A 144,179-nucleotide genomic window follows, 5' to 3' on the forward strand; every position below is an offset into this window, starting at 1 on the left:
GAAGGCCAAGTGATCCAAATTTCAAAGCTTTATAAATACCCAGGCTCCTATGATCTTGTCTCAAAAAACAACATCCATGGATTCTTCTAGGCAGCTGCCTGACAATCTAAAAATAAAAATGTTTGAGACCCACAAAGCAGGAGCAGGCTATAAGAAAATAGAAAAGCATTTTCAGGTTGCCATTTCCTCTCCTGGGCCTCTACCCCTCCACACATACAGGGTCTAACCTGAGATTATTTAAGCAACTGATGATAGCGGCTCGTTTTTTGATCCCGAAATGCTGGCTCTCGATTGACCTCCCTACAATTGAGCAGTGGGTATTGAAAGTAGACCCAGATATGTCGGTTTGAGGAGATTTCCTCATAGGAGATGTGGGATAATCACAGATTTGCCAAAGACTGACAAGCATGGACAACATACAGATGAGCAGCATAATATCCAGAAAGTGCCAGGAGTTGTCACCTGAGCCAATGGATCCAGACCCAACTTTCTCCCCTTCCCACAAACATGTTTATTTGAACTCTGCGGAAATAAGAAACAACAATATCCTTAAAGCTATTACACATAGGAGGAGATTTTAGCCCCTAATAGCCATCGTCATCAACACTAACACCTACAACCAACCAAGCAAACTAAAAATTAGGAATATGGGCTAAACCCCACCTCTGACTCATGCATTCGATCTGCACCAGAAACGACCTGATGATAAGACTTACCATTTCAGTGACTTTGTGTTCAAGTCGATTGTTAATCCCCCACTTATTGTTGTTTATTTATTCGAGGCCTATTCCGTACCTTTGCTTGCATGTAATGAAAAAAGCTTTAAAAAATTTTTGGGAAATTTAAAAAAATGTAAAAAAGAATAACCATTGACAGAGATAATGGCATATATAATATATAATTAAGAAAATGGCAGGAACAGTGGAGGTCAAGACCAAGAAAAATGATGCTCGTAGGATCCTAGAAAGGCAAAACAAACCCCTGCTTTACTGCAAAAGACTGTCAGGAAGATTTAGCAGACTCTGGAGTTGTGGTACATTGTTATACTGTTCAGTGACACCTGTACAAATATGGCATTTATGGAAGAGTCAGCAGAAGAAAACTTCTCCTGCTTCCTCACCACAAAATTCAGCATCAGAGTTTTGCAAAAGAAGATCTAAACAAGTCCAATACCTGTGGACTAATGAGGTTAAAATTGAACTCTTTGGCCTCAATAAGAAAAGGTATGTTAGGAGGAAAAAAAAGGCACAGGTTTTATGAAAAGAACACCTCTCCAACCACTAAACATGGGGGTGCATCAATCATGCTTTGGGGTTGTGTTGCAGCAAATGGCATGGGGAAAATTTTCTGGGTAAAGGGAAGAATGGAGTCAATGAAATTCCAGCAAATTCTGGAAGCAAACATAACACTAACTGTAAAAAAGCTGAAGTTGAAAAGAGGATGACTTTTACAAAAGCATAATAAGCCTAAACACACATCAAAATCCACAATAGATTACCTCAAAAGGATCAAGATGGAGGTTTTACAATGGCCCATACAGTTTACAATTAGAGATGTCGCGAACATAAAATTTTCCGTTCGCGAACGGCGAACGCGAATTTCCGCAAATGTTCGTGAACGGGCGAACCGGGCGAACCGCCATATACTTCAATAGGCAGGCGAATTTTAAAACCCACAGGGACTCTTTCTGGCCACAATAGTGATGGAAAAGTTGTTTCAAGGGGACTAACACCTAGACTGTGGCATGCCGGAGGGGGATCCATGGCAAAACTCCCATGGAAAATTACGTAGTTGACGCAGAGTCAGGTTTTAATCCATAAAGGGCATAAATCACCTAACATTCCTAAATTGTTTGGAATAACGTGCTTTAAAACATCCAGTGTGTGTATACGATCAGGTATGATGTTGTATCGATCAGGTAGTGTAAGAGTTACGCCCGCTTCACAGTGACAGACCAAACTCTGACAGACCAAACTCCCTGTTTAACGCACCGCAAACAACCGCAAACAGTCCATTTGCACAACCGCAAACTCCCCATTTGCACAAGGTTGGATACCAAGTTAGCCATGTCCCGTTCCTTGTCCTCACTGACGTCATTGAAGGTCTCTTCCTCCCCCCAGCCACGTACAACACCAAGGGTCCCCGAAAGGTGACAACAAGCCCCCTGGGACGCCTGCTGTGGTTGGTCTTCCACCTCCTCAAAGCCACCTTCCTCCTCTGACTCCTCTTCTTCAGACTCCTCTCTCTGCGTTGCCGCAGGTCTAGCAATCGACGACGACAAGGCTGCTTCTGGTGGTGATGGTGACCACAACTCTTCCTCTTCATGCTCATCTACGGCCTGATCCAGCCCTCTTCGCAGTGTGCACACAGTAGAGTCTGTGGGCCTGTGGCCTCTCACACACGGGCAGGCAACTGCAATATATATATATTTTTTAAAAAGCAGACTGATGTACCAGCCATAAAAAGGGCTTTTTGGGGTGCTGTCAGGACGCTGTCCTTACAGCAGATGAGTCTTTGAGGACTGGAGTGGACACAGAACACTGGCCTAGCTAACGATTTCCCTATTAATTCAGCAGCAGCAGCCCTCTCCCTGCTCTAACTAACACTGCAGCTTCAGAATGAATCTAAGATAGATGCTGTCCTTGCTTTTTGATAAGAGGTGGGAGGGTCTGGGAGGGAGGGTATGCTGATTGGCTGGAATGTGTCTGCTGACTGTGAGGTACAGGGTCAAAGTTTGCTCAATGATGACGTATAGGGGGCAGACCGAACATCGCATATGTTCGCCCTGCGCGGCGAACGCGAACAAGCGATGTTCGCCGGGAACTGTTCGCCGGCGAATAGTTCGGGACATCTCTATTTACAATCTGTACACATCAATACATTTTTTACAATCAAGAAATTTGCAAGGAAGAATGGTTAAAAATCTATCAAACAAGTATTGAAAGACTGGCTACAAAAAGCATTTACAAGCTGTGATACTTGCCAAAGGGGATGCTACTAGGTACTAACCATGCAGGGGACCCAAAGTTTTGTGTCTGGCTACAGAAAACATTTACAAGCCGTGATACTTGCCAAAGGGGGTGCTACTAGGTACTAACCATGCAGGGGACCCAAAGTTTTGCTTCCAGCATTTTTCTTTTTTTTGTTATTTTGAAAATGTTAAAGATGAGAATAAAATGTTTTATTTGCTTAAAATACAAAGGGAGTGTGTCATTTTTAACTGTATGCTTTTTGGAGATCATTTCATCTTCATCATGCTTAACTGTTCACAGTAACAGTAATTGTGACTAGGGGTGCCAACACTTTTGCATGCCATGATATATAGATAGATAAATTATTTTAGAAAGTCAAACCTTGTACATAGTTAAAGTAAGTTTTCTTCTATAGTGCTATTCTGTCCTGACATTTTTACTTTGGAAATAATCCTGTTTCCAGATATTTTGCAAAAAACATTGGCCCAGATTTATTAATTCTAAAGATTGTGTAAACTAGACAGACCGTATAGACCTGCAGAAGATTTATCACAGGGACTCAGCAGTGCCTTATTCATTATTTTCCTTCTGAGCTGTGAAGATGAGCCTCCTATGCTTATGAAGTATACACCTGTTTGACGCGCATAGATTGCATACTCATAATAGATGCCAATGTGACTATAGTGGAGCTGACATTTGGTGAAATGTGGTTTGTTGTTTGAATTCATCAATAGTGGAGAGAACAAAGCAAAAGTAAAATACTAAGAATTAGACATAACTATATAAAAGTTTTGACTAAGAATTAGAGATGTGAAAAAATTTGGCTGAATTTTTTTTGACCCAACTTGAAAGTGTCCTGATCATCTAGAAAAGTCAATCTCTCTCTCATAATCAAAGTCCATTACTGGTCAGTCATTGCTTGGCATTACTGTGGGGGACAGTAAGCGAGTGCAACTCTACCCACCAGCATAACTTTCATTTGCATGGCAAAATTACCTCATGCACATGGCTATTTTACAGCTCTGTACAAGTAATATGGCACCTATGGGCCAATAATGTATGGTGCCTCTGGACAACACTCCACTATAGCATCTGATGGTATAACAGAAAACCATTAACTACCATGATATATCAATAACTACCATGTAAACCTAGGACCCAATACAAAAAAGGCAACAATGCTAACCAATCAATCATCATATAACACTAAACTGGATGCCAATTTATCAAACGTGTTACGCTAGTTTTTGGTGTAAAATCGTTGCATCTGTTTGCGCACGTTTTTAGTTGCACAAAAGTTTGTGACTTTTGGCCTCCGCCACCATTCCACACGACTTTCAAAAGTGTAGTGGGTTTTAGGCCAAGTTTATTTAGTAGATCACTTTCATGTTTCATTTATATTCTGCAACTTTTAAAAAAGTCGTAGCTCCAGGCCAGCCATTGCACAGACATACTTTTACTGATATAGGTGGAAACCACATCACACTTGCTCCAAATTTATTGTTGCTGTGTGCCCATAAATTTAGCACAAGTGCGCACAGCAACTCCAGTCTAAAAATTGAATTTAAATACACCTACAATGATAGCATACACAATAATTATAGTTAATTCATGAACATTTAAGTTTTTTACTGCATTTTTAGATACTCATATGTGAAATGACATGATCATTATTTGATGCACTAATTATTTGATGTACTAACTACTTCATAAAGACAAACCGTTATTGATACAAAATTGGACACTGATCAGCTGGTCGCAGAAATGGCTCATAGAGGGCAGCCGCCCTCCATCTATGATTGACTGATCTCCAGATTGGCTTAATTTTAACAAAAAAAAAGGGGGGGGGGGGTTGATAACAAATGGCAGTCTACACTTGCCATAGATGTTTAGAAGATATATATTGTGTATTCTGCCATATTTGATAACTACATAGATTAACAAGGAAAATGACAGTCTTAAACAATCCAATTTATACAAGTAACAGCATGGATATCAGTGTGTCAGAAATCATTCCAGTCTTCTGGCAAGTAACTGAAATGAATCAGACGCAAATAGTTAAACCAAATGTTTCGCTGTATATTTCCCCATATTTATTTTGTCCTTGTAGTTTATATCAGTGAACTGGTGGCAGCTTTACAACTATGATTAGCTGTAAATTATCTCTCCTCCTTGTCTATTTGTTCCTGCAGTGATTCATAACAGGAACAAACATGATAAGACTAATAGGCTTGTGTATAGATTTATTTTGTCTTTTGGCTCACAGACAATTCCTTTTTGTAATATCAAGTATGAATTACATTTTATTTGATTACATTATAGTTCAGAAGGAATAATGTTCCTTTTTAGAGTCTGTTTTCTTAAGCTACCAGCTAGATATACTTAAGTGAGCATAAAGGTCTTTCTCAAGGGTCCGAGTTTCAGTGTTTGATAATGCTGATATACTGTATTAACTTACCTTATGTAAAAATATTCTAATCAAAGCTATAGATTACTTTTGTGCAATGTTTAAACAAATATAACAATACTTTTTTCCAGTTTATATACCGTATATATATATCAGTATGGAAATGTTATAAAGTAGTAAAGCAAATTAAGGGTCCATTCACACGTCCGCAAAATGGGTCCGCATTTTGCGGAGCAGGTGCGAACCTATTTATTTTCAATGGGGCCGGAATGTGCTGTCCGCATCCGCATTTCCGTTCCGCAAAAAAATAGAACATGTCCTGTTATTGTCTGCAATTGCGGACACGAAAGGGCATTTTCTATAACAGTGTCGGCGATGTGCGGTCCGCAAAATGCGGAGCGTACATTGCCGGTGTCCGTGTTTTGCAGATCTGCAATTTGCGGATCCGCAAAACACATACGGACGTGTGAATGGACCCTAAATGAAAACTATTTGCTGTAGTCAAGAATTTTCTGAACAGTTGTATATTAATTTGCTGACTATTTTGGCTTATGCTTATATTTTCAACTTTTACAGAGTTTTTCCACTTGTAAATCTTATCAGTTGCTCCTGTGTACACCTAAAAGGGTACTCTAGCAACGTGAAGTATGCCTTAACTAGGTATTCCATAACTTTATGACAAGTGTAGCCCAACCTCTGAGACCTTTTTTAGGACACAATCCTATTTCCAATCTGACAGGTGGTATTGAGCGAGTCTGAAGATAAAAAAAAATCTATTAAAGATATAAACAACTTTCATAGCTTCTACCCTAATGTTAGCTGCCAGTGATGTAATGGTATTACCTCCATCGTGCCATTAGTCTACAGTAGTATTTACATCTGCCACATACTGAAGAGCCACATGAAGAGTTTCCAAGATCACGTATGACCCCTTAGATACATATGACTCCAGAACCACTGGTTTAGGAATACCCATCCCAGAAAAATGGGACAGATTTGAGCTGTTTTGCATTACGTGCACGGTGCCTGGTTAAGTGTAACTGTAGAGAAGAAATAAAAAGGAGCCACTTTGCAAACCCTGTCACCACTTTGCTCTAATGTTGGGCTGATATTCCTCCTCTTAGTTGGACTCCCATAAATCATAAACTTATGGCATAGTCTAGTTTTGAGCACAGAATGTTAATTGTAAAGGATATTATTTTATGCCAGCTTGTATGTATGTTTTCTTCTGTACTGGGTGCTGGAAAATAATAACAGTTTTCACATAAATAATATTTTGAGAACTGGTTGTTTTCACCAAATCTGTGCTTATCGTAAGTATAGAGAAGTAGAATTTGAATGGGATTCAGTCTATTCATTTCTTGTATCATAAAGCTGAACTTTCACAAGTCGGATATAATGTGACAGTCACAAGCCCCTCCATCCACAGTGAGGTAATTCCTGCTTTAACCCACAAACTTGTGCAGTCACTGGCCACCGGAGGAGGGAACTTGGGTGCAGCCGCCACATGGCAGTCGTCTTCAAAAAAAAACATCCTAAATGTCTTGGAGGACACCAGACTACCTGGAAACAAATCACAAAAACATAGCAACAATATACAAAATCATACATCCAAAGGCTTTGTTAGATTGTAATGTACAATTATCATACTGTAACGAGGGGCAGATGGCGTGTGCTTCCTTTGCAGCACTGCCGGCAACCTGCGCAAGGAGTGGGGCAAGGATGTAGCTTGCGTCCTCATCTCCATGGCAGCAGGCGAGCAGCAGGGTAGCCGAGCGCTGATAATTATGATTGGTGCTCGGCTGAGTTGGGCTGCTGTGAGTCATGTGATGCTGGCCACTTCATGTGACTCACCACCCAGGCCTATTTAAACAGACAGCCTGTGGCCACAGGTTGCCTGTGATTAAGGTCACTTCCTGCTCATCCCCTGTTGCTTGTCATGATCTCCTGGGACTGACTTCCGGCTTGTGTTTGGACTCGCTCTTGTTGCTCCCTTGTACTGATTTGACTTCCTGGCATTTGACTTCGGCTAGTTTGACTTGCTTTGTGTTCTGTTTGTCCTGTCTTTTGCTTCTCCCCTGCACTTACTTAAGTTAGGGACTGCTGTCCAGTTGCGCCCCGTTACCTAGGACGGATCATGCACGTAGGTAGGAGCAGAGGCGTGGGTGGCTTTCAGGGTTGGACGCAGTGGCAGATTGGGAACTTAATGTGGCCCTGGAAAAACTAAAAGTGGCCCCATGGTGTACGTAGGTCCAAACTGACAGAAGGTGGGCCAACATAAGTAGGCGGGGCCAGCAATACCCGGTGCATCACAAAATAACACCGTTGGAGAACCAAATATGACAGTATAGCACAAAATACTGCCTCAGCAGAACCAAATGATACAGTGCTGCTGGGCATGTGCATAAGTACCTGATGCACCTAAATTAATACTGAGAGCATCAGATCGTTATGTACCCGGCTGGCTGCCATAAGGAGGACTCAGGTGGCCCACCAAGAAACTTCCCTGTAGAGTCTATGGCCAGTCCACCCATGGTTGGACCAGCCCGTCACTGTACAAGAGGATCCTCCCAATGGCCCTAGCTCTGACACAATAATGGACTACTAATAAAACCCCTAAACAGAACAATTTGGAGCTAACTTTGGAACCAATAAGCAGATCAGATTAAATATTACTGTTGAAAAAACTTGTGGACCCTCATATTCATTTCCTCTGGTGGGCCCAAGGAACTTCTATCTAAGATTGTCTGCTTTCAACAGTAAAGCATGTATTAGAGAGAATATCTAAGCGAATGTTAGTTAATGCGAATGAAATTGAACGAGCCTTGTATGCTGTAGTAGAAATGAGAAATTAAATGACAAGCAAGGAATCGCTAGTTTCTCACCAATCGTGATTTTTCATACTGCTAAAAAATTATCGTTCCTTGGTCGTTCACAGATCTGTTCATATAATATTATGGTGTCTACTCACTTACAGATCACATAGAGGCATGGTACTTTGAAGCGAATGGTTAATGAGCGAAAGTGCAAACAAAACGTCACTCTATTGTCATGCCATGCCCTGTGGGTGTTCTGAGGAGATCTGTCAGAGTTGCTGCACGTGACTCAATCTGACAGTTTGTTTTGTTGTGGGTTTAAACTGAATCCCACCTCCTACCATGTGTTGTTCTTTAGGTAATTGGTGAGGCTATTTATTCCTCCCTCTCCCTATAGCCTTTGCGGGTTATAGTTCTGCCTTGTGTGAGCTCTGGAAGTTTGGTGGATCGTCTGCTCCAACACATCTCTAGATGAGTCCTTTTCCCTTTTTCCTTCTGTGTCTGTTTTTACTAGGCCTCTAGGCTGACGCTAGCTCCTTTGGTTGTTGAAGGAGCTGGGTGTCTCTTTCCCTCTTCCCTACAGCTGAGGGTTTGGTTCAGTGTGTTATAGTCTTAGGTACGTGGGCATGTGCATATCTACCATAGAGATATGCACATGGGCATAGCAGCTTAGGGAAAGTGTTTTAGGGATTGCTAGGAGGTTACCCCTTTGTTCCCTAGCATTTGGAGCCTAGTCAGTTGTTTTGTTTGCCTTGTTGTATTCTGTTTCCTTCCCTTATCTTACCTACCATGATATTATAATTCGCCCTACCGTCATTTTTTCCCTTGCTGTTTGCAAAATGGAAATTATTGATGCTTTGGTTTGATCGCATGCAGGGATTGTCTTAGGAGGTAGCTGGCCTCCGCAATTCGGTTGCACTGTGTCAGAGTTCTTTGGCGTCTGGCGCCGCCTGGGGAAACCAGGTCTGCCTGGAACCTAAGGTCGCTCTCCCTGAGAGGTTTTCCGGGGGAAGTGGTAACTTTGTTCGGTTCAGGGAGTCCTGTAAATTGTATTTTCGTCTGCGTCCGATTTCATCTGGAGACGAAAACCAAAGAGTAGGGATTATTATTTCTCTGCTAAAAGGTGACGCTCAGTCTTGGGCTTTTTCTCTGCCGACCAATTCACAGTCCCTCCAGTCGGTGGATGAATTTTTCGGAGCCCTGGGCTTGATTTATGATGACCCAGATCAGGTCTCTATGGCTGAATCTAAGTTGCACAGCTTGTGCCAGGGAGAACGTACTGCTGAGTCGTATTGTGCTGAATTTAGAAGATGGGCGATTGACTCGGAGTGGAATGATCCTGCACTCCGTAGTCAGTTCTGTGATGGGCTATCTGAGAGATGCCCTTTTGATTTCATGAAAAACCTGATTCTTTGGAGGCGGCCATGTCTTTTGCCGTATGGATTGATAGATGTCTTAGGGAGAGGTGCAAGGTTCCCTTCGGGCAGGGGGTGCTGTCTGGTGGAGAATCAGTCCCTCCTGTCCCTCGGGGTACTATGACACTTGAATTAGAGGCTGGATAAGAGCCTATGCAATTGGGTCAGGTTACTTCTTCCTCTGGCAATAGGGGATTCCTTCAAAGGAAAAAAAACTCACTTACTCTTGGTAGTGTGAATGGGGAGTCAGAGCAGGCATATTTGTATCATACCTGTCGTAGCCGATTCCTCCTGCCTGCCATAGTGGCGCTAGACTCTGGAAATTTTGAGTTAAAGGTATTTGTTGACAGTGGCGCAGGGGTTAATCTTATTGATTTTCAATTTCTTCAGAATCATGGTTTTAAAACTAGCGCATTAAGCAAAGAGATACCAGTGTTTGCTATAGATTCCACCCCCCTCTCGCAAAGATGTCTAACTCATATTGTTCAGGATATTCATTTGAGGGTGGGCAATTCTCATGTTGAGTTCATTTCTTGCTTTGTTATGAAAGGTTTACCTGCTCCGATGGTTCTGGGTTTACCATGGTTGATAAAAAATAACCCTACCATTGACTGGAAAATAAGACAAATCAGTAATTGGAGTGAATTTTGTATGAACAACTGTCTTAGTGCCTCTATTTCAGGGGTGTCCACTAAGGTGTTGCCTCAGTTTCTTTCCGATTTTTCGGATGTATTGTCAGGAGTTGCCACCTCACCAAGAGTATGATTGTCCGGTCAATCTTATCCCCAGAGCAAAATTGCCAAAATCTCGGTTATATTATCTTTCCCAACCTGAAAGAGTAGCTATGCGGGAGTATATTGCCGAGAGTTTGGCAAAGGGACATCTAAGACCATCTAAGTCTCCTACAGCTGCTGGCTTCTTTTCGTAAAGAAGAAGGACGGATCCCTTAGACCATGCCTAGATTTCCGGGAACTGAATCTCATTGCTGTCCGTGATCCGTATCCCCTTCCCTTGATTCCGGATCTATTTGATCCGATTGTTGTTACCAAGGTGTTTTCTAAGTTGGATTTAAGAGGAGCTTATAATTAGAGTTGAGCGGACACCTGCATGTTCAGGTTCTACGGGTTCGGCCGAACTTCACAAAAAGTTCGAGTTCGGAACCCGAACTTGACCCAAACTTGACCCCGAACCCCATTGAAGTCAATGTGGACCCGAACTTTGGAGCAATAAAATGGCTCTAAAAATGTCATGGAAAGGGCTAGAGGGCTGCAAATGCCAGCAAAATGTGGTTAAGAGCATGGCAAGTGCTCTGCAAACAAATGTGGATAGGAAAATTACTTAAAATAACATAGAATACATAAAAATAAAAAATAATAATCTTGATCTAGGAGTACAAGGTCTATATAGAGTAGGAGGTTGAAAAGGCAGTGGATGTGGCGGTGTAAGTGGAAGTGGCGGTGGAGGAGGAGGAGTTGGTAGCCTACACTGGTTTTTGGTTTTAAATTATATTTTTTATTTTTTAAATTAGGGTACACCCCAAAACATTGGGAAATATAACCTGTGATAACCCCCTCCAGCCATGCTAAGCAAAAGTTCAGACAATGCACTGGCTGCAGGGAAGGCCAGCATCTCCAAGGCATAAAGGGCAAGCTTAGGCCATGTGCCCAATTTGGAGACCCAGAAGTTGCAGGGGGCAGACCCATCAGTCAGTTCGTGTAGGCATGTGCAAACATACTGCCCCACCATGTCGCACATCCCTGTGATGTTCACGATCCAATTTGATATCTGCTCTTTCAACTTTTGATGTTCTCTTCTGCGCCTACCATGTTGATTACGGTTAGCCGCGAATCAGGGTTCCACGCCGGAGAGGAAGCATGAGAAAGGGATAACACATCCAAGGGAGATCAATGGATAAAATGTAATTGTGATCGAGCGGAAATGTGGGAGAAGTTATTAAAACGGAAGAATCGAAGGAAAGGAGGGGGCGCGTGGCAATTACCCACTCCCGACTTGGATGTAGTGATGACAAATAACAACACAGGACTCTTAAGATGCCCTGTTATTGGAATGATTAATCACTGGGGTATTTAGGATTTGGAAATGTTAGACAGGAGAGGCCCTGCTGCCGCTTTGTTGACTCTAAATAACTTCCACGATCCATTTGGATATCTTCTCTATCAACTTTCGATGTTCTTTTCTGAGCCTACCATGTTGATCACTTTTATTGGTGAATCAGGGTTCCACGCCCGACAGGGAGTGTGAGAAAGAGACACCACATCCAAGGGAGGTTAATTTTTTTAAATTAAATATGATTGAGCGGAAAATTGGGACAAATTATTGAAGCGCAAATGTGGCACAAGTTGTTAAAGTTTAAGCACTGAATGAAAGGAGGGGGCGCACATCAATTAAAGAAGATTTTTTAAAATTTAATTCCCTGTCACCTATGCAGAGCAAGGGTTTGTATACGGCAAAATTGGTAAAATGTCACCTGACAATGTAACAGACGATTTTTTGAAATTTATGTCACTATCACCTATGCAGAGCAGGGGTTTAATCACAGCAAAAATGGTCAAATGTCACCCAAGAATGTAACAGACAAATTATTGAAAATTGTTTACCTGTCTACTAGGTACAGCAGGGGTATATCACACCCAAAAATTTGTGACTTTCACCCGAATATGTAACAGACAAATTAATGTTTTTTTTTTTACCTGTCTACTAGGTATAGCAGTGGTATATCACACCTAAAAATTGGTGAATTTCACCCAAAAATGTAACAGACAAATTAGTGAAATTTTATCTGTCTACTAGGTACAGCCGTGGTAACTCACACCCAAAAATTGGTGAATTTCACCTGAATATGTAACAGACAAATTAGTGAAATGTTACCTGTCTACTAGGTAGAGCAGGGGTATATCACACCTAAAATTTGGTGCATTTCACCCGAATATGTAACAGAAAATTATAATATTTTTTTTTACCTGTCTACTAAGTATAGCAGTAGTATATATCACACCCCAAAATTGGTGAATTTTACCTGAATATGTAACAGACAAATTAGTGAAATTTTTTACCTGTCTACTAGGTATAGCAGTGGTATATCACACTCAAAAATTGGTGATTTTCACCCAAAAATGTAACAGACAAATTAGTGAAATTACATAAAATAAAATAAAATATGTACAAATGAAATTTTTTTTACTTGATTTATGAGGTTCCATATGGAGAAGGAGTTTGAGTAGGCGGTGTAGGTGGAAGCGGCGTTGGAGGAGGACGAGGTAGCCAACACTGGTTTTTGGTTTTAATTATTATTATTATTATTTTTTTATTAGGGTACACTCCAAAAGAGTGTGAAATATCCAAAATACAACAATGAGCAATTGTGCTGTAGTATAACAATAGCTGGTTAAGGCCGGTATACATGTCTATTCTGCACAAGGTACGGACAAGTTCTGTGGGATCCATGCCTGGTTCATTTTAATGAACGGGAGCTTGTTCACATTGGCTGTGGACAAGCGGCTTCGCTTGTCTGTGATAACGCCCCCTGCTGTGCTAAACAGACGTTCAGACAATACACTGTCTGCAGGGCAGGCCAGCACCTCCAAGGCATAAGGGCAAGCTCAGGCCATGTGCCCAATTTGGAGACCCAGAAGTTGAAGGGGGAAGACCCGTCATTCAGTACGTGTAGGCGTGTGCACACATACTGCTCCACCATGTTGCTGAAATGCTGCCTCCTGCTAAGACATTCCATATCAGCTGGTGGTGCTGGTTGTTGTGGCGTGCTGACAAAGCTTTTACACATTTCAGCCATGCTAACCCTGCCTTCTGAGGTGCTGGTGGTGCCCCAGCTGCGTTGGTGACCTCTTCCTCGTCCTCTGCCTTCACCTTGTTCCTCTACTGTGCCCCCGCTGTCAGGTGGGAATGCCACCAGCAGCGGGTCTACCAGCGCATCTCACGATCACGCTCCAGTGACGGAATTAAGGACAGTACGTTGTCCTTGTAACGGGGATCCAGCAGCGTGGCCACCCAGTAATCAGCACAAGTTAGAATCTGGGCAACTCGGCGGTCGTTGCAGAGACACTGCAGCATGTAATCGCTCATGTGTGCCAGGCTGCCCAGAGGCAACGAAAAGCTGTCATCTGTGGGAGGTGTATCGTCTGTGTCCTCTGTATCCCTCCAGCCACGCACCAGTGATGGCCATGAGCTGGTTTGGGTGCCACCCTGCTGTGAACATGGTTCCTCCTCCTCCATCTCCTCTTCCTCATTCTCTACCTCGTCATCCTCCAGAACTGGGCCCTGGCTGGACAATTGTGTACCTGGCGTTTGTGGGTGCAGGAACCCACCCTCGGAGCCACTTGTAAATGACTAGCCGGAAACCCCACAAAATGATCCCTCTTCCTCCTCCTCCTCCTGTGCCACATCCTCTTCCATCATCGCCAGCAGTGTTTTTTCAAGGAGGCATAGAAGTGGGATAGTAATGCTGAGAACGGCATTATCGGCACTGGCCATGTTGGTGGAGTACTCAAAACAGCGCAACAAGGAACACAGGTCTCGCATGTAGGCCCAGTCATTGGTGGTGAAGTGGTGATGTTCCACAGAGCGACTCACCCGTGCGTGCTGCAGCTGAAACTTCACTATCCCCTGCTGCTGCTCACACAGTCTGGCCAACATTTGCAAGGTGAAGTTACACCTTGTGGGCAATTCGCATATGAGGCGGTGAGTGGGAAGGCCGAAGTTATGCTGCATTGCTGACAGGCGAGCAGCAGCAGGATGAGAACGCCGAAAGCGCGCACAGACGGCCCGCACTTTCTGCAGCAGCTCTGACATATCGGGGTAATTTTTAAGGAACCCCTGCACCACCAAAGTCAGCACATGCACCAGCCAAGGGATGTGCGTCAAAACCGGCTAGTCCCAGAGCTGCTACGAGATTTCACACATTATCAGGCCGAAAAAAGACATTTGTCCATCCAGTTCGGCCTTTTATCCTGCAAGTTGATCCAGAGGAAGGCAAAAAAAAAACTGTGAGGTAGAAGCCAATTTTCCCCACTTCAGGTGAATAAAAAATTCCTTCCCGACTCCAATCAGGCAATCAGACTAACTCGCTGGATCAACGACCCCTCTCTAGTAGCTATAGCCTGTAATATTATTACGCTCCAGAAATACATCCAGGCCCCTCTTGAATTCCTTTATTGTACTCACCATCACCACCTCCTAACCAGTCACAAAATCTTCGTTATCTGCAAGACATCTGCTGGTCTAACACAAGCCTTAGTGTGTTGCCCTGCCTATGCTGGTCAATTATTGGTTTAGGTATCCAGTTTAGATTAACCCTTTCCTGACCAAGGGTCATTGATCCCCCTGTCACCACGTCTAATTTTGCTAATTTTATGTCACTTTATGTGGTAATACCTTTGGAACACTTTTACTTATCCAAACCATTCTGAGATTGTTTTCTCGTGACACATTGTACTTCATGATTTCAATTTCTCTACTTTTAAAACAGAAAGTGATACCTCATAAAATATTTATTACTTAATATTTCCCATATGTATACTTTATGTTGGCATAATTTTGTAAATGTAATTAATTTTTTTTAGGATGTTAGAAGACTAAGAATTTTAGAAGCAATTCTTAAAATTTTTAGGAAATATTCCAAAACCCACCTTTTGAGGACCAGTTCAGTTCTGAAGTCACTTTGTGGGGCTTACATAGTGGAAACCCCCTATAAATGACCCCATTGCAGAAACTACACTCGTCAAGTTACTCAAAACTGATTTTACAAACTTTGTTAACCCTTTAGGTGTTCCACAAGAATTAAAGGAAAATGGAGATGAATTTTTTTAATTTCCATTTTAATCTATTTTTTTCTTTAACACATTGAGGGTTAACAGCCAAACAAAACTCAATATTTATTACTCTGATTATGCGGTTTACAGAAACACCCCACATGTGGTCGTAAACTGATGCAAGGGAACATGGCAGGGCACAGAAGAAATGGAGCGCTGTATGTTTTTTGGAAGGCAGATTTTACTGGACTGATTTTTTTGAGGCCATGTCCTATTTGAAGCCTCGCTGATGCACCCTTACAGCAGGAACTCCCAAAAAGTGATCCCATTTTAGAAACTATGGAATAAGGTGTGAGTTAAATTGGTACTATTTTCGGGTACATATGATTTTTAATTGCTCAATATTACATTTTTTGTGAGGCACGGTAACCAAAAAAATGGCACCAATTTTATTTTTTACAAGACTCATCTGACAGGGTAGATCATGTGCTATTTTATAGAGCAGGTTGTTACGGATGCAATGATATCAAATATGTCTACTTTGTTTTAGTTTTATATAATAAAGCATTTTTGCAAAAAAATTATGTTCTGTCTTTTCTGAACGCCTTATTTTATTTTATTTTCTGCCGATCGTCTTGTGCAGGGTCTCATTTTTTGCAATAAGAGTTGATACCATTTTTAGGTACATATGATTTTTTGATCATTCATTATTACACTTTATGGGGCAAGGTGACCAAAAAATTGGTTGTTTTGGAGCAGTTTTTATTTATTTATTTTTACAGCGTTCATCTGAGGGGTTAGGTGACATTTTTATTGAGAAGATCGTTATGGACATGGCGATGCCTAATATGTATACATTTTCTTATTTATTTAAGTTTTACACAATAATAGCATTTTTGAAACAAAAAAAATGATGTTTTAGTCTCTCCGTAGTCTGAGAGCCATAGCTTTTTTATTTTTTGACCCATCGTCTTAGGTAGGGTCTCATTTTTTGCGGGATCAGGTGACGGTTAGATTGGTACTATTTTGGGGGGCATATGCCTTTCTGATCGCTTGGTGTTGCAATTTTTGTGATGTAATGTGACAGAAAATTGTTTTTTGGCACTGTTTTTTTTAACAGTGTTTACCTGAGGGGTTAGGTAATGTGATATTTTTATAGAAATGGTTGTTACGCATGCATCGATACCTAATATGTCTACTTTTTTCAATTTATTTCACTTTAACACAATAATAGCACATTTGAAACAAAAAAATATGTTATATTGTCTCATAGAATGTGTCGGCAGATAAGAACTATTTGGCCCATCTAGTCTGCCCAATATACTGAATACTATGAATAGCCCTTGGCCCTATCTTATATGAAGGATGGCCTTATGCCTATCCCATGCATGCTTAAACTCCTTCACTGTATTTGCAGCTACCACTTTTGCAGGAAGGCTATTCCATGCATCCACTACTCTCTCAGTAAAGTAATACTTCCTGATATTACTTTTAAACCTTTGCCCCTCTAATTTAAAACTATGTCCTCTTGTAGCAGTTTTTTTTCTTTTAAATATTCTCCTCTTTTACCTTGTTGATTCCCTTTATGTATTTAAAAGTTTCTATCATATCCCCTCTGTCTCGTCTTTCTTCCAAGCTATACATGTTAAGGTCCTTTAATCTTTCCTGGTAAGTTTTATCCTGCAATCCATGTACTAGTTTAGTAGTTCTTCTCTCCACGTTCTAAGAGCTATATTTTTTAAAATTATTTAAGCGATTTTTTTATGTAGGGGCTAATTTTTTGCGGGATGAGGTGACGGTCTTATTGGTACCATATTGTGAGACATATGCCTTTTTGATCACTTGGTGTTGCACTTTTTGTGATGTAAGGTGACAGTTTTTATTTTTTTCATATGATGTTTATCAGACGGGGTGGATCATGTGATATATTTATAGAGACGGTCGTTATGGACGCAGTGATACCTAATATGTATAGTTTCTTTTATTTTTTTATTTTTTTATCTCTTATAAATGAGTGCATATGTGAAAAGGCTATTTATTTTCTTTTTCATTTACATTTTTATTTATTTATTCTTTACATTTATTTTTATTTTCACACTTTTTTTTTATTAAGTCCCACTTGGATCTTGAAGATCCATTGGGGCTGATAGCTGTATTATACTTTGCAATGGTAGATTTTCTGGTAGATGGCAACACAGGACGCCTTTGCAAGGCTTCCGGTTGCCATGGCAACCATCAGGCCGCTGCCATTGCAGCACGGCAGCCCAATGGTTGAGAGAGGGAGCCCCCTCCCTCTATTAACCCAATAGATGCCGCTGCTGCAGCATCTAAGGGTTTATAGCAGAGTGTCAGCTGTATGCTGCACGCAGCTGATGGCGGCGGCTCAGCCGTCTCCTTCACATTCACGAGGACCGCAACAGCGTGGGAGAGTGGGGGCAGGGGGCTCATATGGGGCACGGGGGACACAGTTGGAGACAGGGGCTGGCGCGTGCAGGGCACCGCCTTCTACATTAACGGTACTGCTCACAGATTGCACACAGGGAACAGACGGAGGCAGGAGATATTAGGGCACACAGATGGGGGTACAGATCTGAGAAAAGGACACATCAGGAGGCACAGATTGGGGGCACAGATCAGCTAGTGCAGAGTGCAGATCAGAGCCTGAAACCGGCATTTTAACACTGTCGTGCTCCGATTGGTTAGTCTGCACAGACTAACCAATCGGAGCGATCGCCGACAAGGGACCACTCTGATTGGTCCCTTGCCGACATTACTGGACTTTTTCTGCACCCGGTAGGACCCGCACCTATCAGACAATGTGGGCATATTGTAGCGATATGCCCCCATTGTCTAAGATGGGATAACCCCTTTAAGCTTCAGAGTGAAGAGGCGTGTCTGTCAGTAATCCAATCTGATTGCCTGGCAGGAAGCTGCTGGCTACAGCAAGTGTGTATGTGAAGTGAGGGGAAGCAGTTTTAGCCTCAGAGAACTGGCAGAGGAGCCATCTTGACAAGATCTTCATATTGTAGAGGTTAAAATAGACGTAACTAAGGGAAAAACTAAAGGAAAACAGTGGTATATGAAGAAACTAAAGGTTGCTTTATGCATAATGCTCCTCCAGCAGTAACATATGCTAAATTTTTTATTTATTTTTTCAATGAAAACATTACAGTTACACTTTAACAAAGGATAGGTTAAAATGCAGAAGCTAGCAACATAGTAACATCATTTGTAAGGCTGAAAAAAGACATCTGTCCATCCAGTTCAGCCTGTTATCCTGCAAGTTGATCCAGAGAAAGGCAAAAAAATCCCTGTGAAGTAGAAGCCAATTTTCCTCATTTTAGGGGAAAAAAATCAGAATAACTCCCTGGATCAACAACCCACCTCTAGTAACTATAGCCTATAATATTATTACACTCCAAAAATATATCCAGGCCCCTCTTGAACTCATTTAGTGAATTGACCATCACCACCTACTCAGGCAGAGAGTTCCATAGTCTCGTAAAGAATCTTCTACTATGTTTGTGTACAAACCTTCTTTCCTCTAGAGATAGAGGATGTCCCCTTGTCACAGTCTCAGTCCTGGGTATACAATACACTGCGTGCAGAATTATTAGGCAAATGAGTATTTGACCACATTATCCTCTTTATGCTTGTTGTCTTACTCAAGTGTATAGGCTCGAAAGCCTATACCAATTAAGCATATTAGGTGATGTGCATCTCTGTAATGAGAAGGGGTGTGATCTATTGACATCAACACCCTATATTCAGGTGTGCATAATTATTAGGCAACTTCCTTTCCTTTGGCAAAATGGGTCAAAAGAAGGACTTGACAGGCTCAGAAAAGTCAAAAATAGTGAGATATCTTGCAGAGGGATGCAGCACTCTTAAAATTGCAAAGCTTCTGAAGCGTGATCATTGAACAATCAAGAGTTTCATTCAAAATAGTCAACAGGGTCGCAAGAAGCGTGTGGAAAAACCAAGGCGCAAAACAACTGCCCATGAACTGAGAAAAGTCAAGCGTGCAGCTGCCAAGATGCCACTTGCCACCAGTTTGGCCATATTTCAGAGCTGCAACATCACTGGAGTGCCCAAAAGCACAAGGTGTGCAATACTCAGAGACATGGCCAAGGTAAGAAAGGCTGAAAGACGACCACCACTGAACAAGACACACAAGCTGAAACGTCAAGACTGGGCCAAGAAATATCTCAAGACTGATTTTTCTAAGGTTTTATGGACTGATGAAATGAGAGTGAGTCTTGATGGGCCAGATGGATGGGCCCGTGGCTGGATTGGTAAAGGGCAGAGAGCTCCAGTCCGACTCAGACGCCAGCAAGGTGGAGGTGGAGTACTGGTTTGGGCTGGTATCATCAAAGATGAGCTTGTGGGGCCTTTTCGGGTTGAGGATGGAGTCAAGCTCAACTCCCAGTCCTACTGCCAGTTTCTGGAAGACACCTTCTTCAAGCAGTGGTACAGGAAGAAGTCTGCATCCTTCAAGAAAAACATGATTTTCATGCAGGACAATGCTCCATCACACGCGTCCAAGTACTCCACAGCGTGGCTGACAAGAAAGGGTATAAAAGAAGAAAATCTAATGACATGGCCTCCTTGTTCACCTGATCTGAACCCCATTGAGAACCTGTGGTCCATCATCAAATGTGAGATTTACAAGGAGGGAAAACAGTACACCTCTCTGAACAGTGTCTGGCTATATTGGTCACTGATTTGTTTTTGTTTTGTTTTTGAATGTCAGAAATGTATATTTGTGAATGTTGAGATGCTATATTGGTTTCACTGGTAAAAATAAATAATTGAAATGGGTATATATTTGTTTTTTGTTAAGTTGCCTAATAATTATGCACAGTAATAGTCACCTGCACACACAGATATCCCCCTAAAATAGCTAAAACTAAAAACAAACTAAAAACTACTTCCAAAAATATTCAGCTTTGATATTAATGAGTTTTTTGGGTTCATTGAGAACATGGTTGTTGTTCAATAATAAAATGAATCCTCAAAAATACAACTTGCATAATAATTCTGCACTCCCTGTAGATGGGAGAGATCTCTGTAGTGTCCCCTGATATATTTATACATGGTTATTAGATCTCCCATCAGTCGTCATTTTTTTTAAACTAAATAACCCTAATTGTGATCATCTTTCTGGGTATTGTAGTCTGCCCATTCCAGTTACTACTTTAGTTGTCCTCCTCTGAACCCTCTCCAGCTAAATAAAATACCTCTATGTCTGCCTTGTTCACAAGAGACCAGTACACAGTACTGTCCATGTGTGGTCTGACTAGTGATTTGTAAAGTGGCAGGACTCATCATGGGCATCTATGACCCTTTTGATGCACCCTATATTCTTATTGGTCTTGGCAGCAGCTGCCTGACATTGGTTTTTACAGTTTAGTTTGCTGTCCACAAAAATCCCTAGGTCTTTTTCCATGTCAGTCTTACCCAGTGTTTTACGATTTAGTATGTACTGGTGACTTGCATTATTCCTTCTCATGTGCAGAATCTTACAATTGTATGTGTTAAACCTCTTATGCCACTTCTCTGCCCAAGCCTCCAACATAGCCAGATCCATCTGTAGCAGTATACCGTTCTCTTCCATGTTAATTACTTTACACAGTTTAGTGTCATCTTCGGAGACTGATATTTTACTGTTCAAGCCTTCTACAAGATCATTAATAAATATATTGAAGAGAATAGGGCCCAATACTAATACATGTGGTACCCCACTAGTGACAGTGACCCAATCTAAGTGTGCACCATTAATAAACACCCTCTCCTCTGTTTTCTATCACTGAGCCAGTTACTTACCCACATACATACACATTTTTCCCCAGTCCAGACATTCTCATTTTATATACTAACCTTCTATGTTGCACAGTATCAAATGCTTTGGAGAGGTCAGACTCAAGATATATGACATCCATTGACTTGCCACGGTCAAGTCTAGAACTTACCTCCTCATAGAAGCCGATTAAATTAGTTTGACATGACCAATTCCTCATGAAGCCATGCATATATGGCATTATTTGCTTATAGTTTGGCCTATTTGCCTATAGTTTCTGGTCAGTTTTTTTTTACTGCTTTTTTATTATTGGCACCACATTTGCTAAGCGCCAATCCTGTGTAACACTCTCTATCAGTATAGAGTCCTTAAATATCAGAAATAAGAGTTTGTCTATGAGATTACTTAATCCTCTTAGGATACATGGGTGTTTGCCAAGTGATTTGTCTATTTTAATTTTTTTAAGATGCCGCTGTACTTCTTCCTGGGTCAGACAGGCCACTTTCAATATGGAATTTACTTTTACACTCTGAATTTCATCTGATAGTTTATTTTCCTCAGTGAATACAGTGGATTAAAAAAAATGTAATAGCTTTCCTTTCTCTTCATCACTCTGTGCAATTCCCCCCTCATCACTCTGTAAAGGGCTGACACCTTAAAATTTATACTTTTTACCATTTTATAGAACATTTAATGGTTAGTTTTACTCTCTTTGGCAATGAATCTCTCTGTCTCCAGTTTGGCTGTGTTTGTCTTTTATATATTCTACTTTTTTCCTTATAGTTTTTCAATGCTTCCTTGCTACGCTCCTATTTTAGTGATTTAAATGCTTTCTTTTTGTCATTTATTGTTTCTTTTACATTTCTATTTATCTAAAAAAAAATATTCTTGTTCGTTACCCTTTTATTCCCATAAGGTATGTAACTCTCACATTTAGAGTTTAGGATGGTTTTAAAAATATCCTATTTTGTGGCAGCATTTTTATTTTGAATGACATTATACCAATTAATGAGGCCAATGGCCTCTTGTAGGTCACCTAATTAAGCTTTTTTGACTTTTGGCATTTTTGTACCTCCCTGAATAAACACTCTGGTGTGAAAAATTAAAGACACCTTTACTGCTTCCATAGGATTTAAGAGGGTAAGTAACAGCCAGGTGCTGCTAATCAAATGCTATTTATCAATTGATCATCAGCAGGTGTGAATTCTTCTATAAAAGTAGATGTTTTGGCAGTTTGCCTGTGTGGAGCATTCAGGCCTGTGTTAGCATAATACCAAGGAAGAAAGGCATAAGCAGTAATCTTAGATTAGCAATAGTTACTGCTCATCAATCTAGTAAGGGTTATATGACCATTTCCAAACAGTTTGAAGTCCATCTGCAGTGACCGGGTTTGGGGTGACCCACAACGCTACGCTGGGTCCCCCAGACACCGTCGAGGTGTCACCACGTGTTGCTTCTCTCCGGAAGGGATAGTAAGGCTTGGTGCACCCCAATGGAAAATAAGTCCAGAGAGTCAGAGTCTGCAGTTAACCAGTGTGCTTCTTTACTGGAGGAATTCAGGTGCAAAGCAATACAGGCTGGGATAGTGCTGGCTTCTCCAGTCTCTTCTCCTGGCAAAAGAATGCATTGGGGGGATGTGTACTAGGATAGTGCACAAATATGATACCTCTTGGCGCAAATACACGACCTCATTGGATGTATATAAAATATATATATTTTTTTTATTGGTACAGAGCGACAATGAGTTTTGGAGTGAATATACTCCTTTTTCAAGTCTTTGGGGTCCGAGCTGGTGTAGATAGCTTGGCTGATCACAGAGCTGTGGGATCCATGCTGCTGTGGGTAGCCACGCTACCTGCAACAGCATGGATCCCACAGCTCTGTGATATATTCACTCCGAAACGCGTTGTCGCTCTGTATCAATCGAAAATAAAAAAAGATTTTATATACATCCAATGAGGTCGTGTATTTGCGCCAAGTGGTATCATATTTGTGCACTATCCTAGTACACATCCCCACACTGCATTCAACATCACTCCTCTGGAGGACCGGCAACTCCACTTACGAGGACTGAAAGATACCGGCAGCACCGACCCTTTGCCCTGACGAGTGTTGTGCCTGCGTAGGCACAACACCAAAAGGTGAGCATAACGACTAACACTTTTTATTCATAAACATCATTTATTCTACATACTAATCTATGAGTGCCTTTCCCCTTTCTGCCACATTTCCTGGCAGAAGAAGGGTTTTATGCTGAGGAAAGGCCTGTTCCTCTCTCTCTCTCTTCAGAAGACTCGTACCCTGGTCAAAGGCCCACGGTCTGTAGCTCAGTAGTCCAGGTGTCTCCTTGGTCACAGGGTTGGTGATCCATGGTATGTGGCTCAGCATCCCCATCTCTGTGTCTTCTTCTGGTCACTCATGTAGACTGGCATAAGTCTCTCCCTCCAAGCACTGGTCCCTAACTGCAGAACAGTAGGGATTGTAACTGCTCTCCTTATATACCATTTCTAGCTAGACTGGAACCTTCTTGTGGGAGTGCTAGAGTAGAGAATCTCAGTACAAACAGATACATTGTAACACTTTCCTTGTCTCCTAGACTTACATTAGAGCTTCAAATATACTCAATGGCAATGACACAGCAGTTTTTCCAGACAAAAACAAGTTCCCAGACATAACAATATAGTTAGAACTAGACATTCAAAAGATCAGTCTGTCGGGTTTTGGTGGTAAACAAGTCTAGCTTTTTCCCTCCAAAACATGCTCATCTTTAAACCCTATGGCAGCTGTAGAAAATTACCAGCTTCTCATTCAAAGTCCAAAAGTCTCTTAGTATTAATTAACCTTTTCCTCAGAGCAATGTAAAACAGTGAAAATGAACAAAATATATATTACAACATACATATAAAATGTAATTGCACAGTGTTAAACAGTGCAAGTTAACCATTTCAAGTGAAATAAAGTAAGAAGTTTATAACTTTGCCTAGGGGAAATAGGCAAATGTTCACAAATGTCCAAATGTCAAAGTACCCCTACTTCAGGGCACTACACATCATTCTACAGTGAGAAAGATTATTCACAAGTGGAATATATTTAAGCAAGCCAACAATCCTCCCAGGAGTGGAAATCCCAACAAATTCCCTCAAAGGTCCGGTGCAATGCTCAGAGAATTACATAAAAATCCAAGAGCCATATCCAAGACTCTACAAGCCTCAGTTAGAAAATTAAATGTTCAGGTTCATGACAGTACCATTATAAAAATACTGAACAAGCTTTCTAAAAACAATATGAGAGCTTGGCTTAAGTTTGTAAATTTGCATTTGAACAAATGGCAAGACTTCTGGGACAATGTTCTTTGGAAAGAAGAGACAAAAGTGGAGATGTTTGACCATAATGCACAGTGTCACGTTTGACAACAACCAGACAGAGCATATCAGCACACACCTCTTATCAGTTGTCAAGCACAGTGGTGAAGGGGTGAAAATTTTGGCTTTGCAGTCACAGGATCTGGACACCTTGCAGTCATTGAGTCAATCATGTACTCTTCTGATTATTATAGTATTCTAGAATCAAATGTGAAGACATCTATCCAACAGCTAAATCTTGGCTGAAACTGGTAATGCAATAAGAAGAATTAAGGTATTGCAATGGTCCAGTCAAAGTCCAGACTTCAACCCAGTTGAAATGCTGTGGCCTTAAGAGAGCTGTGTATAAATATATGCCCACAAACTTCAATGAACAGAAGCAACGTAGTAAAAAAAAAAGAATGATGAGAGACTGATAAAATCATCCAGAAAATGATTATTTCAAGCTATTTTCACAAAAGTTTATTCTACAAGCTATTCATTTGCTTTGGGCCATTACAGAGGATGGGATTGGTAGTGACCCTGATGAGATGATGTGTCATGGTGTACTTCCTCAGGGCATTGCCCCCTGGGAATAGTTGCTGTGAAAAGGAATTAGACCAGAAGTAGAAGAATAAAAGTCTCTTTTTACTTAGTGCAGAATAGGAGTTATAATACCTCCAACACTAGTTATGTACAGTGTCATTCCTCTTCCCAGATTATGAAGTATGGTGGTTGGAAAATTTACAGACAATTGTGCCCCTGGTATGCTGTCTTGCTGATGTTTCTCCCCTGAACCTTTGGCTAACAGCTGAAAACTGACAGTTCTGAATGTAGATGTCCACTGTGTAATGCAGGCTTTTTTGAATTGGTCTGGCCTTGATATGTGACTGGCGTCTGAGCTGTAGTCCCTCACCTGCAGCAAAGTTTATATAGCTATGGTTGCTGGTTACTATGCTGACTATAACGCAGCAGCATTTCAGAATTTCTGTAGTTTTGGCTCTCTGGTCTCTAAGGCCCTAAGTTCAGCAGCAATTGGACGTGCTTCCTCACTCCTAACAGTTTTAACACTTCCCTCCCTTTTCTCTAAATAGGACCAGCACACTTCTACCAAGAGGGGAGGAATAGGGTGCTTAGCGACATTCATGATGCCAACTATTCCTCACGTGCTGGTGCAAAGTGCAAACATTAAATACCATTACACACCAAACATTTGCAGGTACTGGGTACTGCAGATTCATGGGGTGTACTTAGTTTTTCACATATGGATTTTCCATTTTGGCTTCATGTTTGTTGAATAAATAATATCATTGCGGAATCTGTTATGTGCTGTTCATATGAGGTTGTATTTGCCTAATTTGAAGACTTTCTAAGGATTAGATTTTTTATGTCTTGATATATAGATTGTAAACCCTCGCAGGTAGGGCCCTCTCTCCTTCTGTAACAGTTTGTAACTCGTCTTTTTCATGCTTAGTGCAATTGTCTGTATTATGTATGTATACCCCTTTTCATATGTACAGCACTATGGAAAGAATGGCACTTTAATAATAAATAATAATAATAATAATGTAAAAAGTAGAATTAAGAGGTTTACTTTGTTTCCCTCATGACTGGATCCAAATCCATATACATCTGGACTTTCACTAAGAATATAGCATTTTTTTTCTCATAGCATGATTCATAGGAAACCAGGTTGTTTACTTCTGCCACAAGCATACAATATTTAGAAAGTGTTTGATAAATGATATATAAAGAAAATAAGTATTTGCAGCATAACAATTTTCTAAATGCTTTAAAAAAACAACTATACAGTAATCTCTGAATGTGGTTGTTGGCATAATATGGTATAGAGCTCATTAAAAGAGGAGTAGCAGTAACATTGGTAATTGGGTAATACAGTGTGGAGTCAAGGGAAAACATTTGCCAGCAATCTTTGATGTAAAATCTGCTGATGTCTAAAAGAGATGCTTCCTTCATATTTTGCTAATTGATTGAAAGACCAAATGATCCATAGGAAAAGTTGCATCGTTAACTTAATTGAGAGCAAAGCCTTATTAGAGGGGAAATGAAGGAGACAGAGCCAGGGACACAGCAGGCTTTCATCTGAGATGTCAACAAACAGACATTGTAACTAAAAGCAGACAGCCAGTGCACTGCTTCATTTAGATCTTCAGTTTCACTGTGAAAGAATGTGCAGAGACTGGAGGAACTGTGGAGGCTGAGAGCACAACCAACATTAATTACACATACGTCTGTCCATAAAAACATCATCTCTATTTGACACATATTAAATTTAAGCCTTACAGCTTTGGTTCCGCTAGCAATCCAGGTACTCAAGATCTGTCGTACTAATTTTCATTGATTAAAAAAAAAAAAAAAACACCCTACCAGTGGCTCTTTAAAGCTTAGTTGGTAAATCCTATATCAAACATGTTAATGCCTTTAGTTTGCTTTGCTTTCTCATGGGACTGCAATTTTAATGTCCTATTTGACTGCAGCAATCAGTAAGAGCCCCAGGCAGTTGTGTTTTGCATCTGCTCTTATCTCCTGCTTATCCATCTAGACAGATAATGACAGAAGAGGAAACAGTATATTGGTACCTGGTATTTGTCTTCATGAAGCTGACTCTTTCCTCAAGTAAGTCTACTTTCACACTGGTGTTTTGGCTTTCCGTTTGTAAGATCCGTTCAGGGCTCTCACAAGCGGTCCAGAACGGATCAGTTTTGTCCTAAGGCCTCCTGCACACGAACGTTGTGTGCACCCGTGGCCATTGTGCCGTTTTCCGCTTTTTTTCACGGACCCATTGACTTTCAATGGGTCCGTGGAAAAATCGGAAAATGCACCGTTTTGCAGCCGCATCCGTGATCCGTGTTTCCTGGCCGTGAAAAAAATATGACCTGTCCTATTTTTTTCACGGCCAACGGTTCACGGACCCATTCAAGTCAATGGGTCCGTGAAAGAACACGGATGCACACAAGATTGGCATCCGTGTCCGTGATCCGTGGCCGTAGGTTAGTTTTTATACAGACGGATCCGAAGATCCGTCTGTATAAAAGCTTTTTCAAAGCTGAGTTTTCACTTCGTGAAAACTCAGAACCGACAGTATATTCTAACACAGAAGCGTTCCCATGGTGATGGGGACGCTTCTAGTTAGAATACACTACAAACTGTGTACAAGACTGCCCCCTGCTGCCTGGCAGCACCCGATCTCTTACAGGGGGCCGTGATCAGCACAATTAACCCCTTCAGGTGCGGCACCTGAAGGGGTTAATTGTGCTGATCACGGCCCCCAGTAAGAGATCAGGGCTGCCAGGCAGCAGGGGGCAGACCCTTCCCCCCCCTCCCCAGTTTAAATATCATTGGTGGCCAGTGCGGCCCCCCCCCCTCCCTCTATTGTAATTATTCGTTGGTGGCACAGTGTGCGCCCCCCCTCCCTCCCTCTATTGTAATAATTCGTTGGTGGCACAGTGTGCGCCCCCCATCGCCCCCCCCCCCCTCCCTCTATAGCATTAACAACATTGGTGGCCAGTGTGCGGCCTCCCATCTCCCTCCCCCCCCCATCATTGGTGGCAGCGGAGTTCCGATCGGAGTCCCAGTTTAATCGCTGGGGCTCCGATCGGTAACCATGGCAACCAGGACGCTGGTTGCCATGGTTACTTAGCAATAGTACAATAGTAGAAGATTCATACTTACCGGGCCGGCTGCTGCGATGTTCGTGTCCGGCCGGGAGCTCCACCTACTGGTAAGTGTCATTGCTAAATGAACTGTCACTTACCAGTAGGAGGAGCTCCCGGCCGGAAGCAGAAATCGGTGCTCCCAGGTAAGTATGAATCACTACTGCTAGTAACCCGCTGCCACCAATGATGGGGGGGGGGGGCTAGATGGGAGGCCGCACACTGGCCACCAATGTTGTTAATGCTATAGAGGGAGGGGGGCCACCAACGATTACAATAGAGGGAGGAAGGGGGGGGCGCACACTGTGCCACCAACAAATTATTACAATAGAGGGAGGAAGGGGGGGGGGCGCACACTGTGCCACCAAGGAATTATTACAATAGAGGGAGGAAGGGGGGGGGCGGGGGGGCGCACACTGTGCCACCAAGGAATTATTACAATAGAGGGAGGAAGGGGGGGGGGGCTGCACTGGCCACCAATGATATTCAAACTGGGGAGGGGTCTGCCCCCTGCTGCCTGGCAGCCCTGATCTCTTACAGGGGGAGATGATAGCACAATTAACCCCTTCAGGTGCGGCACCTGAAGGGTTAATTGTGCTGATCACAGCCCCCTGTAAGAGATCGGATGCTGCTAGGCAGCAGGGGGCAGTCATGTACACAGTTTGTAGTATATTCTAACTAGAAGCGTCCCCATCACCATGGGAACGCCTCTGTGTTAGAATATACTGTCGGAAATGAGGTTTCACGATCTAACTCATATCCGACAGTATATTCTAACATAGAGGCGTTCCCATGGTGATGGGGACGCTTCAAGTTAAAATATACCATCGGATTGGAGAAAACTCCGATCCGATGGTATAAAAGGGACTCCAGACTTTACATTGAAAGTCAATGGGGACGGATCCGTTTGAAATGGCACCATATTGTGTCAACGTCAAACGGATCCGTCCCCATTGACTTGCATTGTAATTCAGGACGGATCCGTTTGGCTCCGCACGGCCAGGCGGACACCAAAATGACTTTTTTTTTCATGTCCGTGGATCCTCCAAAAATCAAGGAAGACCCACGGACGAAAAAACGGTCACGGATCACGGAAAAACGGGACCCGTTTTTGCGGACCGCAAAAAAATACGTTCGTGTGCAGGAGGCCTAATGCATTCTGAATGGAAAAGGATCCGATCAGAATGCATCAGTTTGCATAAGTTCAGTCTCCATTCCGCTTTGGAAACGGACACCAAAACGCTGCTTGCCAAACGGATCCGTCCTGGCACCACAATGTAAGTCAATGGGGATGGATCCGTTTTCAGTGACACAATCTGGCACAATAGAAAACTGATCTGTCCTCCATTGACTTTCAATGGTGTTCAAGACGGATCTGTCTTGGCTATGTTAAAGATAAGGCCTCCTGCACACGAACGTTGTGTGCACCCGTGGCCGTTGTGCCGTTTTCCGCTTTTTTTCACGGACCCATTGACTTTCAATGGGTCCGTGGAAAAATCGGAAAATGCACCGTTTTGCAGCCGCATCCGTGATCCGTGTTTCCTGGCCGTGAAAAAAATATGACCTGTCCTATTTTTTTCACGGCCAACGGTTCACGGACCCATTCAAGTCAATGGGTCCGTGAAAGAACACGGATGCACACAAGATTGACATCCGTGTCCGTGATCCGTGGCCGTAGGTTAGTTTTTATACAGACGGATCCGAAGATCCGTCTGTATAAAAGCTTTTTCAAAGCTGAGTTTTCACTTCGTGAAAACTCAGAACCGACAGTATATTCTAACACAGAAGCGTTCCCATGGTGATGGGGACGCTTCTAGTTAGAATACACTACAAACTGTGTACAAGACTGCCCCCTGCTGCCTGGCAGCACCCGATCTCTTACAGGGGGCCGTGATCAGCACAATTAACCCCTTCAGGTGCGGCACCTGAAGGGGTTAATTGTGCTGATCACGGCCCCCTGTAAGAGATCAGGGCTGCCAGGCAGCAGGGGGCAGACCCTCCCCCCCCTCCCCAGTTTAAATATCATTGGTGGCCAGTGCGGCCCCTCCCTCTATTGTAATTATTCGTTGGTGGCACAGTGTGTGCCCCCCCCCCTCCCTCCCTCTATTGTAATAATTCGTTGGTGGCACAGTGTGCGCCCCCCATCGGCCCCACCCCCTCCCTCTATAGCATTAACAACATTGGTGGCCAGTGTGCGGCCTCCCATCTCCCCCCCCCCCCCCATCATTGGTGGCAGCGGAGTTCCGATCGGAGTCCCAGTTTAATCGCTGGGGCTCCGATCGGTAACCATGGCAACCAGGACGCTGGTTGCCATGGTTACTTAGCAATAGTACAATAGTAGAAGATTCATACTTACCTGCTGCTGGCTGCTGCTGCGATGTTCGTGTCCGGCCGGGAGCTCCACCTACTGGTAAGTGTCATTGCTAAATGAACTGTCACTTAACAGTAGGAGGAGCTCCCGGCCGGAAGCAGACATCGCAGCTCCCAGGTAAGTATGAATCACTACTGCTAGTAACCCGCTGCCACCAATGATGGGGGGGGGGGGCTAGATGGGAGGCCGCACACTGGCCACCAATGTTGTTAATGCTATAGAGGGAGGGGGGCCAATGGGGGGCGCACACTGTGCCACCAACGATTACAATAGAGGGAGGAAGGGGGGGGGGGGGGCTGCACTGGCCACCAATGATATTCAAACTGGGGAGGGGGGGGGTCTGCCCCCTGCTGCCTGGCAGCCCTGATCTCTTACAGGGGGAGATGATAGCACAATTAACCCCTTCAGGTGCGGCACCTGAAGGGTTAATTGTGCTGATCACAGCCCCCTGTAAGAGATCGGATGCTGCTAGGCAGCAGGGGGCAGTCATGTACACAGTTTGTAGTATATTCTAACTAGAAGCGTCCCCATCACCATGGGAACGCCTCTGTGTTAGAATATACTGTCGGAAATGAGGTTTCACGATCTTACTCATATCCGACAGTATTCTAACATAGAGGCGTTCCATGGTGATGGGACGCTTCAAGTTAAAATATACCATCGGATTGGGAGAAAACTCCGATCCGATGGTATAAAAGGGACTCCAGACTTTACATTGAAAGTCAATAGGGACGGATCCGTTTGAAATGGCACCATATTGTGTCAACGTCAAACGGATCCGTCCCCAATTGACTTGCATTGTAATTCAGGACGGATCCGTTTGGCTCCGCACGGCCAGGCGGACACCAAAACGACTTTTTTTTCATGTCCGTGGATCTCCAAAAATCAAGGAAGACCCACGGACGAAAAAAAACGGTCACGGATCACGGAAAAAACGGGACCGTTTTTTGCGGACCGCAAAAAAATACGTCGTGTGCAGGAGGCCTAATACAAACGGATCCGTTCTGAACGCATGTAGATGGCTGTATTATCTGAACTAATCCGTCCATGACGGATCCGCACAAAAATGCGAGTAGCATTATACTTTGTTTTACCCTTACTAATCCTCTAATCTCTTTTCCTAATCTTAAAGGGGAGACTATTTTATTTTCATATCCACTATGGGTGGGTTCACACTAGCATTAGGGATTCCGTATGGCTTTTCCGTTAATAACATGGTTATAACAGAAAATAACGGAATGCCCAGACAGAATGCAAAATGGAAGCTTTAAAATGCATTCCATTTGCTTTCCGTCCTAATAGAAGTCTATGGGAAAGCAGGACTTATTTTTCTGTCTTTCATACGGGGACCCAGACAGGATCTTTTTTGATTCCTATATACATCTATTAGGACGGAAAGCAAACGGAATGCCTTTTAAAGGCTTTCGTTTTGCATTCCGTCATAATGCAAATCTATGGCAGAAGAACAGATCCGTCCTTCCGTCTTATGGATTCCGTTATTTTCCGTTATAACCATGTTATAACGGAAAGTCATAACGTAATCCCTAACGCACAGTGTGAACTCAACCGCTATTCCGCTCATCTGGGTTTTTCTTTTTCAATAAAATCTAGAGGTTCCTAATTTAAAAAAATAAAAAACAGCCTGACTCTGTAGTCTAGACCTCCTCCAATAACAGCAGTCTAACTACAATATGTAGTCTGGACAACCCCCTATAACAGCAGTCTGACTGAATATTCTGAATCACGCCTATAACAGTTGTCTAGCTGTGTTGACTGGACCAGTTCATATAACTGTAAAGTCTGATCTCCCCTTATCACAAGAACCCAGCTCGTAGTCTAGATTACCTCCTAAAATAGAGGTCTGGTAGTGTAGTCAGAACCTCATCCTATAAAAGCAATCTGGTTAAGTAGTCTGGACCCTCCTGATAACAGTAGTCTGGCTGTGTAGTTCTTACATTCCCTATAAGAGTAATCTGGTTGTGTAGTCTGTATTTCCTTCTATAACAGCAGTCTGGCTATGTAGTCTGGACCTGACCTAATAACAACAGTCTGTGTAGTCTGGACCTCCCCCTTTAAAATCAATCTGGATGTGTAATCTGGATGTCCCCTGATAACAACAGTCTGGCTGTTTCATCTGGACCTCCCCTAATAACAGCAGTCTGGCTATGTAGTCTGTACCTCCCCAAATAACAGCAGTCTGGCTGTGTAGCCTTGACCTCCCCTAATAATAACAGTCTGGCTGTGTAGTCTGGATCTCCCCTAATAACAGCAATCTGGATGTGTAGTCTGGATGTCCTCTAATAACAACAGTATCACGGTCGGCGTGACTATCACATACGTGATACAGAGGGAGGGAACAAGGAAGGCCCTGCCCAAGTGAGAGGGAAGGTGGTGACCCCTGACTCACCTAGCGGCTGGCACCTGGCTGCCCTGACGTCCTAGACGGTTCCTCACCCGTACGCCGATCACGTGCCTAAAGCCCTGGCTTTCCTAAGCTGAGCCCTAGATAGTCAACAGGGCGGTGGGAACACTAGTCCGCACCACTAGCTCTAAAGGAAAACACCAAGGGAAGGACAGACAATACAACTCAACATATAATCCCAGGTGGGCGACAACAGGAGACAACAAGAAGCCCAACAGGGATCCGGAGGGTAGCACTCTGGAACGACAACCAGGATTCACAACTCCAGTGGGTCAGTATAGATGTCCAGGCAGGAAGCTCTATAACTGGCAACTCAGGAAGTGTGAGGGGAGAATATAAGGAGGTTGGGAGTGGCAGACAAGAAACAGCTGAGGAGGAGAAGCTACGGATCCTGATAGAGACAAAAAGGATAGCAAGGCAAACACAGAAAACAATCACTAAGAAACAACGTGATCTTTAGATATAGAGCGCGCAGCCACCGCTGCGACTCCTGACCCCGGGTAAAACGGAGTCAGACTAGGCTCTTGATACCCTCGTGACAAACAGTCTGGCTGTTTCATTGGACCTCCCCAAATAACAGCAGTCTGGCTATGTAGCCTTGACCTCCCCTAATAATAACAGTCTGGCTGTGTCATCTGATCTCCCCTAATACAGCAGTCTGGCTTGTAGTCTGGAACCTTCCCTAATAACAGCAAATCATGATGAGTAGTCCTGGATCTCCCTAATAACAACAGTAGACTGGCCGTGTAGTCTGGACCTCCCCTAATAACAGCAGTCTGGCTTTGTAGTCTGGACCTCCTCTAATAACAGGTAGACTGGCCGTGTAGTCTGGACCTCCCCTAATAACAGCAGTCTGGCTTTGTATTCCCGGACCTCCTCATAACAGTAGACTGGCCGTGTAGTTTGGACCTCCCCAAATAACAGCAGTCTGGCTTTGTAGTCTGGACTAGTAATGGACGAACATCTGCCGGGACGGTTTGCAAACACGATCGAGCGAACACGATCAAATGTTCGCGAACCGCAAGTTAACGGCAGGTCCCATTCATTTTAATGGCAGGCGAACCTGAAAAACCTTCAGCTCATATTTGCAGCCAAGAAATAACTACTAGAAGTGCACAAATAGTCCCACAACATGGACAGTGACATACCAGATGTATTATTCGAATTTGCGATCTCCATTTATTATTTTTTTCAATGCGAAATATCGCAATATATTTTTCTCGGTACGCGCATGTGCAAAAGCACTATACAGTACCCAAATGCACTAAAAAGAAAGTATATTGGTATATAACACCCCCGCTTCAATCAGTTATTTGGGGATGACTTGGTATATCACACCAGTAGAAATTATTTGTTCAAATAACGCTTGTCCCTCTACAGTATAGACCAAAAGTTTGGACACACCTTCTCATTCAAAGAGTTTTCTTTATTTTCATGACTATGAAGGCAATCAAAACTATGAATTAACACATGTGGAATTATATACATAACAAAACAAGTGTGAAACAACTGAAAATATGTCATATTCTAGGTTCTTCAAAGTAGCCACCTTTTGCTTTTGATTACTGCTTTGCACACTCTTGGCATTCTCTTGATGAGCTTCATGAGGTAGTCCCCTGAAATGGTCTTTCCAACAGTCTTGAAGGAGTTCCCAGAGATGCTTAGCACTTGTTGGCCCTTTTGCCTTGACTCTGCGGTCCCAGGTCACCCCAAACCATATCGATTGGGTTCAGGTCCGGTGACTGTGGAGGCCAGGTCATCTGGCGCAGCACCCCATCACTCGCCTTCATGGTCAAATAGCCCTATCTTTCAAAGTTCCCTTCCCAAATTTTTCGGCAGACTGACTGACCTTTTTTCTAAGAGTAATGATGGCCCACTCGTTTTCTTTACTTAGCTGCTTTTTCTAGCCATAATACAAATTCTAACAGTCCTAGTCCAGTAGGACTATCAGCTGTGTATCCACCTGACTTCTCTCAACGCCACTGATGGTCCCAACCCCATTTATAAGGCAAGAAATCCCACTTATTAAACCTGACAGGGCACACCTGTGAAGTGAAAACCATTTCAGGGGACTACCTCTTGAAGCTCATCAAGATAATGCTAAGAGTGTGCAAAACAGTAATCAAAGAAAAAGGTGGCTACTTTGAAGAACCTAGAATATGACATATTTTCAGTTGTTTCACACTTGTTTGTTATGTATATAATTCCACATGTGTTAATTCATAGTTTTGATGCCTTCAGTGTGAATCTACAATTTTTATAGTCATGAAAATAAAGAAAACTCTTTGAATGAGAAGGTGTGTCCAAACTTTTGGTCTGTACTGTATATACCTGCAGTATCGCAACAGAACCGCACACAACTGCCGCACAATACAAATGCACTATAATATACTTTCTAACATAGAAAGTATATTATAACATTGTACAAGGAAGGCAATCCATTAGAATATACATAAAGATAAAACGTAACCTTTAATAATTTTACTATGAGGGTCCATTCACACGTCCGTAAGTGTTTTGCGGATCCGCAAAACACGGACACCGGCAATGTGCATTCTGCAATTTGAGGACCGCACATTGCCGGCACTATAATAGAAAATGCCTAATCTTGTCTACAATTGCCGACAAGTATAGAACACTATTTTTTTGCGGAAACGGAAGCATAGATGCGGAAGTGCGGATCCGACAATGCGGATGCGGACAGCACATTCCGGCCATTGAACATGAATGGGTCTGCACCCGTTCCGCAAAATTGCGGAACAGATGCGAACCCATTTTGCGGACGTGTGGTGAAAAGTTATCCCTGAAATGAAAATAAATTTAATTATTAAAGTTAAAGGGGTTCTGCACTTTGTTTAACTGATGATCTATCCTCTGGATAGATCATCGGCATGAGATCAGCGGGAGTCCGACACCCAGGACCCCCGCCGATCAGCTGTTTGAGAAGGCAGCGGCGCTCCAGCAGCGGCACGGCCTTCTCACTGTTTACCCGCTGGCCCAGTGATGTCACGACTATTATCAACTAGTGTGGGCGGGGCTAAGCTCCATTCAAGTGAACAGAGCTTAGCCCTGCCCACGCTAGTTGATACTAGTCGTGACGTCACTGGGCTAGCGGTAAACATCTCGAAGGCCGCAGCGCTGCTGAAGCGCCGCTGCCTTCTCAAACAGCTGATCGGCGGGGGACCCAGGTTCGGACCCCTGCCTATCAGATCTGATGATCTATCTAGAGGATAGATCATCAGTTAAAACAAAGTGCAGAACCCTTTAATCAAAATGCATAGATGTGGTAGGCAATAACAAGTGCTCGGCGGCAGTAAATCAGGTGCTCGGCGGCACCAAATCAGAAACCATATGTCCTACCACAATCCAGGGGTTCCAGTGCACATCCATTAATCCCGGAGGAAAGCAAAAAAACCATCTATCCCTGGGCTAGATGATGATGTGGTATTGAAGGACAGGGTGGGCAAAGAACTGTCCCTGATATTGCCCTACAGAGGGGGTGCTATTCTGGCCCTGTATAGCCTAACCACAGATCACACCCGCCCTGATAAGAGCGACGCCCGTCCGGAACCTTACCCTAGTATAAAAATGGCCCTAGTAAGCCCTAGCCTCTAGGCCCCTTACTTCCAGGTGATCACTATATAGATCTATGTATTTTTGACTCATTATAAAAGTATTAGTATATCGCAACCCCTCTGTGTATCACATATATAGATTAGCACACCTATACTAGTCCTTAAAATGACTTTTGTGGCCCTATTAGCTAGCGTTGGTGTCCCTAACAGTCTGTCCCTGCTCCACACAGCAACCTCTCCCTACACTGGCAAAACACTGAATGTAAAATGGCGACCAGATCAGGTTTTATTTATAAGGCAGGGGGTATGTCCATGTGCTGAAATGTCTCAATTGGCTGTCCTGTACCACCTGATGGATGTGTCATGGGGTAAAAGTTCTTCATAATGTAAAAGAATATGGCGGGTGCAAATTTCTCCATATGTGAGCAAAGTTCGCTGCGAAACAACCGCCGGGGCGAACTGCAAGGCCATCTCTAGTCTGGACATCCTCTAATAACAGTAAACTGGCTGTGTAGTCTGGACCTCCCCTAATAACAGCAGTCTGGCTGTGTAGTCTGGACTTCCCCTAAAAACAGTAGTCCATCTGGGTAATCTACATTTTCCCTTATAACAGCAATCTGACATGTGTAGCCTGACCTCCCCTAAATAACAGCAGTCTGGCTTTTATTCTACACCTCCCCTTACAACTGGTTTTACATGTCTCTCCTAAATACTGGCTCTCCAGACCTCACAATAACACAAACTAGAGAATGAACAATTACTGTATATTCATTGCAAGCAACAATATAAAGTATACTCTTAGATCAACACATACCGTATAATATGTTCAATAAACTGTAAATTTAAAATATATATGATGGTTTAGTAATTGTTAGCCCTATTACATGCAGTATTAGGGTTCTTGGTTTCAATCTGTCCAAGGCCAATATCTGCACACAGTTTGCACGTCCGCCTATGTGTGGGTTTCCTTTGCATGTTCTCTTTTCCTCCCACACTTCAAAAGCAGATAAAGATAGGTTAGTTCTGAATTTAGATTGTGGGAACAGGGTCTGTTAGTGACAACAATGTACAGAACTGTCAAATATGTTAGCAATATATAAATGAATAATATAAATATACCCTTATGTCTAAAACGTAAATTAAAAGCAAATATATAAAACTCTCCCACATGCAGTGTTGGTCACTCAATAGATCTCAGTCCAAGAGGCTTGTAACATAGTCCACTATGGAACCCTTGCAGTAGTTAACTTATTGCAACTTAGAGCATATACCTTTAAAATATTATATTTAGGCATCCAAAGTAGTGGTGAAAGCGTTTAGTGGCCTATTTCAGTACAGAAAGAAAAAAATATATATGCACTTCACTGTTGCAGTTTTTTGTGGTGAAAACGTTTAGTGACCTATTTCAGTACAGAAAGAAAAATATATATGCACTTCGCTGTTGCAGTTATTTGTGGTGAAAGCGTTTAGTGGCCTATTTAAGTACAGAAAGAGAAATATATATATATATATATATATATATATACAGTACAGACCAAAAGTTTGGACACACCTTCTCATTCAAAGAGTTTTCTTTATTTTCATGACTATGAAAATTGTAGATTCACACTGAAGGCATCAAAACTATGAATATAACACATGTGGAATTATATACATAACAAACAAGTGTGAAACAACTGAAAATATGTCATATTCTAGGTTCTTCAAAGTAGCCACCTTTTGCTTTGATTACTGCTTTGCACACTCTTGGCATTCTCTTGATGAGCTTCAAGAGGTAGTCCCCTGAAATGGTTTTCACTTCACAGGTGTGTCCTGTCAGGTTTAATAAGTGGGATTTCTTGCCTTATAAATGGGGTTGGGACCATCAGTTGCGTTGAGGAGAAGTCATGTGGATACACAGATGATAGTCCTACTGAATAGACTGTTAGAATTTGTATTATGGCAAGAAAATAGCAGCTAAGTAAAGAAAAACGAGTGGCCATCATTACTTTAAGAAATGAAGGTCAGTCAGTCAGCCGAAAAATTGGGAAAACTTTGAAAGTAAGGGCTATTTGTCCATGATGGAGAGTGATGGGGTGCTGCGCCAGATGACCTGGCCTCTACAGTCACCGGACCTGAACCCAATCAAGATGGTTTGGGGTGAGCTGGACCGCAGAGTGAAGGCAAAAGGGCCAACAAGTGCTAAGCATCTCTGGGAATTCTTTCTAGACTGTTGGAAGACCATTTCAGGGGACTACCTCTTGAAGCTCTTCAAGAGAATGCCAAGAGTGTGCAAAGCAGTAATCAAAGCAAAAGGTGGCTACTTTGAAGAACCTAGAATATGACATATTTTCAGTTGTTTCACACTTGTTTGTTATGTATATAATTCCACATGTGTTAATTCATAGTTTTGATGCCTTCATAGTCATGAAAATAAAGAAAACTCTTTGAATGAGAAGGTGTGTCCAAACTTTTGGTCTGTACTGTATATATACGCACTTCACTGTTGCAGTTATTTGTGGTAAAAGCGTTTAGTAGCCAATTTCAGTAAAAAAAAAAAATGTATACACACTTCACTGTTGCAGTTATTTGTGGTGAAAGCATTTGGTGGCCTATTTCAGTACAAAAAGAAAAATATATACGCATTTCACTAATGCAGTTATTTGTCGTGAAAGTGTTAATGGCCTATTTCAGTAGAGAATAAAAAATACATACGCATTTCACTATTGCAATTATTTGTGGTGAAAGCGTATAGTGGCTTATTTCAGTACAGAAAGAAAAAAATATATATGCACTTCACTGTTGCAGTTATTTGTGGTAAAAGCATTTAGTGGCCTATTTCAGTACAGAAAGAAAAATATATATGCACTTTACTGTTGCAGTTTTTTGTGGTGAAAGCGTTTAGTGGCCTATTTCAGTACAGAAAGAAAAATTTATATGCACTTCACTGTCGCAGTTATTGGTGGTGAAAACGTTTAGTGGCCATTTAAGTGCAGAAAAAATTATATACATGCACTTCACTGTTGCAGTTATTTGTGGTGAAAGCGTTTAGTGGCTTATTTTAATACAGAAAGAAAAATATATATACGCACTTAACTGTTGCAGTTATTTGGGGCGAAAGCACTTAGTGGCCTTTTTTAGAACAGAAAAAAATATATACACACTTCACTATTGCAGTTATTTGTGGTGAAAGCTCTTAGTGGCCTATTTCAGTAGAGAAAGAAAAATATATATGCACTTCACTGTTGCAGTTTTTTGTGGTGAAAGCGTTTAGTGGCCTATTTCAGAACAGAAAGAAAAATATATACGCACTTTACTGTTGCAGTTTTTTGTGGTGAAAGTGTTTAGTGGCCTAATTCAGAACAGAAAGAAAAATATTACGCATTTCACTGTTGCAGTTATTAGTGGTGAAAGCATTTAGTGTTCTATTTCATAACTAAAAGAAAAATATATTCGCATTTCACTGTTGCAGTTATTAGTAGTGATAGCGTTTAGTGGCCTATTTTAGTACAAAAATAAAAATAGATATGCATTTCACTGTTGCAGTTTTTTGTGGTAAAAGCGTTTAGTGGTCTATTTCAGTACAGAAAGAAAAATATATATGCACTTCACTGTTGCAGTTATTTGTGGTGAAAGCGTTTAGTGGCCTATTTCAGTACAGAAAGAAAATATATATGCACTTTACCGTCGCAGTTATTTGTGTTGAAAGCGTTTAGTGGCCTATTTCAGTACATAAAGAAAAATGTATACGCATTTTACTATTGCAGTTATTTTTGGTGATAATTTTTTGTGGCCTATTTCAGTACAGAAAGAAAAATATATATGCACTTCACTGTTGCAGTTATTGTGGTGAAAGCACTTAGTGGCCATTTCAGTGCAATAAAAATATATATACGCACTTAACTGTTGCAGTTATTTGGGGCGAAAGCACTTAGTGGCCTTTTTTAGTACAGAAAAAAATATATACACACTTCACTATTGCAGTTATTTGTGGTGAAAGCGCTTAGTGACCTATTTCAGTAGAGAAAGAAAAATATATATGCACTTCACTGTTGCAGTTATTTGTGGTAAAAGCGTTTAGTGGCCTATTTCAGAGCAGAAAGAAAAATATTACGCATTTCACTGTTGCAGTTATTAGTAGTGAAAGCATTTAGTGTTCTATTTCATAACTAAAAGAAAAATATATACGCATTTCACTGTTGCAGTTATTAGTAGTGATAGCGTTTAGTGGCCTATTTTAGTACAAAAATAAAAATAGATATGCATTTCACTGTTGCAGTTTTTTGTGGTAAAAGCGTTTAGTGGTCTATTTCAGTACAGAAAGAAAAATATATATGCACTTCACTATTGCAGTTATTTGTGGTGAAAGCGCTTAGTGGCCTATTTCAGTAGAGAAAGAAAAATATATATGCACTTCACTGTTGCAGTTATTTGTGGTAAAAGCGTTTAGTGGCCTATTTCAGAGCAGAAAGAAAAATATTACGCATTTCACTGTTGCAGTTATTAGTAGTGAAAGCATTTAGTGTTCTATTTCATAACTAAAAGAAAAATATATACGCATTTCACTGTTGCAGTTATTAGTAGTGATAGCGTTTAGTGGCCTATTTTAGTACAAAAATAAAAATAGATATGCATTTCACTGTTGCAGTTTTTTGTGGTAAAAGCGTTTAGTGGTCTATTTCAGTACAGAAAGAAAAATATATATGCACTTCACTGTTGCAGTTATTTGTGGTGAAAGCGTTTAGTGGCCTATTTCAGTACAGAAAGAAAAATATATATGCACTTCACTGTTGCAGTTATTTGTGGTGAAAGTGTTTAGTGGCCTAATTCAGAACAGAAAGAAAAATATTACGCATTTCACTGTTGCAGTTATTAGTAGTGAAAGCATTTAGTGTTCTATTTCATAACTAAAAGAAAAATATATACGCATTTCACTGTTGCAGTTATTAGTAGTGATAGCGTTTAGTGGCCTATTTTAGTACAAAAATAAAAATAGATATGCATTTCACTGTTGCAGTTTTTTGTGGTAAAAGCGTTTAGTGGTCTATTTCAGTACAGAAAGAAAAATATATATGCACTTCACTGTTGCAGTTATTTGTGGTGAAAGCGTTTAGTGGCCTATTTCAGTACAGAAAGAAAAATATATATGCACTTTACCGTCGCAGTTATTTGTGTTGAAAGCGTTTAGTGGCCTATTTCAGTACATAAAGAAAAATGTATACGCATTTTACTATTGCAGTTATTTTTGGTGATAATTTTTTGTGGCCTATTTCAGTACAGAAAGAAAAATATATATGCACTTCACTGTTGCAGTTATTTGTGGTGAAAGCACTTAGTGGCCATTTCAGTGCAATAAAAATATATATACGCACTTAACTGTTGCAGTTATTTGGGGCGAAAGCACTTAGTGGCCTTTTTTAGTACAGAAAAAAATATATACACACTTCACTATTGCAGTTATTTGTGGTGAAAGCGCTTAGTGGCCTATTTCAGTAGAGAAAGAAAAATATATATGCACTTCACTGTTGCAGTTATTTGTGGTAAAAGCGTTTAGTGGCCTATTTCAGAACAGAAAGAAAAATATATACGCACTTTACTGTTGCAGTTTTTTGTGGTGAAAGTGTTTAGTGACCTATTTTAGTATAAAATTTTCACTTCTGCAGTTATATGCAGAAGTGAATTTCACTTCTGCATTAATATGCTGTGAAAGCGTTTAGTGGCCTATTTCAGTACAGAAAGAAAAATATATATGCACTTCACTGTTGCAGTTATTTGTGGTGAAAGTCTTTAGTGGCCTAATTCAGAACAGAAAGAAAAATATTACGCATTTCACTGTTGCAGTTATTAGTAGTGAAAGCATTTAGTGTTCTATTTCATAACTAAAAGAAAAATATATACGCATTTCACTGTTGCAGTTATTAGTAGTGATAGCGTTAGTGGCCTATTTTAGTACAAAAATAAAAATAGATATGCATTTCACTGTTGCAGTTTTTTGTGGTAAAAGCGTTTAGTGGTCTATTTCAGTACAGAAAGAAAAATATATATGCACTTCACTGTTGCAGTTATTTGTGGTGAAAGCGTTTAGTGGCCTATTTCAGTACAGAAAGAAAAATATATATGCACTTCACTGTTGCAGTTATTTGTGGTGAAAGTGTTTAGTGGCCTAATTCAGAACAGAAAGAAAAATATTACGCATTTCACTGTTGCAGTTATTAGTAGTGAAAGCATTTAGTGTTCTATTTCATAACTAAAAGAAAAATATATACGCATTTCACTGTTGCAGTTATTAGTAGTGATAGCGTTTAGTGGCCTATTTTAGTACAAAAATAAAAATAGATATGCATTTCACTGTTGCAGTTTTTTGTGGTAAAAGCGTTTAGTGGTCTATTTCAGTACAGAAAGAAAAATATATATGCACTTCACTATTGCAGTTATTTGTGGTGAAAGCGCTTAGTGGCCTATTTCAGTAGAGAAAGAAAAATATATATGCACTTCACTGTTGCAGTTATTTGTGGTAAAAGCGTTTAGTGGCCTATTTCAGAGCAGAAAGAAAAATATTACGCATTTCACTGTTGCAGTTATTAGTAGTGAAAGCATTTAGTGTTCTATTTCATAACTAAAAGAAAAATATATACGCATTTCACTGTTGCAGTTATTAGTAGTGATAGCGTTTAGTGGCCTATTTTAGTACAAAAATAAAAATAGATATGCATTTCACTGTTGCAGTTTTTTGTGGTAAAAGCGTTTAGTGGTCTATTTCAGTACAGAAAGAAAAATATATATGCACTTCACTGTTGCAGTTATTTGTGGTGAAAGCGTTTAGTGGCCTATTTCAGTACAGAAAGAAAAATATATATGCACTTCACTGTTGCAGTTATTTGTGGTGAAAGTGTTTAGTGGCCTAATTCAGAACAGAAAGAAAAATATTACGCATTTCACTGTTGCAGTTATTAGTAGTGAAAGCATTTAGTGTTCTATTTCATAACTAAAAGAAAAATATATACGCATTTCACTGTTGCAGTTATTAGTAGTGATAGCGTTTAGTGGCCTATTTTAGTACAAAAATAAAAATAGATATGCATTTCACTGTTGCAGTTTTTTGTGGTAAAAGCGTTTAGTGGTCTATTTCAGTACAGAAAGAAAAATATATATGCACTTCACTGTTGCAGTTATTTGTGGTGAAAGCGTTTAGTGGCCTATTTCAGTACAGAAAGAAAAATATATATGCACTTTACCGTCGCAGTTATTTGTGTTGAAAGCGTTTAGTGGCCTATTTCAGTACATAAAGAAAAATGTATACGCATTTTACTATTGCAGTTATTTTTGGTGATAATTTTTTGTGGCCTATTTCAGTACAGAAAGAAAAATATATATGCACTTCACTGTTGCAGTTATTTGTGGTGAAAGCACTTAGTGGCCATTTCAGTGCAATAAAAATATATATACGCACTTAACTGTTGCATTTATTTGGGGCGAAAGCACTTAGTGGCCTTTTTTAGTACAGAAAAAAATATATACACACTTCACTGTTGCAGTTATTTGTGGTGAAAGCGCTTAGTGGCCTATTTCAGTAGAGAAAGAAAAAATATATATGCACTTCACTGTTGCAGTTATTTGTGGTAAAAGCGTTTAGTGGCCTATTTCAGAACAGAAAGAAAAATATATACGCACTTTACTGTTGCAGTTTTTTGTGGTGAAAGTGTTTAGTGACCTATTTTAGTATAAAATTTTCACTTCTGCAGTTATATGCAGAAGTGAATTTCACTTCTGCATTAATATGCTGTGAAAGCGTTTAGTGGCCTATTTCAGTACAGAAAGAAAAATATATATGCACTTCACTGTTGCAGTTATTTGTGGTGAAAGTCTTTAGTGGCCTAATTCAGAACAGAAAGAAAAATATTACGCATTTCACTGTTGCAGTTATTAGTAGTGAAAGCATTTAGTGTTCTATTTCATAACTAAAAGAAAAATATATACGCATTTCACTGTTGCAGTTATTAGTAGTGATAGCGTTTAGTGGCCTATTTTAGTACAAAAATAAAAATAGATATGCATTTCACTGTTGCAGTTTTTTGTGGTAAAAGCGTTTAGTGGTCTATTTCAGTACAGAAAGAAAAATATATATGCACTTCACTGTTGCAGTTATTTGTGGTGAAAGCGTTTAGTGGCCTATTTCAGTACAGAAAGAAAAATATATATGCACTTCACTGTTGCAGTTATTTGTGGTGAAAGTGTTTAGTGGCCTAATTCAGAACAGAAAGAAAAATATTACGCATTTCACTGTTGCAGTTATTAGTAGTGAAAGCATTTAGTGTTCTATTTCATAACTAAAAGAAAAATATATACGCATTTCACTGTTGCAGTTATTAGTAGTGATAGCGTTTAGTGGCCTATTTTAGTACAAAAATAAAAATAGATATGCATTTCACTGTTGCAGTTTTTTGTGGTAAAAGCGTTTAGTGGTCTATTTCAGTACAGAAAGAAAAATATATATGCACTTCACTGTTGCAGTTATTTGTGGTGAAAGCGTTTAGTGGCCTATTTCAGTACAGAAAGAAAAATATATATGCACTTTACCATCGCAGTTATTTGTGTTGAAAGCGTTTAGTGGCCTATTTCAGTACATAAAGAAAAATGTATACGCATTTTACTATTGCAGTTATTTTTGGTGATAATTTTTTGTGGCCTATTTCAGTACAGAAAGAAAAATATATATGCACTTCACTGTTGCAGTTATTTGTGGTGAAAGCACTTAGTGGCCATTTCAGTGCAATAAAAATATATATACGCACTTAACTGTTGCATTTATTTGGGGCGAAAGCACTTAGTGGCCTTTTTTAGTACAGAAAAAAATATATACACACTTCACTATTGCAGTTATTTGTGGTGAAAGCGCTTAGTGGCCTATTTCAGTAGAGAAAGAAAAATATATATGCACTTCACTGTTGCAGTTATTTGTGGTAAAAGCGTTTAGTGGCCTATTTCAGAACAGAAAGAAAAATATATACGCACTTTACTGTTGCAGTTTTTTGTGGTGAAAGTGTTTAGTGACCTATTTTAGTATAAAATTTTCACTTCTGCAGTTATATGCAGAAGTGAATTTCACTTCTGCATTAATATGCTGTGAAAGCGTTTAGTGGCCTATTTCAGTACAGAAAGAAAAATATATATGCACTTCACTGTTGCAGTTATTTGTGGTGAAAGCACTTAGTGGCCATTTCAGTGCAATAAAAATATATATACGCACTTAACTGTTGCAGTTATTTGGGGCGAAAGCACTTAGTGGCCTTTTTTAGTACAGAAAAAAATATATACACACTTCACTATTGCAGTTATTTGTGGTGAAAGCGCTTAGTGGCCTATTTCAGTAGAGAAAGAAAAATATATATGCACTTCACTGTTGCAGTTATTTGTGGTAAAAGCGTTTAGTGGCCTATTTCAGAGCAGAAAGAAAAATATTACGCATTTCACTGTTGCAGTTATTAGTAGTGAAAGCATTTAGTGTTCTATTTCATAACTAAAAGAAAAATATATACGCATTTCACTGTTGCAGTTATTAGTAGTGATAGCGTTTAGTGGCCTATTTTAGTACAAAAATAAAAATAGATATGCATTTCACTGTTGCAGTTTTTTGTGGTAAAAGCGTTTAGTGGTCTATTTCAGTACAGAAAGAAAAATATATATGCACTTCACTGTTGCAGTTATTTGTGGTGAAAGCGTTTAGTGGCCTATTTCAGTACAGAAAGAAAAATATATATGCACTTTACCATCGCAGTTATTTGTGTTGAAAGCGTTTAGTGGCCTATTTCAGTACATAAAGAAAAATGTATACGCATTTCACTATTGCAGTTATTTTTGGTGATAATTTTTTGTGGCCTATTTCAGTACAGAAAGAAAAATATATATGCACTTCACTGTTGCAGTTATTTGTGGTGAAAGCACTTAGTGGCCATTTCAGTGCAATAAAAATATATATACGCACTTAACTGTTGCATTTATTTGGGGCGAAAGCACTTAGTGGCCTTTTTTAGTACAGAAAAAAATATATACACACTTCACTATTGCAGTTATTTGTGGTGAAAGCGCTTAGTGGCCTATTTCAGTAGAGAAAGAAAAATATATATGCACTTCACTGTTGCAGTTATTTGTGGTAAAAGCGTTTAGTGGCCTATTTCAGAACAGAAAGAAAAATATATACGCACTTTACTGTTGCAGTTTTTTGTGGTGAAAGTGTTTAGTGACCTATTTTAGTATAAAATTTTCACTTCTGCAGTTATATGCAGAAGTGAATTTCACTTCTGCATTAATATGCTGTGAAAGCGTTTAGTGGCCTATTTCAGTACAGAAAGAAAAATATATATGCACTTCACTGTTGCAGTTATTTGTGGTGAAAGTGTTTAGTGGCCTAATTCAGAACAGAAAGAAAAATATTACGCATTTCACTGTTGCAGTTATTAGTAGTGATAGCGTTTAGTGGCCTATTTTAGTACAAAAATAAAAATAGATATGCATTTCACTGTTGCAGTTTTTTGTGGTAAAAGCGTTTAGTGGTCTATTTCAGTACAGAAAGAAAAATATATATGCACTTCACTGTTGCAGTTATTTGTGGTGAAAGCGTTTAGTGGCCTATTTCAGTACAGAAAGAAAAATATATATGCACTTTACCGTCGCAGTTATTTGTGTTGAAAGCGTTTAGTGGCCTATTTCAGTACATAAAGAAAAATGTATACGCATTTTACTATTGCAGTTATTTTTGGTGATAATTTTTTGTGGCCTATTTCAGTACAGAAAGAAAAATATATATGCACTTCACTGTTGCAGTTATTTGTGGTGAAAGCACTTAGTGGCCATTTCAGTGCAATAAAAATATATATACGCACTTCACTGTTGCAGTTATTTGTGGTGAAAGAGTTTAGTAGCCTATTTCAGTACAAAAATTTAAATATATACGCATATACGCATTTCACTGTTGCAGTTAATTGTGGTAAAAGAGATTAGTAGTCTATTTTAGTACAGAAAAAAAAATCTACGCACTTCACTGTTGCAGTTATTTGTAATGAAAAAGTTTAGTGGCCTATTTCAGAACAGAAAAAAATATATATACGCACTTCACTGTTGCAGTTATTTGTAGTTAAAGCGTTTAGTAGCCTATTTCAGCATGAAAAGAAAAATATATACGCATTTCACTGTTGCAGATATTTGTGGTGAAAGCGTTTAGTGGCCTATTTCAGTACAAAAAGAAAAATATATATATGCATTTCACTGTTGCAGTTATTTGTGGTGAAAGCGTTTAGTGACCTATTTCAGTAAAGAAAGAAAAATATATACATACTTCACTGTTGCAGTTATTAGTGGTGCAAGCGTATAGAGGCATATTTCAGTAGAAAAATTAAAATATATATGTATTTTACTGTTGCAGTTATTTGAGGTGAAAGAATTTAGTGGTCTATTTCAGTACAGAAAGAAAAATATATACACATCTCACTGCTGCAGTTATTTGTGGTAAAAGAGTTTAGTGGCCTATTTTAGTACAAAAATAAAAATAGATATGCATTTCACTGTTGCAGTTTTTTGTGGTAAAAGCGTTTAGTGGTCTATTTCAGTACAGAAAGAAAAATATATATGCACTTCACTGTTGCAGTTATTTGTGGTGAAAGCGTTTAGTGGCCTATTTCAGTACAGAAAGAAAAATGTATACGCATTTCACTATTGCAGTTATTTTTGGTGATAATTTTTTGTGGCCTATTTCAGTACAGAAAGAAAAATATATATGCACTTCACTGTTGCAGTTATTTGTGGTGAAAGCACTTAGTGGCCATTTCAGTGCAATAGAAATATATATATTCACTGTTGCAGTTATTTGTGGTAAAAGCGTTTAGTGGCCTACTTCAGTGCAAAATAAAAATATATTCTCAGTTGACTTCTGAAGTTATATGTGTTGTAAGTATTTAGTGGCCTATTTCAGTACAAAAAGAAAAATATATATGCACTTCGCTGTTGCAGTTATTTGTGGTGAAAGCGTTTAGTGGCCTATTTCAGTACAGAAAGAGAAATATATGTGCCAGTAATAAGTGCCCCCCCATCATGTACCAATAACAAGACCCCCCGATGTGCCAGTATCAAGAGCCCCCCATGTGCCAGTAACAAGAGCCCCCCATGTGCCAGTAAGAGCCCCCATCATGTGCCAGCCCAGTAACAAGAGCTTAGAGCCCCCCCCAATGTTCCAGTAACAAGAGCCCCCCATGTGCCAGTGACAAGAGCCCCCAATTTGCCAACAAGAGCCCCCCCATGTGCCAGTAACAAGAGCCCCCCATGTGCCAGTAACAAGAGCCCCCCCATGTGCCAGTAAGAGCCCCCATCATGTGCCATCCCAGTAACAAGAGCTTAGAGCCCCCCCAATGTGCCAGTAATAAGTGCCCCCGATCATGTGCCAGTAACAAGAGCACCCCCATGTGTCAGTAACAAGAGCCCCCCTAAAGTGCCTGTAAAACTATTATAAAAAACAAACACTTATACTTACCTGCATGTCAGCGATGCTATGCAGGCCTCTTCCGGCCTGTGTCGCACGCTGTATGGCCTAGTGCCTGCAGCCTATCAGAGGAAGGGGAAGGGACACGCCTCTCACTCCACTGCCCCGCCGGACTAGAACAGGCAGATGACTATGGAGATGAGCGCAATGGAAGCGCTCATCTCCCTGTGCCCGGCTGCGGCCGCTCAGTTGAGGGGGCACATGGGGGGCACAGCGTGATGTAGGGGGGGCCATGGCCCCCTCTGGCTTCCCCTTGGTGACGCCACTGGGCATGGCCCCTGAACAGGCCCTGTGCCCTTACCTGTCCTTAACCTGCCTCTGTCCTTTGCTGTTCCCTCAGCCACAGAAGTATTGTATGCTGTGGCCTCAGCTCCACTATACAGCGAGTACTAAAGATGGCCTTGCGGTACGCCCAGCAGTCGTTTAGCTGCTAACTTTGCTCGTTCGCGAATCGCAGAACATGCGAACGTATGGTGATATTCTGACGTGCCATATTTTTTTGCATAGCGCCGAACTTTGACACATGAGACATCCATCAGGTAGGACAGGACAGCCAATTAAGACGTTTGAGCACATGGACACACCCCCAACCCTATAACAGAACCTGATCTGGCAGTCATTTTACATTATGTGTTTTGCCAGTGTAGGGAGAGGTTGCATTTTGGAGCAGGTACAGTAAGGGACACCAAACGCTAGCTATTAGGGCCACAAAAGTCTTTTTAAGGACTGGTTTAGGTGTGCTGTCGATAGGTGTGATATAGAGGGGTGTGATATACTTATAATAAACTTCCTAACATAGAAATTATATTTATTCGTGTATTTGTATTGTGCAGCAGTTGTGTGCGGTTCTGCTGCGATACCGCAGCTAGATAGCGGGACAAACGCTATTAAAATAATTAATTGCAACGGGTGTGATATACCTGTGATATACCTGTTGCCCCAAAAATCTGTATTTTGTGGAAGCCGGTGTATCGCAGGCCTCAATCAATATTTAGTGGAAGCAGGTATATCGCACCGATTAATCAGTTTTTTGTGGAAGCAAGTATATCGAACCTCTCAAATAGTATTTTGTGGAAACAGGTATATAGAACCCCTGAATCAATATTTGGTGGAAGCAGGTATATCGCACCCCTAAATCAGTATTTTGTGGAAGCAGGTGTATCACAGGCCTCAATCAATATTTGGTGCAAGCAGGTATATTGCACCCCTCAATCAGTATTTTGTGAAAGCAGGTATATCGCACCCTTCAATGAGTATTTTGAGGAAGCAGGTATATAGAACCCCTTAATCAGTATTCTTTAGAAGTAGGTATATCATACCCCTCTTTAATCAGTATTTTGTGGAAACAGGTATATAGAACCCCGGAATCAATATTTGGTAAAAGCAGGCATATCGCACCCCTCAATCAGTATTTTGTGAAAGCTGGTGTACCGTAGGCCTCAATCAATATTTACTGGGAGCAGGTATATTGCATTCCTCAATCAGTATTTTGTGGAAGAAGGTATATAGAACCTCTTAATCAGTATTTTGTAAAAGCAGGTATATCGCACCCCTCAATCAATATTTTGTTTAAACAGGTATATAGAACCCCTGAATCAATATTTGGTGGAAGCAGGTATATTGCACCCCTCAATCAGTATTTTGTGGAAGCCGGTGTATCGCAGGCCTCAATCAATATTTGGTGCAAGCAGGTATATTGCAACTCTAAATTAGTATTTTGTAGGAGCCGGTGTATCGCAGGCCTCAATCAATATTTGATGGAAGCAAGTATATCGCATCCATCAATCAGTATTTTGCGAAAGCAGGTATATCGCACCCCTCAATGAGTATTTTGAGGAAGCAGGTATATAGAACCCCTTAATCAATATTTTGTAGAAGAAGTTATATCGCACCCCTCAATCAGTATTTTGTGGAAACAGATATATAGAACCACTGAATAAATATTTGGTAAAAGCAGGTATATCGCACCCCCTCAATTAATATTTTGTGAAAGCTGGTGTATCGCATGCCTCAATCAATATTTGGTGGAATCAGGTATATCGCATCCCTTAATCAGTATTTTGTGGTAGCCGGTGTAACACAGGCCTCAACCAATATTTGGTGGAAGCAGATACATTGCACCCCTCATTCTGTATTTTGTAGAAGCAGATATATAGAACCTCTTAATCAGTATTTTGTAAAAGCAGGTATATCGCACCCCTCAATTAGTATTATGTGGAAACAGGTATATAGAACCCCATAATCAATATTTGGTGGAAGCAGGTATATCGCACCTCTCAATCAGTATTTTGTGGAAGTAGGTATATCAAACCACTAAATCAGTATTTTGTGGAAGCAGGTAAATCGCACCCCTCAATCAGTATTTTGTGGAAGCAGGTATATACAACCCCTTTAATAAGTATTTTGTAGTAGCAGGTATATTGCACCCCTCAATCAATATTTTGTGGAATCAGGTATATAGAACCCCTGAATCAATATTTGGTGGAAGCAGGTATATACCAACCCTCAATCAGTATTTTATGGAAGCCAGTGTATCTCAGGCATCAATCAATATTTGGTAAAAGCAGGTATATCGCACACATCAATCAATATATTGTGAAAGCAGGTATATAGCACCCCTCAATCAGTTTTTTGCAGAAGCAGGTATATAGAACCACTTAATCAGTATTTTGTTGAAGCAGGTATATCGCACCCCTCAATCAATATTTGGTGGAAACAGGTATATAGAACCCCTAAATCAATATTTAGTGGAAGCAGGTATATAACACCCCTCAATCAGTATTTTGTGGAAGCCGGTATATCGCAAGCCTCAATCAATATTTGCTTGAAGCAGGTATATCGCACCCATCAATCAGTATTTTGTGAAAGCAGGATGTGGCGAAACCAACCTCGCCACTGGGTTTTGGAGAGGCCTGGCTGCTGGCCTCTTGCCCCAGGATTATGGGCCATATACTAACTTTTAAACCCCTGAACCTATTCAAGTGAATTTTGGATAGGTTTGTCCCAAAGTTATACTGTTTAAATTGATGTTAGATATATGTATGGCCAATGTAAACTCACAAAGTTGTAACAATTTATAATAAGTGTAACTTGTCAGTGTCACGGAACCATGAACCAGACGTACAACAAGAGATAAGTGAAAATAAGAAGGCTTTATTGAAAATAAAGCTGTAAAGCAAAAGTCCAAACGAATGGTGAAACCGAAGCAGAGTCTTTGAGAGGCCAGAGATCAGGAACCAGAAGGGTAGTCAGACGAAGCCAGGATCAGGAACCAGCAGGGTAGTCAGACGAAGCCAGGATCAGGAACCAGCAGGGTAGTCAGACGAAGCCAGGATCAGGAACCAGAAGCAGCAGCAGTCTTAGAAGCATGTGAACACAGGAGGACCAAGCAAGGAACTGAAGCCACAGACCTCCTATATATATGAGCTAGGCATCCAGCTCCTCCCAGTGGGAAGGAGGAGCCGCAGGGTGGAAGGCTACAAGAAACCCAGAAACCAAGATGGCCGCCAGCACATGTCAAACGAAGGAGAACAGCAAGAAGGTAAGACCATGACAGTACCTCCCCCTCAAAGGCCCCTCCTCCGCGGAGCAAAAAACGGTTTCTGAGGGGAAGCGTGCGTGGAAGGCTCGGAGCAAGGCAGGAGCATGGACATCTGCGGAGGAAACCCAGGAACGCTCCTCTGGACCATAACCACGCCAATGGACCAAAAACTGCACCCGACCGCGGACCAGGCGTGAGTCCAGGATATTGCTCACCTCATACTCCTCATGATTGCCCACTCGGACCGGACGAGGCCGAGGAACCGAGGAAGTGAAACGATTACACACCAGTGGCTTCAACAGGGAGACATGAAACACGTTGGAGATCCGCATGCCAGGAGGAAGCGCAAGGGCATAGGCTACCGGGTTTACCCTGCGAAGCACTCGGAAGGGACCAACAAAGCGAGGCGCCAGCTTGGGAGTGGGCACTCCTGGTAGGAAGGAGCAGGCGCTCGTCTGCGATCAGCCTGGAGTCTCTGGCGCTGCGCAGAGACCTCAAGGGACTTCTGGATCTGTACCCAAGAAGCACGTAGGACGGAAAGGTGATCCTCCACAGCCGGAATATCCTGGGGAGAGAATACCTCCGGTAACACGGCAGGTTGGAACCCATAATTGGCCATGAAGGGAGACGTCCCAGAGGAAGAGTTCACCGCCGTGTTCCTGGCAAACTCAGCCCAAGGCAGAAGGTCAACCCAATTGTCTTGGTGATCGGAGACATAGCAACGAAGGAATTGCTCCAAGGCCTGATTGGATCGTTCTGCGGCCCCATTGGACTGAGGGTGGTAGGCCGAGGAGAAGGAGAGATGAATCCCCAACTGGGAGCAAAAGGCGCGCCAGAACCTGGACACAAACTGACTCCCCCGATCCGACACAATCTCCTTGGGCAAACCGTGCAACCGGAAGACCTCCCTGGCAAAAATCGTGGCCAACTCTTGTGCAGAGGGTAACTTCTTGAGAGGAACACAGTGGCACATTTTGGAAAACCGATCCACAATCATGAGAATGACCGTATGGCCTCGGGATGCAGGGAGGTCCACAATGAAATCCATCCCCAGGTGTGACCATGGGCGCTCCCCGGTGGCTATGGGTTGCAGAAGGCCCAACGGAAGATGCCGAGGGGACTTACTCTGGGCACAAACGGAGCATGCTGCTACATATGCGGCGATGTCGGAACGTAGGGAAGGCCACCAGAACAGACGTGAAACAGCCCAGGACAGCTGATTCTTTCCAGGATGCCCCGCGGTCTTGGAGTTATGGTAGGTTCGCAACAACCGAGTGCGCAACTCCTCAGGCACAAAACATCTGCCGTTGGGTCTCCCAGAGGGAGCACCAGATTGAGCCGCCAAAATCTGCTCACCCAGGGGAGAGGTCAGGCTGGTGCGAATGGCGGCCAGGATCTGATTCGGAGGTATGACCGAAGTCGGAATCGACTCCTCCCTGGACAGCTCGGAGTACTGCCGTGATAGGGCATCCGCCCTGATGTTCTTGGAACCGGGTAGGTAGGAGACCACGTAATTAAAACGTGACAAGAACAGAGCCCATCTGGCCTGACGTGGTGTCAATCTCTTGGCCTCAGAAAGGTAGGTCAGATTCTTATGGTCCGTCAGGATGAGAACCGGAACCACCGAACCCTCGAGCAAGTGCCTCCATTCTTTAAGGGCCTGCACGATGGCCAATAACTCCCTGTCACCAATCTGATAGTTGCATTCCGCGGAAGACAGTTTCCGGGAGTAAAACCCACAAGGAAGCAGAGGACCCTCTGGTGTTCTACGCTGAGACAGAAGGGCGCCTACTCCCGTCTCAGACGCGTCCACCTCGAGGACAAAGGGCAACCCAGGGTTGGGATGCGACAAAATCGGAGCCGACACAAAAGCGGACTTTAGGGCCTCAAAAGCTCGGATGGCCTCGAGCGGCCAGACCTGGGAATTACTGCCCTTCCTGGTCAGATCCGTGAGAGGCTTGGCCAGCATGGAAAAGTCCCTGATGAACTTCCGATAATAATTGGCGAAGCCCAAAAAGCGCTGCAGGGAACGAAGACCACTGGGCTGGGGCCACTGTAAGACAGCCGAAACCTTCTCAGGATCCATGGAGAACCCCTCAGCGGAAATGATGTAACCTAAGAAGGTTACCTGGGATCGGTGAAATTCGCATTTCTCAAGCTTACCGAACAGCTTGTTCTCTCGTAACCGTTGCAACACTCGTCTGACATCCAGAATGTGGGCCTCCATGGATTCAGAATATACCAAGATGTCATCCAAATAGACCACCACACACTGCTGCAACAGGTCACGGAAAACATCGTTGATGAATTCCTGAAAGACTGCGGGCGCATTGCACAACCCAAAGGGCATAACCAAGGATTCATAATGACCGGTCCTGGTGTTAAACGCGGTCTTCCACTCATCGCCCGCCTTGATCCTTACCAGGTTATATGCCGCCCTCAGGTCGAGTTTGGTAAAGACCGTGGCCCCTTTAAGGCGATCGAACAGCTCGGAAATCAAGGGTATCGGGTAAGCGTTCTTGATCGTGATGCGATTGAGACCCCTGTAATCGATGCAAGGCCTCAACTCACCGCCCTTCTTTTTCACAAAGAAAAATCCAGCCCCTGCCGGGGACGAGGATTTGCGAATGTGTCCGCGTGAAAGCGCCTCCCTCACGTACTCCTCCATGGCCTCATTCTCCGCTACCGACAGTGGATAGACTTTGCCGCGAGGAGGACGGCACCAGGTTGTAACTCTATGGCACAATCGTATGGGCGGTGCGGAGGTAGGGCAACCGCGCGCACCTTATCGAATACATCCCGGTACTCCTCGTATTCAGGGGGCAACAGAGAGTCCGAGGAAGTACACAGCAACTTGACAGGCCCATGGATGCAACTAGCCCCACACTGCGGTGACCACGAGAGGATCTCGGCCGATCTCCAATCGAAAGTCGGATTATGCTTCTGGAGCCAGGGGTACCCCAAGACCACCGAGTAGTGTGGAGACGAAATAACCTGGAGGCAGACCGACTCTCTGTGAACGGCACCAATGGCTATCCCCACTGGAAGGGTCTCATGAGTCACGTGTGATGACAGAAGGGGTCTGCCGTCTATCGCCTCAAGAGCCAGTGGGGAACCTCAAGCCTGCAGAGGAATGGAATTGGCGGCCGCGAACACACCATCAATGAACAAACCACCAGCACCAGAGTCCACCAACGCCTGGGTCGTCACCGAGCCCCCGACTCAGGAGAGGACAACAGTGATCAGTGGTTTGTCAACACGGGAAACCGGGGACGAGGAGACTCCACCCAAGATCTGCCCCCGACAGGATCTCAGGTACGAGCGTTTCCCGGACAGTTCGGACATGCCAACCGAAAATGCCCACCGAGACCACAGTACATGCATCGACCCTCGCGTCTCCGGAGTACCCTCTCCCCCTCGGACAGGCGAGCAAACCCCAGCTGCATGGCTTCACCCCCAGACAAGTCATCCCCAGGAGGCGTGGGAGGAGAGGGAGGCACGGGTGGGACAGCAAACGTAGGCGCCAATCTGTTAGAAGACCTCCGCAGGCTCTCCTTAAAGGAAGGTCTCTCCCTGAGTCTGGTGTCAATCAAAATCAGGAAAGAAATAAGAGACTCGAGCTCCACTGGTAGGTCCTTAGCTGCAACCTCATCCTTCAAGGCATCCGAGAGACCATGAGAGAAAGCAGCGACCAGAGCCTCATTATTCCAGCCCACCTCTGCTGCCAGGGTACGAAACTCAATGGCGTATTCAGCTACGGATCGTGAACCCTGTCTGATGGACATAAGGAGCTTCGCGGCAGAGGCAGCACGAGCCGGCACATCGAATACCTTCCGAAGAGAAGCAACAAAACCGGAAAACTCGGCAACCACCGGATTGTTGTTTTCCCATAAAGGGCTGGCCCAGACCAAGGCCTTGTCCGAGACCAGCGAGATCAAGAAGCCCACCTTTGATCTCTCAGTAGGAAAGGCATGTGGCAGCAACTCGAAATAAATGCCCACCTGGTTAAGGAAACCTCGGCACTGAGTTGGCTCTCCCCCAAAGCGCTGTGGAAGAGGGGCAGAACCGGTCATACCCCGAAACACCGCAGGCGCAACAACAGGTGTCGGGGTAGACTCTGGCGCAACAACCGGAGCGGCAGTAGGAGCGACAACCGACCCATCGGCAACGGGAGCGAAATGAGCCGTGCGTTCAAGCAGGGTTTGCAACGCCACAGCGAACCGACCCAACAGGTGATCCTGCTGATCAAGTCTGGCAACCAGCATGGGTAGCGAGGATGGCCCTGTACCGTCAGAACTCATGGCTTGGTCCTAATGTCACGGAACCATGAACCAGACGTACAACAAGAGATAAGTGAAAATAAGAAGGCTTTATTGAAAATAAAGCTGTAAAGCAAAAGTCCAAACGAATGGTGAAACCGAAGCAGAGTCTTTGAGAGGCCAGAGATCAGGAACCAGAAGGGTAGTCAGACGAAGCCAGGATCAGGAACCAGCAGGGTAGTCAGACGAAGCCAGGATCAGGAACCAGCAGGGTAGTCAGACGAAGCCAGGATCAGGAACCAGAAGCAGCAGCAGTCTTAGAAGCATGTGAACACAGGAGGACCAAGCAAGGAACTGAAGCCAACAGACCTCCTATATATATGAGCTAGGCATCCAGCTCCTCCCAGTGGGAAGGAGGAGCCGCAGGGTGGAAGGCTACAAGAAACCCAGAAACCAAGATGGCCGCCAGCACATGTCAAACGAAGGAGAACAGCAAGAAGGTAAGACCATGACAGTCAGCTTGGGAGGAAAATGCTGGGTGTGTTTCTATTGTGCCATTGTCCCATTGTGTGTTTAAATGGTGATGTCTGTTCTGTTGTCCTCACATGTGTATTGGCGATCTCCCTTTGTCCTCAGAGATAATTGGATTGCTCCTCAGGTTGTCTCCGGGACAGAGAGGAGGAGACCATGATGCATTGTGGGGATGTATTGTCTCTGTGTATCCTACAGTGCTGCATATCTGTCCTATGTCACAAGTCTTCCTTCTGGTCCCCTAGGGGCGTGTACTTACATTGTATGTGTTGTAACATATTGATTGGCTGTATTTCAAACCCCTGTGGGCGGTCCTGTATTTGAAAAGACTGTAATAAAAACCAGGCTGGGTGTACCAGCACCTCAGACCACTGCTTGACCCTCAACACGGAGCCTTGTCTCGTTATTGGGGGGATCCGCTGTATGCTGTTAGGGACTGATTGCCAGGAGTGTAAGCTGATTCCTGTTCGTCTGCTAGCAGCTATTCGTGAGGTTCCAGTTTGGAGTGCTACTTTGTATCCAGTTCGGGAGTTTGGTGTATCCTGCAGTAGCTGTGCCTGTCTCTCAGAAAGGGGCTTATCGCCTAAACGGATTTTAACCCCTTGTCTGCTGAAATGGTCCGTTACACAGGTATATCGCACCCCTTAATCAGTTTTTTTGCGGAAGCAGGTATATAGAACCCATTAAGCAGTATTTTGTTAAAGCAGGTATATCGAACCTCTCAATCAGTATTTTGTGAAAACAGGTATATAGAACCCCTGAATCAATATTTGGTGGAAGCAAGTATATTGCACCCCTAAATCAGTATTTTGTGGAAGCAGGCCTCAATCAATATTTGGTGCAAGCAGGTATATAGCACCCCTCTATGAGTATTTTGAGGAAGCAGGTATATAGAACCCATTAATCATTATTTGGTAAAAGCAGGTATATCGCACCCCTCAATCAGTATTTTGTGAAAGCTTGTGTATAGCAGGCCTCAATCAATATTTGGTGGAATCAGGTATATCGCACCCCTCAATCAGCATTTTGTGGAAGCCGGTGTACCGCAGGCATCAATCGATATTTGGTGGAAGCTGGTATATTGCACCCCTCAATCAGTATTTTGTTGAAGCAGGTATATAGAACCTCTTAATCAGTATTTTGAAAAGCAAGTATATCGCACACCTCAATCAGTATTTTGTAGAAACAGGTATATATAACCCCTGAATCAATATTTGGTGGAAGCAGGTATATCGCACCCCTCAATCAGCATTTTGCGGAAGCCGGTGTACCGCAGGCATCAATCGATATTTGGTGGAAGCTGGTATATTGCACCCCTCAATCAGTATTTTGTTGAAGCAGGTATATAGAACCTCTTAATCAGTATTTTGAAAAGCAAGTATATCGCACACCTCAATCAGTATTTTGTAGAAACAGGTATATATAACCCCTGAATCAATATTTGGTGGAAGCAGGTATATCGCACCCCTCAATCAGTATTTTGTGGAAGTAGGTATAGCAAACCCCTTAAACAGTATTTTGTGGAAACAGGCAAATCGCACACCTCAATCAGTATTTTGTGGAAGCAGGTATATAGAACCACTTAATCAGTATTTTGTTGAAGCAGGTATATCGCACCCCTCAATCAATATTTGGTGGAAACAGGTGTATAGAACCCCTAAATCAATATTTGGTGAAAGCAGGTATATCACACCCCTCAATCAGTATTTTGTGGAAGCCGGTGTATCGCAGGCCTCAATCAATATTTTGTAGAAGCAGGTATATCGCACCCCTCAATTTGTATTTTTTGGAAGCAGGTATATCAAACCCCTCAATCAGTTTTTTTTGGGGCAACACGTATATCACACCCATTGCAAATAGTTGTTCCAATAACACTTGTCCCTCTATATACCTGCGGTATCGCAGCAGAACCGTACACAACTGCTGCACAATACAAATGCACTATAATGTACTTTCTAAGTTAGAAAGTATATTATTGTTATATCACACCCCTCAATCAGTTTTTTTGGTGGCAACAGGTATTTCACACGAGTTGCAATTAGTTATTCCAATAGCGTTTGTCCCTCTATATAGCTGCTGTATCGCAGCAGAACCACACACAACTGCTGCACAATACAAATGCAAATGAAATTGAAATGTGGAAGGGCACTCACTAAATGGGAAAAAAAATTATAAAATTGCATAGATATATCCAATTAAACAATGGTGATAAAACAATGAATGATAATAAAATAATAATAAAATATATTGGCACAGCAATATCAAACACCAGACATGAAGGCAAATATCTCATATGTCCACAATCTTATAACACGCTGCCTGATGATTGCACAAGCCTACTAATGCACAACCTGCTAAATAGGATCCAGACGAAAGCTGAAATAAAAGTCCATACTTTCCATAGAAAACAATAGTGTAACTGATAAGTCCACAAATATATAGTTGTCAGATGGTAAGGTATATTTCACAGACCTGCTAAATTCATATACTGCACGGACCTGGTGTGTACTATAAACAGAATCCAGATGGTAATAGGTGGACAGCAACAGGTGGTAAGTAGCAGGATCGTGTTAGTATAGTTGGTTAAGGATATAGTTCCCCTCAATTCAGGTACACGGTATTAGTTAGACAGGGCTAGTATAGTACATTACCGCTCCTGGGTTCTCCGGCTGTATATTGTAGAAGCTCCTGGACAGTCTCCAGGAAGCGGCTGTAGAGTCACGTGGGACGCTACGTCTGACTCTAAAACCACACGGGACGCCGAGCAAGGTAAACCCGAACTGAATGCCGTGCTGGGCAGGCTGAAAGAAGGAGCTTCTACAACAGGGATGGCCAACCTGAGGCTCTCCAGCTGTTGCAAAACTACAACTCCCAGCATGCCCAGCCTGCCTATAGGTATCAGCCTACAGCAGGGCATGGTGGGAGTTGTAGTTTTACAACAGCTGGAGAGCCGCAGGTTGGCCATGCCTGTTCTACAATATACAGCCGGAGAACCCAGGAGCGGTAATGTACTATACTAGCCCTGTCTAACTAATACCGTGTACCTGAATTGAGGGGAACTATATCCTTAACCAACTATACTAACACGATCCTGCTACTTACCACCTGTTGCTGTCCACCTATTACCATCTGGATTCTGTTTATGGGACACACCAGGTCCGTGCAGTATATGAATTTAGCAGGTCTATGAAATATACCTTACCATCTGACAACTATATATTTGTGGACTTATCAGTTACACTATTGTTTTCTATGGAAAGTGTGGACTTTAATTCAGCTTTCGTCTGGATCCTATTTAGCAGGTTGTGCATTAGTAGGCTTGTGCAATCATCAGGCAGCGTGTTATAAGATTGTGGACATATGAGATATTTGCCTTCATGTCTGGTGTTTGATATTGCTGTGCCAATATATTTTATTATTATTTTATTATCATTTATTGTTTTATCACCATTGTTTAATTGGATATATCTATGAAATTTTATAAATTTTTTCCCATTTAGTGAGTGCCCTTCCACATTTCAATTTCATTTAGCTTTTCTAGGGAGGGGCGAGTCCAGTGAAGTGTGCACCCATTTTATTGTACCCAATTGGTGAGCCACCGAATACATACTTTCTACAATACAAATGCACTATAATGTACTTTCTAAGTTCGAAAGTATATTATTGTTATATCACACCGCTCAATCAGTTTTTTTGGTGGCAACAGGTATATCACACGAGTTGCAATTAGTTATTCCAATAGTGTTTGTCCCTCTATATAGCTGCTGTATCGCAGCAGAACCGCACACAACTGCTGAACAATACAAATGCACTATATTATATTTTCTATGTTAGAAAGTATATTATAAGTATATCACACCCCTCATTATATCACACCTATCGATAGCAAACCTATACCAGTCCTTAAATGGTCCCTAACAGCCTGTGCCTGCTCCACAAAGCAACCTCTCCCTACACTGGCAAAACACAGAATGTAAAATGGCTGCCAGATCGGGTTCTGTTATAGGGTGGGTGTGTTTCCATGTACTGAAACGTCTAATTTGGCTGTCCTGTCCCACCTGATGGATGTGTCATGGGTCAAAGTTCGGAGCAATGCAAGAGAATATGGCGCATGCGAACATCACCATATGTTCGGCGAATCGCGAACGAGCAAAGTTCGCTGCGAAACGACCGCCGGGCGAACCGCAAGGCCATCTCTAATGGTTGATCAACAGTTTGAAAGACTTCAGTCATCTAAATTTTCCAAGAACATATCAAACTGTATCATATGTTAAAGTCAATCTACATGAGCAAGTTGTCCTATAAAAATTAATTCCTATCAAGAGCAGTCGCCAATTTCCAATGAACAGCCAAAAACCTTTAATATAGATAGACCAGTCTTATCTGTTTGGTGTGTATTTGACCCGTGACTGAATCCAAGGGTGTAATGGCCAAATGTACATTAGGGCAGTATCAGTAGTGTTTCACAAGGGAGGTTCAGGGCTGAAAGGATTGGAGTAGTGATTGTGTTCTTGCTATAAATTAACCAGGGTTCAGCAAAAACACTTCCATTACTGATAATACAACCATCTGCATCCGTTATGAACGGATCCGGTTGTATTATCCTTAACATAGCCAAGACGGATCCGTCATGAACTCCATTGAAAGTCAATGGAGGATGGATCCATTTTCTATTCTGTCAGATTGTGGCAGAGAAAGCGATTCCGTCCCCATTGACTTGCATTGGGGGTCATGCCGGATCTGTCTTGCTCCGCATCCCAGGACAGAACAACATGTTGCGGTTTGCTCTCCGGTCTGGGAACGCAACTAAACGGAACGGAATGCATTTTGGAGCATTCCATTCTAATCGGTTCAGTTTTGTCCCCATTGACAATGAATCGGGTCAAAACTGAAGCGTTGTTTTTTTTTTGTACACAATAAAAAGAAGAAAAACACAGCCGGCACTGCTACATGCGGTACGGTTTCCGTAAAGTCTCTCTCAGCAACCAAGCAAAAAAAACAAAGTGGTGCTCAGCTAAAGCAAGCAGACCAAAAGTAGAAGAAAAAAGCGGCACTCACAGAGTCTTCATAATTTGTAGCTTTATTCAGGTTAAAACATAGCGGGTGCGGTCACAATTTGCAGAAGAAAAAGGCAGCAGCCGTTTCGCGCAACAATCGCACTTTGTCAAGCCTCCTATGACGTGAAAGGGGAGCGCCATAAATACCTGTCTCCTCCCTGCACGTCACAGCTGAACAGGTGCATCAATCAAATCTTCGGATCACCTTCACAAATAGATTAAAACATTAAAATCATACAAAAACAGCAAGATCATTCATTGTCATTGAAACCCAATCCTCCCATCGCATTGGTTCTAATTATCCATTGGGCTTCTCTTTGCAGCAAAATGCGTTTCCTATCTCCACCTCTTGCAGGTAAATTAACCCTCTCGATGCCTACACATTTCACCTCTTTATTGCCTTGATGCACATGTTTGATGTGTTCTATGAGGCGCACGGCACCAGTACCTGTGGCGATCGATCTTTTGTGTTCTCTAAATCGCACATATAGAGGTCTATGAGTTTTACCGATGTAAAATCTCTCACAAGGACAAAAAATCACATACACTACATATGTTGATTTACAATTAATGAATTGTCTAATTGTATGCACTAATTGTCCAATCTGAATATGTCCCTGTGCGTGTAAAATCGCACATTGCACAGTGTCCACATTTGAAGCTTACCGCAGGGCACCATCTATCCAACCAAGTATTGCCTGCACCAGGAAGATTCGTATTAGTGACTATGTCACCTATAGGTTTGGCCCGTTTAAAGCGAACAATCGGTTTACTTTTCGTTTTATCGACCAATTGCTGATCTCTCTGTAGCACATGCCAATTACTTAAAATTGCGTTTTTGATGGTCTGGGCCATGGGAGAATATTTGAATGTGAACACTGCCCTAGTGGCATCCTGTGTTATTCCTTCATGATGCGTTTTTTTTTTAGTATTCAGCCCCTATGACAGATCTAAATACTGGAAAACTAAAACGCTAGTGTGAAAGTAGCCAAATAAATGCACTATATTTCTTCAAACAAAGTCTATTATAGATATAGTACTTAAGGGGTCCATTAACTTTAAAGCCCTTATTCTTAGTCTGTCCCTGATTGAAACTTTTAAAATAGTCCAGACTTTTAGCAAATGTCTAGTGAAGATACTACTGCATACCAAAAAGGTGTTAAAGTAATACCCTTTGTTTCAGTGCATTCACAGCAAGGTTTTAAGACAACTTAGGCCTATTTGTTAAAAATATTGCATAAAACACATAAGCTCATTATTAGTAATGTAAACCAAGGGCACTTAGATGCAAAGCCAAAGTTTAATCAACTTTCTGCTTTTTTCATTATATTAACAGGGAAGTATCTAAAATTAATATTTTATTTGCATGATATTTGGCTTCACAAAACAGAATTTTATTGAGCTAGTAAATGGAAAATGTGCTTCAACTTTAGCTATTTATTACTGTGCAATAACCATATTATTTAGCCTTTAAAATACATATGTTGCAGTTAACCACCTCAGCCCCCAGTGCTTAAACACCCTGAAAGACCAGGCCACTTTTAACACTTCTGACCTACACTACTTTCACCGTTTATTGCTCGGTCATGCAACTTACCACCCAAATGAATTTTACCTCCTTTTCTTCTCACTAATAGAGCTTTCATTTGGTGGTATTTCATTGCTGCTGACATTTTTACTTTTTTTGTTATTAATCGAAATTTAACGATTTTTTTTGCAAAAAAATGACATTTTTCACTTTCAGTTGTAAAATTTTGCAAAAAAAACGACATCCATATAGAAATTTTGCTCTAAATTTATAGTTCTACATGTCTTTGATAAAAAAAAAATGTTTGGGTAAAAAAAAAATGGTTTGGGTAAAAGTTATAGCGTTTACAAACTATGGTACAAAAATGTGAATTTCCGCTTTTTGAAGCAGCTCTGACTTTCTGAGCACCTGTCATGTTTCCTGAGGTTCTACAATGCCCAGACAGTACAAACACCCCACAAATGACCCCATTTCTGAAAGTAAACACCCTAAGGTATTCGCTGATGGGCATAGTGAGTTCATAGAACTTTTTATTTTTTGTCACAAGTTAGCGGAAAATGATGATTTTTTTTTTTTTTTTTTTTTTTCTTACAAAGTCTCATATTCCACTAACTTGTGACAAAAAATAAAAAGTTCTATGAACTCACTATGCCCATCAGCGAATACCTTGGGGTCTCTTCTTTCCAAAATGGGGTCACTTGTGGGGTAGTTATACTGCCCTGGCATTCTAGGGGCCCAAATGTGTGGTAAGGAGTTTGAAATCAAATTCTGTAAAAAATGACCTGTGAAATCCGAAAGGTGCTCTTTGGAATATGGGCCCCTTTGCCCACCTAGGCTGCAAAAAAGTGTCACACATCTGGTATCTCCGTACTCAGGAGAAGGTGGGGAATGTGTTTTGGGGTGTCATTTTATATATACCCATGCTGGGTGAGAGAAATATCTTGGCAAAAGACAACTTTTCCCATTTTTTTATACAAAGTTGTCATTTGACCAAGATATTTATCTCACCCAGCATGGGTATATGTAAAAAGACACCCCAAAACACATTCCTCAACTTCTCCTGAGTACGGGGATACCAGATGTGTGACACTTTTTTGCAGCCTAGGTGGGCAAAGGGGCCCATATTCCAAAGAGCACCTTTCGGATTTCACTCCTCATTTTTTCCTGAATTTGATTTCAAACTCCTTACCACACATTTGGGCCCCTAGAATACCAGGGCAGTATAACTACCCCACAAGTGACCCCATTTTGGAAAGAAGACACCCCAAGGTATTCCGTGAGGGGCATGGCGAGTTCCTAGAATTTTTTATTTTTTGTCACAAGTTAGTGGAAAATGATGATTTTTTTTTTTTTTTTTTTTTTTCAAACAAAGTCTCATATTCCACAAACTTGTGACAAAAAATAAAAACTTCCATGAACTCACTATGCCCATCAGCGAATACCTTGGGGTCTCTTCTTTCCAAAATGGGGTCACTTGTGGGGTAGTTATACTGCCCTGGCATTCTAGGGGCCCAAATGTGTGGTAAGTAGGTAAATGACCTGTGAAATCCGAAAGGTGCTCTTTGGAATGTGGGCCCCTTTGCCCACCTAGGCTGCAAAAAAGTGTCACACATCTGGTATCTCTGTATTCAGGAGAAGTTGAGGAATATGTTTTGGGGTGTCTTTTTACATATACCCATGCTGGGTGAGATAAATATCTTGGTCAAATGCCAACTTTGTATAAAAAAATGGGAAAAGTTGTCTTTTGCCAAGATATTTCTCTCACCCAGCATGGGTATATGTAAAATGACACCCCAAAACACATTCCCCAACTTCTCCCGATTACGGAGATACCAGATGTGTGACACTTTTTTGCAGCCGAGGTGGGCAAAGGGGCCCATATTCAAAAGAGCACCTTTCGGATTTCACAGGTCATTTTTTACAGAATTTGATTTCAAACTCCTTACCACACATTTGGGCCCCTAGAATGCCAGGGCAGTATAACTACCCCACAAGTGACCCCATTTTGGAAAGAAGAGACCCCAAGGTATTCGCTGATGGGCATAGTGAGTTCATGGAAGTTTTTATTTTTTGTCACAAGTTAGTGGAATATGAGACTTTGTATGAAAAAAAATAAAAATAAAAATAAGCATTTTCCACTAACTTGTGACAAAAAATAAAAAAATTCGAGGAACTCGCCATGCCCCTCACGGAATACCTTGGGGTGTCTTCTTTCCAAAATGGGGTCACTTGTGGGGTAGTTATACTGCCCTGGCATTTTCCAGGGGCCCTAATGTGTGGTAAGTAGGTAAATGACCTGTGAAATCCTAAAGGTGCTCTTTGGAATATGGGCCCCTTTGCCCACCTAGGCTGCAAAAAAGTGTCACACATGTGGTATCGCCGTATTCAGGAGAAGTTGGGGAATGTGTTTTGGGGTGTCATTTTACATATACCCATGCTGGGTGAGAGAAATATCTTGGCAAAAGACAACTTTTCCCATTTTTTTATACAAAGTTGGCATTTGACCAAGATATTTCTCTCACCCAGCATGGGTATATGTAAAATGACACCCCAAAACACATTCCCCAACTTCTCCTGAGTACGGCGATACCAGATGTGTGACACTTTTTTGCAGCCTAGATGCGCAAAGGTGCCCAAATTCCTTTTAGGAGGGCATTTTTAGACATTTGGATACCAGACTTCTTCTCACGCTTTGGGGCCCCTAGAATGCCAGGGCAGTATAAATACCCCACATGTGACCCCATTTTGGAAAGAAGACACCCCAAGGTATTCAATGAGGGGCATGGCGAGTTCATAGAAATATTTTTTTTTTGGCACAAGTTAGCGGAAATTGATATTTTTAATTTTTTTCTCACAAAGTCTCCCGTTCCGCTAACTTGGGACAAAAATTTCAATCTTTCATGGACTCAATATGCCCCTCACGGAATACCTGGGGGTGTCTTCTTTCCGAAATGGGGTCACATGTGGGGTATTTATACTGCCCTGGCATTCTAGGGGCCCTAAAGCGTGAGAAGAAGTCTGGAATATAAATGTCTAAAAAATTTTACGCATTTGGATTCCGTGAGGGGTATGGTGAGTTCATGTGAGATTTTATTTTTTGACACAAGTTAGTGGAATATGAGACTTTGTAAGAAAAAAAAAAATAAATTCCGCTAACTTGGGCCAAAAAAATATCTGAATGGAGCCTTACAGAGGGGTGATCAATGACAGGGGGGTGATCAATGACAGGGGGGTGATCAATGACAGGGGGGTAATCAGGGAGTCTATATGGGGTGATCACCACAGTCATTGATCATGCCCCTGTAAGGCTTCATTCAGACGTCCGGATGCGTTTTGCGGATCCGATCCATCTATCAGTGCATCCGTAAAAATCATGCGGACATCTGAATGGAGCTTTACAGGGGGGTAATCAATGACAGGGGGGTAATCAATGACAGGGGGGTGATCAGGGAGTCTATATGGGGTGATCACCACAGTCATTGATCATGCCCCTGTAAGGCTTCATTCAGACGTCCGGATGCGTTTTGCGGATCCGATCCATCTATCAGTGCATCCGTAAAAATCATGCGGACATCTGAATGGAGCTTTACAGGGGGGTAATCAATGACAGGGGGGTGATCACCACAGTCATTGATCATGCCCCTGTAAGGCTTCATTCAGACGACCGGATGCGTTTTGCGGATCCGATCCATGTATCAGTGCATCCGTAAAAATCATGCGGACATCTGAATGGAGCTTTACAGGGGGGTGATCAGGGAGTCTATATGGGGTGATCACCACAGTCATTGATCATGCCCCTGTAAGGCTTCATTCAGACGTCCGGATGCGTTTTGCGGATCCGATCCATCTATCAGTGCATCCGTAAAAATCATGCGGACATCTGAATGGAGCTTTACAGGGGGGTAATCAATGACAGGGGGGTAATCAATGACAGGGGGGTGATCAGGGAGTCTATATGGGGTGATCACCACAGTCATTGATCATGCCCCTGTAAGGCTTCATTCAGACGTCCGGATGCGTTTTGCGGATCCGATCCATCTATCAGTGCATCCGTAAAAATCATGCGGACATCTGAATGGAGCTTTACAGGGGGGTAATCAATGACAGGGGGGTGATCACCACAGTCATTGATCACGCCCCTGTAAGGCTTCATTCAGACGACCGGATGCGTTTTGCGGATCCGATCCATGTATCAGTGCATCCGTAAAAATCATGCGGACATCTGAATGGAGCTTTACAGGGGGGTAATCAATGACAGGGGGGTAATCAATGACAGGGGGGTGATCAGGGAGTCTATATGGGGTGATCACCACAGTCATTGATCACGCCCCTGTAAGGCTTCATTCAGACGTCCGGATGCGTTTTGCGGATCCGATCCATCTATCAGTGGATCCGTAAAAATCATGCGGACGTCTGAATGGAGCTTTACAGGGGGTTGATCAATGACAGGGGGGTAATCAATGACAGGGGGGTGATCAGGGAGTCTATATGGGGTGATCAGAGGTGATTAGGGGTGATCAGGGGCTAATAAGGGGTTAATAAGTGACGGGGGGGGTGTAGTGTAGTGTAGTGGTGCTTGGTGCTACTTTACTGAGCTACCTGTGTCCTCTGGTGGTCGATCCAAACAAAGGGGACCACCAGAGGACCAGGTAGCAGGTATATTAGACGCTGTTATCAAAACAGCGTCTAATATACCTGTTAGGGGTTAAAAAAAACACATCTCCAGCCTGCCAGCGAACGATCGCCGCTGGCAGGCTGGAGATCAACTCTCTTACCTTCCGTTCCTGTGAGCGCGCGCGCCTGTGTGCGCGCGTTCACAGGAAGTCTCGCGTCTCGCGAGATGACGCGTATATGACTGACTGTGCGCAGCGCTGCCACCTCCGGAACGCGATCCTGCGTTAGGCGGTCCAGAGGTGGTTAAAGCATGCATTGCTAGTTCAGGAGTGGAACTACCACTGTAGCTTCAGTAGCAGCTGCTATGGGGCCCATAGTAGCATGGGGCCCCAGGCTGTTAGGCCGTAATCATTACTATGTGTGTACACTGGCAGGCGAGGCACAAGCTGTAATCAATGACCAACACTGCAGTGGGCTTCAGGCCCAAGAGAGGCTTGCTGTGTCTGTAATCGATTATGGCCCGCACCACATTTCCCAGCTGATGCTCTCCCCAGCAGCAGGTGCAATGCAGAGATGCCATTGTGCCTGCGGGGCTGAATAGGAGTGCACACAGGCCAAGAATCATCCTCTGGCCTGTGTACTCTCCTACAGAGCTCAGCAGCCATGATGTCTTGTATATTCACTTTGGAACATCATTTAAACTTTACCTCTATAATTTGTACAATTATAACATGTAATGTTGAATAATGAAAGAGAGAGAAGCAAAGAAAGAAAACGATACAGAGGCAGTAAAGGGATACCCAGTAGTAGAGTAATATTGAAACAAAGTCATCTCACCTCATTTTCCATGGATGCATCGACACAAAGAGTCTCATGGGGTGTAATTGATAAAAAACTGATTCCAGCATTCTGATAAACCTTAATTCAAGCTTTATTAAAGAGTCTTGATACAATCCATACAGAGAAGAGCGTGACCACTTACTTGTCTCAGAGGGCTTAGTCCATATATAATGTTTGCATCTATTATGTTAATGCATTATTTTCTGTTATTTGTATTTTATAAATGTAGCCATGCACATCCGCATATCCATTTATCATATTGTGCAGGGTGTTTTTTTATCTGTTTCTCTGTTTTTTGACTAGTTTGTAGTATATTCTTAAAGGAGTGGCACCTTCAAATGTGATGGCACTTTTGCCCCGCCGATCCCACAGGCGACATTGATTAGGTGGTACAAGTAGCTGTGTGTGCTCTTCCTCTCATCTGTTGCTTGGTGTACACAGAAATAACTAGGGGCAGCACACTATACGTGCAGGGTCTACTCTCCTGAATGTACTGTAGATGCCCAACGGCATAGGTGGGTCTAGAGTAGGGCCTGCATGACTGGGACCAACTTGGAGCTGGTAGGTAGGCACTAGAGATGAGCGAATTTTTAAAAAATTTGATTCAGACAGTTTGCCAAATTTTTTGAAAAAATGTGCAGTGAATCGTATTAAAAACAGTTATTTCCTGGCTGCAGAGAGCCTTTATAGTGGTGTAGAACACTGTGCCTTGCAGTAACACGCATTGGGAGTCTGCTGTGGTAGTGAAATAATACTGTGAGTCAGTATGACATGCAGATGACAGACGTCATCCTTAGAATCACTGCAAACTTCACTTATTTGGGCAGTCACGGGGCCAAAACTGACCAAAACTGACTGAAGTATGAACTCAGCCTTACAACTCGATGTTAGCGCCAAGAAGAAGCACACTCCTTTTACACCGTTGCCAGCTGATTCCACATAGATTTCTACAGAACCTGTTGTATTAAACGTTTATACAAGTAGAGCCCCCCAACAGCGTGGAGAGGTTGTCAGCAGTAAGTTTGTGTTGACACTCACTGATTATTTTGCCCTTCCTCTGATCCGTCAGAACAATAACCCCCAAAAAACGGATTCTGTCTGTTGAGCATCCGCCTTCACTCGGTTAGAATTTGGTCAGCAATCCATCAGTATTGCTAATGCCCAAAAAAACAGGAGTTGATCCAAAACAGAGATCACCGAGTCAACATTGAAGAACCGCTGGTTGATGGTCAAGACACAACATCTAGCTGACACTTGGAGATCAGGCCTCTCGAAATGACCCCAATTCTCCTTACTCTGCTGTGACCTCTGCCTGCATCAGAAACATTATGTCTCTGCCACTCCCCTGTGCAGGGCCTGGCACTTCGCTGTCTGACATACTGGTAGATCAAATAAATAAATAAAAAGGAAATTAAAACACTCCAAAAAAGTCAAATTTTCTCACTTCACCACACAATGGCTAATAAACCCCCCCCCCCCCCACTAATACACACAAAAAAGGGCTTTAGAACATATAACTGCACTGCTGAACGGCAAATATATTTTTATTTTGCCACTAATACACGGCAAAAAGGGCTTTAGAACATATAACTGCACCATTGACATGCAAATATATTTTTCTTTTGCCACTAATACACGACAAAAAGGGCTTTAGAACATATAACTGCACCACTGAACGGCAAATAGGCCCTTATTTTTTTCCACTTATACACGCCACAGAAGGCTTTAGAACATATAACTGCACCGCTGAATGGTAAATATATTTTTTTGGTGCCACTAATACACGACAAAAAGGGCTTTAGAACATATAACTGCACCATTGAAATGCAAATATATTTTTCTTTTGCCACTAATACATGACAAAAAGGGCTTTAGACCATATAACTGCACCGCTGAACTGCAAATATATTTTTTTTTTGCCACTAATACATGACAAAAAGGGCTGTAATTTTTGCTAGTAACCCCTTTTTTTACCACTAATACAAGCCAAAAAAATGCTTTAGAATATATAACTGCACCTCACAAGGGCAAATAAGACATAGAAATATTTCCTTGTATCACACAGCACTTGCACCCCAATAACAAGAACGGTTTGCTGGAATTACAGAGCTGTATAATGGCAATTTGGGTTCCCAGTAAGTGCAGCAAGGTGTAACCTCCCCTACTGAACCCTGTTCAACATGAATGCTGTGGAATGAATCCTCCCTATCCTTTCCCTACACTTTGAATAATCTTTCCCTGCACTTGTAAATAGTTTTTTTTATAGCACTATGAAGTTTTTCCTAGCACTTTCTCTATCGCCTGCTGTCTCTACCTGAACTAAGTACACTGGAAAATGGCAGAATCCAGATGGCTGAGGGTATTTATAGGTCTGTGACATCACAGGGATGGCTGGCTGCTGATTGGCTGCATGCATGGCATTATGGGTGATCCCGCCTTCCCAGAGTTCCTTGCTACATGTCCTCACACGTGCAGCAGCCATTTTAGGAAAAAATGTGATTCGTTACCACAAAGTGTGAGGAAATTCGGATTTGGTGCGTATCAAATTTTTCCTGAATTTCAGATTGAATTCCACTTCGTCAACTTCAATTCGCTCATCTCTAGTAGGCACAGATGTGTTTTGATCAAAATATATTGGCTGAGAGTCTCAAATTTTATCTTATCAGAGTGAGGGCTTAGTCCATATATAATGTTTTCATCTATTGTGTTAGTACATTATTTTCTTTGATTTTTCTTTAAAAAATCTACTATCTACTATCAATTGAAAGGGAAAAGGACAATTGGGTTCTTAAGGGGGAGGAGTCATGGCAAGACTCCTCTCCCAGTGGCTTATCTCATGAATTCAACATGTCTGATCTTTGGGGAAGAGTCAGAAAAACACCATGCTCATCTAATATGTATGGGAACCTATTCTATCTGACTGTAGCCACTATTGCATGACCACACTCTTAATTTAAAAAAAAGTTTTTTATGCACAGATGAAAACTTCTTAACACTGCAGCATCTGTGGGCAGTCCTGAAGAGAAAATAAAAGAGGGCGAGTCAATAGACTCAATCATTCTCTACACTGTAGAGGATTTCTTAGATACAAGTATTTTAGAGGCACAAGGCTCTGCAACATCCTGGACACTAAGGTCTCTTTCACACGGACGAAATGTGGGTGCAATGCGTGAGGTGAAAGCATTGCACCCGCACTGAATCCAGACCCATTCATTTCCATGGGGCTGTGCACATGAGCGGTGATTTTCACGCATCTCTTGTGCGTTGCGTGAAAATGGCAGCATGCTCTATATTGTGTGTTTTTCACGCAACGCAGGCCCCATAGAAGTGAATGGGGCTGCGTGAAAATCGCAAGCATCCACAAGCAAGTGCGGATGCGGTGCGATTTTCACGCATGGTTGCTAGGTGACGATCGGGGTGGGAACCCGATCATTATTATTTTCCCTTATAACATGGTTATAATGGAAAATAATAGCATTCTTAATACAGAATGCTAATTAAATTAGGGATGGAGGGGTTAAAAAAATAAAAAAATAATTAAACTCACCGCATCCACTTGTTTGCGCTGCCCGGCTCGTCTTCTGTCTTCTTCTTTGATGACCTGGGAGGAAAGGGACCTTTGGTGACATCACTGAACTCATCACATGGTCCATCACATGATCAATCACCATGGGGATGGATCATGTGATGGAGCATGTGATGAGCGCAGTGATGTCACCAAAGATCCTTTTCTCCCAGGTCCTCAAAGAAGAAGACAGAAGACAAGCCGGGCTGCGCGAACAAGTGGATGAGGTGAGTTTAATTTTAAAAAAATTTTTAACCCCTCCATCCCTAATTTACTTAGCATTCTGTATTAAAAATGTTATTATTTTCCCTTATAACCATGTTATAAGGGAAAATAATAAAATTTATACAACACCGATCCCAAACTCGAACTTCTGGGTACCAAACGTGCCGATTTCTCTCAGGCGCGTGCAAAACGCATTAACACTTTGCACTCGCGCAGAAAAATCACGCATTTTCCTGCAACGCACCCGCATCCTACGCGACGTCCGTGTGAAAGAAGCCTAAAGGTTCTTGTACACATTAGAATATTGTTGGCCAGCTGCAAATATAATGTATAGGGGGAGCTCTCTCCTGACAGCTGATGTCAGTGGAAGAGAAGGTTTGGGTGCATTGAATTTTGATCATTTTGTTCCCCCAGGGGATGTGCAGCAGCCTGTGTTGTCTGGGATCGCCTTCCTATCTCTACCCAATAAAAGCACATATGTGCATGTGTATGAGCGAGTCAGGAGAGATAGCTGCGTGTCGACAGCATTTGTATGGGCGCCTTAACTCTCTCTATCATATGCCCCGTAATAGCATAATGCCATATTGATGCACATCTTTACTGTTTTAGACAACAGCAGCACAAATATATTACCTGTCCTAAAACCAAGTGACTTTTCCCTTCTGCTTAGGCCTCATGCACACGGCCTTTGTGCGGCCGTTCCGTGCATTGGGGACCGCAATTGCGGTCCCCAATGCATGGGCAACATCCGTGCAATGGGCTGGACCCATTCAACTTGAATAGATCCGAGGTGCGGAAACACAGAAAGAGTAGTGCTTCCGGTGTTTCGTTCTGTGACTCCATTTCGCATCTCTGGAATTGCGGACCCATTCAAGTGAATAGTCCGCATCCGTGATGCAGGGTGCACACGGCCGGTGGCCGTGGATTGGCGACCCGTCGTTTGCGGGCTGCAATACGGCCACGGTTGCCCAACGGCCGTGTGCATGAGGCCTTATGTAGATAAATTTTATCAAACCCAACGGCTGTGAGAGCAGAATATGGTTCATGCAAGTTCTCAGGAATTACAGGGTTCCCATTAAAATGATAGATCTGATTGTTTTCAGCTAACTTATCATGCAAACAATCCAACTGAGGTTTCCCTGGTCAAAACTTATTATGGGGGTTCCCAGCAGCAAAACCACCAGAGGCAGGAACCTGAAACAAAAGGTTTGTCCATACTGAAGAATAAGTGATAGTATTGTGAAAACAGAGCCATAGAGGAATTCATTTTACTCCTAAACCACTACCCCTATGCATTTAGGCACATTTAAATATTGCCGTATGTTTTTCTAGATATTAGAGGGAATTTATCAAAAGGGAAATATCAGAAGTCAGTTTTGCATGAGTCTGTGTTGGAGTATTTTATGTCACATTTATCAAATGTCTCATGTTTGATAAACTTGTCTTATCTTTAAACCTAACACTTTTTCTAGAAAAAATACTCCAGTTTTCCTACTTCACTCTCCAACTGGAGTGAGATTGCAGCTTTTTTGTGACTTTTAAAAAAAAGTCTCAATGATAAATCTGGAGTGAAACTCATTAACATAGCTAACCATGACCACTTTCCAACCCATATTTCAAAACTGGAGTGAGTGGTGAAAAAATGCAAAAAGTTGCAAAATTGTTCTACAAGCAAGTTCAAAAAGTCACAAAAGACAGAATTCTAGAGTGAAGGAATGATAAATCAGCGCAATTATATATAGAAAATGTCATCACAGTCCAACGCATGATACAAAGCTGTGTGAGTTTACACCGTTACTAATGATTTAAAAAATCAACTTATTTGTGACAGGCATAACTGTACACAACTGCCAACGTGTAGAACAGAACAAACATACACATGTACTGTCAATGAGATAGCTGCTTACTGCCACCAGAATGGAAAACAGATGAACGGTGGGTCAAACCTCTATTCACATTCCATATAATAAAAGGCTGACTGCAGGCTTTGAGCTTTGCTTCCAGTCACAGACAAAAGCAATTGCAGAGCAAGACTAATAACAGGATTTAGTATAAATCCACCCCAGGAAGTGAAAAGTTGTAGAAGCAAATAATTAGCTGGGGAACTTTTATGGCAACATCAGGATGCTCCACACAGCTTAGCAAGAGGAACAATGTAACTATGAAAATCAGTTCATTTTCTAGAAGGAATTTATTTACTGTCAGCAATGTGTTCTAATCAGCTTCCTGCATGTCCCATTCACAAGTCACAGCCCGTAGCTGCTCCACCATTTTGGGGAAGTTCCTGTGCATACAATTGTTTTTCATCCTATTGCATTTTGAATGTGTATGGATTGCTTATTGTGTATTGAAAGAATAATAAATAGGTTCTCTTCAGCACTTAGACTCTGAACATTTGCCAGTATGCGAAGGAGGGAGAGGCCTTGTGAATATCAAGCAGTTCTTTACAAACAGTTGCTATACTTGGTAGTGATATTGCTCTTGTTTCTCACAGAAGACTTTGACTGCAAAGTGATAGTAAATAACCAAAAGCAGCCTTTGTAACCCTTACTAAACAACGGGCAGACATGACGATGCCTAAGATGTCTAACATTGTGAAATGTAGAACTCTAACAACACCCTACCAAATAAGATGATAGATGATTACAGTTACTAGTAAAACAAACTACACCCTCTTTGAATTGTAAGGTTTTACATATCAGGGCATATTAAATAAATAAAAACTGGGCCCTAGAAGATCTTAAAATGAGGTAAAGACAACCTCAGATGAAAAACACACAACAGATTTCCCCATGGCATTATTTGTTTAACAAAATGCCAAAATGGAAAAGCCATGTTTTAAGAACCAAGTAAAGCCCATGAATCCATAGTTTGTTGAACCCCATTAGCAGCAATAACTTGTAGTCATTTGTTGTTATACTTTAGCAATCTCTGACATCCTCCTGGAGAAATTTTTGCCCACTGTTCTTTAGACTCTTCTAACTTTGCTTCAGTTCATTGAGGTTTGTGGGCATGTCGATCAGCAATTCAACTGAGTTGAAGTCCAGACTTTGACTGGGCCATTGAAACAAATTGATTCTTTTCTTTTTCAGCCATGTTGTTATAGATTTATTGGTGTGCTTGGGATCATTGTCCTGTTACATGACCTAGTTTTGACCAAGCTTTAACTGTTGGATAGATTTCCTCACACGTGACTCTAGAATACTTTGGTATAAAGAGGAGTTCATGGTCAACTTAGTGACTGCATGGTGCAAAGGCTTTGGGGCTGCAGAACAAGCCAAAATCATCACCTCAACACCACCATACTTAACAGTTGGTTTGAGGTGTTTGTGCTGATATGTTGTGTTTGGTTTTCTCCAAACATGGGTCTGTGCATTATGGGCACACATCTCCTGGTCTCATCTATCCAAAGAACATCGTTCCAGGAGTTTTGTGGTTTTTTTGGATGCAATTTTTCTAACTTAAGCTGTTTCCTGACAACCCTTCCAAACAAGCCATACTTGTTCAGACTTTTTCTAATTGTACTATCTTGACCTTGACAATTTAACATGAAAACCGAAGCCTGCACATTCTTAGGTATGTTTTTTTCAAATTTCTCTCAGCAATGCACAGTTGGTGCATAGGGTGGATTTGCAGGAACATCCACTCCTAGGAAGATTGCCAACTGCCTAGAATGTTTTCCACTTGTAAATATAAACTTTCTCAATGAAGAATGATGGACTTCAGATTGTTTGAAAATGGCCTTATAACCCTTCCTAGATTTATAGGCAGCAACAATTGCTTCTCAAAGATCTTTGTCTTTCCTCCTTGGCATTGTGTTAACACACACCTGAATACTCCAGACCAGAAAAATTATTCAGCTTTTGTAGAGGTGGTTACACTTGCTGATGAACAATAATCAATAGCATTTGATTGGCAGCAATTGGCTGCTACTTACCCTCCTAATTCCTATGGAAGCAGAATGGGTGTACTTAATTTTTCCCACCACATAGCTTCTTTATTGTAGCCTAGTTTTGTTAAAGGGGTTATCCCATCATAATGATCACTGTTAAATCAGTGGTCGTGCTTGCTCAGAAGACTCTCTCTTTTCTCCCGGCCGGGCCGCTCGCTGTCCTGAACGCGCACGCTGCCGCACATGCGCGACGGTGACGTCTTCCCGGCCAGAATAGTACAGAGCTGCGAACGCGCATGCCGGCTCTGTACTATACTGGCCAGAAATAAGACACATGGCGCATGCGCGGCAGTGTGCGCGTTCAGTCCAGCGCGCGGCCCGGCCGGGAGAAGACTTCAATCAAGATGAAGCCCGCCCCCAGCCAGAATCCAGGAAGTGAACGGCGCTCTGGCAGCAGGTAAGTATAAAAAGGCGAAGTGGGATAACCCCTTTAAATAGTGACATGCTTCTCTTTCTTTATGTTGTTATTCATCTGAGGTTGTATTTACCTAATTTTAGGACCATCTAAGGAACAGATGTACATTATATATATTACCACATCCATATAGTCTCCACTTTCATTAAGATCTGCCAATAATCAGATTTTGAAGGGTCTGTCAGACAACACTGGGAGTCCATTATTGTCAGGATGAACATATAAAAGATATTTTGCACTTTCCTAGGTGACTCCTGTTATTTACCCTAAAAGTGCTGGAGATGCTCATACTTTCTCCTTTCATAGACTAAAGTCTAAAGACTGTATTGTTGAAGTCTTATGATCTGAAACCCACCTCACAAACCTCCATGCTTTATGTTAATGTTGTGTGCCTTTGACATGGCAAAAGCTAGCCATAGAAATGTAGTAGTTGCATTTGAGCCCTAGAGTTTTTAGGGAGTCCAAAAAGATTCTTGCCACATCAAAATACTGGTGTAATCATAAATAGAACATGGTTAAGTGAAGGGCCCTGTTATTTGCCTTGCATTGGCGTCCAGGTACTTCAAGTTATTCCTCTAGGGTTTTCTTAAAGGGCATCTGTCAGTACATTTGTACCTATGAAACTGGATGACCTGTTGCATGTGCACTTGGCAGCTGAAGACATCTGTGTTGGCCCCATGTTCATATGTGCCCACATTGCTGAGAAGAATGAAGTTTTAATATATGCAGATGAGCCTCTAGGAGCAAAGGGGGAGTTGCTGTTACAACTAAAGGCTCGGCTCTCCCTGCAACTACAGCTCCATCTCCACTTTGATTTATTTTAGGAGAAGTCAGAGTCAGGCGTGATGATGTTTCCACTGTCTGGTTCTGTCCATCAAAATGCAGGGGTTGTGGCTGTTGCAGAGAGTAGAGCCTCTACGTGTAACAGCAACCCACCTGTTTCTCCTAGTGGCTCAAATTTATATATTAGCATTTCATTTTACTCAGCAATGCGGGTAAATATGAACATGGGACCAACATAGATGTCTTCAGCTACCAAGCGAACATGCACCAGGTCAGCCAGTTTCAGAGATACAAATCTGCTGACAGATGCCCTTTAAAAGCATATGTTCAATGATTTCAATAACATGTATTAAAGGTACATGTCTCAGAGTGCAATAAAACATGGAAATGTGCTTGTATAAATCTTAAGTGTGTCCTTTCTACTTATGCAGTTATTTCTCAGGTTTGCAGCTATGTTGATTTCAATAGAAACCTAAGTAAAGGGAGAAGCTGCTTACCTTTAGCCTTGCTGATGTCTTTATTTATGTTCTTTCAACTGGATTCAAATGCTTTCTTGCGTTTTATATATCCTTGCTGGCAAAAGAAACATTAAGTCGCTTAGGGTCCATTTACACAAGTAGATATTTCGCCTAGTAACAAAAGAGAGTACAATGATAACAGCATGTCTAACATTGCCTATTACGTGCATTTACATACAGCAATTATCTAATATGGGAATTAAGCTTGAGTGAATCGACCTTCGAATCATAGATCCGAAGTCGATTCATTCCAATATTTTAATTTTATTACTGTTTCCGTACAGCATTAATATATATTGGCTCCTTGGAGCCAAAGTTCGTTTCACCCGAAGTCACACGAGACTTCAGTGAATTCCTACTGTATTCATATCTACGTATTTAAAAGCAATTTTATTTTAAAACAGTAGGAATTCACCAAAGTCTCGTGCGACTTTGGGCGAGAATAACCGCGGCCCCCATGGAGCCAATACATTTGAATGATTTATGGAAACAGTATTAAAATCAAAGTTTTTGAACCAATCTACTTCAGATCTATGATCCGAAGGTGAATTTGCTCAAACCTAATGTGAATGAAGGATCAGTAAATTTATCATATGTTCCTGGCACAGTTTTCATTTGTCAGCAGTAGTGTTGGGCGAACATGCTCGGCCAAACACCAGTTCAGCTTGAGCATCACTATGCTCAGCACATCGCTGTGTTCAGCCAAATATTGCGTGTGCTCGAGCGCGATGCTCGAGTCAGTGTATTTAAATCTAATTTAGCCTCTATTTTTAAAAAGTTTCTGGTGGTATTCAAACTCACAACCTTCTACATTACAGCCAAGAAAGTTAACAACTACACTATAGAACTGCATGGCCAGTTACTAAAAAAATAAACATATAACATGAGACTTCTGCTGTATAGGAATACTTACTAGTAGTAAGTATTCCTATACAGCAGAAGTCTGATATAGGCTTTTGTTCTAAGTGTCCATTTCAATTTTGTTGAAGCAGTGTATTTAATGTCCTAGTTGTCAAGTAAATGTTTGTTGCATCTGAACATAATAGTGTATAATCATCTCAGCCAGCAAAATTCCAAGAAAATATAATAAGAAAGTAATGTACTATAGATCAAGAGGACCTGAGATGTGTTTTTCATTGCTATCACTAACTGTTCCACTTTAGATCTTTTTTTCCAGGGAGGCTTCAGATATTACAGCTAGGTTGCAGACTAGGGGATACCCACTTTTAACTATCCTTAAAGTGAAAAAAATTGCTAAACAAAAAGATAGGGAGTCTCTTCTGTTTTCCAAGAATGTTAAAAATAAAAGAGAAAATAAAAATAGGAACAAAATCTATAATTATGGAAAACAAGGAAGATTAGAACCGGTCACCTTTGTGACATGTTATAGCAAAGAATACCCCCAAATCTGCAATACTGTATTATAAGAAAGCATCTCCTGGTTATTACATTTGATGAGAATTGGAGAGAAGTGGCTGCAGTGGGGGTGAGATGCATAGCAAGAAGGGCACCGACGGTCGGACAAAGAGGGAGCCATAGCCTATTTTTGGATGATATTCCATGTCCCCCCATATGGTTAAGAACTAAGGGGAGTTACAAGTGTGGGAGCATAAAGTGTATATGCTGCCAATGCATGGCAGTTAGCAAAAGTGTAGTCTCGACGTCTAACCACAGTTCACATGAGGTGCGGCAATATATAAACTGCAATACAGAATATGTGGTGTATGTGATTACATGTGGACTATGCGGATTACAATATGTGGGATGCACAACGAATCAGTTGAAAGTAAGAATACGAAAACACTTAAGTGATGTCCCACATTTTTTAACCCACAATGTTTCGGCAGCGACATTTCATTTTGGATCTGTTCAGAAGGGGGATACTTCTGCGTTTTCTGTACAGGGTGTTGAGAGTGTATCAATGCCAATTAGAGGTGGGGACCGCAGAAAAAAACTTTTCAGTAGAGAAACCTACTGGATGTTCAATCTAGGAACTTGCGCTCCGAATGGAATAAATAAGAAATATGATCTAACGTTGCAGTATAAGTGATTATTTAGGTTTGAATCGCTGTTCTCAGTGTTCTTGGTCAGGTTTCCCTCCCCCCCAGGTTTAACTCACCTGTGGGTGGGTATCTCAGGTGGGGACGATTAGCTGACTGGAAGGGAGGGTCATACCGCTGTGTTTTATAATCTAACTTTTAGTGTTCGTACATGTCTTGATGAAGGGCGAAATATGAAGTAGCCCGAAACGCGTCGCAGTACTTTGTCTGCCATCGATGTCTGATTTTAAGGAAGATTAATAAAAGAAAAAGAAATTGCATGTAGAGCTGGAATCTTCTCTGTTTTTTGGATTTATCTGAGGCCGTGTCCGGGTCTGTATTTCCTGTGTCTCCACAGTGTGGGTGAGAGCTGTGGTGGCTGCATACTTTTCTTGGTGGCTATCACTAAATGTGTATGAGATCAAAGTGCCAGATTTATTTCAGTCATATCCAGTCATAATAAACAATTTTCACTGAACCCTTTTAATGCTTTTTAAGGCAGAGTTTAGACTTTAAAATGATAAAATATAGTAATCTGAAGTTGTCAATATACATATTAAATATTATTACATAATCGGTAATCGGTGAGGTAAAATTAAATATGGAGCACAATTAAAAGTTTGAATCCATGAGATGATAGTCAGTTGACAGTCAGATGAAACATCTGTCCTGGCTAATTTTACTTTAGAAGATATTATATTACCTGTGATCTGCACCCTAGAGAAATGAGGGAAGGTCATTTGAAAAAAAAAAAGTCTCATTCCATAGCTTGGAGAACAAGAGCTGTGGTTATAGCTATGAACTCCTACATTCCTCTATGTACAAAAACCAGGCCACCCACTGCCCAGATAATTAGACTGTGTACACATGCCATTAGCGTTTCCTCTTCCTTTGTTGGTGGCTGAGTGTTTGACACCTATGTTAAAGTATATATTTCCTGAGTGGCTGAAAGGCTCTCCTGTATGTACACTGTTCTCTCAGTAATAGCTTTTTTCATGTTCTTCTGCCTTCTTTTTCATAAATACTTTTAAAAGTATCATTGTAAACTATAGAGAAAGTTCCATATGGCATGTATTTATTGCACAATTGCTGTAAAAAAATAAAAAGTTAATCCAGTCTTCTGTCCATAGATTCACCTAATCTAATTAGTTCCAAGACTTAAACATCACACTTTGAATTTTTTTTTTTTTTTAATAAACTTTTATTTTCCTTTTTTGAATTCACAGTAAAAAGTATACATTCAAGTAAAAAGGCAGCTAATCTAGGATATCCATTATAGCAAATAATCAGCGGCATGTCGAAAAAGAAAAAATAGTATCCTGCATAACTATACATTCAAATTACTAAAGAAAACAATCTATATCCTCCCCCCTGCACCCCCTATTGGCTGTCGTCACTGTGTCGAACCGGTCTCACGTGCTGCTCTCCGTTTCTTTTCCATATCCTCATATATTTTAATTTGTCGAGAGTACTGGATTCATTCATTTAGTTAGGGGGGGGGGGGGGAGGCAGCCCCCCAGTTTATAATTAAGATGACTTTAGCCGCCATCAGACCCGTCATCCAGATCTGTCTATCCCGAGCCGAAATTACAGTATCCGAAGCAAAGTATACCAGCATCACCGTCAAAGCCCTAGGATTATAAGAAGAAGAGGACTCCTTTTTTAAGGTTACAAAGACCTGGTCCCAAAACCTTTTTAATTTGCTACAGTCCCAAAGTAGATGAACGAAATCCACGGTCGGAGATCCACATTTCGGACAGCAGCAGTCGCGGCGTTTATTTTAAGGGAATTTCGCTTGAATTTTAGGGGTATAGTAAAATCGATGTACAGTCATGTGAAAAAATTAGGACACCCTTTGAAAGCATGTGGTTTTTTGTAACATTTTTAATAAATGGTTATTTCATCTCCGTTTCAACAATACAGAGAGATTAAAGTAATCCGACTAAACAAAGAAAACTGAAGAAAAGTCTTTTCAAGATCTTCTGTAAATGTCATTCTACAAAAATGCCTATTCTAACTGAGGAAAAAGATAGGACACCCTTGCCCCTAATAGCGAGTGTTACCTCCTTTGGCTGAAATAACTGCAGTGAGACGGTTCTTGTAGCCATCTACCAGTCTTCGACATCGGTCTGAGGAAATTTTACCCCACTCCTCCATGCAGAACTTTTTCAGCTGTGAGATGTTTGAGGGGTTTCTTGCACGTACAGCCCTTTTCAAGTCACCCCACAGCATCTCAATGGGATTCAAATCTGGACTTTGACTTGGCCATTCCAGGACTCTCCATTTCTTCTTTTTCAGCCAATCTTTGGTTGATTTACTAGTATGTTTTGGGTCATTGTCATGTTGCATGGTCCAGTTCCGCTTCAGCTTTAATTTTCTAACTGATGGTCTCACATGTTCTTCAAGCACCTTCTGATACACAGTAGAATTCATCGTGGATTCTATGATGGTGAGCTGACCAGGTCCTGCTGCAGCAAAGCAGCCCCAAACCATGACACTTCCACCTCCATGCTTCACAGTTGGTATGAGGTTCTTTTCTTGGAATGCTGTGTTTGGTTTACGCCAAACATGTCCTCTGCTGTTGTGTCCAAATAATTCAATTTTGGACTCATCTGTCCAAAGAACATTATTCCAGAAGTCCTGGTCTTTGTCAACTTTATCTCTGGCAAATGTCAGTCTGGCCTCGATGTTTCTCTTGGAAAGCAAAGGTTTCCTCCTTGCACACCTCCCATGCAAGTTAAACTTGTACAGTCTCTTTCTGATTGTAGAGGCATGTACTTCTACATCAACAGTAGCCAGAGCCTGCTGTAGTTCTCGAGATGACACTTTAGGGTTTTTGGAGACCTCTTTTAGCATCTTGCGGTCTGCTCTTGGGGTGAACTTGCTGGGGCGACCAGTCCTGGGCATGTTGGCAGTTGTTTTGAAAGCCCTCCACTTGTAGACTATCTTCCGGACAGTGGAATGGCTGATTTCAAAATCTTTTGAGATCTTTTTAAATCCCTTCCCAGACTCATAGGCTGCTACAATCTTTTTTCTGAAGTCCTCTGACAGCTCTTTTGCTCTCACCATGGTGCTCACTCTCACTTCAACAGTCAGGAGCACACCAAACTAAATGTCTGAGGTTTAAATAGGGCAAGCCTCATTCAACATGCAGAGTAACGATCTACTAATTATGTGCACCTGGTGTGATATACCTGTGTGAGATCTGAGCCAATTTAAGAGGGAATACATGTGAGGGTGTCCTATCTTTTTCCTCAGTTAGAATAGGCATTTTTGTAGAATGACATTTACAGAAGATCTTGAAAAGACTTTTCTTCAGTTTTCTTTGTTTAGTTGGATTACTTTAATCTCTCTGTATTGTTGAAACGGAGATGAAATAACCTTTTATTAAAAATGTTACAAAAAACCACATGCTTTCAAAGGGTGTCCCAATTTTTTCACATGACTGTAAGATCTTAAATTGAATTAATCTATGGGCGTTAGATATTGTGGCCTTCCTAACATTTCTATAGATACTAGCCCAGTGCAGTGGTGGGCAGTGCAACTCCTGCTCCCATTTGCCCGGGCTCTTAAATACGGTTACAGTTGCCAATGTTGTTTGAAGTTTAGAATACAATCTGGCTATCTTAACCCTCTCTTCTAACTGAGCAAAACAATAATCAAAAAATAGGTTCTCCCGTGGCAAAATATGAGTTTTGTTACTAGTGGCCTCATATGCGTGTTTTAAACTTAAATACATAAATAAATCTAATGGTGAACTATCAGTGAAATTATATTCCGGAAATAACTTGAAGTGTCCCAAAGAAAAGAGGTGACACCCATTAACAACTCCTTTACGGAGCCAGTAAGTGAAATTTGTGATTTTGAAGAATTCCACCAGATTACTATTCTCCCACAGAGGGGTAAAGGCAAAAGTATGGGAAACTTTAAGTATTATCTTGAGCTTATTCCAAACCCTCTGTAGGGTCCAAGGTATCAATAGGGACTTCCTCAAACCCAAATAGCCAGATTCCAAACAAGTGAAAATATTATCTATTGGTTTATCCATAACATGTGACAAATATTGTGAAAGTGGACTCTTTAAAATTACATCGTTGAATTTGTGCACATAAAAAGTATCCTTGAAAAAAAGGGAGTGGTAATCCACCCTCCGATTCCGACAGCCATAGATATCTTTGTTTTATACAAACCCTCTTTCTTCCCCATATTAGATCGTTGATAAGAGTCTCCAGTCTATGGAAGAAGATATCATCGATCCAAATAGGGGAAGCACACATCGGGTACATCACAATAGGCAAGATAATCATTTTGACCAGTGCTATTCGATCAGTCTGTGCTAATGTCAGCTTCTGCCAAGCACAGATTTTAGATTTAACTTTGTCCAAGACCGGGGCCAAATTAAGGTCATAAAACCTATTTATAGGGACACCAATCTTAACCCCCAAATAGTCCAGTGTTTCATTAGGGGAAAGAACACGGACACCACTAGCCTCATCTACGGCCTTGCGGTTCAGCGGGAGGAGCGATGACTTAGCCCAGCTAATCAGGTAACCTGATAACTTGCCGAATTCCTCTATAGCTTCCATCACGTAAGGGAGGATTTTCCATCCCTGATCCAAAAACAAAATGACATCATCAGCATAGAGGCTTATTTTATCGCTCGCTCCTGCAACCCCAAAGCTGTCTATGCGATAGTCTAATCGGATCTTGGAGGCTAGCAGTTCAATAGGTTCAAATAAGGCAAAGAGGAGGGGAGACAGGGGACACCCCTGTCTGATCCCTCGCCGCATCATGACCGGGGTTGAGTTAATACCATTAATATTTATACGAGCAGTGGGCTGCTCATAGAGCATTTGGGTCATTTCTATAAATACCTTCCCCAACCCAAAGTGAGACATGGTGGACCACAGAAAAGACCACTCCATCCTGTCAAACGCCTTTGCAGCATCTAAAGACAGGATGGAGCGGTCTACACCTCCTCCAACCGAGAGATTCAAGTAAACCCTGTAAAGGCTCATCTGTATTTTCCTCTCTGGAATGAATCCAGTCTGGTTAGGGTGGACCACAGAGGCAATGACCATCTTGAGGCGATTGGCAAGAAATTTAGCGAAAATTTTGTAATCTGTATTTAGAAGCGATATGGGTCTGTATGCCCCCATATCGCTTACCTCTTTATGTTACTTCAACACCAAGATGATCACTGCCTCTCTAAATGATGGAGGCAAAGAACCAGATAGACAGGACTCATTCAACACCTGTAGAAGAATAGGGAGAAGCGATTTAGCATGGTACCTATACAGTTCGAACGGTAAACCGTCCGGGCCTGGGGATGAATTATATTTCAGCATTGGAAGTATCGATCACAGCTCATCTAATCGAATAGGGCGGTCCAGAATTTCCCTGTCCTGTAAAGCCAACTGGGGAAGCCCCAATTGTTGTAGATATTGGTTTATATCGTCCACCCTAGAGGTAAGGTCAGACTGATAAAGGCAAGAATAGTATTTCACAAACTCCTCCCTAATCAACTCTGGAGACCTTAACCTGTTACCCTTTAAATTCTGAATCTCCCTTATACTGGTAGCATCTCTCTGATTGGCAACTAGTCGTGCCAAAAACTTACCCGTTTTACCCGATTCACAGAATCGGTTTTGACCTTGGAAAAGAAGCTTGTGTTGTGCTTTACTGTACAAAAGTAACTTAAACTGTGAGTTAGCCACCATTAACTGTGAGTTATATGATGTTCATTATGGTGAACAGCTAATGCGCCCTGCAGGTTCCTAATTGTCTCCATCAACTGTTGCTCCTGTCGGCGAAGTTCAGATCTATATCTATTAATTTTAGTAAAATACAGGCCCCTTATATGAGCCTTTAATGCATCCCATACGTAATGTATATGAGTAGATCCTATATTTAATTTCCAGAATTCATGTATATCAAGATCAGTTATATGCTGCTCTGCCATTACGTCAAGCCAGTGTGAGTTCAGTTTAAAAACTCTGCCTGGTCCTGGAGGGTCCACCTCCCTGAACGAAAGCAGGACTGGAGAGTGATCTGATATTCCATGAGGTTCATACTTCATTTTTACAATTTGGCGACTCAATTCTCGATTTGCAAAGGCCAAGTCAATACGGGACATTGAGCCGTAGTACTGGCTAAAACAAGAAAAAATTATTTTATTGCCATAGAGGTGGCGCCAGACATCCACCGGCGCCAACTCCTGGCAAATGATGCTCAAAGGGGAAACAGTCCGACCTCCTTCAGTGGAGGTGGATAAACGATCTAACTCAGGATCAGGAACAGAGTTGAAATCTCTGGCTACTAATAATGAGCATTGGTTTTTTGAAGCAATATATTTTGATAAATGCGAAAAGACGGCTGACTTATACGGTGGTGTAATATAAATAAAAGCAAATATAATCTCCTGCCCATTCCAAAAGCCATGCAGGAATACTTATCTCCCTTCTTTATCGATCACATTGTATCAACAGGTTGAAACTCCATACCACGATGAATATATACACTGACCCCTCTTGCATAGGAGGAGAAGTAAGCATGATATTCTAGGGCAGCCCATTTTCTTTTCAATATATACAGCCTATCTACTGATGCATGGGTTTCTAATAATACCACAATTGCCGGCAAATGACGGGCTACACAATCAAAAACCACCGTCCTCTTAACTCTGTCTCCCAACCCTCTCACATTCCAGAACAGAATATTGTGTACCATAAGCTATTTTTAGTGAATGGTCCCACTCTCCCATCTCGGAGAGAAACACGTGGTCACACAAGAACCGTGACGACAGCCAATCCCTCCCTTATACCCACCCCCATTATCCCCTCTGCATGGTTAATAAGGTGAAAAAACATTACCCATCAACCTCTTTCAAACCTCCAACACCCCCCTCCGCCCACTTCCCCCTAAACCTCCCTCCTCCCCATAATCATATAGTAAATTATAGACCCATCGAATCCAGCCATTGAACAGCATCCGCATATGCAGAAAAAAAACGAAAATACCTCTTCTAAACGCTTTTTTAATAAGTTGTTATCTGAGGTAACAGAGGTAACTGCTGATTCCAACTCCTTCACCTTCAATCTAAGTTTTGTCATTTCGTCATTGATTATCGTAACATCTACTTGTACTACTGAAAGGGAAGAGGCCAGCTCTGCAACTGAGGTATTGGTGGAATTTACTACTCCCAGTATATCTGAGAGTTTTTGATTAATGATATCCAGACCTTCACTCTGGGACATGATAGCTTTGGATGTGTCCTGTTCTATCCGAGGCATATTGTCATCTCCCAGCTCAACCCGTGGAACTGTTCTCTGCACCCCCCCCAGTTTTGGGTGGCAGTGATTTCAGAAATCTGTCTAATCGGGCCTGGGGGCTACCCCCTACGCCACCTTTCGGTGAGGGCACCCCTCCGGATTAACGATACTTAGGGGGCATTTTGAGGTAGCTTAAGAGTGCACTCTAACCCTGTAGTTCCCCCCCCCCCCCCCAAAAAAAAAGAAAGGGAACATATATTGGTTACAAAGCAATGGAAAATGCTGAAGTTTCCAACACCAAACCCACTATTCGCACAGGATGGTATAGGAAAATTCCAAAATTAATAATCTCAGCTTTAACTGTAAAGACCCAGCGAACCTATTCCATGCCTGGAATCACATACAGGGAGTGCAGAATTATTAGGCAAATGAGTATTTTGACCACATCATCCTCTTTATGCATGTTGTCTTACTCCAAGCTGTATAGGCTCGAAAGCCTACTACCAATTAAGCATATTAGGTGATGAGCATCTCTGTAATGAGAAGGGGTGTGGTCTAATGACATCAACACCCTATATTAGGTGTGCATAATTATTAGGCAACTTCCTTTCCTTTGGCAAAATGGGTCAAAAGAAGGACTTGACAGGCTCAGAAAAGTCAAAAATAGTGAGATATCTTGCAGAGGGATGCAGCACTCTTAAAATTGCAAAGGTTCTGAAGCGTGATCATCGAACAATCAAGCGTTTCATTCAAAATAGTCAACAGGGTCGCAAGAAGCGTGTGGAAAAACCAAGGTGCAAAATAACTGCCCATGAACTGAGAAAAGTCAAGCGTGCAGCTGCCAAGATGCCACTTGCCACCAGTTTTTGCCATATTTCAGAGCTGCAACATCACTGGTGTGCCCAAAAGCACAAGGTGTGCAATACTCAGAGACATGGCCAAGGTAAGAAAGACTGAAAGACGACCACCACTGAACAAGACACACAAGCTGAAACGTCAAGACTGGGCCAAGAAATATCTCAAGACTGATTTTTCTAAGGTTTTATGGACTGATGAAATGAGAGTGAGTCTTGATGGGCCAGATGAATGGGCCCGTGGCTGGATTGGTAAAGGGCAGAGAGCTCCAGTCCGACTCAAACGCCAGCAAGGTGGAGGTGGAGTACTGATTTGGGCTGGTATCATCAAAGATGAGCTTGTGGGGCCTTTTCGGGTTGAGGATGGAGTCAAGCTCAACTCCCAGTCCTACTGCCAGTTTCTGGAAGACACCTTCTTCAAGCAGTTGTACAGGAAGAAGTCTGCATCCTTCAAGAAAAACATGATTTTCATGCAGGACAATGCTCCATCACACGCGTCCAAGTACTCCACAGCGTGGCTGGCAAGAAAGGGTATACAAGAAGAAAATCTAATGACATGGCCTCCTTGTTCACCTGATCGGAACCCCATTGAGAACCTGAGGTCCATCATCAAATGTGAGATTTACAAGGAGGGAAAACAGTACACCTCTCTGAACAGTGTCTGGGAGGCTGTGGTTGCTGCTGCACGCAATGTTGATGGTGAACAGATCAAAACACTGACAGAATCCATGGATGGCAGGCTTTTGAGTGTCCTTGCAAAGAAAGGTGGCTATATTGGTCACTGATTTGTTTTTGTTTTGTTTTTGAATGTCAGAAATGTATATTTGTGAATGTTGAGATGTTATATTGGTTTCACTGGTAAAAATAAATAATTGAAATGGGTATATATTTGTTTTTTGTTAAGTTGCCTAATAATTATGCACAGTAATAGTCACCTGCACACACAGATATCCCCCTAAAATAGCTAAAACTAAAAACAAACTAAAAACTACTTCCAAAAATATTCAGCTTTGATATTAATGAGTTTTTTGGGTTCATTGAGAACATGGTTGTTGTTCAATAATAAAATTAATCCTTAAAAATACAACTTGCCTAATAATTATGCACTCCCTGTACATGTCCCGATCAGGGATATATCATAAGGTCAAACGGAGGAGAGAGCTGAGTACATAAACATAGTATAGCAGGAACAAGTCATCCACAGCAAACTGCAGGGGGCAGAAGATCTCATCCACCGACGACCGCGGCCGAATGGAGCAGTCTCAGGTGGCGCAGCACCAACAGGCGCAAGCTACAAGGATCCCACCGCCTCCTGTCTCCAATCGGAAGTAAGGATCTGCAGGTTACCCTTCGCACAGAGCAGCGAGGGATCAAACTCAGCCCCGGTCCACCACTTCACCCAGCCTGTATCCCCTCTACCACCATCCAGTCAGACAGGCAACACCTCCGGACGCCACAGCTGCTCCAGGTATCTGCACTATCAGCCGGCAGACCTCAGCGTTCCACATGGAAGCAGGGGGCAGGGAGGGAGGGGGGAGAAACGGCAGGAGGAGGAGGAGGAGAGCGGCCCGCACACCTACGTCATGCCGCTCTGCATTTTTAATTTTTAATCATACTTTCAATTGTTCATTTAAGTTAAGGAATTCAGAGTTGTTTTTGTTATGTCATTATTTTACAGGCTAAAAAGCGTTCTTCCTTTGGTAAAATATGCCTGGAACGTGCAAACACTTCCTAATAAAAATGTCGAGAGACTTTTTCTTTTAGAGCTAATTTTAATGAAAATTAAAGGGGTATTCTCATTTGGGTATTCCTATTTAATATGACAGATAAGGTGAAATTTATATATATATATATATATATATATATATATATAGCCTGTATAAACATTTGTTGAATACATTATGTATTTTTTCACTTTTTATCTAAGGAATGCAGCGTTACATTTATTTGGATTGTGTTTGGACCCCAGGACCCAGGGGAAAACGCTGGCACCTGAATCATTTGCATCACTTGAAGTGAGGAGTGCTGCCCTGCCATCCTTGGATATATATATATATATATATATATATATATATATATATATACATATATATACACTGCTCAAAAAAATAAAGGGAACACTTAAACAACACAATGTAACTCCAAGTCAATCACACTTCTGTGAAATCAAACTGTCCACTTAGGAAGCAACACTGAGTGATAATCAATTTCAGATGCTGTTGTGCAAATGGGATAGACAACAGGTGGAAATTATAGGCAATTAGCAAGACACCACCAATAAAGGAGTGGTTCTGCAGGTGGTAACCACAGACCACTTCTCAGTTCCTATGCTTCCTGGCTGATGTTTTGGTCACTTTTGAATGCTGCCGGTGCTTTCACTCTAGTGGTAGCATGAGACAGAGTCTACAACCCACACAAGTGGCTCAGGTAGTGCAGCTTATCCAGGATGGCACATCAATGCAAGCTGTGGCAAGAAGGTTTGCTGTGTCTGTCAGCGTGGTGTCCAGAGCATGGAGGCGCTACCAGGAGACAGTCCAGTACATCAGGAGACGTGGAGGAGGCCGTAGGAGGGCAAGGAGGAACAGGAGGAGCACTGCCAGAGCCCTGCAAAATGACCTCCAGCAGGCCACAAATGTGCATGTGTCTGCTCAAACGGTCAGAAACAGACTCCATGAGGGTGATATGAGGGCCCGACGTCCACAGGTGGGGGTTGGGCTTACAGCCCAACACCGTGCAGGACACTTGGCATTTGCCAGAGAACACCAAGATTGGCAAATTCGCCACTGGCACCCTGTGCTCTTCACAGATGAAAGCAGGTTCACACTGAGCACAGTGACAGAGTCTGGAGACGCCGTGGAGAACATTCTGCTGCCTGCAACATCCTCCAGCATGACCGGTTTGGCATTGGGTCAGTAATGGTGTGGGGTGGCATTTCTTTGGAGGGCCGCACAGCCCTCCATGTGCTCGCCAGAGGTAGCCTGACTGCCATTAGGTACCGAGATGAGATCCTCAGACCCCTTGTGAGACCATATGCTGGTGCGGTTGGCCCTGGTTTCCTCCTAATGAAAGACAATGCTAGACGTCATGTGGCTGGAGTGTGTCAGCAGTTCCTGCAAGACGAAGGCATTGATGCTATGGACTGGCCCGCCCGTTCCCCAGACCTGAATCCAATTGAGCACATCTGGGACATCATGTCTCGCTCTATCCACCAACGTCACGTTGCACCACAGACTGTCCAGGAGTTGGCAGATGCTTTAGTCCAGGTCTGGGAGAAGATCCCTCAGGAGACCGTCCGCCACCTTATCAGGAGCATACACAGGCGTTGTAGGGAGGTCATACAGGCACGTGGAGGCCACACACACTACTGAGCCTCATTTTGACTTGTTTTAAGGACCTTACATCAAAGTTGGATCAGCCTGTAGTGTGTTTTTCCACTTTCATTTTGAGTGTGACTCCAAATCCAGACCTCCAAGGGTTGAAAAATTTGATTTCCATTTTTTTATTTTTGTGGGATTTTGTTGTCAGCACATTCAACTATGTAAAGAACAAAGTATTTCAGAAAAATATTTAATTAATTATTTTTGTGTTCCCTTAATTTTTTTGATCAGTGTATATACCCTTTTCCAGACATAGGCACACGTTTACTAATATGAGTGCTCCATTGTAAAGGGAAAATTACATAGTGGGAAAGAATACATGGTCTAAAATGCTATATTTTGCTCGCAAATTATGCCAAAATCCTGGCATAAAATTGTCAGAACCATACCAATAACTGGTATAATTTTAGACATAAGTATTTAGCCATGGACCTAATTTATCATCCGGCCTGAGCCACTGTGATAAATCTGTGTCATGCCTGTCTAAGGGACCTATTAAACCGCAGAAGTCTCAGGCCAATTATTGGGAACAATTGTTCATAGGAATTAGTGATGAGCAAAGTTATGAAAAATTAGATTCGGCAGCTTTGCCAAATTTGATTTGTGCCGAATTACTTTGTCACAAAGTGCATTCTTTTGTGGCTAGCAGGTGCAATGACAGGGAACAACGATTGCACCGCCCCCATCATTGAACCCCTAACACGCTGTGTTCATCGCTGGTCACTTCATCTGAGATTAGAATGAAGGTCTTTCAGGGGCTAATCCAGTTACAAAAAAAACAAAAAAACATACTCACCTTATCATTGAGAGGCCGTTGCTGCCATCTTGATTGAAGATACTATGCAAAATATTGCATGGTGATGTGATGACGTCATCACACTGGCCAGGTGCAGTGACGTCATCACTGATGATGTCACCGCGCCCGACCAGCACAGTCACCCCATGTGAGATTTTGCACGGTTTCTGCAATCAAGTTGGCCGTGATGGCCTCTTTGTGCACAAATGGATGTGGTGAGTATGTTTTTTTTTTTTTACTGCCACTTCAGGAAAAATAGATTTGTTACCAAGAAGAGCGAGGGAATTTGACTTTGCAGCTAATCAAATTTTTCCTGAAATTCAAATCGAACACCACTTCGTGTACCTCGATTCGCTCAACAATAATAGTAATGCTCATTCCTATGTAATCCAGCAGCAGAGGAGCCTGTGATTGATCAGACGCTTGTTTGTCATCTGATGGGCATCTTTCATCAGTGTGAAAGATGCCCGATTATCGGCAGCAGCTCTCCCTGGTAGCAATTATTTCTCCCACATACAGTCTGCATGGGTCTGTGTTTAGCAGTAATGCAATTCAGATTTATCCAGGTCTCTAGTGTTTGCATGTGTCTTTGCACATAGCAGTGTGCTGCTGTATATACAGTAGTGTTTATTCAAGTGATGGACTGATAAAAAAAAAGAGTTTAGTATTTTGTACAAGGGCTATGATTGCCTTTACCTCTACATCCAAGTTTTTGAAAAATTGTATGTGGTATAGTGGTGTAATGCAATGGCATAATAATGGAGAATGTGCTTGTTGGGTTACTTGATAACCCCATATGACATATCTAGAATGTCAAGTTGAAAGAAGTACAATGGGGGATGTATCAGTTTAGTATGCCTGTTTTTCTTGGTGCACAGAAGCCACACATTTTTTGCACAAGAGCCATTTTAGGTTAAAAAAATTGACTTTTTGCCATTTTATGCCAGCCTCAGCATTTTTAAAAATTGAATAAAAGTGGACAGAGTTTAATATTTAAATTAGTTGTTAGCCAGATTTAACATTGTCACAAATCCTCACCAGCTAGGTGGTGGTAACGGCAAAGTGGTGTAGAATTTATAGACACATAGCCGTGGTTCACCTAATAAAAACTATTGGGCTCATTTATCAAACTGGTGTAAAGTAGAACTGGCTTAGTTGCCCATAGCAACCAATCAGATTCCAACTTTGATTTTTGACAGCTCCTTTGGAAAATGAGAGGTGGAATCTGATTGGTTGCTATGGGCAACTAAGCCAGTTCTACTTTACACTTTAGTTTGCTAAATGACTTTTCTTTTGTTGATCTGAGGCTCCATTCATGAGTTATGACACTTTTTCTTAATATGCAAATTAGGGCCTCTGCTTGGCTCTGTCAATCAAAGCAGTGAGGAAGGGGCTACCACAGAAAGGAGTGGCGTATGCAACAAGAGCCCTAGTGACACCCTCGTTGAAGAAATGCAAATCAAACCTCTACCCACAATGTTTTTCTGCTCATACACCGGTATGCAGCTTAATTAATGGAATTCAGAAGTAAATTGATGTTATTTACTGGTCAGTAGTGTTGAGTGCGAATATTCGAAAAGCTAATTTTTATCGTGAATATCGGCACTTTGAGAATTCGCGACTATTTCGAATATAGTACTATAAATTCATAATGACGAATATTCATTTTTTTTTTTTTTTTTCACAGTACACGTCAGGTGATCATCCCTCCCTTCTTCTAGCTTGTGGGCCAATGAGAAAGCTTTGTCACAGATTAGCAACATCCCTAGCAACCAATAGAAAAGCGTGAACATATTGGAGCACTTTATCTGCATATAAAACTATACTAATGTTCTGCCGTGCTAACCATTTTCTCCAGTCTCTGAAAACTTATACCAGCTTGAAAAATGTAGCATAAGTGACCCACACCTGTATTTCGTGCGCATTACGCGAATATTACATTGCCGATTTTCGCAATCAAGAATATAATTTCGAATTTGCAAAAATGCAACGAATATTCTATAAAATATTCACGAAATATCGTGAATTCGAATATTTCCCCTGACGCTCATCATTACTGGTCAGCACCTGGCATAGGTTAAAGACTCTAAAGAGGGTTAAATAGAATCTATGTGGAGGAAAATTCAATATAGTTAAAAGACCACTTTCATTGGAATATTCCATACTCAGTATTTATAATCTTTTATTCTTGGCTGCTTTTCTTTTTCATTTCTACTGTATTATGCCATTCAAAATTAAGTATAAGCTATTGTCCCTGTAGTAGTCAGCACAAATGATAATGTTTCCTAAATGAATAGACTAGAACCTTCAGAATCACAGGTGCATATCCATGAAGGAAACATGATTATAAAAAAGAAAATGGCTGCACACCATTATAGATACAAACAACAGAGCTAAGAAATGGGGGTCATTCTAAATAAAAGTGCTACAATACCGACTATAAATGAGTAAATGGAAGCTCTTAGCGTACATATTTGATCAAACGTGTGTCGGGCCCATCTACCAGGCATCAAGGTGGCTTCCGCAGATGGGTCCCTAATAGGGATGAGCGAACCCTAAAGTTCGTACCAAATTTTGGGGTGTCCGTGACACGGACCTAAACCCGAACATTTTCGTAAAAGTCTGGGTTCGAGTTCGGTGTTCGGTGATTTCTTGCCGCTTTTTGAAAGGCTGCAAAGCAGCCAATCAACAAGCATCATACTACTTGCCCCAAGAGGCCATCACAGCCATGCCTACTATTGGCATGGCTGTGATTGGCCAGTGCAGCATGTGACCCAGCCTCTATATAAGCTTGGGTCACGTAGCGCTGCACGTCACTCTGCTGATACAAGTGTAGGGAGAGGTTGCAGCTGCGTCGATTAGGCAGTGATTAACTCCTCCAAAAGACTTCATTCATTGAACTGCTGCTATTCAATTGCTCACTGTTTTTAGGCTGCCCAGAGCGTTTTTCAGTCACTTTTTTCTGGGGTGATCGGCGGCCATTTTGTGGCTTGTGGTGCGCCAGCACAAGCTGCCACCAAGTACATTTAACCATCAATAGTGTGTTTTTTTTTTGGCCATATACTACATCAGGGGCAAGCTGAGCCTGTCACCCAAGTGCATTTAACCATCAATAGTGTGGTTATTTTTTGCTATATCCTACATCAGGGTCAAGCTGTCATCAAGTGCATTTAACCATCAGCATTTAACCATCAATAGTGTGGTTATTTTTTGGCCATATACTACATCAGGGGCAAGCTGAGCCTGTCACCCAAGTGCATTTAACCATCAATAGTGTGGTTATTTTTTGCTATATCCTACATCAGGGTCAAGCTGTCATCAAGTGCATTTAACCATCAATAGTGTGGTTATTTTTTGGCTATATCCAACATCAGGGTCAAGCTGTCATCAAGTGCATTTAACCATCAATAGTGTGGTTATTTTTTGGCCATATACTACATCAGGGGCAAGTTGAGCCTGTCACCCAGCGCCTAAAAAATAGGCCTCACATTTATATTCATCCAAATCTGTCATTACTGTTTTAGCTGGTCAAGTTATTTAGTGTCCGTCAAAGCACAATTTTTGTTCTGGGTTCAAATACAATTCCCAATTTTGCAATTCTCAAAATTAGTGGTTTCTGCTGTATCAGGCCTACTTTAAATCTATCCCTAAAAGGGTATATAAGATTCAAGGTGCAGATAGGGTAATTCTCAAGAACTTTACACACACGCTACAGTGCAGATCCAAGTCTAATTCTGTCCGTAAACGTATACCTGTCACCCAGCGCCTAAATAATAGGCCTCAAATTTATATTCAGCTAAATCTGTCATTACTGGTGTGCCTGTATTAGTGTAATACGGTACCTAAATAGATAGCCAGATAGTGTTAGGTGTCTGTAAAAAAAGGCCTGAATTTGAATTCAATACATTGGCCCGAATAATATTTTTCTTATTGTGGTGAACGGTAACAATGAGGAAAACATCTAGTAAGGGACACGGACGCGGACATGGTCGTGGTGGTGTTAGTGGACCCTCTGGTGCTGGGAGAGGACGTGGCCGTTCTGCCACAGACACATGTCCTAGTGTACCAACTACCTCAGGTCCCAGTAGCCGCCAGAATTTACAGCCATATTTGGTGGGGCCCAATGCCGTTCTAAGGATGGTAAGGCCTGAGCAGGTACAGGCATTAGTCAATTAGGTGTCCGACAGTGCATCAAGCACGTTCACATTATCTCCCACCCAGTCTTCTGCAGAAAGCGCACAGATGGCGCATGAAAACCAAGCCCATCAATCTGTCACATCACCCCCATGCATAACAGGGAAACTGTCTGAGCCTCAAGTTATGCAGCAGTCTCTTATGCTGTTTGAAGACTCTGCTGGCAGGGTTTCCCAAGGGCATCCACCTAGCCCTTCCCCAGCGGTGGAAGAGATAGAATGCACTAACGCACAACCACTTATGTTTCCTGATGATGAGGACATGGGAATACCACCTCAGCACGTCTCTGATGATGACGAAACACAGGTGCCAACTGCTGCGTCTTTCTGCAGTGTGCAGACTGAACAGGAGGTCAGGGATCAAGACTGGGTGGAAGACGATTCAGGGGACGATGAGGTCCTAGACCCCACATGGAATGAAGGTCGTGCCACTGACTTTCAGAGTTCGGAGGAAGAGGCAGTGGTGAGACCAAGCCAACAGCGTAGCAAAAGACAAAGAGGGAGCAGTGGGCAAAATCAGAACACCCGCCTCCAAGAGACTCCGCCTGCTACTGACCGCCGCCATCTGGGACTGAGCACCCCAAAGGCAGCTTCAAGGAGTTCCCTGGCATGGCACTTCTTCAAACAATGTGCTGACGACAAGACCCGAGTGGTTTGCACGCTGTGCCATCAGAGCCTGAAGCGAGGTATTAACGTTCTGAACCTTAGCACAACCTGCATGACCAGGCACCTGCATGCAAAGCATGAACTGCAGTGGAGTAAACACCTTAAAAACAAGGAAGTCACTCAGGCTTCCCCTCCTACCTCTTCTGCTGCTGCCGCCTCGGCCTCTTCTGCTGCTGCCGCCGCCTCGGCCTCTTCCTCCGCCTCTGGAGGAACGTTGGCACCTGCCGCCCAGCAAACATGGGATGTACCACCAACACCACCACCTGCGTCACCAAGCATCTCAACCATGTCACACGGCAGCGTTCAGCTCTCCATCTCACAAACATTTGAGAGAAAGCGTAAATTCCCACCTAGCCACCCTCGATCCCTGGCCCTGAATGCCAGCATTTCTAAACTACTGGCCTATGAAATGCTGTCATTTAGGCTGGTGGACACAGACAGCTTCAAACAGCTCATGTCGCTTGCTGTCCCACAGTATGTTGTTCCCAGCCGGCACTACTTCTCCAAGAGAGCCGTGCCTTCCCTGCACAACCAAGTATCGGATAAAATCTAGTGTGCACTGCGCAACGCCATCTGTGGCAAGGTCCACCTAACCACAGATACGTGGACCAGTAAGCACGGCCAGGGACGCTATATCTCCCTAACTGCACACTGGGTAAATGTAGTGGCGGCTGGGCCCCAGGCGGAGAGCTGTTTGGCGCACGTCCTTCCGCCGCCAAGGATCGCAGGGCAACATTCTTTGCCTCCTGTCTCCTCCTCCTCCTACTCAGCTTCCTCCTCCTCTTCTTCCACCTGCTCATCCAGTCAGCCTGGGACTAGCCGGTTTGACGCACATCCCTTGCCTGGCGCATGTGCTGAATTTGGTGGTGCAGAAGTTCATTCACAACTACCCCGACATGTCAGAGCTGCTGCATAAAGTGCGGGCTGTCTGTTCGCGCTTCCGGCGTTCACATCCTGCCGCTGCTTGCCTGTCTGCGCTACAGCGTAACTTCGGCCTTCCCGCTCACCGCCTCATATGCGATGTGCCATCCAGGTGGAACTCCACCTTACACATGCTGGACAGACTGTGCGAGCAGCAGCAGGCCATAGTGGAGTTTCAGCTGCTGCATGCACCGCTCAGTCGCACTGCGGAACAGCACCACTTCACCACCAATGACTGGGCCTCCATGCGAGACCTGTGTGCCCTGTTGCGCTGTTTCGAGTACTCCACCAACATGGCCAGTGGCAATGACGCCGTTATCAGCGTTACAATACCACTTCTATGTCTCCTTGAGAAAACACTTAGGGCGATGATGGAAGAGGAGGTGGCCCAGGAGGAGGAGGAGGAAGAGGGGTCACTTTTAGCACTTTCAGGCCAGTCTCTTCGAAGTGACTCAGAGGGAGGTTTTTTGCAACAGCAGAGGCCAGGTACAAATGTGGCCAGACAGGGCCCACTACTGGAGGACGAGGAGGACGAGGATGAGGTGGAGGAGGATGAGGATGAAGCAGGTTCACAGCGGGCTGGCACCCAACGCAGCTCGGGCCCATCACTGGTGCATGGCTGGGGGGAAACGCAGGACGATGACGATACGCCTCCCACAGAGGACAGCTTGTCCTTACCTCTGGGCAGCCTGGCACACATGAGTGACTACATGCTGCAGTGCCTGCGCAATGACAGCAGAGTTGCCCACATTTTAACGTGTGCAGACTACTGGGTTGCCACCCTGCTGGATCCCCGGTACAAAGACAATGTGCCCATCTTACTTCATGCACTGGAGCGTGATAGGAAGATGCGCGAGTACAAGTGCACGTTGGTAGACGCACTACTGAGAGCATTCCCAAATGTCACAGGGGAACAAGTGGAAGCCCAAGGTGAAGGCAGAGGAGGAGCAAGAGGTCGCCAACGCAGCTGTGTCACGGCCAGCTCCTCTGAGGGCAGGGTTAGCATGGCAGAGATGTGGAAAAGTTTTGTCACCACGCCACAGCTAACTTCACCACCACCTGATACGGAACGTGTTAGCAGGAGGCAACATTTCAATAACATGGTGGAACAGTACCTGTGCACACCCCTCCACGTACTGACTGATGCTATAAATGAGTTAATGGAAGCTCTTAGCGTACATATTTGATCAAACGTGTGTTGGGCCCATCTACCAGGCGTCAAAGTAGCTTCCGCAGATGAGTCCCTAACACTAATATACTGCCTCTCTTTGGACTTACCTAAGCCTACAATATTCAGGGCAGTGTTGGAATCAGCTACATACGTACTCTGCTCAGAAGTTCCAGGTAGATGGGCGTGTTCAGTCTAAAAAGAGGCGCTACCATCAATATATATTACAAGAGAATTTGTACTAGAACCTTCAGAATCACAGGTGCATATCCATGAAGCAAACATGATTATAAAAAAATCAAATGTCTGCACACCAATATACATACAAACAATAGAGCTAAGAAATGGGGGTCATTCTAAATAAAAGTGGTACAATACCGACTATAAATGCTTTGAGAGGAAGATATCTGCAGGGTAATCTTCATGTTAATACTTGGTGTAGCATCTGTGGGATGCCAGTATGACAGCTCTATTGTCTTGTGATAGGCCTAGCTAATAATACCCCCAGAAGAGCTTTGCTTTGATCTGTATAATATGTGATATTCAAATTGAGTCACTATCTCGCTGGCCTGACTGAGAAAGTTAAAGGGGTTGTGCCATAACCTACTTTTCACTCTAGCTCTCATTACTCCTTGGGTTGGCTTGAAATTTACCTAATATGCAGTTTTCTCTAATCCCAATGCTTGAATCCTAATTCCTGGTTTGTCATGTGCCTGCTGTCCATAATGCCTTGGGGCCAAGAGATGTGCCCTGACATCAGCAGGTAATGTGACACTGAGTGAAGTTTTCAAAAATTTGATTCCTTTGCTTCACTTAATTTTTCCCCAAAAATTTTCTTCCATCCGAATTAATTTGTCACAAAGCGCAGTCTCCCTATTCTCTCCCTACAAATTCTGAAAACTCGCCCTAAGATCTCCCTACACTGTCCCTCTGCAATATTTTACAATTATAAGATTGCTGAAACACTGTCCCTAGCACTTGCCACCTCTCTACCTATGCTCAGCTCAAAATAAAATGGGGGAGACTGGGCAGGAATAGGCTTTTTATAGAGCTGTGACATCACAGGTTATCTGCTGATTGGATGGCTACACGACATTCTTCCCGGACCTCTTACTTTCACTTTGTAACACCATTTTAGGGGAAAAAAACGATTTGTTACATTGAAGTGAGAGTAAATTCGGATTCATGGCAAATTGAAGTTTCACTGAAATTTGGATCAAATTTAATTTATTTCACTTTGATTGCCTGAACATACTAACAATGCCCCTTGTTTTTACCAATGTTGCTTCTGCATGTGTTCTACAATACAAGGCTCCAATGCAGGACGTAACCTACAGCAACCGACTATCAAACAGATTTGCCACAGGGGGGAAATTAGAGATGAGCTAATTTCTCAAAAATTCGCTTTGGCCGGTTCGCCAAATTCTCCAAAAAGATTTGATTCGATCCGAATTTATTTGCAGTGAATCACGTTAAAAAATAGCTATTTCCTGGCTGCAGAGAGCCTGTATAGTGGTGTAGAACACTGTGCCTTGCAGTAACACGCATAGGGAGTCTTCTGTGGTAATGAAACAATACTGTGAGTCCTTATGAGGCCTCATGCACATGGCCGTTGCCCAGCCATGGCCGTATTGCGGCCCGCAAACAGCGGGTCCGCAATATGCTTGCACAGGCCGTGTGCTCCCCCCATCACTATGCTGACCCATTCACTTGAATGGGTCTGCAATCCGAAGCCGCAGTGCGGAACGGAGGCACTGAACCCCACGGAAACACTACAGAGTGCTTCTGTGGTGTTACTGTCCGTGCCTCTGCAACGCAAAAAAAATAGAACATGTTAAATTTTTTTGTGGTGCAGACGGATCACGGACCCATTCAAGTTGAATGGGTCTCGATCCGCCCTGGCCGCCTCACAGACGTTGCCCGTGGATTGGGGACCTCAAATTGCGGTCCCCAATGCACGGAACGGCCGCACATTGGCTGTGTGCATGAGGCCTGACACGCACATGACAGGCGTCGCTTTTAGATTCACTGCACACTTCACTTACTTGGGCAGTTATGGGGCCAAAACTGACCAAATACTCAAGTGTGAACTCAGCCTTACAGGTCAATGTTAGCATCAAGAAGAAGCACACTCCTTTTATACCGTCGGCAGCTGATTCCACATAGATGTCTACAGAACCTGTTCTATGAAATGCTTATATAAGTAGAGCCCCCCTGACAGAGTGGAGAGGGTGTCAGCAGTAAGTTTGTGTTGACGTCACTGATTATTTTGCCCTTCCTCTGATTTGTCAGAACAATAACCTCCCAAAATACGACTTGTGTCTGTTGAGCATCCGCCTTCACTCTGTCAGCATTTGGTCAGTAATCCATCAGTATTGCTAAAGCCAAAGAAAATCAGGAGTGGATCCAAAACAGAGATGACACGTGATTGGAATATTTGCATGTCTTCTGTGGTTTGTACCCACTCCTGCTTTTAGCTACCAAATCATAAGCCAAGTCTGATTGGACCAAACAGGCCTTACAGCTGCTACACAGACAGGATCCGTGTGTCTCGTTTTTCCTTCCTTCTGAAAGATCAGAAGAATGGACAAATCAATGATGATGTCAACATGGCCAAAAAGGCAAAATAGTGGCCCAGTGATGGAGTGGAGAGGGTGGGAGAACAGCTTGAGAAATCCACAGAGTGGCTAAATGACATAGTGTTGAGTTATCAGCAGCATGAGGAGACCACAGAGTGGCACAGTGACATAGTGAGGCGGTGGCAGCAGCAGCATCATGAGGAAACCACAGAGTGGCTCATTTACATAGTGTTGAGGTAGCAGCAGCATGAGGAGGCCACAGAGTGGCCCAGTAACATAGTGTTGAGTTATCAGCAGCATGAGGAGACCACAGAGTGGCACAAAGGCATAATGGGAAGGTGGCAGCAGGAGCAGCATGAGGAGACCACAGAGTGGCTCATTTACATAGTGTTGAGTAAGCATCAGCATGAGGATGTCACAGAGTTGCCCAGTGACATAGTGTTGAGTTAGCAGCAGCATGAAGAGACCACAGAGTAGCAAGGTGACATAGTGTGGAGGTGGCAGCAGCATGAGGAGACCACAGAGTGGCTCAGTGACAGAGTGTGGGGGTGGCAGCAGCAGCATGAGGAGACCACAGACTGGAAAGGTGACATAGTGTGGAGGTGGCAGCAGCAGCATGAGGAGACCACAGAGTGGTCCAGATGCAGAGTTGTGAGTTGTCAGCAGCATGAGGAGACCACAGAATGGCAAGGTGACATAGTGTGGAGATGTCAGCAGAATGATGAGACCACAGAGTGGCTCAATGACAGAATGTGGATGCGACAGCATGGGGAGGCCACAGACTGGCAAGGTGACATAGTGTGGAGGTGGCATCAGCATGAGGATACCACAGAGTGACACAATGACAAAGTGTGGAGGTGGCAGCATCAACATGACGAGACCAAAGAGTGGTCCAGATACAGAGTTGTCAGTTGTCAGCAGCATGAGGAGACCACAGAGTGGCAAGGTGACATAGTGTAGAGTGGCAGCAGCATGAGGAGGCCACAGAGTGGCACATCGACAGAGTGTGGAGGTGTAAGCATCAGCATGAGGAGACCACAGAGTAGCACAATGATATAGTGTGGAAGTGGCAACAGCAGCATGAGGAGACCTGAGTGGTAAGGTGGCAGCATCAGGAGACTACAGAGTGACCCGGTGACAGAGTGTGGAGGTGGTGGCAATACCAGTACCAGCTGAAGATGGAAGGTGAAAGAAGGAGCACTTGGCATCAGATGTGTGGCATCAGGCAGGTGGCAGATAGTGATGGTCTTGCGGTTCGCTGTGGGTCAGTTTGCGGCGAACTTTGCGCATTAGCGATCTGCCAAACATGCGAACATATGGCGATGTCCGTGCGCACCATATTATTTTGCATTGTGCCAAACTTTGACGTATGACACATCTATCAGGTGGGACAGGATAGCCAATTAAAATGTTTTAGCACATGGATACACCCCCAACCCTATAACAGAACCCGATCTGCAGCCATTTTACATTATGTGCTTTGCCAGTTTAGGGGGAAGAAACAATTTGAAGCAGGGACAGGCTGTTAGGAACTTAGGGACACCAAACGCTAGCTAATAGGTCCTCAAAATACCTTTTAAGGTCTAATAACATTGTGCTATCGATAGGTGTAATACACAGAGGGGTGTGATATACTTATAATATACTTTCTAACATAGAAAGTATATTGTAGTGCATTTATATGCTTCCAGAAAATACTGATTGAAAGCTGTGATCTATCAGCTTCCACAAATTAGTGATTGAGGTTTTCCATATACCTGCGTCCACAAAATTACTGCATGAGGGTGATATGCCAGCTTCAACTAACAACTGATTGAGGCCTGCCATATATCAGCTTCCACAAAATAGTGATAGAGGTTTTCCATATACCTACGTAAATAAAATCACTGCTTGAGGGTGATATACCAGCTTCAACTAACAACTGATTGAGAGCTGCCATATATCAGCTTCCACAAATTAGTAATAGAGGTTTTCCAAATACCTGCGTCCACAAAATACAGATTTTGGGTTTTGATATACCTGCTTCAACTAACAACTGATTGAGGCCTGCCATATATCAGCTTCCACAAAATAGTGATAGAGGTTTTCCATATACCTGCATTCAGAAAAATACTGCTTGAGGGTGATTTACCAGCTTCAAATAACAACTGATTGAGGCCTGCCATATATCAGCGTCCACAAAATAGTGATAGAGGTTTTCCATGTACTCATGTCCACAAAATTTCAGCTTGAGGGTGATATACCAGCTTCAACTAACAACTGATTGAGGCCTGCCATATATAAGCTTCCACAAAATAGTGATAGTAGTTTTCCATATACCTGCATCCATAAAATACAGATTGCGGGTTTTGATATACCTGCTTCAACTAACAACTGATTGAGGCCTGCCATATATCAGCTTCCACAAAATAGTGATAGAGGTTTTTCATATACCTGCGTCCACAAAATACAGATTGCTGGTTTTGATATACCTGCTTCAAGTAACAACTGATTGAGGCCTGCCATATATCAGCTTCCACAAAATAGTGATAGAGGTTTTCCATATACCCACATCCACAAAATTACTGCTTGATGGTGATATACCAGCTTCAACTAACAACTGATTGAGGCCTGCCATATACAGTCCTGATCAAAAGTTTAAAACCACTTAAAAAATGGCAAAAAATCATATTAAGCATGGCTGGATCTTAACAAGGTTCCAAGTAGAGCTTCAACATGCAACAAGAAGAAATGGGAGTGAGACAAAACATTTTTTGAGCATTCAATTTAATGAAAACAACGAATAAACTGAAACAGGCTGTTTTTCAGCTGATCAAAAGTTTAGGACCACACCTCCAAAAAAAAACTAAACCTCCCCCCCAAAACAGAAATCCAACTTCCAAACATGAATTTAGTAATGAGTAGCTCCGCCGTTATTGTTTATCACTTCAAAAATTCGTTTCGGTATGCTTGATGCAAGCGTTTCCATGAGGTGAGTGGGAACATTTCTCCAAGTGGTGAAGACGGCCGCACGAAGGCCATCTACTGTTTGGAACTGTTGTCCATTTTTGTAAACTTCCCTTGCCATCCATCCCCAAAGGTACTCAATTGGATTTAGATCAGGGGAACACGCAGGATGAGCCAAAAGAGTGATGCTATTCTCTTAGAAGAAGTCCCTTGTCCTGCGGGCATTGTGTACTGTAGCGTTGTCCTGTTGAAAAACCCAGTCGTTACCACACAGACGAGGGCCCTCAGTCATGAGGAATGCTCTCTGCAACATTTGGACATAGCCAGCGGCCGTTTGACGCCCCTGCACTTCCTGAAGCTCCATTGTTCCACTGAAGGAAAAAGCACCCCAGACCATTATGGCGCCCTCTCTACTGTGGCGCGTAGGAAACATCTCAGGTGGGATCTGCTTGTCATGCCAGTAATGTTGGAAACCATCAGGACAATCAAGGTAAAAAAAATTCTCATCAGAGAATAAAACTTTCTTTCCCCTTTGAATGTCCCATGTTTGGTGCTCTCTTGCAAAGTCCAAACGAGCAGTTCTGTGGTGTTCAAGGAGACGAGGTCTTTGAAGACGTTTTTTGCTTTTGAAGCCCTTCAAGTCTCTGATGCCATCTGATGGTTATGGGACTGCAGTCAGCACTAGTAAGGGCCTTAATTTGGGTCGAGGATCGTCCAGTGTCTTGACGGACAGCCAATTGGATCCTCCGGCTCAGTGCTGATGAAATTTTTTTGGGTCTTCCACTTGACTTTTTTGTTCCATAACCCTCAGGATCATTTAAGAATTTCAAGAAATTCCAAATGACTGTCTTACTGCGTCCCACCTCAGCAGCGATGGCGCGCTGCTTATGCAGTTCAACAACCCGACCATGTTCAAAAAGGGAGAGTTTTTTTGTCTTTGTCATCACAACGTGTGACTACCTGACAGAAAATGACAATGAATCCACATCTTTGCACAGATTTGGCCTTTTAAAAGCATGTGGTCCTAAACTTTTGATCAGCTGAAAAACAGCCTGTTTCAGTTTATTTGTTGTTTTCATTAAATTGAATGCTCAAAAAATGTTCTGTCTCACTCCCATTTCTTCTTGTTGCATGTTGAAGCTCTACTTGGAACCTTGTTAAGATCCAGCCATGCTAAATATGATTTTTTGCCATTTTTCAAGTGTCTTAAACTTTTGATCAGGACTTCCACAAAATAGTGATAGTAGTTTTCCATATACCTGCGTCCACAAAATGCAGATTGCGGGTTTTAATATACCAGCTTCAACTAACAACTGATTGAGGCCTGCCAGATATCAGCTTCCAAAAAATAGTGATAGAGGTTTTCCATATACCTGCGTCCACAAATTACTACTTGAGGGTGATATACCTGCTTCAACTAACAACTGATTGAGGCCTTCCATTTATCAGCTTCCACAAAATAGTGATAGAGGTTTTCCATATACCTGTGTCCACAAAATACAGATTGCGTATTTTTATATACAGTACAGACCAAAAGTTTGGACACACCTTCTCAGAGTTTTCTTTATTTTCATGACTATGAAAATTGTAGATTCACACTGAAGGCATCAAAACTATAAATTAACACATGTGGAATTATATTCATAACAAACAAGTGTGAAACAACTGAAAATATGTCATATTCTAGGTTCTTCAAAGTAGCCACCTTTTTCTTTGATTACTGCTTTGCACACTCTTGGCATTCTCTTGATGAGCTTCAAGAGGTAGTCCCCTGAAATGGTTTTCACTTCACAGGTGTGCCCTGTCAGGTTTAATAAGTGGGATTTCTTGCCTTATAAATGGGGTTGGGACCATCAGTTGCGTTGAGGAGAAGTCAGGTGGATACACAGCTGATAGTCCTATTGAATAGACTGTTAGAATTTGTATTATGGCAAGAAAAAAGCAGCTAAGTAAAGAAAAACGAGTGGCCATCATTACTTTAAGAAATGAAGGTCAGTCAGTCAGCCGAAAAATTGGGAAGTAAGGGCTATTTGACCATGAAGGAGAGTGATGGGGTGCTGCACCAGATGACCTGGCCTCCACAGTCACCGGACCTGAACCCAATCGAGATGGTTTGGGGTGAGCTGGACCGCAGAGTGAAGGCAAAAGCGCCAACAAGTGCTAAGCATCTCTGGGAACTCCTTCAAGACTTTTGGAAGACCATTTCAGGGGACTACCTCTTGAAGCTCATCAAGAGAATGCCAAGAGTGTGCAAAGCAGTAATCAAAGCAAAAGGTGGCTACTTTGAAGAACCTAGAACCTAGAATATGACATATTTTCAGTTGTTTCACACTTGTTTGCTATGTATATAATTCCACATGTGTTAATTCATAGTTTTGATGCCTTCATAGTCATGAAAATAATAATAATTTTTTATTTATGTATCTGAAGAATGTCTTATCGCCTTTTTTCACTGACTGAGCTAATTTATCTTCTGCCTGTGCTTTTGAAGCTCTTATAACTTGTTTGGCCTCTCTCTGCCTAATCTTATAAATTTGCCTGTCATCCTCGTATTTTTTATTTTTTTCATAATTACTAAATGCTATCTTTTTGTTTTTAATGATTTTGGCCACTTCTGTTGAGTACCACAGTGGTCTCTTCCTTTTTTTGCTTTTACTGACAAGCCTAATGCAATTATCTGTTGCCTTCAATAGTGCCACTTTTAAGTAGTCCCATTTCTCCTGGACTCCATTTAAACTGTTCCAATCTGATAGGGACTCGTATACCACTAATCTAATTTTAGAAAAGTCAGTTTTTCTAAAATCGAAAATTTTTGTTTTTGTGTAGTGTGACTCTGTCACTGTACTTATAGTAAGCCACAGTGACTGGTGATCACTAGATCCCAAGCTTTCCCCTACAGTAATATCAGATACCAAATTCCCATTTGTAAATACTAAATCTAAAATGGCCTCCTTCTGGGTTGGCTCCTGAACTACTTGCTGTAGAGATAATCCCAGTAGGGAATTTAGAATATCTGTACTGCTGGCAGAACTAGCTATTTTGGTTTTCCACTTTACATCAGGAAGATTAAAGTCTCCCATAATGATAACTTCCCCTTTCAATGTCATTTTAGCTATTTCCTCAACTAGTAGATCATCTAATTCTTTGACTTGGCTAGGTGGTCTATATATCACCCCTACACGAGTTACCTTATGATTATCAAGCTGCAAGGTAACCCAACTGACTCTAAATTGGTCTTGCTAATTTGCATCAAATTAGATTTTATGCTATCTTTCACATACAGGGCCACCCCTCCCCCTTTCTTGCTATATAGAGAGAACCTTGGTATTGTTATATCCCAGTCATTACTCCCATTGAACCATGTCTCAGTAACAGCCACTAAATCTATTTTCTCAGATGCCATTATAGACTCAAGTTCATTGATCATATATCCTAAACTGCGAGCATTTGTAGTCAAGACTCTGAGCTTGTCATTTCTTAACCTATGTGCTACTGGCATCTTCTGGCATTGTTCCGGGGGGGGGGGGGGGGGGCAGTCGGATTGCTGGATTATCACCATTTTGCCCCCTTTTCCTAGTTTAAATGCTCCTTAGCAAATACTTTTAAATGTTCACTGAGGACATTAGTTCTCTTGAATGAAAGATGCAAACCATCTTTCTTGTACAGTTCTTTTCCATTCCAATGAGAGCTAACATGAGACACAAAGCCAAACCCTTGGTTCAGACACCATTCACCAAGCCATACATTGAATTCCTTAATGCACATCTTTCTGTCATGCTGAAGGTTATGCACAGGCAAAACTGCAGAAAATGAAACAGTTGATGCAACCTCCCGTATATCATTTCCAAGTGTGTGAAAAGTTTCCTTCACCTTTGAAACCTCATTGCAAGCCAGATCATTTGTCCCAAGATGGACAATAACATCCACCTCCCTTTCCTGCTTTGCTTGCTTGTTAGTTAAAGCTGCTATATCACCATCAAGCAGTAATTTTGTGGAAGCACGTCTATAAAAACCCACAATCTGTATTTTGTGGACGTATATGGAAAATCTCTATCACTATTATGTGGAAGCTGATATATGGAAGGCCTCAATCAGTTGTTAGTTGAAGCAGGTATATCAAAACCTGCAATCTGTATTTTGTGGATGCATGTATATGGAAAACCTTGATCACTATTTTGTAGAAGCTGATATATGGCAGGCCTCAATCAGTTGTCAGTTAAAGCAGGTACAGCAAAACCCGCAATCTGTATTTTGTGGACGCAAGTATATGGAAAACCTATATCACTATTTTGTGAAAGCTGTTATATGGCAGGCCTCATTCAGTTGTTAGTTGAAGAAGGTACAGTACAGACCAAAAGTTTGGACACACCTTCTCATTCAAAGAGTTTTCTTTATTTTCATGACTATGAAGGCATCAAAACTATGAATTAACACATGTGGAATTATATACATAACAAACAAGTGTGAAACAACTGAAAATATGTCATATTCTAGGTTCTTCAAAGTAGCCACCTTTTTCTTTGATTACTGCTTTGCACACTCTTGGCATTCTCTTGATGAGCTTCAAGAGGTAGTCCCCTGAAATGGTTTTCACTTCACAGGTGTGCCCTGTCAGGTTTAATAAGTGGGATTTCTTGCCTTATAAATGGGGTTGGGACCATCAGTTGCGTTGAGGAGAAGTCAGGTGGATACACAGCTGATAGTCCTATTGAATAGACTGTTAGAATTTGTATTATGGCAAGAAAAAAGCAGCTAAGTAAAGAAAAACGAGTGGCCATCATTACTTTAAGAAATGAAGGTCAGTCAGTCAGCCGAAAAATTGGGAAAACTTTGAAAGTAAGGGCTATTTGACCTTGAAGGAGAGTGATGGGGTGCTGCACCAGATGACCTGGCCTCCACAGTCACCGGACCTGAACCCAATCGAGATGGTTTGGGGTGAGCTGGACCGCAGAGTGAAGGCAAAAGCGCCAACAAGTGCTAAGCATCTCTGGGAACTCCTTCAAGACTGTTGGAAGACCATTTCAGGGGACTACCTCTTGAAGCTCATCAAGAGAATGCCAAGAGTGTGCAAAGCAGTAATCAAAGCAAAAGGTGGCTACTTTGAAGAACCTAGAATATGACATATTTTCAGTTGTTTCACACTTGTTTGTTATGTATATAATTCCACATGTGTTAATTCATAGTTTTGATGCCTTCATAGTCATGAAAATAAAGAAAACTCTTTGAATGAGAAGGTGTGTCCAAACTTTTGGTCTGTACTGTACCTTCTTCAACTAACAACTGAATGAGGCCTGCCATATAACAGCTTTCACAAAATACAGATTGCAGGTTTTGCTGTACCTGCTTCAACTGACAACTGATTGAGGCCTGCCATATATCAGCTTCTACAAAATAGTGATCAAGGTTTTCCATATACATGCATCCACAAAATACAGATTGCGGGTTTTGATATACCTGCTTCAACTAACAACTGATTGAGGCCTGCCATATATCAGCTTCCACATAATAGTGATAGAGATTTTCCATATACGTCCACAAAATACAGATTGTGGGTTTTTATAGACGTGCTTCCACAAAATTACTGCTTGATGGTGATATACCAGCTTTAATTAACAAGCAAGCAAAGCAGGAATGGGAGGTGGATGTTATTGTCCATCTTGGAACAAATGATCTGGCTTGCAATGAGGTTTCAAAGGTGAAGGAAACTTTTCACACACTTGGAAATGATATACGGGAGGTTGCATCAACTGTTTCATTCTCTGCAGTTTTGCCTGTGCATAACCTTCAGCATGACAGAAAGATGTGCATTAAGGAATTCAATGTATGGCTTGGTAAATGGTGTCTGAACCAAGGGTTTGGCTTTGTGTCTCATGTTAGCTCTCATTGGAATGGAAAAGAACTGTACAAGAAAGATGGTTTGCATCTTTCATTCAAGAGAACGAATGTCCTCAGTGAACATTTCAAAGTATTTGCTAAGGAGCATTTAAACTAGGAAAGGGGGGCAAAAGGGTGATAATCCAGCAATCCGACTGCCCCCCGGAACAATGCCAGAAGATGCTAGTAGCACATAGGTTAAGAAATGACAAGCTCAGAGTCTTGACTACAAATGCTCGCCGTTTAGGATATAAGATCAATAAACTTGAGTCTATAATGGCATCTGAGAAAATAGATTTAGTGGCTGTTACTGAGACATGGTTCAATGGGAGTAATGACTGGGATATAACAATACCAAGGTTCTCTCTATATAGCAAGAAAGGGGGAGGGGTGGCCCTGTATGTGAAAGATAGCATAACATCTAATTTGATACAAATTAGCAAGACCAATTTAGAGTCAGTTGGGTTACCTTGCAGCTTGATAATCATAAGGTAACTCGTGTAGGGGTGATATATAGACCACCTAGCCAAGTCAAAGAATTAGATGATCTACTAGTTGAGGAAATAGCTAAAATGACATTGAAAGGGGAAGTTATCATTATGGGAGACTTTAATCTTCCTGATGTAAAGTGGAAAACCAAAATAGCTAGTTCTGCCAGGAGTACAGATATTCTAAATTCCCTACTGGGATTATCTCTACAGCAAGTAGTTGAGGAGCCAACCCAGAAGGAGGCCATTTTAGATTTAGTATTTACAAATGGGAATTTGGTATCTGATATTACTGTAGGGGAAAGCTTGGGATCTAGTGATCACCAGTCACTGTGGTTTACTATAAGTACAGTGACAGAGTCACACTACACAAAAACAAAATTTTTCGATTTTAGAAAAACGGACTTTTCTAAAATTAGATTAGTGGTATACGAGTCCCTATCAGATTGGAACAGTTTAAATGGAGTCCAGGAGAAATGGGACTACTTAAAAGTGGCACTATTGAAGGCAACAGATAATTGCATTAGGCTTGTCAGTAAAAGCAAAAAAAGGAAGAGACAACTGTGGTACTCAACAGAAGTGGCCAAAATCATTAAAAACAAAAAGATAGCATTTAGTAATTATGAAAAAAATAAAAAATACGAGGATGACAGGCAAATTTATAAGATTAGGCAGAGAGAGGCCAAACAAGTTATAAGAGCTTCAAAAGCACAGGCAGAATATAAATTAGCTCACTCAGTGATAAGACATTCTTCAGATACATAAATAAAAAAAGGAAACTAAAACAAGGAATTGCCAAATTAAAAACAAAAGAAGGAAGGTATATGGAAGAAGATAAAGACCTAGCTGACTGCCTCAATGAATACTTCTGTTCAGTTTTTACAAAGGAAAATGAAGGAAAAGGACCTTAGTTAGGAAGGAAGACAAATTAATCTTTTGATGCATGTGTCTTTACAGAGGAAGAGGTTCTAAGTCAGCTGTCTAAAATTAATACAAATAAGTCACAGGGGCCTTATGGGATACACCCAAAGCTATTAACCACCTCCGGATCGCCTAACGCAGATTCGCGTTCCGGAGGTGGCAGCGCTGCGCACAGTCACGCATATACGCGTCATCTCGCGAGACGCGAGATTTCGCTCAATGCCAGCCCGGGCATGCGCATCTTGGGCCGGCAAAAGTTAAAGAACAAGTTTGTCACCAGCCTGCCAGCAACGATCATTGGCTGGCAGGCTGGCGATTTTCAAAAAATCCAATCACAAGCCATATAACAGATCATATTAGTAAATATGATCTGGTATATGGCTTCTCTGCTCCTCTGCTGGTCCTTTTCGTCGGTTGGATCCAGCAGAGGAGCAGACTGAACTGTGAGTAGCACCAAACACTTCACTGTAGCCCCAGATCACCCCCCTGCACCCCAATTAACCCTTTGATCACCCCTTTGATCGCCCCTGTCAATCACTAGTGAAAGGAAAAAAAGTGATCAGTGTAAACTGTCACTTTTTTTTTTTCACTGGTATTGACTGTTAGGTTTTAGGGATAGTTTAGGCCCCTTGGTTAGGTAGTTTAGCGTGAGTTAGCGCCCAGCCCACCGCACCGCAGTCACTTATTTGCTGTTTAGCGTATCGCTAATCAGCATTTGTACTTTTATAGTATCTGTAAGTGATCAAAACTGATCACGGTCAGATCTATAATTTTATTAGTGTCACCTTAGCTCGCCCTCCACCCAAAACGCAGTGTTTGCCCGATCAGGCCTGATCGGTCGCCCACACGTGCGTTCACCCACGCCCGCCCCACCGCAGTGACAAAAAATATATATTTTTTTGATCACTGCACATTCATTTTACACGCACTGCGGCGATAAAAAAATCAGTTTTGATATTTTTTATCAACCGCAGCGGCCTCCGGTACTTCGCTAGCCTCCCCTTTGTAAGACAGGCTTGCTTTTTTCCTTGGGTAGTCTCAGGGAATACCCCTAAATTTAGTAGTCCAAAATGTCAAACAGGGGGTATTCTTCTGAAGAGGCCTACAGGATTCTTACCCAGTCGGATGAGGAATGGGAACCCTCATCTGACGAATCTAGCGGGTCAGAATATGAACCTGTAGAAAGCAGTGGCTCTCTGACCCAAAGTTCGGATGAGGAGGTGGAGGTCCCTGATAGCACCAGGCGTACCAGGCCCCGTGTCGCTAGACCACAGGTTGTGCAGGATCCGCTTCAAGAGCAGCAGAGTGGGGCTGTCGCTGCCGGATCACGTGGTGAGGCATACACCAGCAGCGCAGCCCTCCCTGGACCTAGTACCAGCACTGCCGTACAACATGGTGACGTGGCGAGCACCAGAAGGGCAGTTGAAGCTGGTACGGTGGCACGTGCAGTAGTTACCCCGTCGCAGCCACCGCACAGACAGGCCCGTAGAGCCCCTAGAATCCCTAAGGTGCTGGCAAACCCTGATTGGCAGTCACCAACTTCAGCCGCACCTGTAGTTCCCCCTTTCACCGCCCAGTCTGGAGTTTGGGTTGAGACGGCTCAAATCGGTTCGGCCCTGGGATTTTTTGAGCTGTTCTTGACTGCGGAGCTCTTGGACTTAGTCGTGGCAGAGACAAACCGGTATGCCACACAATTTATATCCGCCAACCCGGGAAGCTTTTACGCCCAGCCTTTCCGGTGGAAACCAGTCCAAGTTTCCGAAATTAATTTTTTTTTGGGCCTTCTCCTCAACATGGGTCTAACTAAAAAGCATGAATTGCGGTCATATTGGTCCACGAACCCGATTCATCACAGGCCCATGTTCTCTGCTGCTATGTCCAGAGCACAATTTAAGGCCATCCTCCGTTTCCTGCATTTTAGCGACAACACCACCTCCCGTCCCAGAGGCCACCCAGCTTTTGACCGGCTCCACAAAATTCGGCCCCTCATAGACCACTTCAACCAGAAATTTGCAGATTTGTATACCTCCGAGCAAAACATCTGCATAGACGAGTCCCTAATACATTTTACCGGGCGCCTTGGCTTCAAACAATACATCCCAAGAAAGCGTGCCCGGTATGGGGTCAAATTGTATAAGCTCTGTGAAAGGGCCACAGGCTATACCCACAAATTTCGGATCTATGAGGGAAAAGATCAGACCCTGGAGCCGGTCGGTTGCCCTGACTACCTGGGGAGCAGTGGGAAGACAGTCTGGGACTTGGTGTCACCCTTATTCGGCAAGGGGTACCATCTTTATGTGGACAATTTCTACACAAGTGTGGCCCTCTTTAGGCATTTGTTTCTAGAACGGATTTGCGCCTGTGGCACCGTGCGAACTAGTCGCGTGGGCTTCCCCCAACGGCTTGTAACCACTCGTCTTGCAAGGGGGGAGAGGGCTGCCTTGTGTAACGAAGAACTGCTCGCAGTGAAATGGAGAGACAAGCGTGACATTTACATGCTCTCCTCCATTCACGCAGACACGACAATACAAATTGAGCGAGCAACCCGTGTCATTGAAAAGCCCCTCTGTGTCCACGACTACACTGCGTGCAGACTTATTAGGCAAATGAGTATTTTGACCACATCATCCTCTTTATGCATGTTGTCTTACTCCAAGCTGTATAGGCTCGAAAGCCTACTACCAATTAAGCATATTAGGTGATGTGCATCTCTGTAATGAGAAGGGGTGTGGTCTAATGACATCAACACCCTATATTAGGTGTGCATAATTATTAGGCAACTTCCTTTCCTTTGGCAAAATGGGTCAAAAGAAGGACTTGACAGGCTCAGAAAAGTCAAAAATAGTGAGATATCTTGCAGAGGGATGCAGCACTCTTAAAATTGCAAAGCTTCTGAAGCGTGATCATCGAACAATCAAGCGTTTCATTCAAAATAGTCAACAGGGTCGCAAGAAGCGTGTGGAAAAACCAAGGTGCAAAATAACTGCCCATGAACTGAGAAAAGTCAAGCGTGCAGCTGCCAAGATGCCACATGCCACCAGTTTGGCCATATTTCAGAGCTGCAACATCACTGGAGTGCCCAAAAGCACAAGGTGTGCAATACTCAGAGACATGGCCAAGGTAAGAAAGGCTGAAAGACGACCACCACTGAACAAGACACACAAGCTGAAACGTCAAGACTGGGCCAAGAAATATCTCAAGACTGATTTTTCTAAGGTTTTATGGACTGATGAAATGAGAGTGAGTCTTGATGGGCCAAATGGATGGGCCCGTGGCTGGATTGGTAAAGGGCAGAGAGCTCCAGTCCGACTCAGACGCCAGCAAGGTGGAGGTGGAGTACTGGTTTGGGCTGGTATCATCGAAGATGAGCTTGTGGGGCCTTTTCGGGTTGAGGATGGAGTCAAGCTCAACTCCCAGTCCTAATGCCAGTTTCTGGAAGACTTTCTTCAAGCAGTGGTACAGGAAGAAGTCTGCATCCTTCAAGAAAAACATGATTTTCATGCAGGACAATGCACCATCACACGCGTCCAAGTACTCCACAGCGTGGCTGGCAAGAAAGGGTATACAAGAAGAAAATCTAATGACATGGCCTCCTTGTTCACCTGATCTGAACCCCATTGAGAACCTGAGGTCCATCATCAAATGTGAGATTTACAAGGAGGGAAAACAGTACACCTCTCTGAACAGTGTCTGGGGGGCTGTGGTTGCTGCTGCACGCAATGTTGATGGTGAACAGATCAAAACACTGACAGAATCCATGGATGGCAGGCTTTTGAGTGTCCTTGCAAAGAAAGGTGGCTATATTGGTCACTGATTTGTTTTTGTTTTGTTTTTGAATGTCAGAAATGTATATTTGTGAATGTTGAGATGTTATATTGGTTTCACTGGTAAAAATAAATAATTGAAATGGGTATATATTTGTTTTTTGTTAAGTTGCCTAATAATTATGCACAGTAATAGTCACCTGCACACACAGATATCCCCCTAAAATAGCTAAAACTAAAAACAAACTAAAAACTACTTCCAAAAATATTCAGCTTTGATATTAATGAGTTTTTTGGGTTCATTGAGAACATGGTTGTTGTTCAATAATAAAATTAATCCTCAAAAATACAACTTGCCTAATAATTCTGCACTCCCTGTATAATGCGCTCATGGGAGGGGTGGACTTCAATGACCAGATGTTGTCTCCATATTTAGTTTCCCGCAGAACCAGACGCTGGTATAAGAAGGTGTCTGTATATTTAATTCAATTGGCGCTGTATAATAGTTTTGTTCTCTACAGTAAGGCTGGGAGAACACGATCCTTCCTCAAATTCCAGGAAGAGATCATCGAGAACCTCCTTTATCCAGGAGGTTCCGTGGCAACATCCACCAGTGTAGTTAGCCGTCTACACGAGCAACATTTCCCCAGTGTCGTTCCTGGTACCTCAACCCAACGGTCACCCCGAAAAAGATGTCGTGTCTGTAGCAGGAGTGGAATAAGGCGTGACACCCGCTATTTCTGTCCTGACTGTCCTGACCACCCTGCCCTATGCTATGGAGAGTGTTTCCGGAAGTACCACACACAGGTACACCTAGCATAGGGATTGCATCTCACAGGACAGGCACACAGGGCTATTAGGGCCCTTTTACTCACAGCTGCTGCAAACCTCTCCTTTCACCTGGGATAAAGTGCATAACGTACTTCGCCACATCTTTGGGCGATTTGCGCTTTGCACATTGTCCCATGAGGAAGGAGAGGTTTGTTCTATAAAGGTAAAAAAAACTAAACAAAAAAAAAAATACCGGTAAGTAAAAAAGTTAACGTTCAGTTAAAAAAGTTTAAAAAGTTTATATGTTCTGTTCAAAAGTTAATAAATTTATTGCGTTGCGGCCTGGTTTTTTCTTTTTTGTTTTGTTTTGTTTTTTTTACCTTCCAGGTGGACCAACAGATCGACTAGCTGCAGCACTGATGTGCATTCGGACAGAAGCATTACGCTGCTGTCAGATTACACGCAAGTCTGTGTATGCGGCGCTGCAAGACGAGATTTCTCCTCTGCAGTAAAAGATACGTTTGCCGAGGCATATGAGCTGAGGAGGTGGCGTTGTTCATATACTTTGGCAAACACTTTGTATATATAAAAAAAAAAATCCCGGCAATGATTTATTCATCCACATCGATTGATGTGAATGGAGAAATCTGGTTTGCCAGGGCATACGAGCTAAGTGGGTGTCAGGATTCGAACCAGTGATCAGCCATGTCCCAGGCAGTAGCTCTAGCCACTAGACTACCAACCCTTCTGGACATTTCCTTCTACTGAACTCTTTGATCTACCTTGTTCCAGCCTTGCCTTGTTAATCTCTGTGATTCCTTGCACCTGCTACTTCCTCTTTATAAGCCCAGCCTCTTGCACCAGATCCCTGCTGGTTATTGTTCTTCTGGACTTGATCCTGCTGCATCTACTGCTGTTCCTCTGTTGCTACTGCTACCAACTTGACTGCTGCCGACTTTGGAATTGTCCCCGACTACTCTTCTGCTTGTCCCTACCAACTGAACTGCTTCCACCGTTCCCGATCCGGATTGTCTGACCACGCTCACTGCCGCCTGCCCTGACCCACCGCCTGCTAACCGATTACGCCTCTGCCTGACTTCCTGCAACTACAACCTGCCTGCGGTCCTTGCCACTGGGCTCCACCTCCAGCCAGCTGTCCTCTGACTCAGGTGAGCCTGTAGGATTGCAACAGAATAACCAGCCCAAAAATGGAGTCCGCGATGGCCACCCTGCGCAAACAAGTCTCCGAACTTCAGGAGTTTGGCACCTCTGCCCAAAAGGAAATGGCTCAACTTCAAGGCGCAATCCAGAGCCAACAGAGGGAAATTATCGACTTACAGCGTCAACTACTGGACGTACGCGGCGCGGTCACAGACTCCCGCATGCCTCTCCTGTCAAAGTTTAACGGCGATCGGAGCCAGTTTCGGGGGTTCCTCAACCAGTGCCGTATCTACTTTCAGATGCAGCCGGGCTCCTTTTCCTCGGACAGAAAGAAGATCCTGTTCATCATTAACCTTCTAACTGACGAGGCCCTGGCATGGGCATCCCCATATGTGGAGTCCCACAGTCCCTTATTAAATAATCTAGACAACTTCACCGCAGCCATGAGCCAAGTCTTCGACGACCCTAACCGCTGCGCGACTGCGAGGCTAGGCTGCACAGTCTACGGCAGGGAAGACGCTCTGTAGCCGAGTATACCTCCGAGTTCCGCCGCTGGGTCACGGACACCACCTGGAACCCCGCTGCTCAGAAAAGTCAATTTCGCCGCGGACTCTCCGAACTTATAAAGGATGAGCTCGCCAGGGTAGACGCCCCAGACGATCTGGATGACTTCGTCCAACTGTGCATCCGAATTGACCGGAGACTCGCGGAAAGAAGGAGAGAAAGACTCTGGTCCTTTAGATAACAGGCCCGCGTACCCTTTCACTCCAATGACTCAGCCGGCTCACCAACCCTCCACCGAACCGATGCAGGTCGACACACTGCGCAAGACTCTATCGGCTGCTGAAAAGGAGAGACGACTGGCCGCGGGCCTCTGCCTTTACTGTGGCGAGCCAGGGCACTTCGCTATTAGGTGCCCCAATAAGACTTGCCGAACCATTGCTGTCACTGAATTACGGGAATTACAACAAGCTACAATTTCACCCTTGGCCTCTGAAACCATGGACACTACAGGTACCGGGTCCCACTTCATTGTTCCCATCCTTATCACCATTGGGGAACGACAGCTTCCCTGCTCCGCAATGCTTGACTCGGGGGCCGGCGGAAATTTCATGGACTTGACCTTTGCCCATGAGAACAACATACCACTGGTAACCAGGGCAGCCCCCATCGATCTGGAAACCGTCGATGGGACCCCGCTCTCTTCTGGGCCGGTTACGCACCAGACCGCTGATCTTCAACTTCTCGTCAAACCCGATCATCAGGAAACCATTCACTTCTCCCTGATCACCTCCCCTAAGTTTCCGGTGATCCTAGGCATCCCTTGGTTGGAAACCCACAACCCCTCGGTGGACTGGGATGCCCGCTGCATACGGTTCCGCTCGGACTTTTGTTCTCAGAACTGTTTACGTGAATCCGTCCCTTCTCCGCCCGAAGAACCTACCATATTCGGACTATCCACCAAGGAGCTTTTACCCCCTCAATATCTGGAGTTCCAGGATGTCTGTGACAAAAGAAATGCAGACAAACTGCCCCCGCATCGGCCTTATGACTGCCTGATTGAGCTGCTACCTGGAGCCGAAATACCCTTCGGCAGTATATACTCCCTCTCCGAGCCGGAACTAAAGGCCCTGAAGGAGTACTTAGACGAAAATCTAAAAAAAGGTTTTATCCGACCTTCCACATCCCCTGCAGGGGCCCCTTTCTTCTTCGTGGAGAAAAAAGACTCTTCTCTACGCCCTTGCATAGATTATCGAAAGCTCAACAACGTTACTGTGAAGAACCGGTACCCTCTCCCCCTGATTTTTGAACTCCTTGAGAGACTTCGGGCGGCAAAAGTCTTCACTAAGCTCGATCTCCGAGGAGCCTACAACCTGGTCCGAATTCGCCCGGGGGACGAGTGGAAAACCGCCTTCCGAACCCGCTATGGTCACTTTGAGTATCTGGTCATGCCTTTCGGCCTCTGCAATGCCCCTGCTACCTTCCAACATTTTATCAACGACGTCCTCAGGGACATGCTTGACCAATTTGTGGTAGCATATCTGGACGATATTTTGATTTTCTCAGAAGACCCTGAACAACATCGTGGGCATGTCCGCAGGGTGCTACAGAAACTCTGTGAACAGTCTCTCTATATTAAACTGGAGAAGTGTGAATTTGAACAGACTTCCACCCAATTCCTCGGCTATATTATTTCACCGGAGGGCTTAAGTATGGATCCCCGGAAGATCCAGACCGTGACTGAGTGGCCCGCCCCGAAGAACGAAAAGGAGGTCCAGAGGTTTGTAGGTTTTGCAAACTTTTATCGGAAGTTCATCAGGAACTTTTCGAAAATCATCGCCCCAATCACTCAACTAACAAAAAACACTTTCCCCTTCGTGTGGACTCCGGAGGCACAGGAGGCCTTTGCTAAACTGAAGTCCCTCTTCACCTCTGCCCCGATCCTGCCCCACCCAAACCCTGAATTACCATTTACGGTCGAGGTGGACGCCTCCGACGCTGCGGTGGGCGCAATTCTGTCTCAACGTTCAGGGGAAAAGATGCTCCTACACCCTTGCGCTTTCTTCTCCCGCCAGATGTCCCCCGCTGAACGGAATTACGACATCGGGAATAAGGAACTGCTGGCAATCAAGGACGCTTTCACCGAGTGGAGACACTTGCTGGAGGGGGCCCATAATCCCATCTCTGTATACACTGACCACCGGAACCTAGAGTTTATCCGCAGCGCCAAGAGACTCACCGCCAGACAGGCCAGGTGGAGTCTGTTTTTCTCCAGATTCAATTTTGTTATCTCCTATCGCCCTGGGTCGAAGAACGGCAAAGCGGATGCTCTCTCAAGGATGTTCTCTGAACCCTCTCAGATCAATGAGGCTCCGGCCGGTATCCTTCCCGACAGAAGCATCATAGGAGCCACCTACTTGAGGGAACTCCTGGGTTCCCTCAAGGAAGGGTATGAGAACGATCACCTCCTCACCTACCCACCTGGAGCTGTAAACCTTACTCTCAAGGGTGGCTACTGGTTGTACCGGGATCAGCAGTTGTACGTACCAGAATCTGCACGACTTGACGTACTTAAATTCAACCACGATTCCAAACCGGCCGGCCATCTGGGTATTAGAAGGACCCAGGAGCTCCTCTCCCGTTTCTTCTGGTGGCCAACTTACAGAAAAGATACCGAGAGGTTTGTCTCCTCATGCACGACGTGCGCCCGCAACAAGACCCCCCGCTCCTCCCCCGTGGGCTTGCTATGTCCACTCCCGGTTCCCTCCCGCACCTGGGGTTCAATCTCCATGGACTTTATTGTGGAACTTCCTCCCTCCAAAGGCATGAACACCGTTCTGGTCGTCGTCGACCGTCTCACCAAAATGGCCCACTTCATCCCCTGCAAGGGCCTACCTACCGCCAAACAGACGGCCGATCTCGTACTCCGAGAGGTTTTTAGGCTACATGGGGCCCCGGACGATGTTGTTTCGGATCGGGGAGTACAGTTCACTTCCAGGTTCTGGAGAAACTTCTGTCAAGCCCTTGGGATCAAGGTGAACCTGTCTTCTGCGTTCCACCCCCAATCCAATGGGCAGACCGAGAGAACGAATCAAACCCTTGAGCAGTATTTGCGCTGTTTCGTCACCCATCTGCAGGACGACTGGCTGGACCACCTCTCTACGGCCGAGTTCGCCTATAACAATGCGGAGCACAGTTCTACCCAATACAGCCCGTTCTACGCTAACACCGGCCTACACCCAACCTTCATCCCTCACTTGCCCATTTCCACCACAGTCCCAGCTGTGGCCGAACGTCTTGCAAGTCTACAACAGACACAGGAAAATATTCTGGACAATCTACATCGAGCCCAGAGCCGCTTCAAGCAGGCAGCGGATAAACACCGCAAACCCGCTCCGGAATTCCAGGTAGGGGACAAGGTGTGGCTCTCCACCAGAAACCTAAGCCCAAAGGTTCCCTCCCGGAAGTTGGGCCAAAAATACATGGGTCCTTTCCGGATCACGGCTCGAATCAACGAAGTCACCTTCCGACTCGACCTTCCCGACTCCATCCGAGTGCACCCGGTTTTCCACTGCTCTCTCCTGAAACCACATGTTGAGAACACTTTCCCAGGCCGCCACCCCCCTCCTCCTCCTCCAGTAAGAGTACAAGACCAGGAGGAATACACCGTGGAAGGCTGCAGTATCTAGTTGGGTGGAAGGGCTATTCCCCCGAGGATAACTCCTGGGAGCCGGAGGAAAATGTCCATGCCCCAAAACTGGTAAAATCTTTCCACCAAAGACATCCCGATAAACCATCATCTGCGGTGCCCGGAGGTCACCTTGGAAGGGGGGGAGTACTGTCAGGATTCAAACCAGTGATCAGCCATGTCCCAGGCAGTAGCTCTAGCCACTAGACTACCAACCCTTCTGGACATTTCCTTCTACTGAACTCTTTGATCTACCTTGTTCCAGCCTTGCCTTGTTAATCTCTGTGATTCCTTGCACCTGCTACTTCCTCTTTATAAGCCCAGCCTCTTGCACCAGATCCCTGCTGGTTATTGTTCTTCTGGACTTGATCCTGCTGCATCTACTGCTGTTCCTCTGTTGCTACTGCTACCAACTTGACTGCTGCCGACCTTGGAATTGTCCCCGACTACTCTTCTGCTTGTCCCTACCAACTGAACTGCTTCCACCGTTCCCGATCCGGATTGTCTGACCACGCTCACTGCCGCCTGCCCTGACCCACCGCCTGCCAGGGCCGATCCTACACGGGGTGCAGTGGGTGCCCCGCACCCCAGCGCTGTCACCCGAAAGGCGCCGAGCGCAGGGCCGGACTGGCCTGCCGGGATAGCGGGAAATTTCCCGGTGGGCCGGCAAGCCTGAGTGCCGCAAGGCCGCGGCCCTGGTGACAAGTGGGGGCGGCCGCGGCCGGCGGCAGGGCAGAGCAGGAGATGAGCGCCTCCTTTGCGGAAGTGCTCATCTCCATAGTCATCTGTATTGCCGTCCTCAGGACGGCAATACAGATGCCTGTGCTGCGGCAGAGGAGGGAGAGGTGTGTCCCCTCCTGTTCCTCTGATAGGCTGCCGGCTTAGTGCTGGCAGCCTATCAGAGGCCGGTGCAGGCGGCGCGATGACGTCATCGCGTCGCCTGAGCCGTATAGCGAGGGACACAGACGGAAGAGGCGGCCTGCATCGCATCGCATTGCTGGAGGTAAGTATAAGTGTATTATTTTTTTTTATATAGGTACAATACTGGGCTGGCACATGATAAGGGGGGCTACTGGGCTGGCACATAAGGGGGGCTACTGGGCTGGCACATAAGGGGGGACTACTGGGCTGGGCTGGCACATGATAAGGGGGGCTACTGGGCTGGCACATGATAAGGGGGGACTACTGGGCTGGCACATGATAAGGGGGGACTACTGGGCTGGCACATGATAAGGGGGGACTACTGGGCTGGCACATGATAAGGGGGGCTACTGGCACATGATATGGGGGGCTACTGGCACATGATATGGGGGCACTCTGGCTACTGGCACATGATATGGGGGCACTCTGGCTACTGGCACATGATAATGGGGGGGATCTGGCTACTGGCACATGATATGGGGGGGGGGCTCTGGCTACTGGCACATGACAAGGGGGGGGGCTCTGGCTACTGGCACATGATATGGGGGGCTACTGGCACATGATAAGGGGGGCTACTGGCACATGATAAGGGGGCTACTGGCACATGATAAGGGGGTCTACTGGCACATGATAAGGGGGGCTACTGGCACATAGGGGGGCTACTGGCACATAAGGGGGGCTACTGGCACATGATATGGGGGGCTCTGGCTACTGGCACATGATATGGGGGGCTCTGGCTACTGGCACATGATATGGGGGGGCTCTGGCTACTGGCACATGACATTTATTTTGACTTGTCAAAGCCGTTGACTAAGTTATTGTCAAAGCAAATTGGTGGGGCTGAAGTTGGGGGCTGAAGTTGTTGCCATAGAAACATTGTAAAGGGGAGGAGTTAGTAAGATAACCACTCCCATGTGGGGGCGCCAGAAATATTTCTGCACCCAGGCGCCTGTGACCCTAGGATCGGCCCTGCCGCCTGCTAACCGATTACGCCTCTGCCTGACTTCCTGCAACTACAACCTGCCTGCGGTCCTTGCCACTGGGCCCACCTCCAGCCAGCTGTCCTCTGACTCAGGTGAGCTTGTAGGATTGCAACAGTGGGTATGGATGTTGGGCGGAGCTCCTATGTCCTGGCAGACGCCTTTCCCCTCCTTTTTCTTTTTTTGGCAGAGATTTTTTCATCCACATTGATCGATGCGAATGAAGAAATCTGTGCCATTCATTTTTTTCTTTCAGCCCAGAGGCTGAACGGAAAAAAAAAATCTCATTACCTGTATGCTCAATATAAGGAGAATAGCAGAAACTCCTAATGTTGGGCATACTTGTAATGATTGCGGAGACCCTCAAATGCCAGGGCAGTACAAACACCCCACAAATAACACCATTTTGGAAAGAAGACACCCCAAGGTATTCGCTGAGGGGCATATTGAGTCCATGAAAGATTGAAATTTTTGTCCCAAGTTAGCGGAAAGGGAGACTTTGTGAGAACAAAATCAAAAAAATCAATTTCCGCTAACTTGTGACAATTTTTTTTTTTTTCTATGAACTCGCCATGCCCCTCATTGAATACCTTGGGGTGTCTTCTTTCCAAAATGGGGTCACATGTGGGGTATTTATACTGCCCTGGCATTTTAGGGGCCCCAAAGTGTGAGAAGAAGTCTGGTATCCAAATGTCTAAAAATGCCCTCCTAAAAGGAATTTGGGCACCTTTGCCCACCTAGGCTGCAAAAAAGTGTCACACATGTGGTATCTCCGTATTCAGGAGAAGTTGGGGAATGTGTTTTGGGGTGTCATTTTACATATACCCATGCTGGGTGAGATAAATATCTTGGTCAAATGCCAACTTTGTATAAAAAAATGGGGAAAACACATTCCCCAACTTCACATTCCCCAACCCCAAAACACATTCCCCAACTTCTCCTGAATACGGAGATACCACATGTGTGACACTTTTTTGCAGCCTAGGTGGGCAAAGAGGCCCACATTCCAAAGAGCACCTTTCGGATTTCACCGGCCATTTATTACAGAATTTGATTTCAAACTCCTTACCACACATTTGGGCCCCTAGAATGCCAGGGCAGTACAACTACCCCACAAGTGACCCCATTTTGGAAAGAAGACACCCCAAGGTATTCGCTGATGGGCATAGTGAGTTCATGGAAGTTTTTATTTTTTGTCACAAGTTAGTGGAATATGAGACTTTGTAAGAAAAAAGAAAAAAAAGAAAAAATCATCATTTTCCGCTAACTTGTGACAAAAAATAAAAAGTTCTATGAACTCACTATGCCCATCAGCAAATACCTTAGGGTGTCTACTTTCAGAAATGGGGTCATTTGTGGGGTGTTTGTACTGTCTGGGCATTGTAGAACCTCAGGAAACATGACAGGTGCTCAGAAAGTCAGAGCTGCTTCAAAACGCTATAACTTTTACCCAAACCATTTTTTTTTTACCCAAACATTTTTTTTTATCAAAGACATGTAGAACAATAAATTTTGAGCAAAATTTATATATGGATGTCGTTTTTTTTGCAAAATTTTACAACTGAAAGTGAAAAATGTCATTTTTTTGCAAAAAAATCGTTAAATTTCGATTAATAACAAAAAAAGTAAAAATGTCAGCAGCAATGAAATACCACCAAATGAAAGCTGTATTAGTGAGAAGAAAAGGAGGTAAAATTAATTTGGGTGGTAAGTTGCATGACCGAGCAATAAACGGTGAAAGTAGTGTAGGTCAGAAGTGTAAAAAGTGGCCTGGTCTTTCAGGGTGTTTAAGCACTGGGGGCTGAGGTGGTTAAAAGAGCTTAGTGGTGAACTAGTAAAACCATTAACAGATTTATTTAACCAATCACTGGTAACAGGAGTCGTCCCAGAAGATTGGAAATTAGCAAATGTTGTGCCCAAACACAAGAAAGGTAGTAGGGAGGAATTGTGGAACATCTAAAATCCCATGGATTGAAAGATGAAAAACAGCATGGGTTTACTTCAGGGAGATAATGTCAAACTAATCTTATTGATTTTTTTGATTGGGTGACTAAAATAATAGATCGTGGAGGTGCAGTAGACATCGCTTATCTAGACTTTAGTAAGGCTTTTGATACTGTCCCACATAGAAGGCTTATCAATAAGTTTGTGACGCCAATTGCAGCTTGCGCAGGTACTGTAGCAGGGCCTTTTAAGATGTAATAGCTCACGTACCAGGTGAGGAATGCCAGAGGGGGATAATGTCTCTGTGTAGCAGATATGGTAGTGTCAACGGTGTCTCCTACCTTGGTACGGCTGGACTCCTGTATCCTGGCTCACATGCAATAAATTGAGTGTTGTTAATAGGAGTAATTGAGGAATGATGGAAATCCACACAGATAATTGGGTCCAACTTGTCTTTACTTGGTGTTATGCAGCTTTGATCCATACAGTGTACAGCAATAGTCTAGGTTCCCAGCAGGTATTGGCAATATGTGGCAGGAATCTATATATATTCTGCTTCTTATCATATGCCTAAGAGAACTGGCAGGTATCTGTCTTCTGCTCTGTCTGCAATATGCTTGGTATGGGCCTGACTAGCTGAAGGAGGTATTTGGCTTCTCCTGGTCTTTGGATTAACACTCACAGTTCTGCTCGCAGGGAATGGCTTCCTGGAGATCTGTAGATCTGGAGGTGGCTGCTTGCTTGTCATCCAGCTGAGGAAGATGACTCAGGCTGGGAAGGAAGATCCTTGGGCCTCAGCCGAGGCTTGGATCCTAGGTTGGGATCCCTGTTTCTGGGACCTCCTACCAACACAGCCTTCCCCAAGCAGGGGGCTGGTACACACTCACTAGAACTTTCCTTCCTCCCCATGAGGCAGGATGTGGGAACATTCCACTCCTCCTCAAAGAGGGGGGGGGGGGGAGCTAGCCTGGAATGAACTATTCCAGCCTAGGTATACTAACCAAGCTCTGATCTGCTACATATTGCTGCCACCTGCTGGCGGACAGGGAAATTACAGCAAATACATAATACAGGCCTGGAAAGTACATATGATGAAAAGTTAAATCACATCTGATGACAATACATAAACACCTAACATGTTGTAGCAGGAGGAAAAGAGTTTAGTGACATACTCTGGGATGTTACACATAGTATTCAGTATACAGGGAGTGCAGAATTATTAGGCAAGTTGTATTTTTGAGGATTAATTTTATTATTGAACAACAACCATGTTCTCAATGAACCAAAAAAACTCATTAATATCAAAGCTGAATATTTTTGGAAGTAGTTTTTAGTTTGTTTTTAGTTTTAGCTATTTTAGGGGGATATCTGTGTGTGCAGGTGACTATTACTGTGCATAATTATTAGGCAACTTAACAAAAAACAAATATATACCCATTTCAATTATTTATTTTTACAAGTGAAACCAATATAACATCTCAACATTCACAAATATACATTTCTGACATTCAAAAACAAAACAAAAAAATCTGTGACCAATATAGCCACCTTTCTTTGCAAGGACACTCAAAAGCCTGCCATCCATGGATTCTGTCAGTGTTTTGATCTGTTCACCATCAACATTGCGTGCAGCAGCAACCACAGCCTCCCAGACACTGTTCAGAGAGGTGTACTGTTTTCCCTCCTTGTAAATCTCACATTTGATGATGGACCACAGGTTCTCAATGGGGTTCAGATCAGGTGAACAAGGAGGCCATGTCATTAGATTTTCTTCTTTTATACCCTTTCTTGCCAGCCACGCTGTGGAGTACATGGACGCGTGTGATGGAGCATTGTACTGCATGAAAATCATGTTTTTCTTGAAGGATGCAGACTTCTTCCTGTACCACTGCTTGAAGAAGGTGTCTTCCAGAAACTGGCAGTAGGACTGGGATTTGAGCTTGACTCCATCCTCAACCCGAAAAGGCCCCACAAGCTCATCTTTGATGATACCAGCCCAAACCAGTACTCCACCTCCACCTTGCTGGCGTCTGAGTCGGACTGGAGCTCTCTGCCCTTTACCAATCCAGCCACGGGCCCATCCATCTGGCCCATCAAGACTCACTCTCATTTCATCAGTCCATAAAACCTTAGAAAAATCAGTCTTGAGATATTTCTTGGCCCAGTCTTGACGTTTCAGCTTGTGTGCCTTGTTCAGTGGTGGTCGTCTTTCAGCCTTTCTTACCTTGGCCATGTCTCTGAGTATTGCACACCTTGTGCTTTTGGGCACTCCAGTGATGTTGCAGCTCTGAAATATGGCCAAACTGGTGGCAAGTGGCATCTTGGCAGCTGCACGCTTGACTTTTCTCAGTTCATGGGCAGTTATTTTGCGCCTTGGTTTTTCCACACGCTTCTTGCGACCCTGTTGACTATTTTGAATGAAACGCTTGATTGTTCGATGATCACGCTTCAGAAGCTTTGCAATTTTAAGAGTGCTGCATCCCTCTGCAAGATATCTCACTATTTTTGACTTTTCTGAGCCTGTCAAGTCCTTCTTTTGACCCATTTTGCCAAAGGAAAGGAAGTTGCCTAATAATTATGCACACCTAATATAGGGTGTTGATGTCATTAGACCACACCCCTTCTCATTACAGAGATGCACATCACCTAATATGCTTAATTGGTAGTAGGCTTTCGAGCCTATACAGCTTGGAGTAAGACAACATGCATAAAGAGGATGATGTGGTCAAAATACTCATTTGCCTAATAATTCTGTACACAGTGTATTGGGCAGACTAGATGGGCCAAATGGTTGTTATCTGCTGACACATTATATGTTTCAATGCTTCAACTAACAACTGATTGAGGCCTGCCATATATCAGCTTCCACAAAATAGTGATAGAGGTTTTCCATATACCTGCTTACACAAAATATAGATTGCGGGTTTTTATATACCTGCTTCAACTAACAACTGATTGAGGCCTGCCATATATCAGCTTCCACAAAATAGTGATAAATGTTTTCCATATACCTGCGTCCACAAAATTACTGCTTGAGGGTGATATACCTGCTTCAACTAACAACTGATTGAGGCCTTCCATATATCAGCTTCCACAAAATAGTGATAGTAGTTTTCCATATACCTGCGTCCACAAAATACAGATTGTGGGTTTTGATATACCTGCTTCAACTAACAACTGATTGAGGCCTTCCATATATCTGCTTCCACAAAATAGTGATAGAGGTTTTCCATATACCTGCGTCCACAAAATACAGATTGCGGGTTTTGATATACTTGCTTCAACTAACAACTGATTGAGGCCTTCCGTATATCAGTTTCCACAAAATAATGATAGAGGTTTTCCATATACCTGCTTACACAAAATTACAGCTTGAGGGTGATATATCTGCTTCAACTAACAACTGATTGAGGCCTTCCATATTTCATCTTCCACAAAATAGTGATAGTGGTTTTCCATATACCTGCGTCCACAAAATACAGATTGCGTATTTTTATATACCTGCTTCAACTCGCAATTGATTGAGGCATTCCATATATCAGCTTTCACAAAATAGTGATAGAGGTTTTTAATATACCTGCGTCCACAAAAATTCTGCTTGAGGGTGATATTCCAGCTTCTACTAACAACTGATTGAGGCCTGCCATATATCAGCTTCCACAAAATAGTGATATGGGTTTTCCATATATTTGCGTCCACAGAATTATTGCTTGAGGGTGATATGCCAGATTCAACTAACAAATGATTGAGGCCTGCCATATATCAGCTTCCACAAATCCTGCTCTTCTCGAGGGACTTTGTCACAGGGTCATTTTGAAAATGCCAGGAAGAGCAAGAATACTAAAGGGTGATTCAAAAAAAGAGGGGTTAAAATAACCTTCTTGAAACTTGGATACACATTCAGGTTATCAAAGAGATGTAAAGATTCGGGAGCCAGTGGGGTGGCTCACATAAAAAGATAAAAGTACCGTTAATACTAGGATAAGCTCAAGACACCTGTGGTAAGGATATTCCCCCCCGGCCAGGATCGCCTGTAGTATTGTAGAAGTAGAGGTCAGCCTCTTGGTCATGCAAAGAGTGTGGAACACAGCACTCGGATCAAACAGCTTATTCTCACTTCCTTTATTTCATATATAAGCAGCTCAACAAGTTTCGGGGATGCAAACAAAGTATCCCCCTTCTTCTGGAGTAAAATAATAACTTATAAAAGGAAAAGGCAGGTCATTTCTCAGGGGTGGTAGTGGTCGGGCATGTGCACCAGGCCAGAGCCTAAGTGTGAAGTTGGAGAAGGTGCGGGCGATTATATCAAAGGATGCACCAGAGTTGGGTGAGTGGCTCACTCAGCCTCCCGCTTCTGCTCCCTTGCAATCCTCTGTATATTAACCCTCCTCACTCTCTGCTGTATGCACCCCCAAAGACACCACCACCACCACCACCATAGCCCTCATTTCAATCCAGAGGAATTATTTTCCCATCCATTCGCAGACCTTACCATTACGCAGCCATTCTTGGCATCGGATGAGGAAGAGGAGGTAGCATTGGCCGCCATCCAGCAGTCTGACGACAGTACCAGCCCAAGGAGGGTGGTCCTCACTGTTGCTGCCTACTCCGAGATCTCTAATGTCAGTGGTGGTGAAGGTTACGATGATGACATGTTGATGAACGTCATGTGGGTGCCCACAAGAGAGAACGAGGAGGGGCGTTCAGAGGGAGAGATGGAGCAGCAGATAGGGAGGAGAAGGAGGAGAAGCAGGCAGAACTCGCAGAGCACAAGAGTCAAAAAGCAGACTGCAAATGTATCTGGAGCGAGCCATCCACCATGCACGGTCACATCTTGCGCTCCCAGGACGCCGGCACATGTCTCAGCAGTGTGGGCTTTTTTTAACGTGTCATCTTCTGACAATAGTGTTGCCATCTGCAGCCTGTGCTGTCAACGCATAAGTCGCGGAAAGCCCAACACTCACCTAGTGACGACCGCCTTAAGAAGGCACCTGGCCTCCTATCACTCAGCCCAGTGGGAGCAACGCCGTCAGAACCCACAAAGCCACACTCCCGAAGCTCTACGTCCTGCCTTTTCTCCTTCACCTTCTCTTCCCATTTGTCCTCCACCTTCCACCATGCCGTCGTCGCGTTCTTATGTCACAAGGCAGACCTCTGTGGCCCAAATGTTCGAGCATAAAAAAATTATGACGCTGGAAAACCCTCTTGCCCAATGGCTGACCACTGGCTTGTCGGAACTGCTAGCCCACCAACTAAATAAATATAAATTGGTGGACTCGGAGGCCTTTAGAAAATTTGTGGCCACTGGCACACCGCAATGGAAGGTCCCCGGAAGGAAATATTTCTCCCAGAAGGGCATCCCTGAACTATATTACCACGTTTAGTGGCAAGTTAATATATCTCTGGCACACAGTGTCGGGGCCAAGATACATTTGACCACAGACACGTCTCCTCCTCGGCTGACTCCTCCTCTTCCACTGCACCCCCCAAGCTCCCCAGAGCCTATTCGATGTGCCAGGTGAAGCATTGCTATGCTGTGCTGCGGCTGTTGTGCCTGGAAGCCAAGAGCTACACCGGTCCTGCACTGCTTTTAGCTCTGCGGTCACAGGCTGTGGCTAACCCCGCTTAATTTGACAGTTGGTACAGTGGTGTACAACAATGGTGCCAATCTGCTGAGCGCGCTGAAACAGGGCAAAATGACACACATGCCATGCAAGGCACACGTCTTGAACTTAGTTGTGCAGCAATTCATTGCAAAATACCCCGGGATCCAGGACGTCTTGCGGCAGGACAGAAAAATCTCTGACCATTTTAGAAGATCTTACATGGCCATGGCTCGCCTTGCTGACGTTCAGCGGTGACACTACTTGCCTGTCAGACGTCTGATATGTGACTGCCCGACGCGCTGGAACTCCACCTTGTATATGCTTGATAGGCTGCTCCAGCAGAAATGTGCCGTTAACGGCTACCTGTACGAACTCTGCGTCATGTCATTGATCAAGCTGTCAAGGAGCAGGAGCTGGAAGATAAGAAAGTCGCAATGCTGAATGAATTCCCGGGGGGGGGGCTACTCCATCTGAGACAAGTCAACAGGAGTCTGAAGAGGAGACAGAGGAGGATGGTGGCTGAGGGAGGAGGAGGAGGAGGAGCAAGAAGAGCAGGCTTTAAACTTTTTGGGGATCCCTGGTGTTGTCCGTGGTTGGGGGGAGGAGACCGAGAACAAAATTCTCCTGGGCGATGAGCAGGACTCGAGATAAATCAGTGAAGGGTAGGGAACAGGGGGTAGTCACCCACCCCGAGTGTTAACCGGTCACTGTGAAAATAAATATACAGTTGAGCGCCAAACTCCCAAAAGACAGAATAGAGGTGTTTGAAAGTCGTTGACGGTAGCAAAGATCACCAAACTCAAGTGCTATAGGCTGATAAGTAGAGCACAGTCGAGAGTAGGTGCTAAAAATAGGATGATGCTTGTAGTATTATTAGATCAAGTCATGCAGCAATACAACTGAATGGAAATAGATGCATAAAATAAATATTTCAAGAAGGTTAAGAATATTAGAACTATGGAGACAATAATGAAGATAAAATCATTGGTAAAAATCCACTCACTTCACAGGGGGGTCGCCACCAGGATAAACTTAAAACACCTGTGGCAAGTCACCCCCCTAAGCCGGGATCGCGTATAAGTTGTTAGAGGTTGACGTCTACGACCCGGGTGTACAGCCTGGTTGGTAAAGCAGCAGACAAATCCAAAGGTACGTATTCGATCCTCTTTAATGATAAAATGTAAGGCTCAATGCGTTTCAGGGGTCATAAAACCCCCTTCGTCAGGAGCAGGAGCCAGGGCGCTCAACTGCTTCCAATTTAGTGCAAATGGGGGCCTTCATGCTCCGGTGTTTGAAGAGAGACCCCCGTATAAAAAGCATAAAGGTCAAGGACCTGTACTTGTTGGCAACGTACTAAGACCCCCGGTACAAACACAAAATGGGGGACATGTTACCAGCAACACAGAGCGCTGTCAGAATGCAGAATTTCCAGGCCTTGCTGTGAGAGATGCTGCATTCTGCTGTTGCGGGCACTGGCAGAGGAATTTCCACCCACAGCGAAACTGCTGTTGGTACCAATCCTACCGCGTCTGCAAAAACAAGGGGGTTTGAAGATGTATTGGTCACTTCGGATATGAGATCATTCTTGTAGCCAACCCATCGACAGCCTCCCTCCAGATCCAGCTTCAGGGAACGCCTAGACCGACAGATGTCTGACTACATCGGGTTAACGGCCGATGTGGACGCTCTGAGAACCGAGGAACCCCTTGACTACTGTGTGTGAAGGCTTGACCTGTGGCCAGAGCTGGCACAATTTGCCATGGAACTCTTGGCTTACCCCTCGTCGAGTGTCCTGTCTGAAAGAATGTTCAGCGCAGCAGGGGGGATCGTGACTGATAAGCTCACTCGTCTAGCTCACGACAGTGTGGACTACCTCACATTTAAAAAAATAAATGGATCTCGGTGGAATTCAACACCTGTGATGACCACGTGTAGTTGAATTTACTCATGCCAGTCCACACATATCCACCATCACCCAGAACAAAGAATGGTCCTTGCCTTATATATATACAGCATCATAAAAGGCATTTTATGTCAGGTAAATGCCTAATTTTTGGGGCCTGTACTGGCCGACAGTTACATTTTTATCCTGTGACCGCCTAATGTACCTCCAGCCACAGAATTCAAAGTTCTTTGCTGTCAGGTGAATGCCTATTGCCTAATTTTTGGGACCTGTACTGGCCGACAGTTGCATATTTATCCTGTGACCGCCTAATATACCTCCAGCCACAGAATCCAAAGTTCTTTGCTGTCAGGTGAATGCCTATTGCCTAATTCTTGGGGCCTGTACTGGCCGACAGTTAATTTTTTTTATCTCTAGCCACATAATCACACCCTTGTCTCACTCCTCTGCTTCTCCTTATGGTGGCATGTGAACCGCATTCATCATAAGGACCTTCTAATGTCACAGGGTCATGTGACTGTGCCCCCCACCCCTTACTGTGCCCTCAACCTATACTGTACCCCCTTATACACTGCATTGTGCCCTCTTACCACACCCTGTGCAGTGCCCCTTATCATTGCCTGTACTAATACCCTTTTATCCAGTCACGATATGGCGGTGTTATCCGGTCACTTTACAGAGGTGTTATCTGCTCAATGTATGGCTGTGGTATCCAATAACTGGATGGCCATAACTGTATCCATTTCCCTGCCCACGCCATCCTTTTTTAGACCTGGCATGAGCATGAAAAATATGCAGATTGCGGTGCTAAGGACCTTTGCGCCACAATGTGTGTCAGAAATACGCCTAACATGGACATATTTCTATATAATAAATGACTACCTAATTGTATTATTATTCGGGAGTAGGGCTAATATCTTTATATTATATAGATTCTAGTGTATTATACTGTGCCCTGTATTTCCTAGTAGAAAATGATCCTTGGGAAACACAGTCCTCATCTCTGACCACCAGGACCAGGTAGCGCTCTGTCAGTACATGGCAGCCCCCCCCTGCCACGCTGCTCCGCTGTGTACTGGTGCTTATTCTGACACTAGGTCCGGGTTCACATCCTATGTTTGCCATCTATTTAATGCATACCAAAAATGTATGCGTTAACAGATGCCTCAGACTGATGCCGTACAGTGGCGTCCGTTCACCATACAGTTCCATGGTAGAAAAAAAATTTACGTTAACGTATGCATTTTTATAATGGACCCTGCAGGATACAAAAACGTGGAGTGCTGCATATTTGTATACATCCAACATATAGGAAATAAAAATTTTCTAGGCTCCAGCAGGGCACATTTTTGAGAGTATCCCTTAAAGACGCATAAAAATGTCCCCTGATTAAAATACATATTTTTTGTGGGAGTTTTTGCCAATGATCCCCTCTGATATATCACTGTCCATATTGTGGGACTATTTGTGTACTTCTAGCAAGTGCTTGCTGGCTGCAAATGTGACCTGAAGGTTTTTCAGGCTCGCCTGCCATTAAAGTAAATGGGGCCCGCCGCAAACGCTTGGTTTGCGAACATTTGATCGCGAACGTGCATTCGAAAATCATCCCGGCTGATGTTCGTCCATCACTAGTGGCAGCATCAGAATAGTAGCTGAGGCAGGTAGCCAGAAGAAACTGGTCTCTTTTGTCAAGGTTTGGGTGAGGCAGCATGGATGATCTAATCTGATGCATCAGGCATTGATTGGTGGAAATCCTGGCTGATCCACACCTGATTCATCTTGACAAAGGTCAGTCTCTCCACATTTTGAGTGGACAGGCGAGTTCACCGCCGCACTAAACACCCGCTCTGATGCCACACAACTGGCCGGGCAGGACAGCTTTTTCAGGGCAAACTTGGATAATTGCGGCCACAAATCAAGTTTGGCTGCTCAGTGTTCCAGTGGATCTTCAATGTGGGGTGGTAGGGTGCTGTCCAAGTATACCACCACCTGCTGGCTCAGGTTCTGCTCCAGGTCTAGCTACTGTTGCTTGTGGTTAGTTTCTTCACTAGGCAGGTTAAGAAAGCTGCTCATTATCGACTCTAGACTCAAGTTGCTGCTGATGTAGCTAGTACTGCTCCTACCCACCCACCCCGGTGTACGAGTGGCTGAAGTGCATGCAAAGTTTCCTGGCCATTTTTAGGATGTCTTGCAGATAGGTGAAAGACTTCAGGAACCACTTGACAACCAGATTGAACATGTGTACAATGCAGGGCGCATGGCTCATCCCATCTTGATGCAACGCAGACACCATGTTCTTCCAGTTGTCGGTCACCATGGTCCCGATTTTGAGTTGTCGCAGAGAAAGTCAGGATTCGATTTCTTGATGAAGGACACGAAGCAGTTCCTTCCATGTGTGACTCCATTTGCCCATACAAACTAGGTGCTGAATAGCGTGACACCGCCATGCCCTGCACATGTGGTATGCTGGTGGGACACTGTGAATTGTCCCTGCAGTGGAGGCTGAGGACATGGTGGAGGATGAAGAGGCAGAGGTGGACATTGCTGCAGGACCAATGGCATGAGAACAAGGAAGTGGAAGCGGTGTCACCTGGCCAAGTTGCTAGTTTGGCTTGGCAGGAACGACATTTACCCAGACATATATTGTCCTTGACCGTAGTTACAGCTCCGCATATCGGCGCTGCCGTGCACTTTGGCAGACACTTAAAGGCTCAAGGACTGGCCCACCTTCTGTTCTACATATTTGTGCAGGGCTGGTACTGTCTTTTTCGCAAAGAAATGACAGCTTGGGGCTCTCCACCTCGGCTCGGCACAAACCATATGTTCTCTGAAAGGTGCAGAGTCCACCACTTGGAAAGGGGGGGACTGCAGCACCAGCAACTTGGCCAGGAGTATGTTCAGCTTCTGTGCCGTTTGATGAGTGCAAGCATACGATTGTCTTTTGGGAATCACTTCGCTGATCGATTGCTGACGGAATGACTGATGAGGAGTAGGAGGGTGAAGAGCAGGAGCATCAGGACCTGTAGATGATGGGAAGGACAGACATCTCCCTTTGGCTGAGGTGGTGGAGCCTTGACTGCCTGAAATCGGGTGCATGCCACTGGGTGATGCAGCGGTTGCTGCGGCAGGCTGGACCACCACATTGGAGCCACGGTTTTCCCAGGCCACTTTTTAGTGATGCTGCATATGTTGACGCAGGGCTGTTTTGCCAACATTGGCACCCTGGTTATGCTTCACCTTCTGCCCACAGATTCGGCAAATGGCCATGTTCACCTCTACCGGCGGCTTAACAAAAAACTTCCACACTGCCGAATAGGTGACTTTACCCCCAACAGTCCACACTGACTGACTGCTACTGCCGCTGCCTCCGTTAGCCCCTGCACCACTACTTTCCGGGCAGGTAGGATCCTGCGAAGCGGGTGGTCTACCCCAGGCACGTTCGGCTCCCAACCTCCCACTGCTGCCACCCTGCTGACTCCCAGACATGCTACCGACTTGCTGGCTCCATCGCTGCCTCATGTGCAAGCTCCCACCCTCTTCTCCCGATGATGATGAAGCCCCTTCGTCACCCGTCTCCCAATTTCTATTGGCTACATCATCATTGAGTACTCTGAGCCAGGAGCCTGACCGCTCGCAACACCAGCTCCCACGCCACTCTCCTCATCACTACTTGCCCACCTACCGGAGGAAGCGTTGGATGTCTCCTCCAGATCTTGGCTGGGCAGTAGATGCTGACTGTCCTTTAGTAGCTTGTCCTCGCTGTATAATGGAGCTGAGCCCACAGCATATAATACTTGTCTGGCTGAGGGAACAGAAAAGGACAGAGGCAGGTTGAGGACAGGTGAGGCCACAGAGCCTGCTCCCGGGCCATGCCGACTAAGGGTTGTGTCTGACGAACCCACCGATTCTTGGCTGGGGGTGTCTGATGTACCTTGCGACAAAGTCAAAGATCGAGTCAACCATTCAAGAACCGCTGGGTTGCTGGTCAAGACACGACAGCTAGCTAACACTGGGAGCTCAGACCTCTCAAAGTGACCCCTGCTGCCACTCCCCCTTACTCTGCTGTGACCTGTGCCTGCCCCAGAAACATTTAGACCTGTGCCCCTCCCCTGTGCAGGGCCTGTCACTTCTCTGTCTGGCATGTTAGATCAAATAAATAAATAAAAAATTAATTAAAACACTCTAAAAAAGGCTGTAATTTTCTCACTTCATCAAACAATAAGCCTTTTTTCCCCCACTAATACACCCCAAAAAAGGCTTAAGAACATACAACTGCACCGCTGAACAGCAAATAAGCCTTTTTTTTCACTAATAAATGCCAAAATAGCCTTTAGAACATATAACTGCACCGTTGAACGGCAAATTATACTTTTTGTTTTCCACTAATACACGCCAAAAAAGGCTGTAATTTTCTTATTTCACCACACAACGGCAAATAAGCCCTTACATTTTTCTACTAATACATCCCAAAAAAGGCTTTAGAACATATAACTGCACCGCTGAATGGCAAATAATATTTTTTTTGCACTAATACACCCCAAAAAGGCTTTAGAACATATAACTACACCGCTGAACGGCCAATAAGCCTTTTTTTTCACACTAATACAGGGAGTGCAGAATTATTAGTCAAGTTGTATTTTTGAGGATTAATTTTATTATTGAACAACAACCATGTTCTCAATGAACCCAAAAAACTCATTAATATCAAAGCTGAATATTTTTGGAAGTAGTTTTTAGTTTGTTTTTAGTTTTAGCTATTTTAGGGGGATATCTGTGTGTGCAGGTGACTATTACTGTGCATAATTATTAGGCAACCTAACAAAAAACAAATATATACCCATTTCAATTATTTCTTTTTACCAGTGAAACCAATATAACATCTCAACATTCACAAATATACATTTCTGACATTCAAAAACAAAACAAAAACAAATCAGTGACCAATATAGCCACCTTTCTTTGCAAGGACACTCAAAAGCCTGCCATCCATGGATTCTGTCAGTGTTTTCATCTGTTCACCATCAACATTGCGTGCAGCAGCAACCACAGCCTCCCAGACACTGTTCAGAGAGGTGTACTGTTTTCCCTCCTTGTAAATCTCACATTTGATGATGGACCACAGGTTCTCAATGGGGTTCAGATCAGGTGAACAAGGAGGCCATGTCATTAGATTTTCTTCTTTTATACCCTTTCTTGCCAGCCACGCTGTGGAGTACTTGGACGCGTGTGATGGAGCATTGTCCTGCATGAAAATCATGTTTTTCTTGAAGGATGCAGACTTCTTCCTGTACCACTGCTTGAAGAAGGTGTCTTCCAGAAACTGGCAGTAGGACTGGGAGTTGAGCTTGACTCCATCCTCAACCCGAAAAGGCCCCACAAGCTCATCTTTGATGATACCAGCCCAAACCAGTACTCCACCTCCACCTTGCTGGCGTCTGAGTCGGACTGGAGCTCTCTGCCCTTTACCAATCCAGCCACGGGCCCATCCATCTGGCCCATCAAGACTCACTCTCATTTCATCAGTCCATGAGATATTTCTTGGCCCAGTCTTGATGTTTCAGCTTGTGTGTCTTGTTCAGTGGTGGTCGTCTTTCAGCCTTTCTTACCTTGGCCATGTCTCTGAGTATTGCACACCTTGTGCTTTTGGGCACTCCAGTGATGTTGCAGCTCTGAAATATGGCCAAACTGGTGGCAAGTGGCATCTTGGCAGCTGCACGCTTGACTTTTCTCAGTTCATGGGCAGTTATTTTGCGCCTTGGTTTTTCCTAACGCTTCTTGCGACCCTGTTGACTATTTTGAATGAAACGCTTGATTGTTCGATGATCACGCTTCAGAAGCTTTGCAATTTTAAGAGTGCTGCATCCCTCTGCAAGATATCTCACTATTTTTGACTTTTCTGAGCCTGTCAAGTCCTTCTTTTGACCCATTTTGCCAAAGGAAAGGAAGTTGCCTAATAATTATGCACACCTGATATAGGGTGTTGATGTCATTAGACCACACCCCTTCTCATTACAGAGATGCACATCATCTAATATGCTTAATTGGTAGTAGGCTTTCGAGCCTATACAGCTTGGAGTAAGACAACATGCATAAAGAGGATGATGTGGTCAAAATACTCATTTGCCTAATAATTCTGCACGCAGTGTACACCCCACAAAAATGCTTTAGAACATATAACTATACCGCTGAACGGCAAATAAGCCCTTTAAAACATATAACTGCACTATTTATTGGCAAATTATACTTTTTGTTTTCCACTAATACACCCCAAAAAAGACTATAATTTTCTCACTTCACCACACAACGGCTAATAAGCCCTTTTTTTGCACTAATACACCCCAAAAAGGCTTTAGAACATATAACTGCACCACTGATCGCCAAATAATACTTTTTGTTTTCCACTAATACACCCCCAAAAATACTGTAATTTTCTCACTTCACCACACAACGACTAATAAGTCCTTTTTGCACTAATACATCACAAAAAAGGCTTTAGAACATATAACTGCACCGCTGAACGGCTAATAAGCCCTTTTTCCAGTAATACACCCCAAAAAAGGCTTTAAAACATATAACTGTACCGCTGAACAGCAAATAAGCCCTTCTTTCCACTAATAAACGCCAAAAAAGCCTTAAGAACATATAACTGCACCATTGAACGGCAAATAATACTTTTTGTTTTCCACTAATACACGCCAAAAGAGGCTGTAATTTTCCAATTTCACAACACAACGGCAAATAAGCCCTTATTTTTTCTACTAATACAGCCCAAAAAAGGCTTTAGAACATATAACTGCACCGCTGAATGGCAAATAATATTTTTTTTTCCACTAATACACCCAAAAAAAAACTGTATGTTTCTCACTTCACCACACAATGGCTAATAAGCCCTTTTTTGCACTAATACACCCCAAAAAGGCTTTAGAACATATAACTGCACCGCTGAACGGCTAATAATAAAAAAATTTCACTAATACACCCCAAAAAAAGCTGTAATTTTCTCACTTCACCACACAACATCTAATAAGCCCATTTTTTCCACTTTTACACCCCAAAAAAGGCTTTTGAACATATAACTGCACCACTGAACGGCAAATAAACCCTTATTATTTTTTTTTCACTTATACACGCCAAAAAAGGCTTTAGAACAAATAACTGCACTGCACAAGGGCTAATAAGATTTAGAAATATTTCCTAGTAATACACTCTGTCAATGGCTGTATCACACAGTACTTTCACCCCAATAAAAAGAACGGTTTGCTGGAATTACGGAGGCATCATCTATTGCAAACCTGAAAGTAGCAGTATAATGGCAATTTGGATCCCCAGTCAGTGCAGCAAGGTGTAATAGGATTGTTCATGTTATCCAGGCTGTACATTCCCCTATTGAACCCTGTTCTGCTTCAATATTGTGAAATAATTCCTCCCTATCCTTTCCCTACACTTCTAATGATCTTTCCCTATCAAAATAAAAGTTTTCAAGTCTTTCCTAGCACTGTCCCTAGCGCCTGCTGACATCTCTTCCTGCACTAAGTAGACTGGAAAATGGCTGAATATTAGATGGCTGAGGCTATTTATAGGGCTGTGACATCACAGGGCACGCTGGCTGCTGATTGGCTGCATGCATGGCATTGTGGGTGATTCCCAGAGTTTTTTGCTCCATGTCCTAACATATGCAGCAGCCATTTTAAGAAAAAATTTGATCGTTACCATGAAGCATCAGGAAATTCGGATTCGGTGTGAATCAAATTTTTCCTGAAATTCAGATCGAATTCCACTTCATCAACTTCGATTCGCCCATCTCTAGGTGCAATGGTAGGCTAATAACTTTAGAACAAAGCAGATTTGATGAATGGTGGTATTTGGGGAAAGTGATACAACAGTGATATCTGTTGTACAGGATACATTAGTGGCACAACCCCTTTAAGCGAGACTGTCATCATGCTAAAAGTCAAAACAGAGGAGTAAGTTAAAGAGCCAGGACAAGAAGTAGAATACATAGAATTAGTTCAAAAAGTTATATTCAGGTTTTTTTGTGTTTTTTTTTGTTAAGAAAAAAATGACATTGAAGATTGACATATAAACTCTTAGTAAAGGATAAACATTTTTATAAATTAATTGGCTTCCCTTTAAATATAAGTAGGGTTGTCCTATGGATAATCATTGATCATAAGACATTGGTTAGTGACAAGGCACTGCTGCAATGATTTGCTACAATTGTTTATATGTGTTATTTGTTATCTTCTGCAGTAATGTGGTAATTATATACCTTATGCTTAAAATGACCAGTCATCAATTGTTACTTATGAAAGAAGCATATGGTTATGCAGAGGAAATGAAGCCTAATTGACAGTTTTTCCCCTCCATCTGCTGTAGAGGTCATTGGAGCACTGAAAACATTATCATAATATAGAGAGAAAATTTAAAGCACCATTAATGCTGGTTAAATGACTTTCACCAGTAATAAAAATAGTCTTAAAGGGAACCTGTTATCAACGTTATGCTGACCTCACTGAGGGCAGCACAAAATAATGACAGAAATGCTGAGAACCAGCCTCATAATCATTGCAGCTCGGGCTTGAAAAGAGTCAAATCTACTTGAGAAGAGTCATGGTTATTCCTAATCTCCTGCTCTCTCACCCATCTATTAATGATTGGCAGTTCTCTCCTAGAGAGAAAGGGAGAAAACTCTGTAGAATACGGTCAGTCATCAGCAGGTGGGCAGGAGAGCAGGAATCCATGAATAACCAGGACTCTTCTCAGGAGGCCGGGACTCTTTTCCAGGCCCAGTCTGCAATGATTGTGATGTTGGTTCTCGGCAACCACTTACTTTTTACTTATAAATGACAGACCGCTGAAATCAACTCACCTGTCTCTGCTTAATTCTGCTGTTAGTATGGGCAGCATAAAGTTTATGACAGGTTCCCTTTAAGTATACAATGTTCTTATATAACACAAAAGCAATTAGCATAGTTTTTATTTTTTAACCTCTTAGTGACCACCCACGCCTTTTTATGGGGGTCACTAAGGGGCCTTAGGCTGGCCCGCCGCTTTTTTTTACGCTGGCCAAGTCTAAGACCTGAAGGGGTCCCCCGTGCAGTGGGGAGCGGGGACCCGGCTCTCACATGACAGCCGCGCCCCCGCATGTAAAGTGCTGACAGAGGGAGCGGATTCCCTATGTCTCCCATCGGCACTCCGCAAATGCGTTTGCGAGTTGCCAATGTGTGTGAAGACTTGAAGGGGTCTGTAGGCACCAGACCAGCTTTCAGAAATTTCCAGCAGGCTACGCCTCTCTGGCAGACTGGGTATACTGGGAGTTGTAGTTTTGAAACAGCTTGAGAGCCGCAGGTTGGCCATCCCTGCACTATAGGGATTATGCATTGCATTATAAAAGCAATCAAAATAATGTCTGTTAGAAAGAAAAAAATAAAAGTTATGGGTCTTGGGAAGCATCAATGCAAAAACATATTTTTCTTTTAAAAAAGGGGGGTTTATTGCAAAAAAGCTGTAAAACATAAAAAATAAAAACTATATGTATTTGGTATCACTGTAATCGTACTTACCCAGAGAATAAAGATATTATGTTTTTTATACCAAAAAGTGAACACCGTAAAACGCAGTGACAGAATTGCTGTTTTTCCCAAAATGGCAACATTAAAAACTACAACTTGTCCCACAAAAAACAAGCCCTCATAAAGCTATATAGACGGAAAACTAAAAAAGTTATAGCTCTTGGAAGGCGAAAAAGGAAGAAAAACTCTGGTCACTAAGGGGTTAATATATTAACCTAGTGCTTGAGTTGAAGTCAATTGTTTGATCAATTACATCAAATTAGAATTATGTCATTATTACATGAACATCCAAAGTCCATTGCATGTTAGATAAGCAATCTAATTTACGCAGTCTGTAACATAGTCTGTAAGGCTAAAAAA

This window comes from Bufo bufo, chromosome 3, assembly GCF_905171765.1.
Source record: "Bufo bufo chromosome 3, aBufBuf1.1, whole genome shotgun sequence".
NCBI classification, from domain to species: domain Eukaryota; kingdom Metazoa; phylum Chordata; class Amphibia; order Anura; family Bufonidae; genus Bufo; species Bufo bufo.